Genomic DNA, 144,179 nt, shown 5'->3' on the forward strand with positions numbered 1-144,179 from the left:
TTACTTTAATTTGATGAGTTTAGAAGACCGATGCCCTGGTTATTTTTAAAGAAATGACACATTATTGTTATAAACTAAAAGCCCATCATAATCACTTTCCTTTTTTTTTTAACCTTTACCTCCATCTTAGTACAAATTCTAAGACAGAAGAGTAGCAAGAGATAAGCAATGGAGGTTAAGTGACATGTGTAGAATTACACAGCAAGGAAGTATCTGAAGCTAACCACTTTTCTTTATAACTGAGACAGCCTGAGGGAGAAATAGCAGATGTCTTTTAAGTATTTAAAGGACTATCAGGTGGAAGTAGGATAATTATTTTTTATATCTGGTCCTATGGGATAGAGCATGGGTAGAAATTTCAGAGGCAAAAGTAGGCTTAATATAAAGAAAGTAGAAGCAGCATACAGAGGAAAGAACAATAAATTTGGAATCAGAGGACCTTAATTTAAGCTTTGGATTTGCCATTTAGCTGTGGTGATTTTGAGCAACTAACAACCTCTCTAGATTTGAGTTTTCTTTTCTGTAAAATGAAGGGGTTGAATTAAATGACTTCTTAGGCCATTGCCAGCTCAAAATACATGATTCCACATAAGGATCTAAATAATCCAAAAGAGAAAAGTATCTACTGCTTAAAGTAGTGGATTCTTCATTAAGACTTCAAGAAAAGGCTGGGTGACTACTTACTATGTTGTTGGGAGGAATTTTATTCAAATATAGGTTGGACTAAACAACTTTTGTGATCCTTTCAAACTCTAAGACTCTGCAAATCCTTTTCTATCACATGTAAGTACATATGTTCATTCATATAGATGAAAGGGACAATTACTAGTTTGTAGAAAAAAGGACTTAGCAGTAAAGGTTTTTTTAATACACCTTTAAGATATGTTAACATGCATGTGTCCTGCAGCCCCCTTTAAAATCAGTTGACTTGTCCAGGTTCTGATTTTTTCCATTAACCAGTGAAACCTAGGTCCACTGGAAAACAATCATAACATTCCCCATATTTAGAATTTCTCTCCAGTATGAATTTTCTGATAAAGAGTAAGGCTTGACTTTGTCTTTAGTAAGAAGAATAAATCCTGACTGAAGACTTTCCCCACATTGACTATATCCATAGGGTTTTTCACCAGTGTGGATTCTTTTATGTTGGGTAAGTGCTGAGCAGCCATTGAAAGCTTTTCCACACTCCTCACATTCATGGGGTTTTCCCCCAGTATGTATTCTTTTATATTGATTAAGGGCTGAGCTCTAATTGAAAGCCTCCCCACATTCCTCACATTTATTAGTTTTCTCCTCTGTGTGTTTGTTTATATTGGGTAAGAGCTGTACTCTAAAGGCTTTCCTACATATGTTACATTCATAGGGATTTTCCTTGGTATGCACTTTCTGATACATAATTTTAAAAAATAGCTTTCCCACATTCATTACAACTACAAGGTTTCTCATCATTATGGATTCTTTTATGTTTGCTAAGAGCTGAGCTTCCATGAAAGGATTTTCCACACTCCTTACCTTTGTAAGGTTTCCCTTCAGTGTAGATTCATTTATGTTCAATAAGAGCTGACTTCCTTAGGAACCCTTTGTTATACTCATTACACATATAGAGCTTCTCCCCAGTGTGTATTCTTTTATGTTGGGTAAGAATAGAATTCCACCTGAGGATTTCCCCACACTCTTTACACTTCTGGGCTTTCACTACTCTGTGTGTGTGTGTGTGTGTGTGTGTGTGTGTGTGTGTGTGTGTGTGTGTTTATGTTGTATAAGTGCTGAACTCAATGAAAGTTTTCCTGCAATCATCACATTCATGGGGTTTTTCACCACTATGAATTTTTTTTATGTTGGGAAAGACCTGAACTCTGTCTGTCCCACATATGTAATTTTCAAAAGGTTTCTCTTTTGTATGAATTCTCTGGTTTATAAAAAGAAAGTGACCATCTCTGAAGGCTTTCCCACACTCTTTACATATATAAGGTTTTTCTCCAGAAGGTATACTTTCATATTGGCTAAGGCCTGACCCCTGCTTAAAGACTTTTTGACATTATGTTTATAGGACTTCTCTCCAGTATGAATACTTTTGTGTTTCACAAGACCTAAGCCTTCAGTGAAGGCTTTCCTACATTCTTTACATTCAAAGGATTTTCCCCTAGTGTGTATATTTTTGTGTTGGGAAAGTACTGAACTACAATGAAAGGATTTCCCATGATTATTATATTCAAGGGATTTCTCTCCAATGTGTATTTTTTGATAAGCAAAATTCTCTGAGCAGTCATCCTCGTTATTATCTTTGAGGCTTCTTCCTTATGTCAGCTCTTTAAAGTTGCTTAAGGTCTGGCTTTTCCTTGTAGGCTCTTTCATCCTCTTAACAGTGACCTGATTTCTCTCTTTCCCTGGAACTTTGGCCACATTTATCATGTTTATGGCATCTTGGTGCTGAATGAACAGTCTGATAAGTAATACATTTTGAACTCAGATGGAAGCTTGCCACAGATTTCTGTCCCATTCTTCCTTCTGGAATTTTCTTATCCTTGTTTGTCATTTGCTTGGAGCCTCTTTTATTTCTCCTAATCTTCTCTGTGGGCTTTCACCATTGATTCTTTAACTTGACATTTGTGAGATTTAAAATGGTGAAGCCCATAAACTGTAGTGAGTTAAAATGGTGGAAGATATAAATTGTGATAGATATAAGAGAGGGTGAGTAAATTTGACTGCAGAAAATATGTTTCACTACAGTGTCTTGGTTTTAAATCAAATATAAGGTGGTCGCCAGGGAAATATTCCCAATTATTCAAATACCCAAGTCAACTGGGTTTTATAGAGATTTTAAATTAATAATATAATGAGGAATTAGAGAAAGAGTAGGAAAAGAATAATTATGAAGGGCCTCAAGCCAATATGGCCTAGACCTGAGTCTTAAGAGAGAGAATCAGTCAGTCAGTCTTTTAACACTCACCACAAGGTCTGCCTAAACAAGGATTCTAGTGGCACCAGGCCAGCTCCATCTCAGCTGACTTCACCAGAGAGCCTTCCAGCCAGAGACTGTTCCAAAAGGCCTCTCTCCAGAGCCTCCAGAGGGACAGAGTCCCCTTAGAGGAGCTCCAGCGAGACCTTCTTAGAAATTGTCCTCCAAGAGCTTCCCTTCTCTAGAGCCTCTCTCAAGAGATTCTTCCCAAGCGGTCCTCATCAGAGATCCTCCAAAAAGAATTCTCCAAAAGGATATCTATCCTCAAGAGATTCTGCTTTTTCTTATATAGGGGTTTTTCTCCCATGTCACCTCCCCTAAGTCCCTACATCTACCAATCACTGTAGCTGCTTTCCAAAGGACTGCCCATCTAAATTCCTGCTAAGTCGACCAATCTCCTCAGTAAGCCTGAATGAGAGAAAAAACAGCTGAGTCAACTAATCTCATCAAGAGAAAACTTGCCCGACCCTTTTAGGTACCTAGCATCTCATTGTATCAATTCTAAAAAACAGGCATGGCTCAAAGAACTCCTTGCCTTATTATAAGCATGGGTCCAAGTACTTTCATTGTTTAGCAAGGAGTTTTCTCCCCTAAAGCAGTCTTAAGTACGGGTGGAGTAGAGGTCCTCCCATTTCTGATCCTGGCGAGTTCTCACATCAAAATGGAGAATGTTTCTCAGTAGGGAATTTGTTCCAATTAAGAATTCCCCGATGGGGAAATTTTTAACATTTACAAGTCTGAGAGATTTCAAGATTTACACACTCCATTCAAAAGTTTCTCCAAACATAGGATCTTCCTGATAAACACTGGAGCAGTGACTTCCCCAGGTCAGGAAGCATTTCCAAAAATGTTGTGTTTTGTAGTAGGGTCCAATTTCTTAAGTGTCTCAATATGCACTGCTAAAAATAGAAAATAAATGAAATCAACTTTTCCCTGTATGAAGGGACTGCTGACCAGGATGAGAGGAATCTCTAAGCTGAGATGCAGTGTATGAAAAACAGAAAGTCATGTGCAGATAAGACAGAAGGAGCAATTAATAAAACGTTGATAGTGATAAGGAAGGATGATTATGGGACACAATAAAAAAAAGTAGAGCATAAAACTTAGAAAAAGATAATAAATGATGTGGCAAGAAAAAGAAAAATGCCTTGGGAACATTTAAGAGCATGGAAGTGGGGGTTCTACCTTTAGGGCAGTGATGGCAAATTTTTTAGAGACCAAGTGCCCAAACTGTATCCCTCCACACTCCCTTACCCCAGATAGGGGAGGGAGGAAGTACTCTTATTGGACTGCTGGGCAGAGGAGAAGTTGATGTGAGAAATGTCCTCAGACACAGTGGAGAGGGGGAAGGGAGCAGCCCCCTCTGGCACACTTGCCATAGGTTTGCCAACATGGCTCTAGGGTGAGAGCCCTGGGTATTATTATCCCAAATAGGAATAGAAAGCAGATAGAGGCAGGGCTCTTAACATTGTCATTAAAATCACCTATCAACTTGAAATCAGGAGACCCCAAGTCTGCCCCTGTCCCCTGAGAACTCACCCCAAGGAAAATCCCAGACTCCACCATTTCAGACAGACCCTAAGGTAGACTTAAATCAGATGTTAAGTACCCTTTTGTCTAGTAGTTTCTCCCATTGTATCAAAGTCCTCTCCCAGGTAGCCCAGCCCTCTGCTGAACCCTTCCCTTTTGTATCCATTTTAAAGCACCAGCTTCTCCCTGAGAATCCTGTCTTAGACATCTCATTTCCTTGTAACCATGATGAAGCCAATCAATCATACTTCCCTGTCCTTAGTTTCCCAAAAGGTATATAAGTTCCTCAAATTCTGTTGTTCTTTGGAGAAATAATCTAGCGGGGTGCATTCTCCCAGGGATACTGTCCCCGGAGCCCCAGGGTGTGGACTCTTGAGTAGTTTTTGGTACTTGGCTCTGTGATGGTAACTGATTACTGGGCCTATCTCTTTCCTGATTAAAGACTTGGTTTTTCTTACTACTTCAGTAGTCCTGTGTTATTTCCAAGTTAACACACCCAATTCCTTTACTCTGATTACTCCTCTGCCTCTGTCTGGCTGCAAGATGCTCATCTGTGATTAGTCCTTCCCTGCCTATTTTTTAAAAACACTTTCTGTCTTAGAAAAGTAAGGAATAGACAAACAGAATTAAATTACTTGTCCAGGGGTCTCATAGCTAGGAAGTGTCTGAAGCCAGATTTGAATCAGTCCTCCCAACTCCAGGGATGGCACTGTATCCACTGTGCCACCTCAATGCCCCTCCTGCCTACTTTCAAAATAGACTATAAATTATAGGGCTCAAGTTCTAGCCCTGATAAATATTAGCTGAGTCCCAAGAAATTCTCTAATCCCATAAATTACATGTAATAACTGATTTGCATACATGTTGGGAGTCTCTGTGTTAACAGTTTCCTATACTTATAAAATCACAGGTCTGGATCTTTTTCTTCCTCCCAACCCTACTCACTCCCCTCAAAAAAGGATCTCTTAGACTCTGAATTTATCTTGATTGTTTATAATCCCTCTGCCTGTTTGCTTGTTCTTACCAATGCTAGTATTCTGATTCTACATTCAACCTTGTCACTTCTATTTACAGTATGAAGACATGCCTTCTTGGCAGCAATTTATCACTTTCCCAGACCCTTGATAGATGCCAGGTGGCTGCTTTGCCTCATCTGGCACATGAGACAGCCAGTCTCCCTAGGCCTATCCTAGCTATCTGATGTCCAGCTCCTGGTATTAAATGAAAATTAGGTATGTGGTTTTCCCTGGAGACTTAGACCAATCACCCATTATGGAAAACCCTCTCAAACTTGTCAACCCATGCTAAATACTTCTTTAAATAGTCAATTCAAAAAAGGGGGCAGCTGGGTGGCTCGAATGATTGAGATAGAGAGCCAGGCCTAGAAACTAGAGGTCCTGGTTCAAATCTTTCTCGTAACTGTGATCCTGGGCAAGTCACCTAACCCCCATTGCCCAGCCTTTGCTGCTCTTTTGTGTTTGAAGTGATATTAAGACAGAAGATAAGGGTTAAAAAAAAAAAGTCAATTCACTCTGCCTCCAGAATCCCCCCACCCCCTAGTTAACTTGGCCCAACTTTAACTCTTTATTGAGTTTCCTCAGGGCAGCAATTTCTTGAGTATTCATATCATGCTATACAGCTTGTCTCACTACTTTGTGCCTACTGTTAACTTGTATCTATTGTCTATTTTGCCTCAACAAGATTATAACCTCTCTAATGACAATAATGATTTTATGTTTTTTACATTTCCCCAGAGTGGCTAAAATCAGTGCATTGAATATAAGAATATATTGGTAAGCACTGAGATGACATCCTAAAGGAACTAAGGTCACAGTACTGATACCAGAGACAGGATATAGGTAGGAAATGGAGTTATCGAATGGGAGAAAAAGCCACTGGATAGCTTGGGAATCATCCAGAAAAACAAATGTGGTTCTTACCCCTCCCCTAGCACTGGGGTAACCAAAGGGAAGAAAACAGAGCTCACATCATTTCTGTTTGGCCTAGGATTCAGACAAACCTAATGGCAGCTCTGGCACAGTACATCAAATGTGAGGTTTGGATCAAGAAAGACCCGAGTTCAAATACTGAGAGTCTATGAAATCCAACAAGTTACTTAATCTCTCAGTGTTATTTCCTCACCTTAAAAATGGAGATAATAATACTCACTGGGTTGTTGTGATCAAATGAAAGAATGTATGTAAAGTGCTTTGCAAATGTTAACGTGCAATATAAAAGCTGTTATTATTATGCTAGATTAATAAAATCTATTTTTAAGAGCAAAAGAATACCTATTTCCTTTATGTGGGAGAATAGCTTCTAGTTAGCTTAAAAATTAAAAAAAAAATTCATGACACTATATTCACATGTGACCATTTTGAAACAAAATGCTGACAGATTTCCTCATTCACCTCACCAGAAATTTTTCTGGATATCTCTCATCCCAGCTTCCTATAAATCCTGAACACAGGAGAGAAATCAACAGGTTTGGGAAATGAGAATCCTCTTTATATGAAAGTCATGAGATGGGAAGATACAGAGCTGTGTAGGTAGAGCCCATAGGAATGGGAAGTATGTATAGACAACCTATCAAGGTAGGCAAAGAATCTGTAAGTTGTTTAATACTGTTCCTTAGAGGGCTGTAGGGGCGAGGACAGAAAGTCAATGACTTGGGCCAACGTGGTCATAAAATACATACTAGGTTTCCTCGGTTTTCTCAGGAGAATGGGCAACTGCCTCAGGGGGATGATCTTCCCTGGGACTCTGGAAGAAAGCCCCAGACCAGAGAGAGCTCAATACAGTCCAGTAAAGAGAAAGGGGGACAGGAATAATGAGGAATCAGGTGAGGAAACTGCAGAACTAAATTCCTCTGGAAAAGGGAGCAATGACCAGAGGTATATTTGCCTTTATATCCAAGGAACACCAAGACTCTCATTACTCAAGGACTGCAATACTCTAGCTGAAGTCTGTATTTTGAACAAGGAAATTTGGGAATCAATGCTGAAGAAGCCTTACCTAGGGAGACCACACTCTCACAATTCTCCAGCATCATGTACTTGTAGAGGTCCCTCCAAACAGGGAACAGATGCTTCCCTTCCCTCCTGGTAAAGTAAACAGCGACATCCTCAAATGTCAGCAACCCCGGAACAACATGCCCCTGCTATCCCACTGACAGTGCCATATCTCTCAAATGTAAGACAAGGCAGTTATTGGCCTTGCATACACTTTGGGTGAAAGTAAACACAGAAGAAGGCAGAGACCTAGGGAGATGATACATACTTTCTAGGGGACAGGCAGATACTTGAAAGAAAATCCCTGTTGGTAGCATTAAGCAGCAGGTATATATATATATATATCTATATCTATATCTATATCTATATATCTATATATATATATATATATATATATATAGATATATATATATATACATATATATATATATATAGATATAGATATAGATATAGATATATCTGAGGAGGGAAAGAAGCAATTGCTGCTCACTGGGGACCAGGCAGTAAGGGGTACAACTGCTTTTGACTGGTATCTTGGTTTCCCCTGCTGAATCAAGACAGTATTCTAGGGAACAAATTGACCTGAAGGGGAAAAGTGGGTCAAAGTTTCTCCCAGGATTATGATTCAAATTTTGACTTTTTCAAAGAAAAGGCGCTGTCCATCAATGGTAATGGCTGATTCTCACTCCTAGATCTACAATCTCAAGCCTGCTCTCTCCATAGTTACTAAATCAATTTTTCATCACTTCATACCATTACCATTACACTATGGGCTGTTAACTGGCAGAGTGGAAAAAGTGGAATCCAGAAGACATGCATTCAATTTCAACCTCAGATCTTCCTGAATTCAAATTTGCCCCCAGACACTTTACCAGATGCCTGACTATGTTTCCTCATCTATAAAATGAGGATAATAATAGCACCAATCTCCCAGGATTTTTGTAAGGATCAGATGAGCTGACAATTTTAAAGTGCGTACACAATGCCTGGCACAAAGTAAGTGTTATTTAAATATTATCTATTGTTATTAGTAGTAGTATTATCATTATTCCTTTGTTCCAGTCAAATTAGTATTGTTCATTATCTTCCTTGTCTCTGAAGTCCTGCCAGTTTAGAATCATTGAATATAAAGCTGGACCTTAAAATGATTATTCTAACTTGGTGATGGAGGGAAGAAAATAAACATTTATTTATATTGTCAGGCCCTGTGCTGAATTTTGCAAATATTAGCTGATTTGATCCTCATAACAACCCTACAAGATAAGGGCTGCTATTATCCTCATTTTATGTGGAGAAATTGGAGACAAAAAGAGATTGTAACTTGCCCTGGGCCACATCACTAATAACTACCTGAGGCAGGATTTGAAATCAGGTCTTCCTGTCTCTAGACTCAGCCCTATTTATTGTACCACCTATTGCCTCAAAGAAGCAGAATAACTTTTCTTAAGCCCACAAAAGACATGAGAAGCAGAGCCAGTGTTCTCCGATTCCACAAGAAATTTCTTTCCATTTCGGTATGCTAGAATGCCCTCTCTTAATTCCTCCACCACTTATATCCTATTTTTCTTTCAAACTTGGGAACAAAAGTTACTTGCTAATTTAGGGGTCCTTCTTTAATTATATCACCTCTAAATAGATACCATATATATTATATATTTAGTTTCTGCTTCTTGGGTCAATCTGAGAAGACATTATGCAATTGTCAGAAAGGTAGTCTTTTACTAATCTTTGTATTACTAATATTGTCTCACATAAAGATGTTTATTTAGTTAGTGTTGGTTAAATGAGCAAAGATTTTTTTTTTAATTATCTTTCTGGCAACTCAAAATTGTCATCTGTCTGGGCTTCAGGAAGCATCAGGCTTTCCAACTCATATAAGTCTAACTGTAAAACAGAGGCAAGAGAATCATAGAATTTTCTACAGTTCTGTTTCTCAATATACTTTGTAGAAATGCAGTGCAGTGAAAAGCACTGAAGAGCAGTGAAAAGTGAAGACTTGCTGTTCTGTCATGCTAATTATGCTCCCTGAGAGTAGAGACTATCACTTTTCAGCATTATATCTCCCTTACTTAGCAGTGTCATGCTCAGGGTAGGCACCTGATAAATAGTTGTTGAATGAGTATGAGTGATCCCCAAGTAAAGAACAGTTGGATTGTTTTGTTATGCTTTAATATTGGCTTTTTGTTATATAGGCAGGGACTGTTTGGCATTGCCTCTTGCTATTATATTTTTTCTAAATCTATAAACATTATTGAAAATGAACTTATTTTGAAATTTAAAATTTCAAAATGAGGTATAATAGCTGTCTTCAAAAATGTGAGTGCTAGCATGTAGAATAGCCTATGATTTGGGAGGGCTATTATAGAAAGGATTTTTGATCAGGGAGGCATCAGATTGGATGACCTATAAATTCTTCTGAACTCTGAAATTATCTGATTTTATGTCTTACCCTCCTGTTCACTCTCTTTACCCCATTGCCCCTACTGTAATTCACATAGCAATATTCCTGTAGAATGTATTCTATATTACAGAGAACCCTTCCTATCACTCTAATCACTTCCTTCATTTCTTCCCATGGATAATGTGAAAAGAGCTCTTTCTGCCCACTATTTACTGGCTATTATGTAATTCCCTTACTGTTTCCAGGCTTATCTCTAACAATACTATCTCTCTGTGAGCAAAGGCTGCAGCCTAGAAACAAGAAACACCATGGAAGGTTAGGGATTTAATGTAGGGGGTGATCTATGAATTCTTTCAATGTCTATTTTTTCCTCTTGTTCAAGAATATCAGGGAAGTTTTCTTGGATAATTTCTTATAATATGATGTCAAGGCTTTTTTGTTGTTGTTCCAGGCAGTCCACTAATTCTCAAATTGTCTCTCCTAGATCTGTTTTCCAAGTCTTTTCCATTTGTCTTTTCAATGAGATTCTTGTTTCCTTCTATTTTTTTTCATTCTTTTGATTTTGCTTTATTAGTTCTTGATGCCTCGTGAGATTCTTCTTATAAGCTTCTACTTGCCCAATTCTAGTCTTTAAATAGACTGATTTTCACTATGATCTTTTGTTTTTCCTTTTCAGTTTGATCTATTCTGTTTTTCTTGGTTTCTAACAGGCCAGTTCTGATCTCCAATTTGCTTATTACTTCGTTTGATTTCTGTGCCTCTTTTTCCATCTGGGCAATTTTGTCTTTTAAGCTGTCATTTTCTTTTTGTAATACTTTCATTTCTTTTCCCCACTTTTCTTCCCATTTTTCTTCTATCTTTCTTATTTTGTTCTTTTTGAATTCCTCCAGAGCTTGTGACCAATTTTTTTTTTCTTTTCGTTAAAGTTTGGTTGTGTTTGCTTGTTTCTCACTCTCTGTTGTTGCTTCTGTATTATGCTTTTTTTTTTGCCATAGAAATTTTCCAGGGTCAAGAGCTTTTTTTTTTACTGTTGCTTATTCCTTTTGCCACTAGAGGACTGGGATTCCTGCATGTTGATGGTCATTGCTTTCTTAGCTTCTGTCTTACAGGGTTTTGCCTTGGTACTATCTTCCCTTCCCTCTCAGAAGCCTGAGTGAGTGCAAGTAGATCTGTGATATTCTTTGTGTAGCACACATGTGCTTTATGCCCTGAGGCTATCTTCCTCAGCCCCTGCTTCCTCAGCTATGGCCAGCCACACCACTGTCCAAGCTCCACGCTCTTCAGCCTTGAGTCTCACTGCCAAGGCCTGGCACAGCCCTCAGGGGTAAGTCTGTGATGCTTTCATCCAGCCCCTGAGAATTTGGAAATTGCCCTAGTCTTCACTCTGACTTTGGTGCAGTAGGTGATATGGGGGAGGGATGGTGACCTTGCTCTTTGATTAATGCAGTTTTACCCCTTTATATCGTGGGAATCTCCACTTACTATCTACTTTCACACTGTGTCCAGTGGGAGAGCTCCTTTACTTGTCCAGTTTTGATTTCTGTCCTTTTGAGATACTTTGTAATGATAGGTTGGAAAGAGATTCAGAAGACTCCTGCTACTATGCTGCCATCTTGACTCTGTCCTCTGTGGAAGAAGGTTAGAAAGTTTGGCTAGTGGGGAGATGTCATTGAGGGGGATAAAAATGACCATCCACCCAAATTACAAACTTGGAGTCAGAAAATGAGAGTAGAAGAAGCAGTTTTTATTTTTTCTCATGAGAAAGGAGAAATGCCTTAGTGGCAAATGTCAATGCAGGGATGCAGATACAAACATATAGGTTCCTGATGCAAGACCCCCTCCCCCTTCTGTCTGATACCCCATTGTCTGGGGCCAGAACTTACAATTCAGGCACAAAATCTACCCAATCAGAAAATAGCAAGATACATAGCATGAGTTCATCACAAGCTCCCACTAGGGAGGGGTAAGGTTATGGAGAGATAGCCATGTCCTAGGGACTGACTTCTTTAACTCCTAAAGGTATGAGGAGATAAATGGGTAAGATAGCCTAATGGCCTTTATCCTTGGAGTGAAATAAAAAGCATCCCAACTCACTGGGCCTGTGGCAATAATGTAATGTCCTTGAGGTCTTATTCTTTAAGCCTAAACAGGCTTTCATAAGAGATATTAGAATTAAATTCATCCTGGCAAAAAAAAAGGCAAAAGAAGGAAAAATCAAGATCTCATTCAGTTTCATAAAGTGTTTGAGTTGGTAGACACAGCTTAGAAGAAACTATAGACTAGTCCAGAGAAGCCTCTCTGCAAGAAAGGAATGTTCTACAGAACTAAGTAAGGAGCCAGAACTGCCCAGCAAAACAGGAATCTTGAGGGTGGGGGTGGTGTGGCATTTGAGTAGATTACTTTAACCCATATGAACCTCTTCTATCTCTCTCTCTCCCCAGCAAGACTAAATTCCCTTCTCTTCTCACCTGTTGCCCTACTCTCCTCTATCCTTTCTTCTGTTCTTCCATTGTGTCCACAGCCCCTTCTACCATTTGTAACTGTTGTTCTGAACTCTAGCTCCAGGGAAGTTAGGAATAGTTCTCCAACACAAATAGGGCAAGAACTCCTATGTATGTCTCTTTATTGCTTGCCACTGACTTCCTAATTCTTGTAATTCATTCATATCCTTTTGGGGTTAAACCAGCTCATGGGAGTTGAATCACTGGAAGCAAAAGCCTTTCTGCTTCTAAGAAATCAGAGTCAAGCTCTAGCAAGTTAGCAGTTATCATCTGTGCTATGTAATTGCATTATTCATCCTAAAGTCCTCTTCAGGGCCTTATAGATTCTTCTTGAGGATTTATAACTAATACCTAGAGGGAGTTCCTGAGGAAAAGGGAAAATTAGTGGGAGAAAAATGGAAGGGATAAAAAAGAAGCTGAGGAAAGTAAAAGGATTAGCTGTAGAGGTTTAAACCAAGGAATCTGAGCTGGAATTGATCTTAACACATTTATAAATGGTCTGGAATGAAAATAATGATAATCTCATTTATTTAGTATGTTAAGGTTTATTTGCACTTTACAAATATTATTTCATTTTATCCTCACAATAAACTTGAGAGGTGGTTAGAGGAATATAAAAAACTCATCTTCCCAGAGAGACCCAAGGTCCAAATAATTATCAGAAAACCACAGAAAAAAAAAAACCATAACTACAGCGTGACTTGCAACATGATCTCACACAGATACACCAAACACTTTCTATGACGAAACATCCTTTAGAACTAAGGGCCCAGAACTGCTTAGTAAAACATAGGACTCTTCATGGAGCATTCAAATGGATTCCCTCAACCCATGTGAACCCTGAGATATTATTTCCATTTTACAGATGGCTGAGGCAGAGATTATGTGACGACTGTGAGGATAATTTAGGGTAATGACCTAATTTATATTTAATTTTTGGTCACCAGGGGATATCCCAAATAAAATACCCAACACAGTTTGGAAATCTATGGTGGTTTAATCAATATAGAGAGAAGAAATCAAAGAGAAGAAAGAGGGAAAGGGTATAAGATTTCTCCCACCTGGCCTGTGCAAGGGGGAGTTCAAAGTCCTCCATCACAAGGTTTCTGAAGAAGAATACAGCCTTCTAAGTGGATAAATTCCAAGAGAGCTCAGAGAAGATGCCTCACATGAACTAGGTTACTAGGCTTCCTCCTGTATGGTATCAAGGAAAACTCACCACTAAACTGGACAATAGTTACCACCATGCCAAGATGCCAAAAGGCTTAGCACGCTGCTGCCAGCCACCTCTCCACTGCCAAAAGAGGCCGGAGAGAGGAAGTGATGTGAAATATATAGATGGGTTTTTCATTATTTTCCTGTGTCTCACCTGTACCAATGGTAGCTTAAGCTTGACTTGGGACAGCCCAAGGGTCTGTCAGCTGTTTCTGATTTGTCATTTGCTAGCACATGTCTATCATAGGCCATCCTCCTAGATACTTAATCCTTAAATATGGGTGTAGACATTCCTGATTTTGTTAGACTAAGTAGGGTGGAGTAATCTAAAGTTCACAATCCCCCCCAATGATGATTGAGAGACTAGTCTCCCCAATTGATCACTAAAAATATTCATCCTGCACTTTCAAATTTTCTAACTTCACCTTCTAAGAGGAAATTACAATAGTTAGATAGAAGAGGAAAATAGAAGAAAAACAGACAGCAAAACCAATGTTTGCTGGGAGCATTGACAAAAACCAATTAGGGGGCAGTCCTCTTTTGGCATAGGAGTATACATTGAAATAAATGTTCAATAAAACTTCAGTACAATCAACGACACCCAAAGTTCATTATGAATCTTCTTGATGTAGTGTAGGTTTTCTAGCATCTGTCTGCAACTGTTCATTCTCTGGATATAGGAGTTATCAAGCTTCTTCCTTGAAGATCTTGAACAAAATTTCAAAATCTTGGATTTTGAATCTAAAGTTCACTTACTCAGGGCCACACAGCTAGTAAATATGTGAGGCAAGATTTGAACTTGTCTTTCTGACTCCAGGTTCAGTGCTCTATCTATTTGTGACCCTGTGCCTATCTCTTTTTCCCTCTTATAATAAAATACACAAGAATATATTCCTCTTTACATCTTTTTCTTCTCTTGATCAAGGGCATATTTTTATGGGGAACAGAATAACAATAGCTGTACAATAGCAATGGCCACTTAGCTTTAAGATTGTTTCCATTTGATAGATGAGGTAAACTGAGACTCAGGTAGACTTTTATTTTAATTGTAAGAGACCTACCCCAAGGTATTCTATAGAAATTATTGAGTGTGGGAGAAAGATGAAGTGAAAGGGGCAGGTTGTGATAGATCAACTGATCGTTCTCTTGATATCTCTGAAAAGTTTTGAGGGGTCAGGAATTGGAGGAAGAGTAAGTGGGTCACTCGAGGAAAAGGTCAAGGAGTTGGATGGAGGCTCCGGTGTGGTGGTGGTCCTCAGAAGGCCCCTTTTCATGTGAGGTAGCTGTGAGGATGTGCACAGCTCAATCCTGGGCTCTCCCCAGAAGATGACAGGAGCTGCTGCTGGGGAGTGGTTGGGGAGGAGCCTTTGGCAAGGTCCAGGGAAGGCTGGGTGTGGGGTGTTGCTTGGGCACAGAGGAAAGTTTTGGGGCCTCTCTGTTTAAATGGATCTTCCTGTTTCCCCTAACTGAACATGAAAGGAGTAGCTGTTTAGCATGCTTATGCAGTGATGTACTGGTAAATGCTTTAACAACCAGCTTTACAACAACAAAAAAGGATGCTTGACACAATTTTAAGTTTTGTATAAGTGGAGATTTTGAGCCTTTGGACTTCATTCCCTAGAAGTCCTTTAGTATTTCCCAAAATTCCATTTTCCTGAGTCCTTGCATTTTGTGTGACGGTATTTAAGTGGCTGTAACTCCTCCCTCTCACTCTCTTTTTGGACCGGCAACTGGGCTGAATTCAGGCAGTTCTTTTGCCCTAGTTATTATTAATGAAACTTTAAAAATATAATACTTAGTTATTGAATATTAATTTTTAAACTCACATTTTGGCTTACCACAAAGAGATTATGAATTCTCAAAAAATTTTGAGCAGATAGCCTTACAGTAAAGATAGTAAGTTTGCGTGGTTGCTGCCCACCACGAGGGTCCAGTGGCAGGGTGTACCTGTGCTTCTGCCCCGCCCTGCCGCCTGCCACCTGCTGTTTCCTGCTGTTTCTCCTGTCCATCTGTTTGGCCAACATTCCTCACCCTCTCCACCCAGCTTGGAGCCTCCTCTTGCGGAGACCAGATCCACCACAAGAGCCTGCCAATACCAGCCATTTTTTTCCACAGAGGGTGATGTATAAAAATCTTTCTTTCCACACTCCACATGTGTGTTTCTAGCCTGCCAAATCCATTTTTCACCGTGGAAAAAAGAACCCATCTTCTACTTTTCAAGCAGATTTTTTTTAAGCTGATCCTGGACTCCTAGTTTAGAAGGCTGTTACTAAAGGTTTTTCACAGGGAGGGCAGTTAGTTCGAAATCAGTAGATTTAAAGTCAGTTTTGGGGAATAAGCCTGTTTTTTCCCTTTCTTTCTCTTGACCCAAACACCAAGGAGAAGTATTTTTTCTCTCATATGCAAATATGCTATTGTTTTCCATAGAAGTTTTGCTTCTTTCAGTTTACTCTGTAAACCAACCCCATTCAGAGTCTTTCAGGAAAAATGCAATTGCAAAGCATGCTTGAAACTCTGAAACAGCAGTTTTAGTTGGTAGAGCTAAAAAGTACAGTTTGGATCTGCTTAATTCTTTTCCTGGGAGTTTTTATTTTCGTTGGAGATTTCCCACTTTATTTCCCTCTCCCCAAGAATATGCCGCAAGCTAGGCTGCTTAAACTACAAACCAACATGAAATATTTTGACAAAGTTCTAAAAGTCTTAAATGCTCTCAACATGCAGAGTGGAGATTCTGCTCTGTGCTTCTATGAGGAAATTCAGACCTCTGACAAACAAAATCTAAATGGATAATAAATATTGGGGGAGGGGAAGGAAACTTTAAAAGAGATCTGGAAGTTTCTTACTAACTATTTTGAGTTTATTCTCTTCCTATAATTTTGAACAAGTCTATTGGAATTGGTAAAAAAGGATTTTGACTGCCCTGCCTGCCTACACCTTCTCATTTGTTTATATTATTGTATTTACTGATTGCCTTAAGGTTTAATTTTTTTTAAGTTTATCTGTATTAATCTATTCTGTAATATTGATTTGTTTTAAGCTACTGTTTTGCCTATATTGATCTTTAATTTGTACCTTTACCTCTGCTGAAGAATAAAATATCACTGTATAAGCCCATGAACATCTTGCCTAAAACCCTTATCACTAGATCCATTGAAGATCACATGTTACCTTTGTTAATTGTCTCATAGATGAAGATGGATGTGTAGCATACCAGGTATATTAGCATCTTGGAAGTATTATTGATGTATTGATATTGTATCTTATGTGTTCATATGCCAGACTCATGGTCATGTTACTTATTGATTATTGCATTTCTAAATCTTCAGTCCAAGGGACAGAAGGATTCCTGAGCAAGACTTTATTTGCCACAGGGTCCTAGCTCATACCTTGTTAGACCACATTCCTTTCCAAGTTGCATGTTTGACTAGCCTCCTCCTCTTTGATTTCGTGATTGTCAATTCAACCAATGTTAAAACCTATGCTATGTCACATATTCATTAGTTTCCTCCCACTCCACATTCCTAAACTCTCCAATAAAAGTTCGGAGACACGTGCAAGCCTTTCTCTTTTCTATTGAGAAGCATCACCGGAGCTTGCTATATCCCACGTGTTTTAACTTTTTGTCTCTGAGTCTTTATTCCTTTGCCTCTCTATCTCTATTACCTCTTCATCCATTTTCCCTCAGTCTTCATTCTCCTTCTCAGGTGACCACTCATGAGGAAATTAAATAGGAACTGCAGGTGGTTCCTATAGGATGGATTTCAACAAAACTGGTTAAATTGTGTGCAACCTTTAGAGAATTTAATGAGTTAAGAATTTAAATGGTAATTCTAAGGGGTCTTCAGAAATAATTTTAGTAGCTAGTAGTTTCTGAATGGATGATATTTTATATTTATATTTATATTATAAAGAATGTTGTATTAAAGGTAGAGAAACAAAGAAATGTTCCTACCAAAGTGTTTCTATGTAGCAGGAAGCCAAGAAAAAGAGCTCCTGCAAAATTCTTGAGTTTAATTTACTTCCACCAGAACAATCTAGATTTCTTAGTAATGTTCTAGACCCAAATAAGTTTTACTTTTCTTAAAAATATATTTGCCAAGGTTGAAAGATTTGCTACTTCTATAAAAATTTTGACAAATATTCATCAGTTCATAGGGTTTTTTTATGTCATGCAGCAACTTATGTGAAATATGATAGTGGGTTTGTTTGCTATTGTAATTAACTGGGCTATTGTGAATTTTGGGGACTTTGGTATTTCTTTTAATGTGCATTATCTACTGTGTTAATGTTTTATTCTGAAAACCATTTGTACTCACACATGGCTGATACAGTGTGTCACTGAATTTAAGTTATATATTTTTTATTTTTAAAACTTTTTTATTATTGATTTTCCTTGCATGTGCAAAATAGTATCTTATTTTTTCTCTCCTTTTTGTATTTGAAGCACATGTCAACAGTATTGAGACAATTTTTCTTTAATTTTTTTTTATTTTGCAATAATATAAGTTTTAAATACATTTATTCTATTAATGCATACCCAAAAAGCTTTAGACTACCAAAAATGATGTCATTGATTGTTTAAAAGAATTATGGGACTTTGCTTCATGATTCTGTCTGATTCCAGAAGAAGGGAATATACAAAAGAGTCATTGTACAGTGCTAAAGAAGCACAGAGTACCTGTATAGTGCCTATGGAGCACAAGGTCAAAGAGACAAGATCCTAGTGGGATTTGTGTAATTTTGAGCCAAGACAAGAGGACTTGAACTTGTTTGGGTTTAGAGGTTGCAGCTGTTTAACATGTGTTAAATGCAGGACTTCCTTAAGCCACATTCTATCAAACACCTCCTTCTCGCTGCCATCTAGGCTCCCATTTACTGCTAAAATCTAGTCCCTTTTCTGTTTTTCATGGTGTGACAAACTTTCTATAGTCTTGCCTACTGATTGGGTAAATGCATAATTGCTTAAATAATTTTAATTGGGCCCTGATTCAAGGACCTGTTATAGATTTGTTTTTCCTTTACTTGGATTTATGTCTAAAAGACATAAGACTTTTACATTTTGTATTTCATCCACAATGTATTTTTCTCTTTTATTTGAATTTGTTCATGTTTTTTATTTTCTTTTGCAAATTGATTCATATGCCTCATAACTCAGCCATGCGTCCCTGAGTGATCCCTGTATTTGTTATTATTCACCCTCAGGGGGACCAAGTTATTGTTGTGAACTTTGATTTAAATTTGAGCAATTTTAGGATAAGAAACTTGCTACCTCCCAGAATCTGGAATGTGCCATGAAGATAGATGCCTGCGGAGACCACATACTGCACCAGAAGATCCAGAGTGAACTTTGGGATGTGAATTAAACTATTGAAATGCCTTTGTTTTGAATGTATACTCTTATGCCAAAGGGGACTGCCCCCAAATTGACTTTTTTGTCAACCTTGTAATCATTGGTTTTGTTCTTTTTTCCTTCTATCCACAAAAATGATTGCAATCTTTAAGTTGATTATGTTTCCATGATCCTTTGGGGGAAACTGGTTTCCCAATAGGATAATGGTGTGGGGGGGTATGTTTAAATGGGGATTTTGAGCCTTTGGACTTCATCCCCCAGAAGTCCCTTAGTATTTCCCAAAATTCTCTTTTCCTGCGTCCTTGCATTTTGCATGATGATATTTAAGTGGCTGTAACTCCCCTTTCTTGTTCTCTTTTTGGACCTGCAACTGGGCTGAATTCAGGCAGTTCTTTTGCCCTAGTTATTATTAATAAAACTTTTAAAATATAATAGTTATTGAATATTAATTTTAAAACTCACAGTTTAAAGTTGAATTATTTAACATTTAACATTTTTCTGTCACTTTCCCAAGTCTAGGCAATAAGCTTAATAATAAGGCAAGCCCTAATTTGTAGTATTTGCTATTTCTAAGTAAAATTTAACAATCAGCTTAGATTGGTTCTGGCTTTTAATACATCGCTGCATATAAAGAATATATGAAAATACATGTTGGAGTGAAAATAGGGAATCATTGGAACTGTGGAGAAGAGAGAATTTATAAGAAAATGCATGCAAAGGACTGAAGCTGGAGATGGGTCATCTGTCAGTCAAATGAAGATTCCATTTGGAATGTGATTGGGAAACAGTTGGAGGCAAGAGTCAAGTGCTTGACTGAAGCTGAAGGGCTTTTGGCTTTCTGGCTGACCTTAAGGAGGAAGTAGGTTGTTTATCTCTGGGACTTGATAATCAAGTTGGAGGTGATCTGGCTGATTTGATGGAAGAAGAAGAAAGACAATAGTCTTTATATCTCTCTCTGACTGGTTTTGTTTCATGCTAGTGACTGAATTGCCATTTCTCTCAATATCCTCCAACATAAGACTCACCGTAGAGAATAGGGATATCCTACCCCTCTTACCTTATCCTCCACCCTTGTCCTGTCTTCCCCAAATAAGCCCCTTGTTTGACAAAGAAGATTAAGAACTATTTTATTGAAACCTCACAGCTCACACTGAGTGATTTGAGGGAGTCTGAAGAAGGGGGGAGGGGAGGCTGAAAGGCTTTTGAAGAGGGAAGTACAAAGGGAGGAGGGTAAGCAAAAGAAAGATAGCTATCTGATCCATTAGTTATCAGTATACATCAAATACACCCTCAAAATATCATCTATTACAGAACCCTGATTTCCTTTAGGCAATTTCTTTTACCAGCACAGATGCGCAATTAGCAAATTGTCTGGGGGTGAGCTGGGCCAAAAGAGAATAAGCATCTACTTAGCACTTGCTTTGGGCCAGGCACTCTGCTAGGCACTTTACATGTATTATCTAATTTGATCTAACCAACAACCCAGAGAGGTAGATGCTATTATTATACTCATTTTACAATGGAAGAAACAGACAAATACAAGGTCACACAGCTAGGAAGCAACTAAGGCTGTTGTAGGATGGTTATATTTTATAAAGTTTATTAATAATCACTTGAAGTAGAAGGAATAAAAAGGAAATAGAGGTAAAAAAAACACACCTTAACTATTTAACAAAATTAAAACCACATAACTAAGTTCTCCTTGCCTGTTTAAAAAAGCCTGCTCCACCAAAGCCCTGACAGGAACACAGGAGAGAGAGAGGAGGGGCTACACCAAATATATATCCTCCCTACATCAGCATGTAATATGAGGAGAGTGGGGTGCTGGGAATTGTAGTTTTTAGGGTAACAGATTCCAATTACACACTATATTTGGTCTCTGGTCTTTCTGACTTTAGACCCAGTATTCTATCAGTTGTACCAACTGACTGGTAAGTGGCTTTACTTGCCCAACCACATTCTCTCAAATGGAAGGATTTGAATCTAAGTCTTTCTAGACATTAACCCAAAAGAAATAAAATAGATAATTTTTATTTTCAATAAAGAAAACTATTTGGTACAAAACAACATTTTTAGTATGAAAAAGTTATTGAATGTTTATCAGAACACAAATAGATTAGAATTTCTTGTATCCAGTAGCTTTGTTCTCAGTGTGCCTTTTGAAATAGATATCTATATATCGGCTTTCACTTAGTTCTGTGAATTTGATTGAGAACAGGACTGAGAATCTTGATGAACAGAGATCAGTTGTTCTATAGAGAAATAAAGACTTAGGTCTTCATACACAGTTGGGGAGGTTCAGAATATACTAAAGTCTCAGTATGGGGAAAGGCATCGGTTTTCCTTATATATTAGTCATGGTGCCAAGGGGAAAAGCCCCAGGGGTACCTGGTTTGGAGGTGAGGCCCTAGTCATAGTTGGGAAAGAAAGCTGAGGAAAGAGGAAGGAGGCCCTGCCTTCTAGGCACAGGCTTCTGATCCGGCCCTTGTTTTCTAAAGGTGGGGCTGCCAAACTGCTAGTCACAATTGGCTCATGCTTCTGCGGAGAGGCCACCACCCATTAAAATGAGGAGAGAAAGTGAAGCAAGCTTTACTGAGAGGGAGGAATATAAGTGCCTGAGTGGTCAGGGAGGATGGGCACAAGGTGGTCTGCGAGACCTGGGTAGAATTTGGCTGCCAATATAGGCTAAGAGGCTTAGGTTTTAATAGGGATCTTTTTTGGGTCAAACAGTACCATGAATTGGAGTGGTCAGAGCTTTTATTAGAAACTGTTGAAAAGCAATATCCCCAAATGCCTCATATTGTGATTACGATCCTAATGCATTATGAAAATAAACAATTGGGGGCCCTTAATCTGTAGCCAAAAGCTTGCACTTTAAGGAAACTTGGACACGTTCCATTCTTACTATGTAGAAGCCTGGAACTATGAGGGAAACAAAGTTATAAGGAAATGTAATGAAGTGGAAAAAGTAATATATTGGAAGCAAGTAAAAGACCTGGTTTCAGTTGTGACACAATAACTGCATTGTTATGGGCAAATAATTTAATCTCTCTAAGCCTAGGTATCCTTATCTTTATAATGGGAATAGTAATACTTTCATTATCTGCCTCACAGGATTGCCTTGAAGGAAACACTTTATAAACTTATTAATGGGAGTGATTGTACTGTGAGTTTCTGTAATGACTAGCCTCAAGGAGATTTACCATCTAGGAGCTGAGGTAAAATATACCCAAAACCCTAAAACACAAAATTTAACAGAATTGTACAAGAGATGTGAGTTTAATGAATACTGGGTAAATCACCTCTAGCTTGGGAGAATAGGGAAGGCTGTGATAAAATAGATGTCATTTCAGTTCATACTTAGAAAGATACTTAAGATTCCAACAAGTTGAGGAATTGAGGGGGAGGGCATCTAGACAATGTGGACGTATATCCAGGATATAGATGGGTGAGGAATACTGGATATGTTTGGGAGACAGCAAGTAATGTAGTCTGGCTGGAACATAAAGTACCTAAGATTGAGTAGTGGGATATAAGACTGGATGAATATTTTTGAGATCATGGAGTTTTCAAGCAGAATGTTCTTTGTCCTCACCATAACATTCAATTTCTTCCCTTCTCACTCCTTCTCCAGTTCATCATCCATTCTCTAGCTCTGTTTCTATTCCTTGGTAGACTAGTTCAACTCTATACTATCCTCAACACTAGGTCCTTGGGCTCCTTGTCCTATAATAGATAATGCCTTGCTAAATCTTAGTCTGCTGATAGGGTGGACCACAAATATATGTTATATAATTACAATTGAACCCTTATTGAATCAAGGTAATCCTTTTACAAGGCCCAAATCAATTTACTATCTCACTCACCGCAGTGGTAATTACAGACCTTCATCCTGCCTCAATCTTCCCGAGGTACCACCTCTCAAATGAGAGCTTTGTCTCATATTTTCACCAAAAATATGAGCTGACTTTTCTATTCTCTCTTCCTTCATGCCCATCTCCCATGAAGAGGTGTCCCTTCTCCTTGCACAAGCAATCTCACTTCATTCTATCTTTTCTAGAAACATGCCCTTTCATCTTCCCCTCTCTCACTATTATTTAATCTCTCCCTATTGATTGACTACTTTTTTTGACACCTTATAGATTTGTTCATGTCTCCCCAGACCTTAAGAAACAAGATAAAACAAAATATACCTCACCTAATCAGTTCTAGATAGCTATCATCCTCTATATCTCTTTTCCTATTTGTAGCAAAATGCCTTGAGAAAGCCCTCTACATGGGTGCTTCCACTTTTTCTCTTCTTTTCACTTAATTCTGAACCCTTTAAACAATCTGGCTCCCAAGTTCATCGTGCAACTCAAAATATACATTTTCATTGGCAAATTAAAATCAGATAGAAGCAGCCCTGTCTAGAAGGGGCTGCAATAATTTACTTGAATATAAGGAATATAAATTTTGTACCCTGGAACAAAAGGCCAGGGGTCTCAGACCATGAGGAAGTTCTATTTGTTGAAGGGGGCCAGATTGCTTTAATAAACAGTTGGCTCAGAATTCTGCCCAAGTTGTTTTATTGCAAATTTCTGGTCTTACAGTAACACACTGGATATATAGGATGAAGGAGAATTATGAAGGTTATGAATCTAGAAGGCTGGAAAAATACTAGTTATTTCAAAAGAAATATCCGGCCCCTTCCTACATTTCCATTCTACAGCTCTCCTTCAAAAAGTCCATAATCCAGTCATCTTGGTCTATTTTCTTTTCTTCACACACAAGAGTCTGTAACCCCCACCTCCATGCCTTTGTACTGCTTGTTCCCCATGTCTAGAGTGCTCTTCCTTCTTCTAGACTGCTCAAACATTTGGTTTGGTCCTCTCAGCTGCTAGAACTGTTCTTTTAAGGGTAACCTCTGTAATGGGTGACCTGACTCCAGCTGGTCTCTTGGTTAGATTTCATGTTGAAATGAATTGATACACTCATAGGTCATTCAGTAATTAGCACAAGGCAGTTTATTTATCTATCGCATAGAAATGATATTCAACAAACATGAACCCAGCTCATCTAGAAACAGCATGATCTCTCTTGCCACTATGCGGAAACACATCAAGCCTGCAGGGCCAGGTGTGGTGATTCCTAAGGTCTTGGTATATCAGCCAAGGCTGAAAAGCACTGATTACATGTGTGGGGGCCTTTTTATGCCATTATGTGGCCAGAAAACAGTGTCAAAATGGTTAGAGGACACTAGGAAGCTGAATCAAGGAGAAAATGGTTTGAGCATTAGCCTCCAGGAACCCTCAGTTCTTAGGGACAGAAAAACAACTAGTGTAACCCCTGCCTGTGGGGGAAATGGATATGAAATGCTGGTAGATCATGCCTTTCATCTACTTTCATTTTTATATCTCATTTGTAAATAATTATTGTTGTTTTCTCTATTAGAATATAAGTTCCTTTTAACAAATTTTACATTTCTTTATATCCTCCAGACTTAGAAGAATAAAATAAGCCTAGAATAAAATGAATGCCTAATAGATGTTTGTTGACTGATGTTCTTCAGTTTTTTCAACCTAAGATTATCTATAGTATAATGGAAAGAGAGCTGAAATCATGACTAAATAGATCTTAATTCTAGTCCCAGCTCTGCTGTGTAACCTTGGTCAAAAAGGAGGGGTCAAATCTTTAAAACCCACAGGTTCCCAGTTTTCTCATTTATAGTGATGTGGTTAGATGAGCAGATCTTAAACTTGTTTGGCTCAGACCCACTATACTTTTTTTTTTTAAGCCTTTAACTTCTATCTTAGAATCAATATTGTGTATTGGTTCCAAGGTAGAAGAGAAGTCAGGGCTAGGTAATGGGGATTAAATGACTTGCCCAGAGTCACACAGCTAGAAGTATCTTAGGCCAGATTTGAACCTAGGAGCTCCTATCTCTGCCTGGCTCTCAATCCACTGAGCCACCCAGCTGTCCCCACCCACTTAAATGCTTAAAAATTATTGATGGCCTCAAAGATCATTTCTGTGTGTGTTATATCTATCAATATTTACTATACTGAAAATTAAAACTGATAAATTTTAAAATGTTATTTCATTAAAAGTAATAAAAAACCTTGTATGTTAACATATTTTCATGAAAAATAACTTTTAAAAAATGAGTGAGAATGGCATTGTTTTAACATTTTTAAAAAATCTCCTTCATGTCTGGTTTAATGGAATACATCTGGATTTACATATCTACTTTAGTGCTTACTGTAAGGTAAGGGAAGAGACAGTCCACATCGAGGAGAGAACACTCTCTGACAGAGACTAGCTGAAGAGAGAGTGGGGGAGGAGCAAGAATTAAAAACTGAGAATTCTAGGAGAGAATCAGAAGCTTGAGGATCCAAGGGGCAACTTCACTTCCAATTGGGAGGCTAAGGAAGGAGGTGGATCCCCTAGGCTGAGAAGAAGCCTGTTTCTTTGGATATCTACTGTCCCTTCAGAAACCCTGAATACCTCTACTCAAACTCTCTGTGATAGCAGTCTAAAGTCCTCAATGGGATTGTGGATTGGGACTTTTGAAGAGAGCCGTCCATGGATCCTTTCCAAAGATTTCTTTCTCTGTCTCTCTCCCTTACCTGTCCTTGGACTCTTATATTCAAGTTTTAGTTAGCTTAAGAGTAGGGACTAAAAGGCAGTTGGCAAGGAAGAGGGATCAAAGCTGAGAAGCCTTGAACCCCTAGACTTTGGAGGGCCAATCTGCTAGAGAGGACAATTTGTAGGGTTTCCCTGTTTACCCACCTTCCTACCTGATGTCCTTGCCACCCCTTCCCTGCTTGAACCCCAATAAATTACCTGATATTTAAGATTTAGGTCTGGATCAGTCTCTTAAATAACATAGTTAAGGGGATCATAGATTTGGGGAGGGTCACACCTCTCCCCAAAAGGGGGTTGAGTTCTAGATCCCAGTGATTTAAGATTGCATGAACCAAGGAACTGACATCTTTCCTTGGCAGTTGAGTAGTCCTAAGACTCCAAAAGGGACTGACAGTTAATGTCCCCAGGGGAAGCAGAGGCATAAGAAATCATCTTGCCTCTCAGGGAAAGATTGGACCTCAGGAGCCCTGGGCTCCTTTGAGGAGAGTATCTTGTCATTTCACTGAAGCACTCCCTCTCTAGTCTCCTGTCCTCCCTCTCCCAGAAAACATTCTTTGGGGAGACATATCATCCCCCCTTTCAAGGAGAGAGGACTTGGCTAATCTCCCTCCAGAAGGAAGGGAGAGGAAGGATCTCTTCACTTTCTCAACCCCATTCCCTCTTTCTCCCCATCATCACTATCCCTTCTACAAATCCCTCCATTACATTACTTACTTGTGATGTTTTGGTAGAAGAACATGAAGAAAACCTAGCCTTGCACTGGTATTTGATTTGGAAAAATGAAGAGTTTTTTCATAGCTTTTTTTCATAGCTAATTGGAGATCTTTTCTTTAATATTATACCAACATTTGACTGGTGGTAGTTTCCTAAAGGGTGTGAATTCTAGATTTACTCCACCCTGTGTAATCTAACAAAAAAGAATTGCCTACATCCCTACTTAAGGATTAAGTGTTGAGAAGGATGGTCTATGACAGACATGTGCTAGCAAATGACAAATCAGAAACAACTGACAGATCCCCTAGGCTATCTTAAGTCAAGCTTAAGCTACCATTGGTATATGTGAGATGCAGGAAGTAAAAAGCAGTCTATATATTTTGTGTTACTTTCTCTCTCTGGGCTCTTTTCTTTACACAAAGAGGTGGCTCTGGCACTCTTTTGGTGGAGAGGTAGCTGGTGGCAGCGTGCTGGGCATCTTGGCATCTTGGCATGGCTGAAGCTATTGTTTGGGTTTGGCGGTGAGAGTCCTTGATACAGTAACTGGGAGAAGCTTAATATCATGGGTCAGGTGAGGTATCTTCCCTGAGTTCTCTTGGGGTTTAGGCTGATTCCTTTTTTTCCTTTACCTTTCCTAAAACGCCATCCTCCTAGGAGGCCCCTCATCTCAGAGGAGGCCTCGTGGCTGGAAGGTCTCTGAACTCCCCTTGGCTGAGGCTAGGCCGGAGAAATCTTATGCCCTTTCCCCTCTCTTCTTAATTCCTTTCCTCTATATTAATTATATGACCATAAAATTCCCAAACTGACTTGAGTATTTTAATTGGGATTTGAATTAATCCCTGGAGACTAACTAAATTTATATTTCAATTAAAAACCCCTAAATTTACCCCTTATAGTCTGGCTAATCCATGAAGGTTGTGACAAGGACCCTCAAATTTCTGTGAAACCTCTTTCCTTTTCTCTTTATTACTTCCTCAAGTTAGTCTTTTAAGCATCTAACTCAGCAGTTTGAAAAACAGCTGCAAGATCAGGTGAGTATAAAACATTTTTTCTTCTTTTTTATCCTTAATTTGAATTGAACACAGCTGTTTTTTTTTTGTTTTTTGTTTTTTGTTTTTAACCTAAAAGCAGCAGGACTTTAAGCAGCCTTAGTTGGGGAAGCCTACAAATCCCCCTTCCCTTAGGGAACAAACAACCCAATTAGCCAACCCTCACTGACAATACTGCCTAGATTACTCTTAACTAGTGGTGAGAAAAACCTGGAGGAAGTTTTGTCCTTGTCCTGCTCCCCACATGTTTCTAGTTTTAAAATTAAATGAGGAGTAAAAAAAAAAACAAAAAAAACCTGTGAGTCCCACTAAGAAAAATGGAGGCTTTACTCAAAGAGAGAAACTGTTTTACCCTGAAGGTAAAGTAGGGGAGGCTTGTGACCCTTCCCAAATCAAACAAAAACTCAGTCTTAGCCTTAGGCAAAAGGCTTTGTTTTATGTTTCCTTTTGGCCTAGTGGACTTGATTGGATTAAAAGGCTCTTTAAAAAAGGCCACTACACCCAAACCTTTTGTTTTCACTCCCTGATTTTAACTCCTAGCCAGTAGAGATATCTACTGACTAAAACCAAAATTTTAAATAATTAAAAAAATATATATATATAATGAATTACATGATATATCTATCTATCTATCTATATATATATATATAAAGAACTATATATATAGAACTACATTCTACAACATTTGTATGGCATTTGAAGAATTAGAGACATTAAAGATTCCAGAATATCTCCAATTTCTTATGTTATTAGGTAATTTTATTTTCATATTCCTAAATACTGTGATGACAAATGCTACCTTGAAAAAATTTGAAGCTAAAATGAAGGAAAACATGCAAAACCAATTGGATAATTTAAAATGCTTCTTACAGGATCAATTGGCAAATACTGACCCCACCAAAAACATGTCTGACCCTGACAAACCTGCTTCTGAACCTCTAAATGAGGAAATTCCCTCCCCCAAAATGGAGATGGAAAACACCTCTCCTATAGCTCACCTAACAGACTGCATCTCTCCTGGTCTACAAATCTTGGCTGAACTTACTTCCCAAGACCCTTCTCCTGAAACCCAAACTTCTGAAATCCCAATTTCTCCTGTTCCTTTGCCAACCCAAAAACCAAGTCCAGCCCCAAGGAAATCCCCTCCTACCCAAAAACCAATTCCAGCCCTAAGGAAATCTCGTCCTTCTAAAGAAACTCTTTTTAGTCAAACTGACTCACAGGTACCAAATTCAACTAGAGTTATTTTTCCTCTAAGAGAAGTACCTGAAATAGGACGCAATGGGGATGTGGTGATTCTAAGGCACAATATACTGTTTACTCCCCAAGAAATAAATGAATACACAAGAAATGTTCCCAAATATGAACAAGATCCCTTTCTGGTAACAAAAAAGAGGACAGTCATATTTTTTCAGTATAATCCATCTTACAAAGACGTTGAAAACTTGCTACAGGCTTTTTTAACTGAATGTGAGAAAAATAAAATAATTTCTCATGTCAATAAAGCCTGGGGACACAATGCAGTACATTGGCCATCTCAGGATCCCGAATGGGACGATAACTACTCTGAGGATTATTTACAACTATACCCTTGTAGGGAGGGTATCTTAACAGCCATGAGAGAGTGTGCAGACACTACAGATAAGTGGACAGAATTTGAAAGAATTTAGCAAAATGAGGAAGAGACACCCTCTAGATTCATGGACAGAATAATTGAGTTTGGGGGTTGCATACCTGGATTTTGACCTATCTAAAGAAAATTGCATAAGACAAATTAGAAGGCATTTTGTCAATAACTCTTGCAAAGTCATTAGGGATTATTTTCAACACATTGCTCAAGGTGGCTACAAATGGATCTTAAAGAATTATAAAAAACTGCTCTATATGTTTCAAAGGGAAGCAAAGAAAGGGAGGAAGAGAGTAATGATCTCATGGAGACCATTGAGAAACAATTGACATATTTAACAGAAAAGATTGCTACACTAGAAAGAGGGCATGATACTCCACCAATGGCACTTGCCCCTCTCCCAGAATCTAATTATTGATCCATTACCTGTCAATTCTGTGAGAAGGGCCACACAATGATAGAGTATAGAACTTTATTCAAGGAAATCAGAAATAATATGCAGTTTAATAACAACTACAGAAATAATAATTATAGAAATAACTATAATAATGATAATGGAAACCACAACTTTAGGAATGATAACTATAGAAATAGATATTGGGAAAATGATAACTCAAACCAAATGACTCCACAACAATATAACTTAGATGGTGCTCATCCAAAAAATACTTGGGGGTGCTAATTCCCCTCAGGGGGGTGCCCCTTAGGGGAGTTCCCAAAGAACTTCCCAAATACTATGAAGGTGTCTGGGGGGGGGGGGGGCTGGGGCACAGGAATCAGAGGATGCAATCTTTGATTTTCCAGACCCTGATGTCCTACTACCCCTTGTCCCTATCCACTGTACCCTCAATACTGATGAGCCCCATGTTACCTTAAAGGTGGATAATACCTATTATGATTGTCTTTTTGACACTGGAGCTTCCAGGTCTGTATTAAAGAGTACACTTGATTTACATTGCTATTCCATTGATTCAGAGAGTGTAACGGGAGTATGAGGGATACCCCAAAGAGTTAAAAAGCTTTCCCCTAGAATGGTGACTGTAGGAACCCTAAAAGTACAACATTCTTCCCTCTTGATGCCTGACTCCCCTTTCAATTGGCTGGGGAGGGACCTTCTATGCAAACTCAGAGCCACAATAACTTGCTCCCCAGATTGTTCCTTATCATTGGAAGTACCTGAGGAATCTTTAAAATTACTCCCTGTACTTCTCTCAGAGAGTCAGGAGGGGAAAGAGCATCCCACCTTTATAATACCTGCAGATATACCAGAGTCTCTTTGGACCACATATTCTTCCAATGTAGGCTTAGTTAAGTTGGCTGTTCCTATGCAGATAAAAACTAAATCTAGCCAACCTCCTTCCATTCCTCAGTATCCCCTCTCAAAAGAGGTAATTGAGGGTATTACCCCAGGAATAAATTCATTAATTGACCAGGGAATAATAATCCCTTGTATATCTGAATACAAATTGCCTATCCTGCTTGTTAAAAAAACATAAATAGGGCCTGATGGCAAGCACAGGATTCGTACAGGATTTGAGGGCTGTGAACAGTCATGTTATAAAGAGATACTCCATAGTTTCCAACATACATATGATCATTTCTTCTATTCCTAGCACAGCTACATACTTTTCAGTAGTGGACTTGTGCTCAGCCTTCTTTTCCATACCCATATATGAGAACTCCAGGCATATCTTTGCTTTCACCTGGAAGGGCTCTCAGATTACATGGAGTCGTCTGTCACAAGGGTCTTTAGAAAGCCCAAGTTTATTTGCACAAATTTTGAGCCAAGACATGAATAATATAACATTTAAAAACAGTAAATTAATCAAATACATAGATGTTCTACTCTTGGCTTCAACAGATGCAGAAGCATGTCAGGAAGATAGTAAGCACCTTCTTTTGGAACTACACAAAAGAGAGCATAAGATCTTGAAGAATAAAGTTCAGTGGTGTTTCCCAAAAGTAGAATATTTGGGGTTCATCCTGACTGTGGGTACCCACTCTATTTCTCCCAAACGAATTAAAAATATTCAAAATTTAAGTGTTCCTACCACTAAGAAACAGTTGAGAGCAATTTTAGGAGCAACAGGGTTTTGTAGACAATGGATTCCTTGTTATGGGGAAATTACAAAACCCCTTATAGCACTAACAAGGGATTCGGTCTCTGAACCACTTAAATTAGAGCCAGAACACCTGTCAGCTCTATCAGATCTAAAAAAGGGTATCCTGTTGGCCCCTGCTTTAGACATCCCAGATTACAACAAGCCATTTACTTACTATGTACATGAGTGAAGAGGGGTAGCTTCAGGTGTTTTAAGTCAGACATTGGGACCTTCTCAGTGCCCAATTTCTTACTATTTAGCCCAACTGGACCCAGTAACATCAGAAGCACCACCATGTCTTAGAGGAGTAGCTGCTATAGCCTTACTACTAACAAAAACTGTTGATCTAGTATTGGGATGCCCATTAACAATTATGTTCCCACATGATGTGGAAGCATTGTTGCTAAGGCATAGAATACAGGCATTCTCTGATCAGTGAATTACAAGGTATGAAATAAGCTTGTTAAACAACAAAAATTTCACTTTAAAACACTGTACAACCCTTAACTCTGCCACCTTGCTTCCAGATTTACCAATTTCAGGAGAACCATTACACAGTTGTGAAACACTAATGTCCATGGCAGAAAATCCACAAAATAATCTATTGTACACTCCCTTAGACAATCCAGATCTGGTCTTATTTACTGATGGTTCCTCTTTTAGGAGGGCTGGCATATGCTACACTGGAGCTGCTGTAGTCACAGAATTTGCCACTGAGTGATCAGCTTCACTGCCCTCTAATATTAGCACTCAAGGGGCAGAACTCATACCTCTGAAACATAGCTATATAATTGCCAAGGATAAAAAGGCAACAATTTATATGGATTCTAGATATGCTTTTGGCATTTGTCACTCAGTTGGGATGCTATGGCTCCAGAGAGGATTTTAAACCTCACCTGGAAAATCTATAGCTAATGCAGAGATTATTAATGAAGTTCTTTCTGCTCTTCAGCTGCCCAAAGCCCTAGCTATAGTTCATTCCTCTGCCCATACAGGTAGTTCTGAACTTGTCTCTAGGGGAAATGACGAGGCAGATACTGGTGCAAAACTAGAGGTCATGGAAGGACCTGAATTAATTTTAATATTAACAACCACTGTTGACTTAAATTTATCACTTTCCTATAATGAAAAGGAAGTGGAAAAATGTAAACAAAAATTCAAAGCAAAACAGATTAAAGAAGTATAGGTGTCATCTGAAGGAAAACCCCTGCTCCCTAGAAGTTTCTATCATCAAATTTGCCAATCTATTCATAAAAATGGTCACTTTGGTACCCAGGGCATCGTGAACTCTGTTAAGAGAGTATGGATAGCCCCTGGTATAACCACTATAGCCTCTAAAGTGTGTACAGCCTGCTCTACCTGCCAAGCATATAACCAACATGACTTTCATGGCAAAGCCTTTGGTGGGCGTCCTCTGGTTTACACACCTTTTGAGCACTTACAGATAGATTTCATAACAATGCCAAAGGCTAGACATTATAAATTTTGTCTAGTCATAGTAGATTCACTGACCAGATGGCCAGAAGCATTTCCTGCAGCCCGAGCCACAGCGGCTTTTGTTGCTAAGGCGCTTTTAAGAGATTATTCCTCATTTTGGCCTGCCAGCACGTATTGATTCAGATAGAGGAAGTCATTTTACTGATTCTGTCCTAAATCAGATATATTATTGCTTGGGGATAACTCCCAAATTTCATGTACCATATCATCTCCAGAGCTCAGGACAATTTGAAAGAATGAACAGAGAACTTAAAACTATGATTGGCAAATTATGCACTGAGACCCATTTAAAATGGCCTGAAATTCTCCCTCTGGCTCTATTTTATCTTAGAAGCAGACCTAGAGGAGACCTACACATCTCACCATTTGAGATGCTTTTTGGACATCCACCTATACAGGCTAAGCCTTTCTCCCCTGCACATACATCACTATTAGGGGGAGGTACTATAATTGCTTCCTACATACAGGAATTTGCAGCACAAAACTGTGTGAACTTCATGAATCTGGAGCTGCCGTACAAGCCAGACCACTAGACTTTTCACTTCATGACCTGAACCCAGAATACAAGATGTATATAAAGAATTTCCAGCATACTGGAACAACTCAGCCTTCCTGGGAAGGGCCATTCCAAATATTGTTAACTACCTCTGTAATATTTATTGGGAAAGGAAATAGGATTGGGAAACAGGGGGATAATGGGAGGTTTGTATGGGGTGATGAGGAGTTAAGGGGAGAGAGGGTATATTGCTTGGTGAGGCAGATGCCCCCTGCTGAGAGGAAACAGCAGGGGTCCAATAAGGACAGTTTGTCTTTGAATGACTAAAACTGAAGTTCAGCTCCCTCTATGACCAGAAAAGATAGTCCACGTATCTGACTGCGAATTTAAATAATATAAAGTTTAATAACTAGTTGGGATTGGAGTTTTTCTCAGTTTCAGACCTGAGGCCAGGCCCCAGAGGCTGGCGGAGAGTTTGTCCCACTCTCGTCTACTCTCATTGTTCTAATTCAGAATCTTAGCAGTATACAGAAAGCAAACAAGAACAAATCTGACCTTCAGAGGCCTGTGTCTTCCGGCTGAACCAAGCATGCCACTCCAGACTGGGCTGACCACGCTCCTCTCTCCTCCAATCCCCAGGACGCAAGACCTCTGTCTTTCCCCGGCAGGAAGAAAGTGCTAGTCACAAGACCCAACTGCCACTCCCAGTTGGCCCCTTCCCCCACAAACTGTCAGTCTTATTTCCTTTCCACACCTCAACATCTATAAAGAGTGGAGAGGACTCTTGGATTCATTGCTCACATGTAAAGAGAGCATCTTCTGTTGAGACTGATTGACTGTATCCTATCACATGCATTGGAGATAATAATCCATAGACAAGTGGATACTGTTTTTTGTGAACACATTGAATCCCTGAATTTTTTCCCTTTATTTTTATTATTGCTTTTCTTTTCTTTTGATTAGAATTTTTATTTTTTTCCTTTTTTTCATTTCTTGTACTTAAGGTACATACAATCAATATTAATTTTTTTATTCAGTAGTAATATGTTTAATATATACATGCATATATATGTATATGCTATAATATTAATGCATACCCAAAAAGCTTTAAACTGTGGGAACCTGCCATTTATTGATAAAATGTTATGGGACTGTGATTAATGTTTGTGTCTGATTCTAGGAAATGGGATAAAAACAAGGAGCACAGACTTAACCTGAATAGTGCCAAAAAGAGCACACAGGTCAAAAAGAAAGAAACCAATCCAGATAGGATTGAAGCACTTCTAAGCCATTATAATAGGACTTGAACCTAGTGTGAGACTCGAGGTTACGACGCTTGACATATGTTAAGTTGTAGGACTTCCTTGTATCCACGCTCTTTGTGAAATACTCAAAGACAAGTACCAAAGTTTGGCTATCATCCTGGCTCCCCATATCCCTGAGAATGACAAAAAAAATCAGACCAGGGAATCATGCTTCCCTACCAAAATAAAATTCTAGTGTTTTTTTCTTTCTTATAGTATGGCAACTTCCTGTAGTCTTGGATGCAAATGAGTAAGTGAAATATTACTGCATTCTGTCCTACAGACTTTTGGGATAGAAATTTATTGAACCCTAATACAAGGGCGTATTATGAAATTATTCTTGGTTACTCAACATTTTATGTACATATATTTTGATATTTTGATTCTGATTTTGAATTTTTTTCTCCCCAAAAGTTTAACTTCCATTTTTTATATATTTGGTTTTTTCCCCCCTCTCTTCTTTTGATAATTGACTCATACAACCCCGTAACTCAACCATGCATTCTGAGCTGAACTAGATGTTTCTTAATACCCACTTCAGGGGGTGATTGTATTTTAATAAAAATCCAATATCTAAAATTTTGTTTGAGAAAGATCTTCAAGGAAAGAAGCTTACTAACTCCTAAATGCAGAGAATTAGCTGTTGCAGAAGGATGCCAGAAAACATCAAGAATATCCAAAATGAACTGTGGGTGTGGTTGATTGAACTGAAGTTTTTTTGAACATTTATTTGAATGTATACTCTTATGCCAAAAGGGGACTGCCCCCTAACTGGTTTTTGTCAATGTGTCCAGGAAACATTGGTTTTGCTGTCTTGCTTTCTTCTGTTTCCCTCTTCTATCTAACTATTGGAGTTTCCTCTTAGGTGAAATTTTGTATGCACCTATAGTTAGAAGAATTTAGAGGTGCAGGATAATTATGTTTAGTGATCAATTGGGGAGACTAGTCCTCCAATCATCATTAGGGGGGATTGTGAATTTTAGATCTACTCCACCCTGCTTAGTCTAACAAAACAGGCATGTCTACACACCTACTTAAGGATTAAGTGTTGAGAAGGATGGCCTATGACAGACATGTGCTAGCAAATGACAAATCAGAAACAACTGACAGATCCCCTAGGCTATCTTAAGTCAAGCTTAAGCTACCATTGGTATATGTGAGATGCAGGAAGTAAAAAGCAGTCTATATATTTTGTGTTACTTTCTCTCTCTGGGCTCTTTTCTTTACACAAAGAGGTGGCTGTGGCACTCTTTTGGTGGAGAGGTAGCTGGTGGCAGCGTGCTGGGCATCTTGGCATTTTGGCGTGGCTGAAGCTATTGTCTGGGTTTGGTGGTTAGAGTCCTTGATACAGTAACTGGCAGAAGTTTAATATTGTGGGTCAGGTGAGGTATCTTCCCTGAGTTCTCTTGGGGTTTAGGCTGATTCCTTTTTTTCCTTTACCTTTCCTAAAACGCCATCCTCCTAGGAGGTCCCTCATCTCAGAGGAGGTCTCATGGCTGGAAGGTCTCTGAACTCCCCTTGGCTGAGGCTAGGCCGGAGAAATCTTATGCCCTTTCCCCTCTCTTCTTAATTCCTTCCCTCTTTATTAATTAAATCACCATAAAATTCCCAAACTGACGAGTATTTTTATTGGGATTTGAATTAATCCCTGGTGACCAACTAAATTTATATTTCAATCAAAAACCCCTAAATTTTACCCCTTACAAGGATTGTGGAATCTGAAAGCATTTCTTCTGTCATATTAACATTCACTGACCTTTCCTGAACTTTGAATGGATCCTTTGACCCATGCATGATTTTGTAATGTCATGCATTGGTCATTTGGAAAATATTGGTCACCAAGTTGGGCAGATCTTCTAAATGTTGACACATTTCATTATCTAATTTCAGAAATCACACATTCATGAGCATCGCCACTGATCTCAGCAGAAAAAGACTTTAAAGCTTAGGAAACTATCCTAAGTTTACAGGGAGTGGATACAAGTTTTCCAAAATTCTAATTTTTACTTTAAAGTTCAAATTTTGTCAATGACATTTATTTGCCTTGAACTGAGACACTTCATTTATTTCTAAGCATACATTTGCCAAATACACAAATCTGGAATAACTCTAGTTTGCCTGTAATTTTTTCCTTCATGCAATAATTGTGTTCTATGAAAAAAGCGGCTTGCTTTAAGGTCATAATTGTACTATGGCATGCAGCAGTCAGTCAATATTTATTAGGTACCTGTATGTGCTAGACATTGTACTAAGCACTGAGGATTCAAAAAGAGGCAAATGAAGAAGACAATGATCAAGTAAATATGTATAAACAAAGTTTTAAACAGGATAAATGAGAAATAATTAAAAGCAGGAAGGCACTAGAATTATAAGGAAGTGGGAAAAGCAGAAAGAGGGCTTTAACCAAACATTAAAAAGGCATGTGTTCAGGAATTGCAATTTAATAAAATTAATAATTTTCATTGATCCTTCATGAATATTCTAAGGGAAATTGGAATTTAAATTTCTGTGAAAATTTTATTGCTTTATTATGAATGTGAAGCAGTGAAGAATACAGTGACTATTAGTACATTTTGGTGTCACTGCCTTGATTCCAGTTAAGGCACTTGTGTTTTTTGCCCACCATTGTTTTGTCCCATTGGTAAAAATATCAACAGTTGTTCCCAAAGAAAATTTGAGATTCAAATAAGTTATTCAATATTTTGGACATTTCAGCATCAATTTTGTTTGTTGCCAACCAGTCATAGAGAAGATCTTAGATGATTAGTTAGTGCTGATGCCAGAGGGATACAAAAATACACAGCAAATACAGCCACATCTGTAGATTTGTTTCTTTGTGAGGCAGAAGTGCAATCCTGCTGATGAGAAATAAATTGAGTCTTCATGCTTTCAACTCAATCTTTAATTCACACATCATGTAGCCCCTGGAAAACTCCACCAGATACTTGTGGCAGAATGAGCATGAAAAAAGGCAAATAACACCATAATATTATAATGAAAATAATTTTGATCTTATGGACACCTCAAAAAATCATTACTGTTGGGGAGCAGCTGGGTGGCTCAGTGGATCAAGTGCCAGGACTATAGATGGGAGGTCCTGGGTTCAAATCTGGTCTGACACTTCCCAGCAGTGTGACCCTGGGCAAGTCATTTAACCTCCACTGCCTAGTCCTTACCATTCTTCTGCCTTAGAACCAATACATAGTATTGATTCCAAGACAGAAGGTAATGGTTTAAAAAAAAAATCATTTAGGGGCTCCTAGCAGTCCATGGACCACTTTTAAGACCTACTGCTCTAGTCTATATGATTATCCTTCTTTATATATATCTATATCTATATATCTATATCTATATATCTATATCTATATATATTCTGTACATATATACAATAATTCTGCTTCAATATCTTAATGAGAATAGGAAAAAGATTTCATACATTTTTATATAGTTCTACATTCTCTACCATAGAGGTATCAGGGCACATGCAGTCCCACCAACACTCCTGAGTATGGCCTTGAACCAGATTAAAATGGAATTGGGAAATATTTGACAAAATAAATAGAAATACAACAAAACAGGTAATGCTAATTTGTGTTTTTAAGATGATATGCAGCCCAAGGATCTGTTTCTATTTGAGTACGACACAAGAATCTGCTATGAAGACCAATATTTTTTCCCCGATTTTTTTCCCTCTCATCAATAACATGGGGAAGTTTTACTTAAAAGAAGGCTAAGCTGCCCCTGGAATCCAACTGGCCTCCAGGATTCATCCTAGCTTTCCCAACACAGCTTCCTTACTTCCCTGGTCCTCCCTTCCCCAGTCAAATTGGGGTAAATCTAGGACAAAGTTTGGGGTTTCCTGATCATTGAAGGGAATAAAAAGCCTCAGATGCATGGAATCTGGACCTCCTCAGACAAGGTGGGTTTTTGAAGCACCCCTCAAGTAACAGTTCTCTGACTTGCTTCCATATGGAGATGAGAGGAGTGGTAACGAAAGAAGTCAATCACTGTATTCTTGATACATCCCTGATGTGTCAGGGCACAGTAAACCACTTAGGGTTAAATGTTCATGGTTTGTGTGTGCCTCATTTTGTCCCAACAATAATATTAAGAATTATGCTTCCAACACATACTGTAGCAAAATGTTCCTTCACTGCATTTGTATTATCCTTTTTCTTTTGTTTTAAATCTCTTAATATAGAATTGTTGTGTAGACTTATGTATACAGGCATTATACTAAATTTAGATAACTTATTTGACCCACAAAAATAATCTTGGGAGGTGAGTTCTATTATCATCTCCATCTTATAGTTAAAGAAACTGAGGCAAAGAGGTTAAATGATTTGTTTAGGGTCACACAGCTAGTATCTGTGACTGGCTTTGAATTTGGATCTTTCTGACTCAGGGTCCAGCGCTCCATCCACTGTGCTCCCTACTTCCCTGTTTTTGCTTTAGGTTACGTTTTTATGGTTTCAATAATTTTTAGTCTGTCTTCCTCTGGAACTAGGGTTCTGGGGTCTGTGGATAGATTTGAGGGGGTCTGAGAAATCAAATGGAAAAAACTACATCTTTATTTTCACTAACTTCTAAATGAAACTTAACATTTCCTTTTATAATATTTGTCTTTAAAAATAGTCTTCTGAGAAGGGGTCAATAGACTTCACCAAACTATCCCAGAGGTCCATGACACAAAAGTGTTAAGAACACCTACTCTAGATTCTAATTATTAAGGTCTCTCTTTTTGTCTGCATGCAGTTTGCAGACACAAACTAAGGGGTTTAGTTCAGTGATTAGATAGAACTCTCCTTTTCTTGGGCACCTAGGTGGTGCAGTGGTTAGATAACTGACATGTAATCAGGGAACACAACTTCCCCAGTATAAATTCAGCCTCAGATACTAGCTGTGTGAGCCTGGGCAAGTCACTTGACCTTGTGTTGTCTTCCCTTTTAGAAGCTCCTTGAGAGCAGGGTCTCTTAATTTTCTTCCTGCATTTCCAGTGCTTAGCAGTGTGTTGTGTCATTCAGTTGTTTCATTTGTGAGATCCCATTTGGGGTTTCCTTGGTAGTTATTGGAATAGTTTGCCATTTCCTTTTCTAGCTCATTATACAGATGAGGAAACCAAAGCAAACAGGTTAAGTGGGGGTAGCTGGGTGGCTCAGTGGATTGAGAACCAGGCCTAGAGACGGGAAGTCCTAGGTTCAAATCTAGCTTCAGAAACTTCCCAGCTGTGTGACCCCCATTGCCTATCCCTTACCACTCTTCTGCCTTGGAACCAATACACAGTATTGACTCCAAGACGGAAGGTAAAGATTTAAAAAATAAAACCAAAAAAACACAACAGGTTAAGTGACTTGCTCAGGGTCATACTGCTAGCATCTTTGAACTCAGGAAGATGAATCTTCCTAATTCTATCCACTGGGCTACATAGTTGCCCCGCTGTGCCTGGTGCACAGTGCTTAAAAAATGTTTTATTCATTTGTTCATCCATTCTCTTTTTTAATTATCAATCCTTGGAAGACATGCTACCTCTTTAGAACATTCTGATACTTCTCTTCATATGGAACATGAAATGCTGTTTTTTTAGCACCATGTATTTTGTGGTCTTCCCTTCCCACTTGGTCTAATGTCCAACCTCCCTGAAACTAGATAGGATTTCCCTCACTTTTCAGATCTTTTATTCCCTATTCCCTTTTCCACACACTATGACCTTGCCTTTAAAAGGGAAAATTCATTCTCTGGAAACCTTTTGCGACTTTTTATCAAGGCACTTTAGTTTTTCCTGTAGGCCTTGAATTTTAGGCAAAATACATACCCCTACTAAGGGCTTATAAGTGGTTCTGTTTCCTACTGACTAGACTATGAACTAATTTTGGCATGCTATAATCAGGTTCTGATATACTTATTTGGCCTTTTCTCATAATACTTGTGACCCATGGTCGAGTCCTCAAAGGCTTTCTTAGCATATTTTTCCTCAACCCTCTTTAGCTAGGAAAATGACAACTCAAAGATGGGAAATTGGGTTCCCCAATCTCACACAGGCACTCAATGTACAATATTGGTACTAAAGAAGACTTTATTTCACTCACCATAGAAAATGTATAAGATGCAAAGAACTCACAGGAGCCCACAAACAATTACAGAAACATAAAGCATTCAAATAGCCCATTAGATTCTCTCAAAGGTATATACACTTTGGGGGCTACTTAAAAGTATGCCCCACACACCTTGGACCTGTACTGTCTCAGTAACTCATAGGATTGGGATGCAAAGGCTGGCAATCTTTTGTGCACCCACCTATGACTATGGTTCCAGTCCTCTGGCTGCATGGGGCACTTTGGTAGTCCTCTTCCTTCTTTTGTTTTTGGCTTTTTAATATCTGCAGATTTATTTTAAAGTAAATTTACTTTAATATAGTACAGAACAGTTAAAGCTGATAAAATGCAACAAATAAACCAGTACACTGCAAGTGGCTTTTATGCAAAAATCACATTGCTCAATCAATATTTAAACCCTCAATTTCTGACATTTCTGCAAAAACGTTAGCATATTAAAAAAAAGTTCTTGGGTATATCAAAGCATTCAAAAATGAACTAATAAACTTAAACTATTGACTTACTATCTGATATATTTTAAACTTATGGCAGATGTCAGTACCAGGTACACTGGAAAATCATGGCCCTCAAAAGTTAAACTTGTCCTAAAACTAGAACTGGCAAACAAATATCTCGAAATAGAGATCACTTGTGCTTTTTGGTGAGAGAATATTCTAATAATGCTATATATTTAAGCTGTGGGAAACATTATTGGATTCTATGAAAAAATTAAGTTTGTGAAGTGATCCAAGAGGCAGGTCAAATGCTAAGAATGTAAATGTACTGTTGGTATGAACCATGTTTTATTCTGTTTTATAATCAACAATATATTTAAATACTTTGCACTGGCCTTCCAAAATCTCCCTTTTTGGTAGCAAGGGAGAAAATTAGCCCAAGAAGTTAACAGATGTGGGAGATGGAAACAAAACCATTCTGCAAAGATAGTTTACATTTATCTTAGTCCTCAATCCAATCAAGTCTTAAAACATACGCTCATTTTTGGCCAACTCTGAAAAATTTAATACTAAAATGTATGTATTACTAAAAACAATTGCATAGTCCTGGGCAATAGATCCCCAAATGGTGGCTTTCTCAACACTCCTTAGTACCACTTCACCTGATGAATATTTGTCTAAAACTTCTTCTTGTATAAACATTAGCTGCTACATAATACAATTGCCCAGAATTCAGATTTGTGCTGTTGTATATTACTTTTCACGAACTCTTCAGCATTACCCCAAGTTTAATTTTATGCTCTGTTCTACAGTCATACCAATTTAAGCTAACAAATCACAGTTTCTTGGTGATGATAATTTCATGGGGCATTTAACATTGTGTTAACATAGAATTTAAGATTTTGTCACAGATTTTTGACAGGCAATTATGAAAAATTAAGGTTCTTTTAACTCTAAAACAACTACTTCCAAATTTATCTACTAGAAAAAGATAAAGTTTTCAATATATGAAAGATTTCATTAATGCACTCAACCTAACCATTTTTATCACCTTCTAGTCACATCCAGCTATTCATCCTGAACAGGCCTAACAAGCTCTCAAGGCCCAAGCTACAGTCAACAGTAGTGATCACAAATCAGAAGTCTAGTTAGAAATACACATTTTTATTCTTACTGTGCCAACAAGAAAATCCCCACATTTTTAGATCAAAGGATATTAATATATATCTAAAACAAAAAATTAATACTACTTTGTTGATGTAGGTTTACAGAACTCTTAAAATATCCAGATCCATTCTGATTATTAGATGATTCAAATACCCTTCTAGGTTACATTTGCATTGAACAGATATCACAAAATCTCTTATAATAAGGTAAACAAAATAATTTTCTTCCTAAAAGGCAATTTTTTTCATGTTAGTCCATTCTTTCAGGACTTGCACTCCTGCGAGGACTTCCAGAAGGTGAGTGGCTTCTCTTTGGAGATGGTGATCTGGACTTTGATTGGCTGCTTCTAGGTCTTGAAAGAGACCTGGACCTGGATCGGGATCTTGAACGGGATGATCTCGATCTTTTTAAAGAACCTGATCGAGACTGAATTGAAGCAGATCTAGATCTACGCAGAGATGCAGATCTAGGTCTTCGAGGAGATGCAGATCTTGATCTCCTTCCACGGCTCCTGCTTCGTGAGCGAGAATATCTCCTTCCTCGGGATCTTGAGTGAGATCTAGATCGTGATCTGCTTCTCCTTCGCCGGCTATAGCGATGACAATCATAAGCATAATGACCTTTCTCCCCACACTCGTAACATCTATCATTAGGATCGAACGGGCAGCGTGCAGGTGGTCTATCATAGCGGGATCTTCGAGGCAGGCCTGTTGACAATTCAACTCTAACTCGGGAGCCACAAATCACTTTTCCATCCAGACCCTGGACTGCATCTTCTGCATCTCTTGGATCTTCAAACTCCACAAAGGCAAATCCTGGAGGATTTCTGGCAATCCATACAGTTCTTAAGGGACCATAATAACTAAAGGCTCTTTCTAATTCTCCTTTACCAGCACCGGTTTCCAGGTTGCCAACATATACTTTGGTCTCTCCTCCATATCTTCCATAGCATGACATGATGTCTGGCTTTTGTGCTCACTGCACTTTGTAATAGCCTGGTCTGATTGAGGTGCTGCTTGTTTACACTGGGTGGTTCCAGCAACTACTGGGAGTCCTCTTTCTTCTTCAAAAGAGCACAATGTAGAAGAAATATTTTCTCTATGGGACTGGTGCTTAAAGAACTCTTAAATTTAGAAACTTTCAGACTCAGGATTATCCAGGAGATAACTTCCAAGGCTGAGATAATCCATTCTGGGGAACTCCAGTCTCTGACTTATTCTAAGAAAAGAAAACAGAAAAACCATAAGAAAACATTTAGGAACTAGACGTCTAAAAGATTCCCTTTTGGGCTTTCCATGTCTTTCTCCCACCATTTTTGTTGCTGGTGGGAGTGGGGTAAGGAAGGGAGAAATTCCTTCCTCTTGCCCTAGAATTCCATGGGTGAGAAAGCCCGCAAAAGGAGAAAACTCAACCCTTTTACTTACTGCATGTTTTTATAGGGAAGGGATGGTTTATCTGCAAGAGTCACAGTCAATCAGAGGGATTCCTTCAGTTTCCTCAATAAGGGAACAGGGTTTATGCCTGCCTCCATAGGAGAAACTATTCAGATAAAGGTATACCCTATATTTTCATCAAGTTGATTGTTGGACTTCTGCAATCAACAACTTCTCCTTAGTCTTTTTTATTCTATGGTCCAGCCAAACTAGACTGTTCTTACACTATCTTTATTCACACCATTCTCCATATTTCCATCTATTAAAACCTCTTACAGCCTAATTTAGGTGCTATTTCTGAAACGTTCTGTCTGAGATGAAAATAATTTTGCCCTCTTTGTTTGTGTGTAATGGGTCTCCCTCCCACTCTAGCTACTTTGGATTCAGTAGAAATATTTTTGTAATTTGAATTTAACAAATCAAGAATTACTCCCCCTACTGCACACCTTTATTGACAAATACAGATGCTACAAATCAAATAGCTGGTATTTATATGACAGATGTAAAGTAAACAGCAAGGCCAAAACAATCACAAAGTCCTTCTCAGCATGCCATGCACAAAAGGTTTTAATGAAGAGCCCTGGATTTGGTTTTGAGAACCTATATTTAAATCTATGGTTTTGAAAGGGCAAAACATCAATGTCTAAGATAAATAAGGCTATAAGAAAAGAACACTTAGCTATTTGTGTCTTCTTACTAGTAAAATTTAGTGTGTCAGTGGGGGCTCATAAGGAAAATTAGGTCAAAAGAATACCTTGAGCCTGGGGTAGTTTTATCTTTGGGGTGCACTGATTAGACTAAGTGTGTATTTAGGGGAAAATGGTACCCTCAGGTACCACATAAAGAAAAATAACAGTAAAAGGTGACTGACCGATGATTTATAATTACTGATCTCCTAATGAACTAAAGATGAAACACATCCACTAAAGATGTGGAATGTAGTAGATGTCAGATACAATCACTGGGCCTGTTGGTTTTGTTTAAATGTTGTTCTACTGCAAGGGGGTAGTAGAGTAGTATTACAGGGAAAACACAAAGAACAACAATAAAAACTTAAAATGTATTAATGTTGGGTATCAGTGCAGTGTTGACTTGGAAAACTAGACGTCTTGTGGGGCTGATTTCATTCTAGCTCTAGAACTAGACTGCCAACAGCGGGTTAGTCACATGGAGTCAACCTTCTGGGTTCTCTTCTTCCATGGTCTTTGGAGTCCAAATGTAATGAAAATAGACTTTAACTCTATAGATGATGCCCTAGGCTTCTCTATCCTACAGTCTCAAGCTGCTCTAGTTCTCCATGGCTGACAAGAAGCTGTATGGTCATTCCTTTAAAAAGTATAACCATGGTTCTAGTCTTCCACTTCTGCTAGTTTGTGCCTTTTGATATGTCTTGTATCCAGGCACAAATTTCCCAAGAATCGAGTCTTAGGACTTTTTCTAGTGATTGATAATTCCCTTGCCTCAGTCATGTTGGTAAATGATACTGAACAGGAAATGGCTATTAAGAATATAATCTCCACTGTGTGACCCTGGGCAAGTCACTTGACCCCCATTGCCTAGCCCTTACCACTCTTCTGCCTTGGAGCCAATAAGACGGAAGGTAAGGGTTAAAAAAAAAAAAACAGAATCAAATCTCCATTAAATATTGCCTCTATCCAAACAAACAAAAAATTCAGTCCTTGCACAGAATTGTACAGTATAGTTCTATCATAAAACATCCATTAAATGGCATATATGAATGTATATCTCGAAGTGGATCTCCTTTACAATATATCTAACAGATAGTTCTACATATGCAATTATCTTAGCAATAAAGGCCACATGCAGACAACTAATACATAACATCCAAATTATAGCTGGGTGAATCCAGGAAAAGCTTATATATGGTAATATGATACAGAAAATCATATATCAAGTTTGTATAGAGTAGACTAAATCTGTGTCAAATGTAGTATATATCACATACTGATGTTATGTATGAAGTACGCATCATGACAGTAATGTGCCTTCTAGGGACATTTATCATTTCCTCACCCATTATACCTAGAACATTATACATCACTTCTGTGATGACCCAATGTCAGTTCTAGCTTCAGTATCAACAGAATCACTGCCTTATCTTGGGCCCATGGGTGAGCCCATATCCTCAAGAGTTTCCTCATCTTCTTCTAAATCGAGGTATGAATTTCACCTCCATATGGGACATTTTATTTCCTGACTCCACTCCTGATATTCTAAATTTTTTCCCATCTTCTCATCAGCAGCAGTCTTACTTTCAAATTTTTTCACCCCTATAGCTCCGTCCTGCTTGGTAAACTGCTACCCCTTCTTGACAATCATTCCCCAAAGTACGAAGATTATTTGTGCTCACTTCACTGTGGGCTTCATTCTTGACTTTCTGGCCTTTTCTACATTGCCCTCTAACTTCTTCCACACTAGTTTTCCATCTCCCTTTTCTGTGTTGTATTGTGCTCCTTGAAGATAACATCTGTTTGCTTCCCACAGTGCTGCTTTAATAAATGCCGTATGCCTATTTGCTTATCATTTGCCACCTAGTGCTGTCTATCTTCAAGTGGCAGACAGATCCTTCTTGGAGCCCACTTCCACGATTCATCATTTGTTTTCTTGGTCAGCAAGGGCATCCAAAACTGGACACAATCTGACTTGAATGAATAAGGACTATTTTATGTCTTTTTGTATCTTTAGCATTTGGTACAAAACAGGCCCTTCAGCTGATTGTGATCCATTGCCCTTTTTATTACTGCTTTCTGAATCAGAACCTTGTTTATTAGCTCACTGAAGTGAGCATCTTTCTCCTCAGTAGGCTATCCTGCTCTTACCATGAGGGCCTTAAGCTCATTCAATAGTTACTGTTAAGTAGTATATGTGTAAGTGTGGTGATGACAAGAGGTGGCTTTAATTTTTGACATTATAGCAGTTTCAAGCAGCTCAACTAAGACTGCATTAGACTTGTCTTGATTCCTGTACTTTATATTTGTCCAGCACTTCTAGTTCTCTTAAAGATCCACAGAATTCCATGTCCTTAAAATAACTGCATTCATATTCAGTGAGTACTTCTCAAATGAACTATCTTTGATGAAGATCTAATCTCATTACTAAGAGCCAGTTCCCAAATAACTGTGTAGATAAGGCTATTCACGACAGTACTCAAATCTGCATAGTATAATGAAAGTTTGACAATGTCAGTCTCACAAGATTTACAATAAGACTTCCAAAAAGTAGGCAACAACACTTTCATTAGGTATTTGATAACACTTTAAAAACAGCAGAACAATGGTAACTTGAATCTATTTAACAAAATCATGCCCTAAAAAAGTATTTGTCCTAAAAAAAATTTTTTTTTGTCAAATTACCTCCAAATCAAGTCAAAAAAAGAACCTCCCTCCCCAAACCCTACATGTAGCATATAGGCTTGGAGGATATCAATGCAAATAACTGACTCAAACACCAATGTAATAAGACTCCAAAAAATTTCCAAAGGACTGAAGGCCAGTACAGGTGTACTTAATTCCAAATATCTAAAGATCTATAACATTTGTTTTACAAATGTAAAGGGAAACTATCCTCCTTACTTCAAACTCTGGGACTCCTAGTTACCCTAAACCCAGTGATAGAATTTTGGTAAAATAATGAGGTAAACAAATCATGGCCTAAGCTCCCACTTGGCACATGGTCTCTATAAAGGAACCATGTAGGAGCCCCTAAAAATCAAATAAAGTATTTAAGATAGAATAGCAAGCTAAATGATAAGGGAAAATAATAAAATTATAGGATTAGTCTCAGCTACCTTCTCCTCCTTTCCTTCACTGGTATTGGTATGAGGTCCATCTGGGACCTCAGGCATTATGTCTGACGTTCATTTGATCCAGAGTAATATAGAGGAAAAACAAATTCTCCTGGACCAGTGATGATGAACCTTTTAGAGACTGTGTGCCTTGCCCCCAGACAGCATGCTGTGTCCCCCACCCCACCCCACAAGGGGAGGGAGAAAGTGCTTCCATTGCACTGGTGGGCAGTGGGGAGTAAGTGCTCACATTGGGCTGCTGGGCAGAAGTGTGGGGAGGCATGGTGGAGAGGGGGAGGGAAACAGCTCTGCCTGATTCCTGCTTTTCTAGTAATGAACTCTGGCAGGTGACAGCATGCATGCCCACAGAGAGTGCTCTGTGTATCATCTTTGGCACACATGCCATAGGTTTGCCATCATGGTTCTAGACCAATTCAAAGGTAGGAAAATCACTAAACCTTGGGCATGCACAAGTAAGGATGCTACCTTCCTCAGGATAAATTACACGATTAATAGTTAAAACTTGGGTAAAAGTGTTGTATGGAGACCTGCTGAATTTTTCTGTAATTGTATTGGTCCTGGCTCTACCATTAGGGCTCCAACTCCCTTCATACAGAGGTAGCCTCCTGAATTCTCTTATGCCATCGCTGTATTAGTGAATTTATGGCACATGTGCCAGAGAGGGGCTGCTCCCTTCCCTCTGTGCCTGATTTCTCTCATCACTTGCCCCTCTGCCCAGCAGCCCAATAGGAGTGCTTCTTCTCTTCCGTCTAGCGTAAGGAAGGGGGGCTCCATGTGGTGTGAGGTTTGCAGTTTGGGCACTCAGTCTCTTAAAAGGTTCATGATCACTGCTCTATAGCCTCTGGAATTCAAATACAGTGAATTACAGGAGAAAATCATGCTGAATCATGGTATCAGCCTATCAGTCTGCTTGTCATTCTCTTCTAGTCAAAGAATCACAGAATTGCAAAATTTCATAGTTGGAAGAGTCCTTTAGGGTTGACTAATCAAACTGTACCGAAAGGAATTCTCAGTATAAGGTATTCAACAAGTGATCATCTAGCATCTCTTTAAAGATCTCAAAGAAGGGAGAAATCACATCTCTTTGAGGTACCCATTCTATTTCTGGCCAGTTCATATTTATTGGAAAGAAGTTTTTCCTAATGACAAGCCTAAATCTATCTCTGCGCAACTTCTGTCCCTTATGCCTACTCTTGCCTTCTTGGGCCAAACAGAAATAGTCTTATTCTCTCTCATACATGGTAACTTTCCACATACCTGAAGACAGATATCATGTTCCTTCTGAGTTCTCTTTGGTCCAGGCCAAATGACCCCAATTCTTTCAAAGTATTCTCACAGCCCATCACCATTCTTGTTGTTTTGTCAACACATTCCAAATTATCAATGTTCTTAAATTTTAATCCTGTATTTTAAATTTGATTTATTCTGTAACCATATTCCTCTTCTCAAGTCTCTGAGAGAAGCTTAGAGGGTGCCTCCCCTCCCTTCTTTAGAAGATTCTTTAGTTAGATTCCAAAAGTTAAGCTTTCCCACAATGACTGTCAGTTAAAGAAACACTCTGTTCTAAATACTCTCATATAAATTAGTATCTCAGCATTTCCTGCAAGGTTTGTGGGGTATTCTTTAGAACCTAAGATTACCTGACCTTGTCCTATCTTTAACAATTAAGATGACCATACCTAACTCCCCAGTAAATATGCCCTTTTCAATAATCTCAGGATGCATCTAGGACCCATAAAATTCAGAAAAGCATTTCTTAGAGATGGGGGTGGTGGTGGAGAGATCATTATATAGCCTACCCCTGTTCATAAATATTTTGCCTCAGTTGATCCTTCTGTTAAAATTTCACTCACAACAAACTGTAGTACTGAAAATCAAACACAATATTTCAGATGTGGTTGGCCCTGGGTACCTCCCCATTTTTGGACCTCCATCTTGCTGAATGCTGCCCAAGATCCTATTAGCAAGGTTACTGCATCATACTGTTGATTCACATAGGACTAGCAAACCTCAAACTCCTATTAATCTATGTTTTCCCAAATCTATGTTTGTTTGGCAATATCTATCTTCTCTAGGATAATTCACATCGACCAGTGGTCAAAAGTTGAGTAAAATAGCTAGGATGGAAACTTATTTTGTCTTGGGCTGAATACTCATTCCAGCATTAGGGACCTAGTTCTTTCCATGTTGAGGGAATACTTTGAATTCCTTTCTTCAATGATTTCTGGAGCCCAAACATATTAAGAACAGGAAATTCATACTTCATGAAGCAATTCCTGAATTCAGGAAACTGATTACAGATCCGAGATCCTGTGAGCCATGCTCTAGTGATCTGTGCCTGACTATAAACCACATAATGGGACTCTGACCAAAGTTTCCCTCCAGTTAGAAATAATTATTTCAGCTAGTTATCTTAGTGAATGAGGTGAGATGGAAATAGAAGAGATGCCTTTTCTACATCTGACTGACAAATGAGACACAAATGTTCTAAATTGAGACTCATCCATTACAGCAATATAATCTCAAATCCTCTTCTCCCAAATTAATTCTTTGCACAATGACTCAGTTTTTAAGCCCATATCACTTCCCACTGACACGGAATTTTCATTCAGGTTCTTTTATTTATTCAGAATCTGATTACAAGTTTATTAAAAAAGCCTACATGCAGAATGCCACCTTATCCTTTATCCTGGGTGATTTTTCCTTATGATACACTGTACAGGTTACTTTAACAATGCAGTCTTTCCCAGAAGAAGGTAAAAACTAAGAAAAGAAATAGGAAAGGGCAAGTTAGGGTGTTTTCAACTTTTCAGTAAAAACTTTCTTTACCCACTTCTATAAAGTTGCTAAGAAAAGCAGAATTCATGTCTGAACAGGGATAAGAACAAATGATATAATTCCAAGAAGAGAAATGAGATTTAAATAAAACAATTCAGTCATTTTGAGTTATGTCTGACTCTTTGTGACTTCATTTTGGGATTTTTTTTTGGCAAAGATACTGGAATGGTTTGCCATTTCCCAGCTCATTTTACTGATGAGGAAATGGAGGCAAACAAGGTTAAGTGGCTTGTCCAGGGTTACAGAGCCAGTTAAGTATATATGACCAGACCCAAACTTAGGGAGATGAATCTTCTTCCTAACTCCAGGCCTGGCACTCTAACCACTGTACCTTTTAGCTGCCATAAACAAAATAAAGGAGACAGACAATAGAAGGGAGGGGAAGTTATGTGACAGAAGTTTAGGAGAAAAATGGAGGTTAAAAATATATAAAAACTTAGCTCATTTGTCTGCTTGGTGGATTTTCTCTAAGTTGGATGAGGAGACTGTCTTACAAAGTGCAAATATTTATAGGTGAGGGGAGGCAGAAAGATTCCATTTTAGAAATAACTTAACTTTCCCAGACTAAAAGAATCATTACTTTAAGTTCTTCAGAATTGTTCAGTATTCCTTTAGTGAGATCTAAATCTTAGCCTGCTCTCTTCTCCCATACAATAAGAAATTCTAAATTTTCACATGAATACTATAATCCTATCTCTCTTTCCATATGAATTTACATTTCAAAAATAAAACCCAGAACAATTTTAAGAGTTTAAACAAAAAACATTAGGGAAATGAAACCTCTTGCCCTGAGGGTTTCACAGAAGCACGTTGTTAAAAGACAAATTTGGCCTTGCAAGTAGTTTTCAAAATTCTTTAAACCTCACAAACTTCATTACTAGAACTTGGTTCCCTCTGAGTCTGGTCAGTGGCAGATCTTTATCACATTTCCTTTTTTCAATTCCACTCACCCGGTTGTGGACTAATAGTACTGTGGAAGAAAGATGTGGATACAGCTGAGGGAAGAAGAATGTTTCTTTCCTGGCTGCTAAGTGATGGGTTTGAGGAAGAGAAAAGTCTTTTACTCTGGATCAGGCTCTGAATGGGCTAAGAGAAGGAGAGTCTATTCCCTACCAGAGGTATATGAGTTTGAAATAGAAAAATAAAAGTCAAAAGGGCTATATGAAGATGTAGTACTAGGTAGAGAAGAAACAAGTATCTTTTCAAAATCTTAATGTTTTTAGAGGGTAATGATAAACTTAAGAAAAAGAGGACTTACACATGTATTAATTCTGTTCTGAAGTTTTTGTTTTGTTTTGTTTTTTTAAACCCTTATCATCCATCTTGGAATCAATGCTGTGTTTTGGTTCCAAAACAGAAGGGTGGTAAGGGCTAGGCAATGGAGGTTAAGTGACTTGCCCAGGGTCACACCGCTGGGAAGTGTCTGAAAACAAATTTGAACCTAGGACCTCCTATCTCTAGGCCTGGCTCTCACTCCATTGAGCTACCCACCTGCCCCCTATTCGGAAGTTTTAAGAGGGTAAAGAGAAGTGAGAATAAGATACACATTAGTGTAAGAAGGGGGTGGTAAAACTTGCTTCCCCCCAAAAATTGAGGTGCCTAAGAAGAATCATTTATAGATATGGCAGGGAAGAAGGGGTATCAGATACTTCACTGGTATCCATCAGTAATGGATAAAGGATGGTTGAATACACATAGTTTGGTGAAGAATTAAATCAAACTTAATAAGGTAACAAGTGATCCAGTTAAGAGGGAGAATAATACCAAGGAAGGAAAAGCTACAAATAAAACAAACTTCTAGATTCTGAAGGGAGGACTAAAAGGGATGGGGAGAATTAACTAAAATCAAAGGGAGTGCCCATCATTTTGAGGAATAGTTAATTGTGTTACATGAATTTAATGGAATATTATTGTGCCTTGAGAAATGATGGTGATTTCAAAAAATTTGGGGTAATATAAATTAATGCAGAAATGAATGAGCAGAACTAGGAGAACTATATTAGACTGACAACACAACATACTTTAAAAAAAAAAGAAACTCTGAAAAACTTAAAAACCTCCATGACTGCAATGACTTTTTTCCTTTTGTTGCTTTATCAATTATTTAAACGAAGTTATAGATGGCATCTTTTTTAGTTTAGGCTCGTTTGCTGCTTCTGATTTGGAACTGGAACAATAGGAGACACTTGTAGATCATCCAGCATGGAAAGAACACTCAACAAGGATACAACATTGATGAATTGCACTAAGGCTTCTCTTCCTTGGTGTTGATACAATTAAATCTGATGGAGAATACAACTTTCACTGACTTTTTTCGCTTAGGCTCCCATTGAAACTATGTCAGGCACCCAAGCCTTGATTCCCCCCCCCCCCCCATCAATTAAATCCAGGATGACTTCCAGGCTGGGGGTGCCTGAGGGACTGGGAGGGTAGTGTTGCTTTCTAAAGTTATAGGAAAGGAAGGAGGGAGGGACATGTTAAGGTTAAGATGTTTACTAGACATCCAGCTCAAAATGTCTGAAAGGCAGTTGGAGATCAGAGATTAAAGGTCAACAGAGAGATTAGGCCAGGAATCTTTTGGAAGAGATCCATCCTTCAAGGGCAGATGTTGTTCCTAAGGATAATAACTATTACAACAACAGCTAGCATTTATATAGTGCTTTAATGCTTTACAAATATTATCCATTTTACTCTCACAACTATGGGAAATAGTGCTATGATTATCCTCACTTTACAGATGAGGAAATTGGAGCAATCACAAGTTAAGTGACTTGCTCAGGATTACACAGCTAGTGTGTGAAGCTGGATTTGAACTCCGGTCTTTCTGATTTGTGGCCCATAGCTCTAAATACCTGGCTGCCAGGGGAAGGCTGCTAATTACAGAGCAGGTATTCTAGTAGTTACAGAAGAGGTGGGCAGATCTGGAGTGGAACATTGTGGAGTTAGGGCTCTAGTAGACAGGATTTAAAGAAGCGGGCAATAGAGGATAAGGAACAAGATTTATATTTTTGCAGCTGTGGTTTAGAATCACTAGGATGGGAAGAATAGAAGGGGACAGAAGTGTGATAACCACCAACAAGTGAGTCTACGTGGAATAGCCGTGGTTGGAGGTCATATATGGGCATTGATGTGGTCAGATCTACTCTCTTTTTTTAAAACCCTTACTTTGTAGGTTAGGAAATGTCTAAGACCAGATTATGTAATATTAATCTTGAATGATATTTTCATTATTTTACAACTCTGCTCAAAAAGTTTACTTTGCCCTAACATCTAACATAGACAGCACCACTATCCCTTCCCCTCCACCCCCCCCCCCCCCATTCAATATAGAAACATGTCTGTTTGTTCATCAAGGCAGGATAAAGTGAAGAACATGGTGATTATTAATGAGGTCTTTAGAAATCTACCAAATCAGAGACCAATGGCTAGGGCATTTTATGCCTTTAGGTGACTGAGAAGTTCAGTCCAATCAGGTTCTAGGGACAGCTCTGTCTCCTTTTAAGAAAAGCTAATCCTTGACAAGCGAGGTGGCCTAGTGGATAGAATACTGCAACTCTAGTCAGAAAGACCTAATTCAAATTCAGCTTCAGGTACTTACTGTGTGGGCCCTGAAAAAAAATCATTTAACCACTGTCTGCCTTTTATTGGAGAAGGAAATGGCAAACTACTCCTATATCTGCCAAGAAAAACCCCATGAATCAGATACAGAACAACGATGACTACGACAACAGGAAAAGGGGTCTGGGAGTATTCCATATTATGGAGAGGTTGCATGGGGAAGAAGGTATATTAGGGAAATGATGGCAAATAAAATATCAGTCCTTTCATACCCATTTCCTCACCTTGAAATCCTTCCCCCTTTTAAGAAATGAATTTGCTCTAGATAGCTTGATCTATTAACTTCCCTTGCAAGACAACAAAATTTTAAAATTAAAAAAGCGGTGTCAATTTCTCCATCAAAGTGAAGCTTTCTAAGTTTAGTAAATTCCTTCTCCTTCCACTCTCAAATCTGTTTTAATCACAGGACTAGCATGAGATATAAATTTCTGAGACACAATCCAATGATTTTACTCTCCTTTGAATGTCTATAGTAGCTGAAGGAGAGTAGTGGATTATTGTAGGCTAGGCCTGACTCAAATAGGTTCAGTGGCTCAGAGGCTAAAAAAGGACATGAGACTCCCTTGCAGACCATCTAATAATTAACAAAAAGTTTACTTAACTAGAGCATGGAAAAAGATATTTAGCAGGTACACAGCGCTGATCTCTGTACCTCTGTCTATGCCTTGGTGGTCCATCAGTTTCAAACCTAGGGACGGAGCTTGTGACTTGTCAATGATTCAAGCCTTAGTTTCCTGGACCAACGAAAGAGATAGATTTAATATCTTTTAAAGAAAAACTAGCTTAACAAATATTGGGTTGTTCTTCAGTTGTATTTGACTCTGTAATTTCATTTTGAGTTTTCTTGGCAAAGCTACTGGAGTGGTTTGCCATGTCCTTCTCCAGTTCATTTTACATATGAGGTTTTGGTGACTTGCCCAGAGTCACAGAGTAAGTGTCTGAGGCCAGATCTGAATTATGTCTTCCTGACTCCGGACATGATGGTTCTACCTAGCTGCCCTATTAGATAGAACCTAAGGAAAAGCTAACGTAAATGGCAGGTCCCTAGGAGAAACTAGTTCAGCCTATGTCAAGGGACCCTAACCAATAATATTCCTAACGCATGTACAATAAGCTTGAAAACCTACATTACCAACAGGTTCTGAAGGGCTTTAAAAGCCAGAGGAGTCTCTATTTTACTTTTGAAATAAGAGGGAAGCACTAGAGTTTCTAGAGCAGGAGTACAATAGTCATATAAGATCTATGCTTTAAGACTATCACAATCTGTAAAATATTCACATCTTTTTCAATTAATTGCCAAATCTTGCGGTTTCTTTTGCAGTTACCACCCTAATTCTGGCCTTCAGTTCCTTTTACTTGGACAGGCAAGTGCCTTCCTATTGGTCTTCCTGTCTCAAGGTTTCTTCCTACTCCATTTCATTCTCTGTTCAGCAGCCAAGATGCCTGCTAACCTGGAATTAGGTCTGAACACATTACCCTGCCCCTATACTCGATAAACTCCAGTTGCTCCCTATTATTGCTAGAATAAAAAGAACCCAACTTCGGGCAAATCTTCCCAAACTTGGCTTCTTTCTACTTTCCTAATTTTACACATCACTTCAATTTACCCACTCTACAAAATAACTATGCTGGCAGGCACATTATTTCCTTGCACACAGCCCTCTAACTCTTTCCTGTCTTTGTAGCTGTCCTCAAAGCCTGAAATGCTTTCTCTCTTCACCTTTGATTTCTATAGTTTTTCTGGCTTACTTCCAAGACTTAGCTCCAATCATCTTTGGCAGGAGGTTTTAGGTCTCCTCCCGCCCTAAACTATTAGTGCCGTGCCTTCTGATATTTCCTATCTAATCTATATTATAGCCTGTATGTATTTTGGTCTTCTTTCTCCTGTTAGAACCTCGAAGGCAGAAGCAACATTTTTACTTTTCTTTGTATCCCTGGCACTTAACATTACATATCTGTTCATAGCATGTGTTTAATAAATATTTTTTGATTGAACTGATTCAGAGATTTCATTGCTAAGCATAATCCATCCTTAGGGTTTATGATAATACAAATAAGTATAGAAAGCCTTATAGAACTTATGCAAAGTGAAGTAAAACAAGGAAAACAATACATTCAATGACTATAACATTATAACTATAATGAACAACACAATAATAGAAATTTAATGCGTCCAAGTCATAATGACAAAGTCAGACTACAAAAAAGAGCTACAAGAAGATCTCTCTCCTCTCAACCTCCCTCCCCTCCTAATTTATTTGCAGAGGTAGGGAACTATGGGTATGGAATTACCAAATATAATATCAAATCTAAAAGAATTTGTTGAACTTTTTTTCTTTTTCATTTTTAATATAAGGGATGGATTTCTGGGAGAGAGTGGGTACATATATAAGAATAAATAAATGGGGGAAACCCCCAAAATATATCATTCAAATTTTGTTTTCTAAAAAGAGCTGGGAGCTATGTGGAGTTTGGATTGGAGAGGGGTCATGCTGGAGTGAGATTCCAATCAAGTAGGCTATTGCAATATTCCAGGTAAGAGGAGATAAGGGCCTAAATTAGGGTGATGGCTCTGTGAGTGGAGAAAAGGGGATGGATGTGAAAGAAAGGAAGACCTGCCTGAATATGAGAGGCTGAGGAAAAAGAAAAGACAAGTGTAACTCTTAGGTTGTAAACCTGTGACTGGAAGGAGAGTGGTTTATTTGACTGAAAAGGGGAAATTAGGATGAAAGACTGGTTTTGGATTAAAGATAGTAGGTTTTATTTATGGACAGTTTGAGATTCCTATGGAATGTTCACATGAAGATATCCAATATGGTTGGTGAAGAGGTACTGGATGCCTTGGATATCTAGAGGTAGATGTTTTCATAGAGTTTAATGGGGGGGGGGAGACTAATGTTAAATAACACAAGAGGGTGCAAAGAGAAGAGAGCTCAGATTTTGACAAACCCTGAGGTACACCAATACAAAGGCAGTGGCTCTTTTTTCTTATGGTGATTTTTTTATCAGCACCCAAGGAATCTGGAAATCCTAAATCTACATATCTAATCCTCACCTTTTCTCATATCTAGTCTCACATCTTCAATGTACTATGCATTTCTGAGTGCCTTATAAACAAACATCTTTAACTTAATATGTCTCAAACAGATTTCATTGCCTTTTGCGCAATTCTTTTCATAATTTCTCCAGTCTGGAAAGTCCTCAAGACTTTCCAGATATTTCCTAATTGTAAATTAATTAATTGGTCAAGAAATCCTAATCTGGTGGGTTTAATCTCTCTCTACAATCCAAAAAGTTCTCCATTCTCCTCTGACTCAGGTCTATATATATCCCTGCTGAACTCACCACTCAGTCCCTCCCCTAGACATCACAAGACATCTCTGGTAGGTAAAACAACTACTGAGGAGGTGGCTTTAGAGACCTCAATTCCTCCCTTACTTCCTCACAAGAGAGGTGAGTTCTTGCTGGGACCCGGAAGACCTCAGCACATTCTTTTAACAGCCTAGTGCTGAATTACCACACTATAGTCAAAGTTCAACAAGGCTGTTTGTCCAGATTACCCTTAATCAGGGTTCATAATGGCAGGTCACCCCAGTGCTGATTTAAACCTTAACTAAGACTAAGACAAAAGGGCCCAACACAATTTGATAGCCTACTGGAGAAACTGGGTGTAGCCTTATCTTAGAATCACTGCTTCAACCTTGCATGATTTCACAATTCAATGTTAATTTCCCACAAGTCCAAAAGAACACCATTTCCCCAATGAAGGTGATCAGTTTCCAGGTCTTATTGACTACCATTTTAAAATATACCATCCCCTTCTCTCTACTGACAATATAAGCCAACGTCCTATAATCTTTGTCCTGGACTATCCATTAATCTCTTAATAGGGCTCCCTGACTCCAGAATCTCCCCTCTGATTCATCTTCCACATAGCCTCTAAAGTGATATTAAGCACAAGTCTGACCATGTTACCCCTCTGTAGATAAAGCTTCATTAACTAGGATAAAATACAAACTCCTTTGGCATTTAAACCCCATTCACAATCTGTATCAAACCTTCTTTTCCATGTTGATTATATATATTACTCACCTTGCCAAATTGACCTATTTGCTCTTCTCCCCATTCAACATTACATTTCCCATCTTCTCAACTTCTTAAATCATTGGCATGACCATTACTGGAATGTTCTCTTTCTTCAATTCTATCTCAGGGAATCCACAGTTCCCTCAAGGTACAGGTTAAAATTTACTTCCCACAGTTATGAGTCCCTTCCCACCCAGGTACTTTGTATATATTTTTAATTTTCTTTATCTGTGAACATGTAAACTGAGATCAAAATCATTTCACTTTATATATGAATGTCCAGCAACTGACAGTGCTTGGCATATAGTGGGCACTTAATAACTGATTGATATGACACTGCAAAGAGGACTAATGAGCAGGCAGGGAGGTAGGAAGGCTAGAATGGAGCATTGGGGATGGTAGTGTCAAATACTGCAGAAAGAAAAAGAATAACGACTGTGAAAGATTGGGCAGCAGAGACCACTAGTAATCTTGGAAAAATTTCACTTGAAAAAATAAAGATTGGAAACCTGGCTGCCAGAATTGAAGAGTAGAAGTTAAGTTGGAGACAACTAGTTGTTAGCCCAGAAAAATTTTCCTACAACACTTTGAACCTCTTTGTCCTTATCAAATTCTACCATTTATCTTGTCTCCACTCTCCCAAAAATTAAGACTGCAAAGTCTTTGATACTAGGACCTGTTGCTTTTCTTTAATATCTCCAAGGCCTAGCATAGTACCTTACATATATTAGGTACCTAAAAGGAAAGAGCTTAGTATAGAAAAAAAAACCATCAACCTAGGCTTGTGAAACTTATTTTTAGCGCCTGTTCTGCCTAAAATTGTGATTCTCTGGGGCCTGTTTCCTCCTTCACCGTATAGGGGAAAGGGCTGGTTGGGCTAGAGTCAGTGATCCAACTTCAACATTCTGTAGTTCTATGATCTGATCCAGATTCCTAAGCTCATCTATATACTTAAGGAACTGGTAGCCGCCACGCACCTATGCAAAGGCTCAAGACACACAAATTCTCTATCCCCTAACATGTACTATTCTTTTTTTAAACACTGGAGTCAAGACAAAATTTTGGAGCATTCATCTAAGATCACAATCAACATCTTTCCTCCACCAAAAATTGTCTCATATTTTCCTTTATGGGCAAATTATTCATTTACTGGTATCAATGCCCACTTCCTTCAAAAAGGGGGCCTACTGAACAACGAAAGTCGCCTAGAAATTCTGGGAGCCGCAAGTTAAGTTCACAATAAAACAAGAAAACTTTAAAAAATTAAAAAAGCCGAACGCCAAAGACATACCACCCAGCTCACGCCACTTTTGCAAAGACCCGCGCATGCGCTCTTCTACTCCCCCCCACCATTTGGCCTAACAGTTTCATTCGTCACCCAACCTCTCTCCGTTTTTTCCGGGGGGAGGGGAATAGCGCGCATGCGTTCCTTTTCAAACCGCGGCCGGACTTGCGCAGTTGTTTACGCTCCCGGCCCTTTTCTCTCCGGCCGCCTCCCGCCAACTTAGCCGCTCCGCCCCCGCTCCCGCTTTCTATTTCCCACTTCTCATTCTCCACCTCCACCTCCTACTACCCACTCTCCACTTCCCACTCCCCACACCCCAGTCCCCCGGCCCGGAGGGGGGTCGTTTAGTTACTAGCCTGTCGGAGCCTGGACCGAGGCGAACATGAAGAGGCGGGGCTCCGGGCCGCTGCAGTTGCCCTGGATTCACTTCCGGCGGACTCAGGCGGAAGTGGCGGTGGAGCATGGTGGGAGGGGGAGAGGAAGGCGAGGGCAGGGCCTCTTGGGGGGGTGGGGAGGGGTGGCCGGGGGCCACGGGCCAGGATTGGAGGGGCCGGGACCCGGAGCGTAAGAAGATCCCGAGGGGCCTGAGAGCCTGGCTTGGAGCTAGGGGAGGGGCAGGGACCAGGTAATGATCCGATGGGGGGAGATAATAGGACGTTGTGTACTTGAGGGGTGGGGTTTTGATCACAGGAGGGGCAAATGGGAGTAAATATATAACTATACATGTATATATAGGGAAAGAATCTTTATAGCTTATCCTAGGCCAAGGAGTTTTATCAAAAGAATGACATATAAAAAGTTAGATGTTAAAGGGAAAATGACAACTGAGTAGGGGAGGTGGAATTTTTAATGTATAAGAGGAAAGGTGCTTAGGATAGTAACACAGAAAGATTTTTTAGGTCTGGGTTGGTGGGACAGTAAGGTTTCTGTCACCATCTTAAAGGGGGAGGGGGGCAAAATAAGCTCATGCTGGATTTATACCAAATGTAAAGGGAAATTAGATCACTGTTAACAGGAAAAAAGAAATGGTGGCATAAACACGCAAAGAAAAGATACCAGAAGGTCTTATTCCATGTGAAGAAGTTGACTTTTGAGAATAGAGATATTTTCTTCACCAATGTTAAGTGGTACCTTGAAGGTCATCTAGTCTTAGGATTTTAGATGTTGATATTTTGTTCAGTGAATAAATTAAGGGACTACATAGTTTAAGTTGTCCCACCTCCTAATTCTATTTAGCAGGAAGCAACCCTAGTAAAAGTGACTTGCCCAGCCAGACCTGGGCCTTGAACCCTGGCTACTCTGACCCCCAAGTAGGATGCTTAACATTGTAACATTAAGTGCTTAGGAAGCAAGCCCCACAGAGGTTAACTAATAGTTTGTCACAAAACTAGCAACTGTTAAGAGTCAGGATTTGATCCCAGTTCTCTTTTTGGAGACTTATAGTCAGAGGAGTTTCCTTAATCCTGAAGATTGGAGTTACTTAACTATCTGTTGGTCTTTAAACAAGTAACAACTTCTCTGTCCCTCAGTTTTCTCTTGTGAGCTGAGAGAATCAGACTATATGATAGCTAAAATCTTGATCCCTAAATTGATAATCCTAAGGAAAACAGGTGGAAAAAATAATAAAAAAGAAGCCTATATTGGATGGTATCATAGATTTTAGAATTGGAATTTAGAATGTCCAAGATTAAGGTGCCAGTAGATTTTTGAAGACAGCTAGGCTGATCCATTTATTTTAAAGATAAGGAAACTGAGGCCAAAAGTTAATTGTTCAAGATCACAGAGGCAAATAGAAAAGCTAGAATTTGAATCATTTGGTTCCTAATTCAACACTTATTCAGAGAGAGCAAGATTATTAAATCTAAACACAAAACAGAAATTTGGCAGATATCATTTGGATTCTTGAGTCTGCTTTCATAGAGGAAATTGATCTGCATCTTTTTCTAGTGACAGGTTGTATTGAAGTTAATCCCATTTTAAATCTAAACCATATAGTTGTGAAATGGTACCTACTGGATGGTTAATAAATATTTGTTGTTTTAGTGTATAATCTGTGGCTGGATAATAGTTTCTCTCAGAAGTAGCCTAGCTAATATAGAGAAGTGAGATCTTAGATTCCTTAAAATGCTTGATTAATAACAATACTGATGGTAGTTAACAGACACTATGCACAATTATCTCATTTGATTCTCATAGCATCCCTGAGAGGCAGGTGTTTTTGTCACCAATTTACAGATGAGGAAACTGAGGCAAGTGATTTGGCTAGGGTCATCCAGTTAGAAAGTGTCTAAGGTGGAATTTGAACTCAGATCTTTCTAACTCAAGGCCCTGAGCTCTATTCTCTTTGCCACCTATCTGTCAACTGAGCTATCATATAGACTTGGAAAAAACAAACAAACAGGGATTTTGTGTAATTTGTACAGTAATATTCTAGGGAATCATGGTGAGGGAAGTGGTATGGTAAGAGACAAGTGCCTTGATATTTTCTCCTAGTTAAACTCGAGCAAGAAGATGATCATGATCTTATTTAACTACCCCACAGGTATCAAGAACGATATTAGTTCTTTAGTATGTGCTGGCTGAAGCCTGCCTTTTCTGATGCCCCTGGGGAGAAGACAGACATCAACCTTTAACCAGCAGAAGATACCCCTGCTCTGGAATAGGAGATGGGATAATGCCTCACTACCATCAACTCACTGGACTCAAAATTTAAGATGCCTGTGAAACTCATAATATTGACAGACCTCTGGGAAAGACATTGAAGCCAGAGGTTGGGGGAGGGGCTTGGATACACCCCTTCCCCCAGGCTCCTCCCCTCTCCCCTCCCTGCCTGTCCATTCCTATTTGCCCTCTTCCCAGCACACTGTTTGCATTCCTTTGCTCTCTGGACTTTGAACTAAGACCAAAGGAGAGGGAACTGCACTTTATTTTGGTGGGTTTGGATTTGGGGCTGTCATCTAAGGCTTTGAAATGGGATTGATGATGCCCAGTGGAAAGATGTGCCACTGAGAGAAGAGAAGATTGGTAAGATGCTATCTTCTTTCCATCCTAGGGTCTTGATGTCCCTGGTTCAAAAGAAGTGTCAGCCTATGTTAAGTCTTGAAGAAGCCACTGTGTGGGCACATTGTAATGGTATAGTCCTCCTGAATTTGGGGTCCCCTACATTCATGGTTAACCTTTTAGCTCTGTAAAAAATGTACACAACTAGAAAATGAGTTCTAGTTCTCTAGTATATTCTCTTTAATTTCCTCCTCCGTTCAGGCAAATGAGCTACTATGTGAAAGTGAACCACAAGAGTTCCAGTTTTTTGCTCTGGTCAGGTCAAAGCAGGAAAAGGGCAGTGGAAAAGATTTAGAGAGAAGTCTTAGGAATTCTTCTGCTACTACCAATTTAGAATGAGGTTACTGAAAAATCAGGAGCATCTCTAGAGATGTTAATAGAAGGGGAAGGTGATATTTTTGAAAATATGCTTTGTATAATACTACCAGAGGCTTAACAGTCAACTTACAGGTCTTCTGTGGATTCTGAACTTGAGAAGTTTGAAGTGTGATGGTACAATGGAAAGATCAAGGCTCTGCTCTAGGAGTCAGGAGACACATCTTCTAATTTTTTCTCTACAACTAGTTTTATGACCACCATCAAGCTGCTTAATTTTTTTTTTAACCCTTACCTTCTGTCTTAGAATTAATACTAAATATTGGTTCCAAGAGAGAAGAGTAGTAAGGACTAGGCAATTGGGGTTAAATGATTTACCCAGAGTTATACAACTAGAAAGTATCTGATCTAAGATTTGAACCCAGGACCTTCCATCTCTAGGCCTTTTTCTCTATTCAATGAGCCACCTAACTGCCCCTAAGTTGCTTAACTTCTAAAACTGTAGTTTTCATTATCTGTACAGTGAGACTAATCATACCTGTTCCACTTACCTCGTGGGGTCAAGTGAAATAAACACATAAAGCACTTTAATAACTAAAAAGTACTATAAAATGCATTATTGTTCATAATAAATGTGAGGAGAGACAGTTTGGAACAAGTAGCAAGGAAGCTAGAAAGATCTGAGTTCAAGACTTACCTCTGACTTATAATGTCTGTGTGACACTTAACCTCATTATGCTTTAGGTGGCTAAGACTGTGAATTGAAGACAATGTGCTGACCTGCACTGGTAAAGAGAGCTCTTTTACCTTGGAGTTCCCTATAAAATGCAATTCTCCATCCTATCTTCAGCCCTCTAGTAGATATGATGTTGTGTTGAACTTTTAGAGAAGAAATTTGAACTTTCAAAGACTTTCTTTTTTTTGTTGTTGCTCTCATATTTTGAGGTTATCATGTAATTAAAAGCCTGTATTGAATTTGGTTCTTTCTAATTCTGAGTAAACCCTGGAATCTGTTGGTTTAAGAAATAGTCATCTTTATTAGGTGAATGGACCTTTAGGAGAATTTGAGTAATTATATCACATTAATTTATGATGTTCTTTTCTTCCATTAGTTTAGTAATTGATATCTTATGGGATGGGGAGAAAGGGCTGATTAAGATCAGATTGGGAGTTTATCTATTCAGTATGACTTAATGGGGATCAAGATATTGGAAAAGTGATGACATATGGATAACAAAAGCTTAAGTAAAGCTTTGTACACTTTTAACTCTTAGTCGGTTGTTTCATTCAACAGACAACTTATTAAACACCTACTTTCAATGATTTATGATCTCTAGGGCATGAGAACTCCATGGCAGATGATAAAGGAGTTTAAATTTTATTTGTTAGGGAGCTACTAAAGATTTTAAAAGAGATTAGCTGAGCAGTGCCATGAATAACAGGTACCAGGGATAGAATCAATAATATCTCTTAGAAAGTTGTTGCATAGAGCCTATCTGTACTAGGCAGTGGGAATAGAGAGGAAGATTCAGATATAAGATATGGTATAGAGGTGAGACCAGTAGGATATGACAACTTGATAGTGTAAGGGTCAAATTGGAGTTTTGACTGAATAAGAGAGTTATAAATTCACTGTTGTGGTTGCTGAATTAAAAATGTTATCCCTAAGCCAGAAAAAGAAAAATTACCAGCTTTTATTTATAACAAGGAAAAGAAAGAGTTGAACTATAAAAGGTGGGAGGGAAAAAGGTAAGGATTTACCTAGCCTACCCTAAGTGCTGATCCGATGAAATTCAGCTTACTCCCTGACAAAGTTCCAATTTCCACATGGAAGTCTGAGTCACTCACCAGCAAGCCAATGTAGGATTCAAGGAAAAGAGTCCACAGAATTCACGCTGAAGGGAGTGTCCCACCGAAGTGCAACAAGCAGAGAGGGTCTTGTCGCAGAGCCACCAAGGCAAGAATCTCTCCAAGCCAGAATCCTAAGAATTCCAAAGGAGAAATCCCAAGGAGCAGTTCTCCAAAGAAGTTCAAAGGAGAAGTCCCAAGGAGCAGTACTCCAAAGAAGAAGTTCAAAGGAGAAGTGGTGAGAACAGGAAGTTCCGGACTTTTTATAGACCTTTCTTCCACATCACTTTCTGTCCCTTCCCCTCTTCACAGGGACCAATCACAATTTTCAAATTGCCTAGCACTGCCTGGGGTGGGGGGTTGGGGGGAGAGTCTGGGGGATCCATCTCTTGGCCTTATCAAAGGATTCATAAGTTTCCAACTGATTAAGTTAAAAGAGTAGAGTAAGTAAGTGACTTGTGAATTCTCTTACTTGATGGCTAACAAAATGTTAAGTTGATGTTTCTTGGTTGGTTAACTCAAAATACAGAAGGAATAAAGAATTCCCTTTCCCAAAGCTGTAATGAGAATTGAGAGAAAAGATGAACCAAAGGTATAGGGTGGAACAGAAACAAATGCCATAAAAAGCAGGTTTAAGAAAAAAGAAAGTTCAATTTGTGATAACATTGAGTTTGAGGTGCCTAGGGTACATTCCGTGGAGCTGTCCTTTAGACAATTGGAGAAGTAGGTCTAGAGCTCAAAAGATTTCTGAATGGATCTGTAGATTTAGGACTAAATTGTGCTGTGGGAGTAAATGAGATTGTCTGGGGAAGGGAATATAAAGAGAGGAGAGCCTTGGACTGATCCTTGGGGAATGCCTTAAGTGGATGGGAAAAGGTTTAAGAGCCAGAGAAAGTAAAGAAGAATTCATTTGAAAGTTAAGGAAAACTAGGAGTGTCTCTGACTGTGAGAAGAACCGTTTCTTAGGATAGTCAGCCTCTCAAAAGCTACAAAGAGAGTAAGGACAGTGAATTGGAAACCTTTGGGATTTGGTGATGTCACTTGGGACTTTTTAGAGAGCAGTTTCTTAAAGAGTGATCATTTGATTGGTAGAAGTGAAAGCTAGAATGCATGGTTTGAAGGGACAATTAATGAAAGAGAAAGAATTTATGAAACACTTATTGTGTGCAAAGCACTGATCTGAGCTTTGAGGTTCCATATAGAAAAGCAGAGACTGTCCATAGTGTCGAAGAATTCACATTCTAATGGAAAAAACAGTACATATAGGTATTTTGAGCTGCAAGTCAGATGAAAAAGCCCCATAGACTTTAGAGTAGAGAAGCAAAGAAGCTATTAATGCAGTTTCTGTTGTTGAACCTTTTGACATACTAAGAAGAATTTTTTTTTTCCTGGTTCTTCAAAGATGTGGTTGCTGAAGGAGGTAGTGACTATAGCACTAAGAGAAGTAGTTTCCTGGTGACACCTCAAGGATTGTTTTCTGGGATGATAGCTGTAGAGGCTGAACTAGAAACAGAATCAGGCCTCTAGGGGCTCAGCCACACCCTTGGACTATTGGTGGCAGCTGATTAGTGATTGGTAGGCTCCTCCTCCATAGTATTCAAAGATGGTTGTGGTGTCCAGGCTGGAAGTGGTCATGGATGTATGTGGGATATTGGTGTTTCTATTGCTCTTCAGTTTAGGGTCCTGGACTGTCTCCACTGGGGACAGAGAGGAGGTAATGGGAAACCCCCCAGATTCTATACTATGTTTTGGTCAGAGATTAATTTATTAATTACAATTTTCTAATTCTAAGCATTTTTGCTTAGAGAGAGAAACTCTAGAAAGACAAATCCATCCTGCCTTTAAAAAGCTTTGAGCCATTTTGAAATTACAGTTAATAGAATTCCCAGAGATAAAGTTCTTCAATGAGATAAAAACATTTAAAGAGCTCAGGTGAAAGTTCAGTTGACATTTTACTATATCAAATAAAACCATCTATACATATTGGAGAATTATTTTCTTAAAGCCATTTATTCCCTCTTTAACTACTTTTCCAAGAATTATTTCTGCCTGGTCAAAAGGTGAATGAGCTACTTCTATTAACTGAATTAATCTCAAACTTCTTTCCCTCAATCTGACCATTTACCTAATCACTTCCAGTATTATCTGGCCTTTCCTTTTAGACACTGGTTAGGCCCTCAATAATAATAATGCAAAAATGTTGTTTGGAGCTTGATAAAGACCAATAAGATTTTTCTTTCTGATTGGACCGTAGACTTCAGTTGAAAGGATTGTCCTAATATTATTTTGGATTATATACTCTATAAAGAGAGAAGGAGGTATAACTAGGGTGTAGTAAGCTTCCCTAGTCATAATTAGGAAAATAAAGCAAAGACAACTTTTCACCAACAATTTAGCAATGAAGAGGAAAAGAGGGATAGGATGATATATAAACAGGAATAGTAGGATCAAAGGAAAAGTTTTTTATTTTTTATTTTTTTTGAAAATTTTATTTAATTAGTCAATTTAGCATATTTTCCCTTGGTTACAAGAATCATGTTCTTTCCCTCCCCTCCATCCCTTCAAGGGAAAAGTTTTTTAGAATTGGGGAGATCTGGATATGTTGTAAATCTAGTAGACAGGAAGAAGTAGAATATGTATGTGAGAGAGGTAATGACTGCTGAGGAAGGTGAAGTAGACAGGAAGGAATAGAATAAAATGGACAGGTACAAAGATTAGCCTTAGTGAAGAATAGGGATATTTCTTTATTTTTTTTTAAATAAAAAAATTTTTTTAATAAACCCTTACCTTCCGTCTTGGAGTCAATATGGAGTCAATACTGTGTATTGGTTCCAAGGCAAAAGAATGGTAAGGGCTAGGCAATGGGGGTCAAGTCACTTGCCCAGGGTCACACAGCTGGGAAGTGTCTGAGACCAGATTTGAACCATCTCTAGGCCTGGCTCTCAATCCACTGAGCTATCCAGCTGCCCCCAAGAATAGGGATATTTCTGTGACTATAGGGAAGGATAGAATGGGTGTTAGCTAAATTTTAAGAATTAAAATACAAACTCAGCATTGTGTCATTTAATATCCTCCACAGTTTTCCACCCACCTTTCCAGCTTTATTTTATACTATTCAGCACTATCTTTATATTCCAGCTAAACTAGAAGTTTCTTAAAACTCAATACCTATCTCCTAACACCGATCTCTGTGCCTGGAATGCACTTCTTCCACATCTTCACTTTTAAGAAGTCTTAGATTCCTTCAAGATGCAACTCAACTCAGATACTATTTTCTAAAAGCCTTCCCTGATTCCCTCAGGGTGCTAGTGCTCTCTTGTACCTCAGCTGTCCTTGCTTTCTACTTATTTGTGTACATACTAATATCCAATAGAATGTAAACTCCTTGAGAGTAGAGACTTTTTTTTTTATTTGTACTCCTTAGTGCCTGGCTGCTTGGCACAAAGTAAGTGCAAAATAAATATTTGTTGAGTTCAATTTAATTCTATCCTTTAATTGGTTTTAAATTCTAGACACCTAGAATTGGAAATGGAACCTCTAGAGTTTCAGAAGGAGAATAGCATACAGAATTGAGAGGAGAGGAGCTAGAGATAGAAGAGTAAAGAGACGGTAAAATTCTTGGGTTACAGGAGAGAATAAGTATGTAGACTGAAAAGCAGAAGATAAGAGTTATGAAAATTTAATTTGAAAGTATGTGGGTGATAAGGGAGAAGGAGTATGACATTGGTTACTGAATGGTGGAGGTGGCCCACATGTCTACCTTCTGATAGTAGCCTTGGAATTCAGGTGTTTAGAAATGAAAGTATTAGGAGTCCTAGGTCAGGGGATGGGAAAGAATTTGGAACATATGAGAAGGTAGAGGGGAAAAAAAAAACTCACTACAATTTAATTCAGTTAAATATGCAAGGAATTGTCCTAGGCATTAGAGATTCAAAGGAAAAAAAAAAGCAGTATCTACTCTTTTGTTCAGACATTTCTGATTCTTTATGACCCCATTTGGGGTATTCTTGGCAAAGATTCTAGAGTGGTTTGTCATTTCCTTCTCTAGTTCATTTTATAGATGAAGAAACTGAGGCCAACTAGATTAAATGACTTGCTCAGGGTACATATTTAGTATTTGAGACCAAATTTGAAATCAGGTAGATGACTCTTTCTGACTGCAGGCCTGGTACTGGTACTCTAGTTACCATACCACTTAGCTGCCTGATATACTCTATAAAACAGAGGTTCTTAACCTAGGTCTATGAACTTGCTTGTCTTTTTAAGAAACATGTTTTATTTCAATAGAATTATATTCTTTTGTAATTCTTTGTATTTTATGTGTTTAAAAACTATCTTGAGGAAGAATCCATGCCTCCCAAAATGGTTAAGGACCCCTTGCTTTGTAAGCTTATATTCCACTGGAATGATATAACATGAATACCAATAAAGGCAATGGAAATCAGAGACAGTACTAACATCTGGGACCTGGGGGGAAGAATCAAAGGAGTCTTCTTGGAGAAGGTGGTACCTGAGTTGAATCTTGCAGATAAGTAAGGATCCCAAGAGGTGGAACAGCCTTTGAAGCATTGACCACCCTATCCAACTGCATACTTTCTTCTTCAATGAAGGGAATGTTGTATTTCAAGAGGTGAAGGTGAGAAGAGAGAGTATTACAGGCATGCACAGAATCAGATATTCTATCACAGACACAGAACAACAAGTATTTCAGTTGAGCTGGAATATAGAATGTAAGAATGTGAGTAATGCATAATCAGCCCAGAAATAGAGTAGAAGCAGTAAGAGAAGTCTTTAGATTTCTAACAGGTATTTTAAGATATTTGTATTTTATTCTAGAGGCTCTAGGTGGCCATTGAATGGCTTTGAGAAAGAGAAAATGACTTGCTCAAACTTGTGTTTTAGGAATATCAAATTGGCAACTGTGTGAAGGCTAGAATGAAGAAGTTAGAGGACAGACAGAGATGAGAAGGCAATTGGGGCAGGGTCAGGTAAGTGGCTCAGTGAATTAAGAGCCAGGACTAGAGATAGGAAGTCCTGGGTTCAAATTTAGCCTGATATACTTCCTAGTTTTGTGACCTGGGCAAGTAATTTAACACCCATTGCCTAGCCCTTACCATTATCTGTCTTAGAACCAATATATAGTATGGATTCTAAGACAGAAGGCAAGAGTTTTAAAAAAAGGTAATTGTGGTAATCTAGGTAAGTGATAATGAGCACTCTGAACTAGGGTGGTTGTATGTGGGAGTCTAGTGAAATAGGGCTAGATTTGCGAGAGTGGAGAAAGAATTGACAAGACTTGGCAACTGGTAGATGGGAATAAGAGTGTAGAATCAAATATGGCTACTGTTTTTCACATCTGAGTATGTGAAGGATGGTGATATTCTTGGCAGAAATCAGGAAAGGAGTGGGGAGAATTTGGGGGAAAGATAATGAATAGTTCTTTGGACAAGTTGTGTTTGAGATGCCCTTATAGGTAGGTAGAAGTACAGGACTAGAGCTGTTGTCATTTCTATGGTTTGAGCCCATAGAAACTGATGACCTTTCTTGGGAGAAACCAGTGCAAAGGCTGCAGATACACCTATCCCTATCGGGAGGAAGGGCTTGTAGATGATGTTTGTGAAAAGAAGCTATCAAATAGGTTGAAGGAAAACCAGAAGAGAACAAAGTGACAAACTCTTAAGTAGAAGGGAGTTTTCAGAAAGAGAGTGTGAACAAGAGTGTCCTATGCTTCAGAGTTTAAAGAGAATGAAAACTGAGGAGAGACCTTTAGATTCAGCAATAAAGAGATCATTAGTGCCATTGAAAAGGGCAGTTTCAATCAAGAGGTGGGGCCAACAGCCAGATTACAAGGAATTGGGAAGCGGTAGAAAAGATGAATGAATGTAAGTAGCTTTTTCTAGAATTTTGGCTATGAAAGTGAGAAATAAAGTCCAAGCATATTTGTAGGCAATTGAGGAAGAGCTAATGGATAAGGGAAATGAGAGAAATTTAGGAAGAAAATTAGGGAGAGAAGGTGGACAGGGAAAAGGATTTAGTTTCTGAAGGAGATGGGGAAGAATGGGATTTAATGGCATGAATAGCAGGATTGTTATTATCAAAAGAGCCACCTTTGCATCCCATATTGGAATAGAGGAAATGAGAATAGGTTTTGATTTGACATAGGATTGAAGAAAAGAAGCTCATGAGATCTTTTTTCAGCCAAGTATAATTCAAGACTTTCTGCTAAAGAAGGGGGAGAGAAAAGTTTTGGAGTAGACTTTGGAGAATGAGATGGTCAATAGCTTGGGAGTAGAAGTGGAGAAGTCAAATGGGAGGGTTTAATGAATGGTGTGCCAGACTTTGAATTAGGAATACCTGATTTCACAGCCTATTTCAGATACTGACTAGTTGGGCAAGTCATTTAATCTCTTTCAGTCTTGGTTTCCTCATCTGTAAAATGGGGGAAAAATAGTATCTTCCTCATACAATTGTTATGTGGTTGAAATGAGGGTTAGATAGATAGATAGATAGATAGATAGATAGATAGATAGATAGATAGATAGACAGATACATGATAAAATGCTTTGCAAACCTTAGAACACTATACAGTGGTACTTTGATACATGAGCACCTTAAATCATGATCAATTTGAGATACAAGCAGTCACGATTGGGAATTTTTGCTTTAAGTCACGAGTGGATATTTGAATTACAAGCTTCCATCACCTCGTGAGGCTCTCATTTAGTTCAGTGTTTATCTGGCCATGTGAGCATCTGTATTGAATTGCTTTTGTGTCTTTATTTTTGTCTTTATTATCTAGGTTTTGTTTTTTTTTTTGTCAAATTTCTTAACTTTTAACCATGAGTTCTGATGATGGAGGAATTGAAGGAGTTATAGCAGCAGCAGCATACAAAGGTTTTGCAAGAAATTGGTGGGGAGGAGCCCGAGGTGGATGAGATAATCAGTACAAGGGAGATTAAGGAAATATTGAGGATTTGGGAAAAAATTAAACTGTTTATTGAAAGGACACACCCAGAAAAAGTTGCCACAGGTCATGAATTGGAGCTGTGAAATCACTTGTTTCACACATTGTTGAAACGTTCTGAAAAGGAGGAAGAAATAAACTTCCATGGAAAGGTTTTTGTTGAAATGGCCTCTAATTGAAATTGAGGAAAGTGTGGCAAAACAGCCAAAATTCAATGAAGAAAATGATCATAATTAAGTAAAGTAAAAAAATAGCAATTAAGTTTAGCAATAAAGTTACATATCATAAATAATGTATAAAGTCAATTTTGCATTTAATTGTAGCATTAAGTGTCATATTAAGCAATAGTGCACAAAATGAACCCCCCCCCCAGCATCTTCCCCTGATCTTGAAGGTAAATAACATTTCATAAGCAAATTTATTTCTTTACATTCTTAATTATTATATATGAATATATTTATTTGTTATATATAAAGTACATTTTCATACTTAAAAGCATATAAAATTTAAAAAAATTGCATGTTTTTTTGGGGCCAGAACAAATTAAGTGCATTTCCATTAATTTAAATGGGGAAATTCAATTTGACACTTGAGCAAATTGAGTGACGAAGTTGGCCCTGGAACTAATTAAACTTGTGTGTCAAGGTACCACTATATAAATGTTAGTTGTGATTATTTAGAGTTGAAGCTTAGAAAGTAATGAATGTCAGTAGGACAAAGGTCCAAGGGTCTTAAAGGTAGAGGATGTTAAAGTGGAAGCTGAATTTATTAACCTTAGATTCAAGATTTTGAAGGGAGGAAAGTGAGGCCAGAACAGAGATGGTGGCCTAGAAAGTAGGGAAAGTAGGATATATAGAGTGACTGAATGTTGTGTTAAAGACAAAAAATTGATTTAGGAGGGGTGTGAATGAGATGTAGAAAGAGACAGAAGGAATATAAGATTATGGTTAGGGGAATTTCAGACTTATGGGATTAAACATTTGTGAATAATGAGATCAAGAATCTATAACCTGGGGAAATAGTTGAAGTAGTATGAATGTTCAGATCATTGGAGCTGATGACCTGGGAAGCAAGAGATATTAACATGTAAAAAGATTATTAGAGTAAATAAAGTTGACTAAATCAGGAAAAATGCTCATTTCTCTCTTCTCTTTCCCTATTTCCTTTAATCTCTTCCTTTCTCTCTCTTTTCCCCTAAGCAGACCTGGTTTCTGGAAAAGGAAGTTTTCCAGAGACATTAATTTGCTATGTTATCAGTGGGAATTCGATTTCTTCCACCAGTAACTTTTTTCCCTACGCTACCTTTCTTCTACAGTTTGATTCCAGGTATTTTTGCTTTAGGTCTCGAGACACGTGCTTTCTACTTTAATTTTTTTTTTTTTGTAGCTTTCACACTAGGGATAATTAGTGAGAATAGATAACAAGAATAGAGTATAATCACATCCTCTTGAATGTGGGACACTCTTTTCTTCCTTCCCCTCTCAGCCCCTGGGGAGAGTAGGCTCAAACTTAGAAAAGACGTTAAAAACGTTGACTTCTGAATGTGATAAAAGTTGTTCCCTTGATGCAGAGTATGGTTTTAGAGTTGCTGTGGACCCACTGTTAGGTCATAGAGCTCAGTGACAAACTCTGGCAAGGACTGCTCTCATTGGACATCTGCTCCTGCAACCTTTTGAAATCTTACAAGACCAGAGGACTCTTCTCTCCTTGGAGGCCACCAGTTGTTCATTCTCCTCACTTGAAAGCAACCAGAAAGCAGAGAGCATTTACACCCTTTTTCAGTCTTTGGAGACTTGTTAGTTTCTCAGTTTGTTTTGGCACACTGGCAACTTGGGTGGGAGAAGCACCCAAGGCTACTATTTGATTATAATGAAATCTGCTTGGGTCTCTTTTGTAAGACATGGAGTTGGAATAATAGAAACTCCCGGTGCCATGATTTTATGGTTCTTTTAGGTTCTTTTTAGATGGCAGGGTGCAATGAATTTTGTAATAGGGACAGATTCAGATTTGGATGCAAGCTCCAAAGAACTATAGATTGCCATTCTCTACTCAGGGCTCCCATTCCAAATTAGAGGAAGAAAGGCATGGGTTTTAGTGAAGAAGGACTGGGAAAATGGACTAGTAACCACATAAGCAGTATGGAATACTATGAATTCAAGTTTTCCAACACCTAGTTCAGTGAGTGACCTTTTTACCATGCTAGCAAGTCATTCCCTTCCAGGATTTAAGCATCCTGTTTACTCCTTTCTCAGGACTCAGTTCCTAAATAAACATACAGCCTGTGCTTATACTTACTCCCAGATACACAGATCAGAAAGTCAACCCAAAATTTAACCTTTACACCTCCCACACCACAACTCCCTCCTCCCTCTCAGCAAAGGACTTTGAGCAAAGCTCATACTTTACTGAGAAAATAAGACAAGAGAAAATAAAAAGAAAAATATTCTCTGTGAGCTTCCTCTTTCCCAAAACTCTACATCTCAAAACTCCTTATCATTTCCCATTATTCCTCCTTTACCCAAGCCTAGCTCCTTTCCTTCCTAAGGACAGCCCCTTCTACTTAGAATTTTTGTTCCTATTCTTTCTGGTCTCCTTTAGAGCTTGCCTCATTGTCATTCCCTTTCTATCCAATCTTTACCCTTAAGTACTGACCTCCTGCTTCCTATGAAAATGCTCACCCGTACTTAAAAAAAAAAAGTTTATTTAAGCCTACCATCATTTCAAACTATTATTCTATATGACTAGTCTAGTGTCTAGTGGTAGTCTCTCCGTGACTGAGAATGACTATAATTCTAAATCTTTGTGCACACTCATCTATTCTATATGACTATTCTCCTTTTTACAACCAAATTCATAGAAAACCTTTTCTGTACTCCTTGCCTCCACTAATGTTCTTGCTTGCTTTTCAAACCCTAGTCTGGCTTCTTATCACTCAACTGAAACTGCTGTTTGCAGGGTGTGTGAAGTGGAAATTTAAGAGGACCTTAAAATATCAAGGTATATACCCTCTTTAGCCATTTTTTCAAAAAGATCGAGGAAAATCATCTTTAAAATGGAATATATTTATTGAGAGAGAAATGTAGAGCAATGTTTCACATCATGGACCTAAGACAGTGTTCCCCAGATTTACAGAGAGATGCGTGGCCATGTATATATATAGTAGTCTCTTGGTGATCGAGAATGACTATTGTCTTTGTGCAGTTTCATCTATGGTGTACCCTCATGTGGCTTTGGAGTCCAAAGGCTGAGGTGCAAATTTTGTGGCACATGGGGCATGGAACTCCAGTTGTTACGGGAGGTGAGGTTGTGACCTGGTGTCGGCGTTCACGGGCAGCGGCAAGATGTCGACGTTGTTCATCTTCAAAGGTGGTGGCGGCATGGTTAATGTGGGTATGCCAGCTGCTTCTGTCAGAGGCAGTGAGTTCTAGTTGCTTTGGTGTAATGCCAGCCCACTTCAAGTTGGACTTTAGCTGATCCTTGAATCTTTTCTTTGGTCGGCCTTGTTTCCTGAGTCCAGCTGACATCACCATAGAATACCTGTCTTGGTATTCGCAGTGGGTCCATGCAGATGACGTGTCCAGACCATCGTAGCTGGGTTTTGAGGACCATGACTTCGATGCTGGTGGATTTGGCTCTGTCGAGGACTTCCTGGTTGGTGATTTGGTCCTGCCATCGGATCCTCATGATTGACCGGAGGGAGCGTTGGTGGAATTGCTCCAACTGCTTCATGTGCTTCCGGTACAGTGTCCATGTCTCACAACTGTACAGGAGCAAGCTGAGGACCACTGCGTTATACACTTTGAGCTTCGTCGCAGTGCTTACACTGCTGTGTTGGAGGACTTTGCAGTGCAGCTGCCCAAGTGCCTGGCTGGCCTTTTGGATCCTGGCATTAATCTCGTGGTCTAGGGACCCTTTGTTGGCGATGGTGCTGCCCAGGTACTTGAAAGTGTTAGAAAGCTGCGTGCCATGGATTGTAATGCGATCAGAGATGCATGGCCATGTCTAAGGTAAAAAACCCTTAACTTTTAGGAAAATACAATAGATTTAATTTACACATTCAAACCTTCCTTCAAATTAACATGTTAAAGAAATGGTCAGAGTTGGAGACAGGTTTTAATCCAGAAATAAAGGATAGGAATATTATACAAAGAGAGGAGGAGTTCAGGGCTGGATTACCTGGGAGAGGCTGATGTTTTATAATGATATAAGAGGATCATTCCAAGGAGGGGGTGGCGGGGGGGAGGGGGTTGACCACCTCTGATACAATGGGAGAAACTTTTTTAAAATTAAATTTAATTTTTTTTTAAATTTAAGTTAATTTAGTCAATTTAGAACATTATTCCTTGGTTACAAGAATTATATTATTTCCCTCCCTCCCCTATCACTACCCTTCCCGCAGCCGATGTGCAATTTCATTGGGTATTACATGTGTCCTTGATCAAAATCTATTTCCATGTTGTTGGTGTTTGCATTAGGATGTTCATTTAGAGTCTACACCCCAACCATATCCCCTCGACCCATGTATTGAAGCAGTTGTTTTTTCTTCTGTGTTTCTACTCCCACAGTTTTTCCTCTGAATGTGGATAGTGTTTTTTTCTTGTAGATCGCTCCAAGTTGTTCAGATCACTGCATTGCCACTAATGGAGAAGTCCATTACATTCAATTGTATCAGAGTGTATCGGTCTCTGTGTACAATGTTCTCCTGGTTCTACTAATGGGAGAAACTTCTAAGATAAAAGTGTATTTAAGATTTGATCATGGGTACTTCCCAGACAAACTCCAAAGATCCAACCTAAAACACTTAGAGACTGTAAGACCTTTGCCCTGCTGAGAGAAGGATGGGATGAGGTAATCTTGTCTTCCAGGGAGAAAGATGGGGGAGAACCAGCTTTACTAACTTGGCAATATTAATAACTATTACCTTGAGAATAACACAACAAATTTTCTCACTTGACACAAGGGATACTAGTAACTTTGAGTTCAGTGACCTTTTCCTGGTCCTTTTCATTCTCCATTATCTCTAACATTTGACACTGACCACATTTTCCTTCTGGGTACTCTTTCCTTTCTGGGTTTATCTGACACTGCTTTCTTGGTCCCTATTCTAGCTATTTGGTTGCTCCTTTTTAGGATCATTTTTGCTGGGTCCTCATTCATATCCTGTCTTCTAACAGCAGATGTTTTGAGCAGCTTTCCTTGCTACATTTTCATGTATGGTTTAATTATCATCTTTATATAGATAGCTTCCAATTCTGATCTCTTGAACTCCAGTCCTACATTTGTGTCCTAGAGGCATAACAAATTCAACATTTCAAAAAATATTGTTTCCCCCCAATGTACTTGTCTCCCTAACATTCCTAATTCTATTGAAGATACCACCACTGCTCTAGCAACCCAGTTTTGAAACTTCATTCTCCCCAAATATCCAATCAGTTGCCAACTCAGTTCTTACCTTCTTTACATCTCTTGTCACTTCTCTATACTAACATTTTTTAATAGAAGTCCTTGTTTTATTACGCAAATGAAAATGATCAGTTTGATCAAAAAAGTCTGCTCACAAGTTATATATGAATATTCTAAGTACAAAAATCTACCTGAAACACCATATTTTTAAAATATGATTTTCATTTTTAAAGGGATATTTTGACATTTCATCACTTACTGAATATCCATATAAAGATTAGATCTTTAAATTTTTGAGTAAATGTAACATCACCACAAGGACAATTAGAACAAAGACACACCCTAGTTCAAGTCTTGAATTACTTTTCTCTTGAACTGTGTGGCTTCCTGATTATGCTTCTTTCCTAAAGTCTTTTTTCTCTCCAAGTGATCCCCTCCATATCACTACCAAACAGATATTTCTAGATTTGGCCTTGTTACCTCTTTGCTTAAAAAACAAAACAAAACAAACAAACAAAAAAAAAACAAAAAGCAACAAACAAAAGTGGTTCTCTACTGCATCTATGTGTTCCTTCTAGGATAAAATACAAACTCTTCTTTGTGTCAGTTAAAGCTATCTAGCTTTTCCTAGCTGGGAAAAGATTTATTCCCCTTCATGCACTCTACATGCCACCCAAACCTGCCTATTTACTGTTGTCCGCATACAACATAGAATCGCTTATCTCTGTGGCTTTCACAGACTGCTTTCCATGCTTGGAAGTAATTGTGGCCTCCTCTCTTTTAGCTTCCTTCCAAGCTAGTGCTTTCTTCTTTTTCTCTCCTCAAATTAACACTTTAGGACCTAGGTGTTGTTTTCCCCCATATAACATAAATTGGAGTGTGGGGAATTAACTTTTTTTTTTTTTTTTAATTTTGTAGCCCCCAGTGCCGGGCATACACTAGGCACTTAATGTTTATTGATTGACTTTATCACCTCAAATATCCGGTGATCCTGTGACCCTTCCAACTCTCCATCGTAATCCAGTGAATGCAGAGAATGGAATGAGATCTGAATTGGGAAGATACTTGATCCATGAATTCCCTGCGGGAGCGAAATGGGGGAAAGGAAGGAGAGGTGGATTGGGGACCTAAATGTCGGGCTCAAGGTGAGAGGGCGTTAGGATGATTTGGTATAACTAAAAAGTGGAGACCAATGATGAGTTTGCCAGGAGTCAATGGGAATCGTGCCTTATCTGACCCGCCACTCGGCCTTTAGGCCTGCGCCCACCGCTTGTGCGGGCAGTAGGAACTCTGGCCGGGCTCCGGGGCCCCAGTCTGGTGCTCAGGAGGCGGCTCCGGTCCCCGACTACCCCGCCTCTTGGGCGGAACTGTCTCACTCCCCTCCCTTCCTCGGGGGAAGGGCCACGTTGCTTTGCCGGGGCGGGCCCTGCTTGAGTCTCAGGAAGGGGTATCTTGGGCGGAAGGCGCTGGCTGCCGGCCGTCTTTCGGGGCTCGTTCACGACTGGGGTCGGGGTCGTGCGGTCCAGCGGCCCCCGGCCCACGGCGGCGCGACTCTTGGGTAACTGGGGAAAGTTTGCTGTGGCAGGAAGTTCAGGGAGCCGCGAAGGCGGCTCTGGGGCTCGTGGACAAATCGAGGGAGGGACCGAAGGATTCAGTCGAAAATCTCTGGGACGGTAGAGGCTCCAAAAGTGCCAGAGATAGCGGAACCAGGCACCCAGGGTCAGACCGAGCAAGCTGTGGAGGGGTGTCACAATGGGAGGAAGGAGCAGTGTCTTGTTTGATTCCCCCACACTTCTCCCCCAAACCACCTCCAAAAACTCTGCCCAGCAGGGGTCTGACCGTCCTAATCTCATTAATTCCCAGGGGTAGAGGAGCCGATAGATGGTGTGGAAGTGGGTTTGTGTCCAACATTTTGTGTTGGAGTTGGGGGTCAGGTAGCATGTGGGGCAGCTTAAGGCAGCGGTTCTCAACCTCTCAATTTGTAGCAATGAGAATACATAATGCATATCAGGTATATACATTTGGAATCATAACTGTAGCAAAATTACAGTTTTGAAGTAGCCACCAAAATTTTTTTTGGTTTGGGGTCACTGCAAATGGAGGGAAACATGGGGGAACATGAGGAACTGTATTGTGGGGTCACGGCATTAGAAAGGTTGAGAACCACTGGCTTAAGGTATGTAGTGAATGGTTAAGCTTTTGAGTAGATTTTAGTTTCTTTTTTGACGGTGGATTTTATTTACTTAATTTGTTTCCCCTGAGGGAGAGTTCAGCAAAGTAGGAACACTGAGCACTCTATTTGGAATTCAGGCAGCCAGCTGTGGAAAGCAGGCTTTTTGGAGCAGAGGGAGTTATTGTGAAACTTGAAGGGAAATTTTGTTTTGGGGAAGAGTATGCCCATGGGAATGGGTGGTGGTAAGATGGGTGGGACAGGTGTGTTTGTAGAGATCCAGAGTTGGATCTGGAGGGCCAAGAAAGACCTGCAATATCATTGGGATTGTACATCTTTGACCATTTCCCAGAACTCCATGATTTTTTTTTTTATCAGTGTCCTAATTCTAGTTTTGAAAGAACTAATACTTGTGAAGAAAGTTTGAGGAGGAAGATCTGGGCCTTGGCTTCAATGAACTTCGAGATTGGGGAATAAAACTATAGGTCTTATCCTTAGAGGATAATTCAGCTCAATCATCCTATATAATATTTTGTTTGGAAAGGGAAAGATGTCTATACCCTGAGGAAAGGGGAGCAGGAGTTTTGGAGAGGAGGAAGGGGAAGGAGCCCTGCTATTCCTGGGGACACAATGTTTTGGGAAGGGATTTAGGGTTGGGGAGAGAAAGGAGAAACAAAATTAATGGTAGCAATTAAAGAGGCGGTGTGCTTGGAAACATTTCTGGAATTTAGTGCAAGGAGAAAGAAAGGCTCTGAAATAGGATAGTTGGTTTCTGGGAGAAAATCAGCCAAGGAAAGAAGAATACCAGAGATGCAGGACTCTTAAATTCTAGAGTCCTAAGAGACACTATTTTGCATGTTGGTCCTATTTGCATAAATATTTCCTCTTTCCCCTTTTTATTTTTGGTTACTTTAGGGTAGAATGGGTGGGGAACTCCCACCAGATTAGGAAGTAAAAAACACAAATTCAAAATCTAGTTTTATTTCTAATAGTATATATGTTTGTTGTGGTGCACTGGACCATAAATAGTTTATCTAGTCAAAGGTGGTTATAAGGAAAGTGCTTTGCAAACCTAGAAGTGCCTCATAAATGTGACTGGGCACAGCCTCTAACTTTCCAGGCTTCAGTTTCCCCATCAGTAAAATGAAGGGTTTTGTCAAGGTAATATCTAAGGACCCTATCCCTAATTGCTAATGCCTCTCTAAAAAATTCATATTTATTTTTGTACATGCCTTCTCTGCTATGGAATGTACAGTTTAGGTCAGTGACTGCTTCATGTTTGTCTTGGTATTTCTTTCCTCTATAGTATGTAGCTCCTGCTTTATTGACTTAATGAATGTTTGATGATTGATGGGTCTTGTAGTTTTGGTGAGTGTCTCTTTGGTGTATATTGAGGGAAGGGAATAGAGTGGGAAGACAGCTCAGATAGGAGTGAGACTAGTTCCATCAACTTTTGGCTAAGAGAGATGCTATCTTATCCTGTCCGTTTGCCTCCTGACAACATACCCCCTTCATTCCTGCCCCATTCCCTTTCTATTTTATACCCAGATCAGATTTTTTCTTGAATTCAAACACCTTTCTTGCAACTTTTTTTTACAATCTTTATAACAATTTTTTCTCTTAATTCACTTTTATTAATGTTTTAAATCCTTATTATTAGGAATTGCTTTCCATTTATCTTAAGTGCCTTGGGTTAAGGGCTAAACCCATTTCTAATGTGTTCAATGTTATCTCAAATGAGATTTCTGTTTCATCTGCCATTTGGGATTATTTTATCACAGGGCTTTTGAATCAGTACCAATAATTATAAATGTGTTTGTGTCTAGTATCCATTTACAAACTCTTTTTGAATGCTTTTCTCCCTAGAAGATAGGGAGAGAGAACTATTAGCAGAGACTATTAGAAATGAAAAAGATCTATTCTAAAACCCTTATGTAAAGGAAATGAGTTCTGTGAAAGTTAGTTGGTTTGCTCTGGGGGTTTGCTCTCAGTTTAACTAGCCAGTGTCAGAGATGGGATTATAACCCAGTTCCCTTGATTTCTAGTATATTCCTTACATTCATTTCACAACAAAAGAACTTTGACACAGAAGTTTAAACATTTAATAACACTGTACCACTGGATAGAAACTAGAGAACAAAGGTCTAGAAAGGGAGTTCATCTTGTCTCGAGTTCTTCTGCCAATTGGGAATGAGAGAAAAATTTTGATTGAGGGATAATGGCAAGGCAGATTCAGAGAGCTTATGGGAGATAGATCTTATTTGAAGATCCAGGGCATCTAGGTGATTGAGAAAGTGTGATACAGGCCAGGATTCTTAGGGCTGAAAAATTAATGGCAGTGACAAATCAGTTCATCTCCCACCATTCCAAGATGCATACCTGAAGTATTGGTTTAGAATAGAAGATGGGGGTGGGGAGGAGGGAGGCAGCTAGGTGGCACAGCAGATAGAGTGCTGGGCCTAGAGTCAGGAAGACTCATCTTCCTGAATTAAAATCTGGCTCTGATTACCAGAATTTACCAGCTTTGTGACTGGGGGAAGTTACTTAACCCTGTTTGCCTCACTTGCCTCATCTGTAAAATGAGCTGGAGAAAAAAAGGGCAAACGAGTTCAGTATCTTTGCCAAGAAAACTTCAAATATGGTGAGACATGACTCAACCACAAGAAGGAAGAGGCAGGACCCAGTAGTTTTGGTTTAGGTCCTATGTGTTAGAATTAGAGTTAGTTAAGAAGTTAAAGTACTTAGGTATACTAGCTCGATCCGACCATTTGATCCATATGTATTCTATAAACTAGGATTGTCCTTACAATATTCTATCAAAGATCCTTAGTTAAAAGTTAGAAGAAATTTGTCTCTATTAGCTGAGATGGTTCAAAGTTAACCAAGATTTAAGAATCTAGGTGTTTGGCCCCTCCTTACTCTCTCTTCCAGTCTCATCTCACTTTGGAGGTTAGATTAATTCTGTAAGAGAATTCTAGGATAGGTAGCACAAGTCTCCTGATCTCTACCTATAGCTCCAATTTAACTTCTCATCATTGGGAAAGAAGACACGGAAGGCCTGGAATCTGCTCACTGCTTTGTCAGCAGCTAGGAGGATAACCTTCCAAACAAAGAAAGCATAATACCCTGTCTTTGGAGGAAAGTCTATAGGGAAGCTGTAGGAGAATATTATGAAAGCAGTGGACCTATAAATTGGGGGCTAAAGAAGGAGATATTTATCTGGTTTGTATGTAGTAGACTGCAAAATAAGAGTAAGAAGTGAAGAATTTGCTGACTCTAGCTCCCCCTCCTGGGAACTTCATTTTGTGAGTTGTAGTACTAGGAAGTTGATATTAAAGTTAAATTTTCTGGGGATATAGTTAAACTTCAGAGTTGGGCAAATTACAGGGGGAATGATTACAGCTGGGAGAAGTCTTTGATGTGTTCACTTTAAAGATCTTTTAGAATCATTAAAATTTAGAAGAGATTGAAGTGAGACTCTAGGTACTTGGCAAAGGAGTTAAAATGATTAGATAGTTTAAATAGGGAGTCACAAGACAGTAATAATGCTTCACATCTTCTATTAACTCTTTTATAGTTTATTGTAAAGTACTTGGGTATACTAGATTGATCTGACCATTTGATCCATACATATTCTACACACTAGGATTTCCCCTACAATATTCTGTCAATGATTCTTTGGATATAAATCTACTTTATAAATTAGAAAACTGAAGCTTAGACAAGTTTAATGTTTTAGCTAAGATGATATTAGGTAGGAAGAGCAGAGATGACATTTGAATTCAGGTTTTCTCACTACTCCATGATGTTTCAGTTATTTGAAAGGGAAACTGGTGTAAAGGGGACAAACTTGTTGGAATCTTGTTGAATGCCAGAATGAAGACAGAGATGAAAGGGAATGAGGTTAGTTGGAGTTAAGGGGGAACCTCACATAAGAATAAACTCAGAATGAAAGGATGATTGGAACATAGACTAACTTGGTTATAAAAAAGGGTCTAAATTTTTTAAGGCCCCCCCCCCCCTTTTAAACCTTACCTTCCATCTTGGAATCAATACTGTGTATTGGTTCCAAGACAGAAGAGAGGTAAGGGCTAGGCAATGGGGGAGAAGTGACTTGCCCAGGGTCACACAACTGGGAAGTATCTGAGGCTAGATTTGAACCTAGGACCTCCCATCTCTAGGCCTGGCTCTCAATCTACTGAACTACCCAGCTGTTACCCCCCACCCACCCCCTTTTTTTTAAAAAAAAACTAAATATCACTTCTAAGGCTGAAGAGTGAGATAAAGGTTAGGCAATTTGGGGTTACATGACTTGCTCAGAGTCACACAGCTAAGAAGTGCTTGAGGCCAGACTTGAGCCCAGGACCTCCTGTCTCCAAGCCTGGCTCTCTAGCCACTGAACCACCTAGCTGCCCCAAGGTAGTTTGTTGAAGATGATTGAATTTATAAGGAAACACTTGTCTTTATCTCTGTACTAGACTATACAAAGGTGTGGATCCATATCATTTTAATTTTGAAATAAACTTTTACACTAATTTTTGAACACTGATTTGGGTATACTTGGAGAGAGGAATAGAGTTGTTTGGAGGCTCTAGAAAAGAGAATGTAGGTTGTTTGTGGGTTTGTCAATACAGGTCACATAGTGCCTGTACTTTGGACCTCATGCTCCAACTCTGTCACCAGGCTAATCTATCTCTCAGGCAGCTGTTGAATGATTTTTTTTCCCCTACAGTTTTGGTGTATATATGCTATCTTCTCTATTAAAATAAAGATTCCTTGAGGGTACAGACTGTTTTTGCTTCTTCTTTTGCTTGTTGATTAATTGATTGATCTGTCCCTCTTTCCCCCTTATGTTTTTCTCTTATCAGTTGACTTCTCTTTAAAAACTTTAGCTTTTTAGGGGTATCCCATTATAATCTTTTATCCTTTTTATAGGAGGCTCAGATTGGGGGGGAAATAGGGAGGGAGACTCTTTCTGAGAGTTCTCAAGGGAAAAGAGACATTTTAATATGCTTCATTCCCTTGCCTCATTTCTGTGGCTTTAACTGCTGCTCTTGAACTATTTATATACTCTTGAATTAACATTCATTTTTGATTTTCATTATACTTTTTCCTTTCTCCAGGTCCATGGCTACTATCTGATCCTCTGGACTAGCAAAAACATCTTATTGGACGGCGGACAGGGGACTGAGCAAAAGGAATAAAAAGTGCTTCCTTTCTTCTCTCACATCACCCCCAGTCCCTTCTGCAGCAACTTCTTCTAACCCCTCTTGTGAGGGGTCAGGATGCTGAAGAAGCAGTCTGCAGGGCTGGTGCTTTGGGGTGCGATTCTTTTTGTGGCCTGGAACGCCCTGCTCCTCTTCTTCTTCTGGGCCAGACCTTTGCCTGGTGGCCCATCATCTGAGGACCCGTTTGCCAATGATCCTGCTAGCCTTTCCCGACGAGTGATCCGTCTGGCTCAGGAGGCTGAGATAGAGCTGGAGCGACAACACGTGCTGCTACAACAGATTCAGAAGCATAGTGTACTGTGGAACCAGAGGCAGCAAGTAGCCACTGCAGGGCCTCCTGCTGTCTCCCACCCAACCGTAGCCCCTACAACATTTGTCCTCCCCATTTTAGTCATTGCTTGTGATCGAAGCACAGTCCGGCGTTGCTTAGATAAGCTTCTCCACTACCGGCCCTCAGCTGAGCGTTTTCCCATTATCGTGAGCCAGGATTGTGGGCACAAGGTGACAGCCCAGGTCATTGCTTCATATGGCAATGCCATTATGCACATTAAACAACCTGACCTTAGCAGCATACCTGTCCCAACAGAGCACCGAAAATTCCAGGGTTATTATAAGATTGCCCGACATTACCGCTGGGCCTTGAACCAGGTCTTCCGAACCTTCAAATATCAGGCAGCTGTGGTGGTGGAGGATGATCTGGAAGTAGCTCCAGATTTCTTTGAGTACTTTCAAGCAACATATCCACTCCTGAGGACTGATCCATCACTGTGGTGTGTCTCAGCCTGGAATGACAATGGCAAAGAGCAGATGGTGGATGCCAAAAGGCCTGATCTTCTCTATCGAACCGACTTTTTCCCAGGCCTTGGGTGGCTACTGTTGGCTGAGCTATGGGATGAGTTAGAGCCCAAGTGGCCAAAGGCCTTTTGGGATGACTGGATGCGGCAGCCAGAACAGCGCCGAGACCGAGCTTGCTTAAGACCAGAAATCTCTCGGACGATGACCTTTGGTCGCAAGGGGGTGAGCCAAGGGCAGTTCTTTGACCAGCACCTCAAGTTCATCAAGTTGAACCAGGGTTTTGTGTTCTTCACTCAGCTGGACCTGTCCTATCTGAAACAGGAAGCCTATGATCGGGACTTTTCTGCCCGAGTCTATGCTGCCCCCCAAGTGCAAGTGGAGGAGCTAAAAAGCAACCAGAAACAGGAATTAGGGGAGGTTCGGGTACAGTACAGGGGACGGGACAGCTTCAGAGCCTTTGCTAAGGCCCTAGGTGTTATGGATGATCTCAAGTCAGGTGTCCCCCGAGCCAGCTATCGGGGTATTGTCAGTTTTCTGTTCCGAGGCCGTCGGGTATACTTGGCACCTCCACAAGACTGGACTGGTTATGACCCTAGTTGGAGTTAGCAGTGGCACCCACTCTCCAGTCCCCTGTGTGGAGAGATGGAGAGTTATCCATAGCTGCATTGTCTTTTTTGTGTGTTTTCTTATCAGTTCCATTTTTATTTTTATTTTTCCAAGTGGCATTCGAGTGCATTTTCTCTTCCTGGGGCAGGAGTGTAGGACACCTGGTTTATTATCCTCTCAGAAATCTGAAAGCTTTCTTGGGGCTCTGGGCAGGAGTTTTATAAGAAAGAAACAAAGTCAGCCCTCTTTCCTCCAGAGGCTGGGACATCTAGTCTTCTGTTCCATTAGATAGTTTTGGATTCCTCATGGAGAATCTTAAGTTATGATTTTCAGAGGTTTTTCTCCCATTGGGACTTCTTCATCATGTACTGACTTGATTTTTAACCCTTCGGTACTGTCCTTTCTAGTTAGGGTGCACTTCCCTTCTCTGGGTCTCAGATTTCCTCATTTATAAAGTCTATAAAGTGAAGAGGTTGGACTAGGTGATTTCACAGTCCTTCTAGCTCTAAATCTATGATAGTAAATTCCTACCCCTGTTCCTCCCACTTGCTCTTATCTCTTCTAAGGGCTTGGATTAGGGACATGTATGTATTTCTGGCCAAACAAAGAATACACCCAAGGCAGACCAGGGAATGAATTATTAAATTTTAGGTCTTTGACCTTTTACTCTGTCTCATTTTCTTTGTTTCTCCTATGTGTATGGTGTGCATCATATCTTATTTGTGTTATCTTTTCTATGTATTTTTTGTTTTTCTTCCTGTTTCTCTTTTTCTATCTATTGGCTCATTTTCTTCTTTCCTCTGAAGTTTAGTTATTCCCAAATATGGGAAGAGATGTTGAAAGAGGAAAAGCAAACTCTTCCCCCAGTTCTCCACTCTCAGGACTATGGGGAGATTTTGGGATGGGCTTGAGGTGGTGAAGAGTCCTCAGTTGATGTTGAGGAAATTCTTCCTTCTGCAAGGTTGCAGTCTCCAGCCTCACTCCTTGAATGTCATTTTTCCTAGTTTCTTTAGGAGAGGGTATAGCTTACAATGGATGATGGAAGAATGGAAGTGTCTAGTCCTCTGTGCCTCTTCCATTTTCCCCTGGGTCCAGTTCTATTGATTCTGTGGGTTGCTTCCTTTCTGAGTGTGACTCTTCTGTTTTCCTTTTCCCCAGTGGTGGAATCCTGAGGAGCAAGCATGGTTAATGCTATTTAGTGGCCCCTCTTCCCAACTTGTGAAACTTGTATTCCCAACACAGATAGGTTAAGGTGTGCCCTCCTTCACTTCCAGTCCCTTTACTTCTGGGGAAATAAGGGTAGTGATGGTGGTTGAATGAGGAATTTGGTCATTTATATATTTTTTTCCTGCCTGACCTCAACTTCATGGAAAAAAAATTGAAGTTGCCTAATTATTTTCCAGAATAAAATAAAGATTGTCATTTGAAAAGTTCCTGTGTCTCTGTCCTGGAGAAGGATGGGGTTGAGAATAATAACTGAGGGTGGTGGGGTTTGAGGAAGGATGGACAGAGTGAAAAGTTAAAAGCAGAGAAAGGAGTTGGGGGAAATGTGGCAGGAGAGGAGAAAGAAAAAAATGGAATGAGATAAAGTAGTATGAAGAGAAAAAAATGAAGGGACTATTAGGAAAATGAGAGAAGAAATGAGGGGGAAAAAGACTAGGGGGAGAGCTCTTAGGAATAGGAAAAAGGCTTTCAGTTCTACTAAATACGATTGTTGTTATTTCTCACTGAGGAAAGGATTTGAAGGGTTGAAGTTCCCAAGAATCCAGACTCCATATGTTTTGAAGGTTTGGAAAAGGATATTCTTAGAACCTTTATAAAGAAGCCTTGAATTTAACAAGTTGATGGAATCAAAATTAAGGTGGTGGCTTTGTTGTAAAAAGTAATTTCCCTGACAGGAAAACTTCCAAAAATTTAATAGAGGTAGTGGGGAGGAAAATTCCCAGAAGGCTAAATAGCCAGTCATAAATCAGGTGGAGGTGTCCTCAAGAATATTGGAATACTGGGAGGCCTGGAACAAAAAGACTAGAGAAAAGCCTGAAGATATTTCCAGAATTGGAAAGGGATCATGAAAATGCTGGGTACAGAGGTTGTATTTGGAGTGGGAAATGAATGAATAAAAAGCATTTATTTCTTAATTCCAATGGGGTTCATTTTATTGTGGAAAAAAAATTCAAACATTTCTATTGTGTGCCAAATGACCAAAACATTCAATGATTTAAACATGTCCTCCAGAATCATCCCATAGCAGTTTCTATGCTAGACAAAACATTAGAAGTGGTTCTTTGTGATGCTGCCTTAAAATCTCAGTGTAGCAGATTTGAGCCTATTTAAATAGGCGTATTTTAACTTAATTTTTTTGCAAACAATTCTTGTGTACAAATACTCATGTATTTCTAGTTGGTGCTTAGCTCCGAAGTGATTAGCATTAGCCTGGCACATAATATTAAGCTCTTAATAAATGTTTACTATTTCCCCCTGTAACATACAACCTCACAATCAGCAACCCACAATCAACTAGCAATTTCAACATTTTCCTGTGAAAAAGAAAGGTTCATCTGCTAACCAAATTCCCTCCCCAATGGTTTTCTTCTGCTTTGAGTAAGGGGAAGAGAAAGGGAATGACTGATGACGGAAACAGAAATGAGCATTTATGTTGTGCCTAGTATGTGCCAGCCACTATGCTAAGTGCTTTTCCAAATATCTCATATGATCTTCACAGCAATCTTGGATCTAAAGGAGATCTTTAACTTCATGATATTCACTATATATTAATTCTCATGAAACACCTGAAACTCCTTAATTTCATTTCTTTTGTACAGTTTTTTGACATGTCCAGGACACCCAACCTTATTTAAAAACAAAACAAAACAAAGAAAAAACTCCCTATCCAACCATAGCTTTGATGTTGCCTTCTGAATTTTTGATTATAGTTTTTGACCATGTGCAGTACCCCACATTGTCTTGGAAATGCTAGATATGATTGGCATTGACCCTGACAAAGTGAATTTCAGACCTCTGGCTCTTCAGTGATAGAGATGTAGCCAGTGCTTAGGAAAAGTTTGACTTTTCAGGGGTTACTTGTCCAGAACTGGTACTTTCCTTGAAGATTAGAGAACCATAAAAATACCAGTCATACCAGAACTCTTCTATTTGGTGCTCTCCTATCTGTATTCCCCCTAAACAAAGTGATGCAGAAATAGTACTCAGTTTTGAGACTTGGTTTGGTCTCTGTCTCTTCCCCTACATAGTTGGGAGTCCCCCACTATCCTCAATGGGTTTACAAAAACAAAACAACTGGATTTGAAAATATTCACCCAAGAATCCTTGTTCTTCATCTTTCATTTTTTGAAGAGGACCAATGACATCATAAATGAATGATGTCTTGATAGTGAATTTTATTTTAGTGAGACAGGTTGCATCAGTCTGAGTCTTCCAGAGTCATTGAAATCCAATGGCAAGACAAAAGTCAGGATGATAGGTGATGACCTTGGAAACAATAGATGACTTGGCATCTTTGATATCTGGCTAAACTCTAAGCACTCCTTTCTTCAGCCACTTTTGTGGCTATTGGAACAAATTGTTCTCATCAGTCATGGAAAGGGGAAGAATGGCATGGGGATAAAAGCAAAATATAGAAAACAATTACAGAAAAAATTGTAGCCATTTAACTTGCAATGGTGTTAAAAATCCAAATACTGGTATCAAAAAGATTCTAGTCTACATTCTAGTCTACAAAACAATTCCAGATCCTCACAGAGAATGATGGGAATGGGCAGAGGACCTTTGACAGAGTGAATCCTGCTTTCTCTGGACGAGGGGAGAAGTAGCCATTATTATCTCCCATCAAAACCATACCCTTTGGAGGCAGCTTAGCACCTTCAATTTGGCAGGAGATGGGTGTGGTGAAGGTAACTTTCCTGCAGAGATTGAGCTGCTCAGGGTAGACTGCTGATAAATTGTCTACTTAGTCTTTTATTTTGACCATCAAGACCATCAAAAAGAAAAGGTAAAACTGAAAAAAGCACATTTCCCTAGAGGTCCTTGATTGTTGGTTCTGGTGATGAACAAAGAGAAAAGGCAGCCTCTGATATAATATAAGAAGACTACATCACTTTGAAGGAGATGGAACCAAAGAAGTAAGGACAATTCCTTTCAATGTTATATAATTGCTGATGCATCCCAACTCCTTTGTTGAACCAATGGCACTCAAAATAATAGAGTAAGTAGAGAACAATTGGCCAATGAGAAGGATAAACATTCCCTGGATCAGAAAATGAATCCATAGTAAGAAACTGACACTTGACGTCCTCCCAGACCCCTCAAATGCTAAGTCAGCAAAATCTTGAAACCATGTGACATTAATAACTTTACTGAGTACAAAAAGAACAGACATCTCCATGCAAAAGAGGATCAGTGATTTGAGCTGTTACTGACAGAAGCACATGGATAAATATTAACTTAAAAAAAGAGGATACTTAGCCAGAGTATTCATCCTATTCAAGCACAGAACTAGAAAATTCTGCTCACTTTCCTTGAAATGACTTCATGCTCACATTCCTTGCTTTGGGCTCTTTTCTGTCCTAGGGCACAGCTTGCCCTTTGATGCTACTCTTCTTCCTCTCTTGGATCCAGGCATCCAGTTTGGTGATGGTTGCAGAAGATTCCACTGGCAAAATTATAGGGAAAATTTTTGACCCTGTCAAGCCATTCCTATTTCTGCATCACTTTTGCCACCCAAACTATCAGTTACAGGAAAAAGGTAAGAGAGGAATCTGTCGCTGTGAAGAGCCTATCATCACAGAGCCTGCCCATAGTCCTGCTCAACTGCCCTAATTAAAAAAAAAACAAACCCCAAACATCTTTTGAAATCATTATGTGCAAAGCACTGTGCTAAGGTGCTGAGGGTACAGGTACAAAAAGCAAGATGGTCCCTGCCCTTAAGGAACTTATATTTTTGACCAGACCTACTACAAATCGGTTACATAAATTCAAATGGATCCTCATTGCAGCAAGGCAATTCTTTTACACAGCTCTAATCTACTTGCTCTTCCCCATGCCACAATGGCTATTTCAAGCCTTTTTATATGTATTCAAGCCTCCTATGGTATTTCTTGTCGTGCTGTCAGCTAAGGACTTTGCCTCATATTTCATTGAAAAAAACTGAGACCATTCAACCAGAAATCCCACTTCCCTTCTCATCTCACATTACTCACACATATCCCTAAACATATTCTTAAACTCCTGATTTTTATGAAGAAGTGGTCCTTCTTATCAGGACAAACCCCCATTGCATGCACCCTTGATTTTATCTCTTCTTGGCTGCTCTGGCAAATTGCTCCATTCCTTATGCCCACTCTTTAATCTGCACAATCTTCTACCTATTGGCTTCTGCCCTGCTGCCTTTGTCTACCCCAAACTTAAAAAAAACCCAAACCCTCAGTTGATCCAAGAGTCCCTGTTAGGTATCATACTCTATAGCTCTTCTTCTTGGCTAAATTACAGAATGACATCTATAATCCTGCAATCACTTCTATTTCTTTTCCTTTTATTGGATTTCAACCACACCTCTGTCCTCAAAATTTGATTTTTACTATCATGATTTTACTGAGATTGCTCTCTCCAAAGTCAGAAATGATTTCTTAATTTCTAAATCTAATGGCTTTTTATCAGTTTCATCCTTTTTGATGTCTGCACTGTGGGGTGTATGGGGTGTTCAGGGAGGGGTAGTATCTCTGGTATGGAGGGCTTGTCGTGCCCTCCTAGGGCAGCTCTCCAGCCTCCGACCCCCACCTGACACCCAGCTCTCACTTGTGGCTCCCAGTAGCTGCTAGCATGCGGCAGCAGCCACACCCCGGGCAATGGCTTCAACAGGCCGGCCAAATCTTGTGAGGGTAGCCATCAGGTCATCGACCCCCTGGTGAACCAGGGCTTTGCTCACCCAGCATGTGAAGACTGTTTCATGGAACAGGCGGAAAAAACCAATAAGAAGGTTCAACGGCTGAGACGGTGATGCAGCAAAGCACTGTAGAGTGCTTAGGGCATGTTGGAGCACAAAAGACAACAAGGCCATCCAATGCATCTGAGGAAGTCTCCAGGCGTAACGACTTTTCTTACCACTGGACCCAGGCTTCCAACGCCGAGAGAGTGGGACTGTCTCTGTGCATCGACTTTTCCACTTAAATCTCCTTCACGCACAAGTATCTTTGTGCACACTCATCTATCCTAATCCCGTCCACCCTCTTCAAAAGACCTGTGGCGATGGGGGAGTGGCAACACAACAGATAGAGGTGACCACTGGCAGTTGTAGTCACGATCCTGCACGTAGGTGGCCCACGGACCAGTGGTCGCTCAGCCCCTGTAGGACAGCAGGGACGTTTGGCAGCAATCTGGGCAACTGAGCAGCCCTCTCTAGGACAGCACTGCTCACCCTAATCAAGGGAGGGGACTAGAAAAGGTGTCCCAAACATTGCCTGCCCTACAAACACCCGGTCAGCACACCGCGGCTGGCGGGTCATCCCTTTAAGCGGTCGAAATCAAAAGAAACAAAATACAAAGAAACTCCTACCTGGAGCATGGAACATCAGAACATTACTTGATAACTTGATAGAGAGAATACCCCAAGACCTGAGAGAAGAACAGCTCTAATTGGTAAAGAACTGGCGCGATATAACATTGACATCGCAGCCTTAAGCGAAACACACTTACGGGAAGAGGGATCACTTAGCGAATCCACTACTGGAAAACCACACCTTTTTCTGGAAAGGTAGAGCCACAGATGAAGACAGAATTCAGGGTGTTGGCCTGGCTATCAAGACCAGTTTTCTCAAACAGCTGCCAGACTTGCCTGGGGGCATCAGCGGCTCATGAAGGGGTCATGAAGATCCTTCTGCCTCTCAGCAAAGACCGGTATGCCACAATCATCAGCGCATATGCCCCAACACTGACCAGCACAGAGGAGACCATTGAGCAGTTCTACTCTGACCTGAGTGCCATCCTGCACTCAGTGCCCACAAATGGACAAGCTGATACTACTGGGAGACTTCAACGCCCGCGTTGGCCAGGACCATGAAAGATGGAAAGGAGTGCTCGGCAAACACGGCATGGGCAAAATGAACAACAACGGCCTACTGCTACTCAGCAAATGCTCAGAGTTCGAACTCACCATCACAAACACTGTGTTCAGAATGGCGAACAAATATAAAACAACGTGGATGCACCCACGATCAAAACAGTGGCATCTCATTGACTACATCATTGTACGCTGGCGAGACATCCAGGATGTAAAGATCACCAGAGCCATGAGAGGAGCTGAATGCTGGACAGACCACCGATTGGTTAGAGCGATTCTTCAAATACGCATTGCGCCTCACCATCCAAAACGTGCTCAGACAGTTTGCGCTTTTTACAATGTGAGTCGTCTTAGAGATCCATTTTATTTGCAAACATTCCAGTCCTGCCTGGATGACAAGCTGTCTGCCAAGGGACCACTCACTGGAAGCTCAACCAAGAAATGGAACCAGTTCAGAGACGCAGTGAAGGAAACATCAAAGGCAATCCTAGGCCCCAAACAATGCAACCACCAGGACTGGTTCCAACGAGAACAACACTGCTATTGAAGACCTATTGAGCAAAAAGAACAAAGCCTTTATGGAGTGGCAAAATAACCCCAAACTCTGCTCCTAAAAAGGACAGATTCAAGTCTCTCCAAGCCACGGCACAGCGTGAGATCAGGAAGATGCAAGACCAATGGTGGAAAAAAAGGCAGACGAAATCCAGCGTTTTTGCTGATACAAAAAACTACCAAACAATTTTTTCAGTGCCCTCAAGAACTGTCTATGGGCCATTACCACCACTCCCTTTCTATCCTCTGACGGTGACACTCTCATAAAAGATAAAACAGGCATCAGCAACAGGTGGAAAGAACAGCTTCTCAACCGACCCTCTTCAGTCGACCAAAGCGACCTTGACCAGATCCCCCCAAACCGCACCATTGAATAACTTGACATCCCTCCTTCAATAGAGGAAGTCCAAAAAGCCATTAAACAAATGAGTGCAGGCAAGGCACCCAGTAAAGACAGGATCCCAACCGAGGTGTACAAGGCCTTAAATGGAAAGGCGCTCCAGGCATTCCACACAGTGCTGACCAGCATATGGGAAGAGGAAGACATGCCCCCAGAACTCAGAGATGCCTCCATTGTAGTCCTATACAAGAACAAAGGCTCACGAGCAGCCTGTGACAACTATAGAGGCATCTCACTACTCTCCACTGCTGGAAAGATCCTTGCCTATGTTATACTCAACAGACTCCTGTCATCTGTTTCAGACCAGAACCTGCCTGAATCACAATGTGGCTTCTGACCAGATCGCAGCACCATCGACATGGTCTTCATGGTGAGGCAAATGCAGGAAAAATGCCTTGAGCAGAACCTGAGTCTCTACATTGTCTTCATAGACCTTACAAAGGCGTTTGACACAGTGAACAGGGATGCATTGTGGGTGATCCTCAGCAAGCTCGGTTGCCCAGCAAAAATTCGTCAAACTGATCCAGCTCTTTCATGTCAACATGACAGGGGAAGTCCTATTTGGTGGAGAGACTTCCAATCACTTCAACATCTCCAATGGCATGAAGAAAGGCTGTGTCCTTTCTCCGGTGCTATTCAACCTATACTTCACCCAAATATTACGACATACTGTGATGGATCTAGACCTGGGCGTCTACATCAAAGACCGACTGGATGGCTCACTATTCGACCTTCGCCTCCTGACTGCAAAAACAAAGACAACAGAGAGACTCATCCTGGAAGTTCTCTTTGCAGATGACTGTGCTCTCATGGCCCACCAAGAAAATCATCTTCAAACCATTGGGGACAGGTTCTCTACTGCAACAAAACTGTTTGGCCTGACTATCAGCCTCAGCAAAACAGAGGTGCTGTTCCAGCCTGCACCAGGGAGGCCAACTAACCAGCCGTGCATTACAATCAACGGCATGCAGCTTTCTAACGTCAATACTTTTAAGTACCTGGGCAGCACCATCGCCAACGATGGGTCCCTAGACCATGAGATCACTGCCAGGATCCAAAAGGCCAGCCAGGCACTCGGGCAGCTGAGTTGCAAAGTCCTCCAACACAGAGGTGTAAGCACTGCGATGAAGCTCAAAGTGTATAACACAGTGGTCCTCAGCTCGCTCCTGTACAGTTGTGAGACATGGACACTGTACTGGAAGCACATGAAACAGCTGGAGCAATTCCACCAACGCTCCCTCCAGTCAATCATGAGGATCCGATGGCAGGACCGAATCACCAACCAGGAAGTCCTCGACAGAGCCAACTCCACCAGCATCGAAGTCATGGTCCTCAAAACCCAGCTACGATGGCCTGGACATGTTGTGTGCATGGACCCACAGCGAATACCAAGACAGGTATTCTATGGTGAACTGTTAGCTGGACTCAGGAAACAAGGTCGACCAAAGAAAAAATTCAAGGATCAGCTAAAGTCCAACTTGAAGTGGGCTGGCATTACACCAAAACAACTAGAACTTGCTGCCTCTGACAGAAGCAGCTGACGAACCCACATTAACCATGCCGCCACCACCTTTGAAGATGAGTGACGTCGATGTCTTGCCGCTGTGTGTGAACGCCGACACCAGGCCACAACCGCACCTCCCATAACAACTGGCGTCCCAGGCCCCATGTGCCACAAACTCTGCGCCTCAGTATTTGGACTCCAAAGCCACATGAGGGTACATCAATAGATGATAATGCACAAAGACAATTGTCAAACTCAGTCACCGAGAGACTACCACTAATGATGTCTGCACTTCCCTATCACCATCTTCTGGATACTCACTCCTCTCTAGGAAGGAACCGTTTTGTTTTGTTTTGTTTTGTTTTGTCTCGTCTCGTCTCGTCTCGTCTCGTCTCGTCTCGTCTCGTCTCGTCTCGTCTCGTCTCCTTTCCTTTCCTTTCCTTTCCTTTCCTTTCCTTTCCTTTTCCTTTCCTTTCCTTTCCTTTCCTTTCCTTTCCTTTCCTTTCCTTTCCTTTCCTTTCCTTTCCTTTCCTTTCCTTTCCTTTCCTTTCCTTTCCTTTCCTTTCCTTTCCTTTCCTTTCCTTTCCTTTCCTTTCCTTTCCTTTCCTCTCCTTTCGTTTCCTCTCCTCTCCTCTCCTCTCCTCTCCTCTCCTCTCCTCTCCTCTCCTCTCCTCTCCTCTCCTCTCCTCTCCTCTCCTCTCCTCTCCTCTCCTCTCCTCTCCTCTCCTCTCCACTCCTCTCCTCTCCTCTCCTCTCCTCTCCTTTCCTTTCCTTTCCTTTCCTTTCCTTTCCTTTCCTTTCCTTTCCTTTCCTTTCCTTTCCTTTCCTTTCCTTTCCTTTCCTTTCCTTTCCTTTCCTTTCCTTTCCTTTCCTTTCTACCTTTCTTACCACTCCTGCTCAGTTTCCTTTACTGATTCTTCATCTATACCACAACCTCTCCCAGGTATCTTCCAAGGCTTTGTCTTCAGCCTTTTCTTCTCCTATATCAGTGACGGTGAACCTATGGCACAGGTTCCAAAGACGGCATGCAGAGCCCTCTTTGAGTACACCATCCTCCCCTCCCCCTAACCCCCAGAGTTTGTTATTAGAAAGGTAGAGGAACTTAGGCATAGCTGCTTCCTTCCCCCTCTCCACTGTGGCTGATGACTTTGTTTCACATCCCCTGCCCCTCCGCCCAGCAGCCCAATAGAAGGGCTTTCTCCCTTCCCTGTGTGGGGTAAGGGGGGACAGGTGTTCCTGGCACTTAGTGGGGGAGCAGGGCCTGGCACTCTGTCTCTAAAAGCTTCCCCATCACTCTCCTATACTATTGAAAAAAAAACAAAACACCTTTTTAGAATGGATGTTAAATATTGGTTCCCAGGCAGAAGGGCAGTAAAGACAAGGCAATGGGGGTTAAGTGACTTGCCCAGGGTCACAAAGCTAGGAAGTATCTGAGGCCAGATTTATAGACCAGGCATTCCCATCTCCAGCCTGGCTCTCTAACCACTGAACCAGCTAGCTGCCCTTCTCCTTGACTATTTTGCTTAGTGATCTTAGTTCTCATTGGCTCAAATAACAACCTTTTATAGATGATACCCCTGATTTTGTGGGTGAGAACACACTCAAGAGTTCCATTATCATGTTCATGAATTTCAAAATTTCTTTTCTCTGTTCATTATCACTTTTTCTTCAGGCTTGGAACTCCTAACCCTGTTCTTTGTTCTCACTATGACCTCAAAACCTTCAACTTTAATTCTTTCCCAAGTCATCACCTCTGCACTGGCTATAACCTCCTCTCTTCCCCATCTTGACCCTTCAGTGAACCAATTCAACTGTATACTATCTTCTCTCAAACTCCTTGCCCTTTCTTGTTTCACATCCCCCTTTCCCTGCCCCATATACTATTAACATTCTTGATCTGCTGAGCCCCAGCCTTTTTATTTCCATGATCTGCTCCCTTTGCTTTTATTTATGTGCTTATAAAGGAAATGGGACAAAGTCATGAAACCATGCTTAATAGTCCCATTACACATTTGTGTTACATAATCTTAACTGGGACCTCATTACAGTAAGGCAATCTTTTTGCACCCCCCTAATTGACTTATTAGGGCATATAAAAATATAATAATATTGTGAAGATAGGATTAACTCTTCCCTTGCCCATTTTTGAATTAACCAACAAAAGCTGAAAACACCCCTACTTAACACTAAGTACTAAGGCCCTCGAACTACTTGCTAAAAGTGGGTCAACTCCAGAAGTGACTGATCTATCCCTGGGCAGTGCTATGCAAATTTAAAGACTGCAATTGACTCCCATAAAATGGAGGAAGGGACAGGAAGTGATGTGGAAAAAGGACTATAAAAGTCCTGAACTTCCTGTCCAAGGGAGTCTTCTGCCTGAATTTTTGACTTAGAGGATCTTAGACTCAGACTGTGGCTTGGAGCTACAACTTGAGACTTCAATCTGAGACTCTGGGTCTTGACTGCTTTGGATCTTTGGCTTGGGTGAGTGAGAAGCTGACCCTCCTTTCCTGGTTTCTTGGAGAGATTAGTTCCAGAGAGGCCTCTCCTTCTTGGAGGAGGCCTTGTGGATTTTACCTTTGCTTAATTCACCACAGAGTCCTCCTGCTGAAGGGTTAATGAGCCCTGACTGGGTTGGGCTAGGGACCAGAGCAATATTTAGGGTGATAGGCTAGACTTTGTACTCTACCCTCTTTTACATTTTTCTGCTTTCACTCTTTCCATCTCTTTGTAAATAAAGCTACTGAAAGTCAATTTGACTTGAGCTATATTTTTAAGTCAGTAACCACAGTCTTATCTTAGAATTCTCATATATTTAACCAAACCCTTAGTTTTAATGCCTTACAACATATAAACTATCTAAACGCAATTCAAGTATTGCTTCCTTTTTGAAGCTTTTCCTGGTGCCTGCAGGTATTAGTGCTCTTCCTTCCACAGATTATATTTACTTATGTGACCCAGAGTGCCCAAAGAGACTAGTTAGCCTTGAAAAGCTTGGTGGTCACTTATCTGCACCAATGCAGGGAGAGTCCTATACCAATGGGCCTTAGTACTCAGTTATACTTACTTATTTACATGTTATTTCAATTTTCCCTCCATTTCTTCCCTAAACTCTCAGTAAAATGTTTCTTTAGATTAGCTAATTAATATAAAATAGCTCACTGATATTGGTGGTGGTGTAGTATACCAGATGGGTGTGATAAACAGTATTAGATAAATGATAAATAGTATTAGAAACCCTAACCCCCCTCAGAGTTACTCAAAGATAGACTTCTGATAGCAACTGCTCTTTAGGGATTCAACCTATCACGGGGGTTGGGAAAGTGACACTGGAATAATATTGGACATTGAATAAAAATTTTATTTTAAACTATTTTTCTAGTGAAGACTTAGTAAGGACTTAAGAAATTTACTCCAGGGTCCTGGGGATAGGGGAATCAATCTGGAAAGAGTGGGAAAAGGGAGGTTAATACCTCTAATTAGAGGTCCTGCTCTGTGAGGACTGAATCTAGTCTTTAATCACATGCCTGGGAACAGGACAGAGCATGGCGCAGTTCATGTTTGTCTAGCAGCAGTGATCCCTATGTTAGATTGGCATAATTGTAAATTGTACCTATACTGTTATTTTGATTCTATTTTTTCTCTGTGTGTTATTTCATATATTTCCATGTAGTATAGTATAGAGAGCCAGGCTATGAATTATACAGTCCTAAGCCTGGATCATACTTCTGACAGTAATTTTAAAAACTGGATAAATTAATTGTCCTATCCTGACCTCGTTTTCCTTATTTTTAAAGGGAATAATGATGCCATTCTCATAGGAAAGGGAGGAGGTTTGAGGAAGAAGAGGTTTGTGATTATCAAAAGCAGTAACTATGTAAAATGCTTCTCAAGTCAAAGCATTATGCAAATTCCATTATTGCTATTTGCATCTGGCATTTCTTATCATACACCAATATTCCATTAATGTCATAATGCTATAATTAATTTAATTATTTTCCTGATAATTGGATAATTTGGGTTTATAATGTTAGCTTTAATAGCCCCTTACATGAAGGCTATGACTAACTGTTATTGAATCCTGAAGAGGGAATAGAATCTTTGGAGGGTATCTGTTTAGCCATTCTGGAGAGAATAAAATGTCATATATGAGAGACTGCAGGAAGTACAGAAAGGGCTAAAATAAGTTGTTTGCTGAGAGAGTCATTTGACTATTACTTTAGGGAGAAGGAGTTTTAAGAGACAATTCATTAAAGTGTAAAGAAGGGAAAGGAACAAACATTTATTAAGTGCCTACTATGTGTCTGGCATTGTACCAAATGAATATTAGGTCATTTGAGAGAACTGAGTATAACTTATATCCAATGGAAAAGATAAGCTGTGGAAAAGATATCCTGAGGATAATTCTTGAGAGACTTTGCCTTTATCATCCCCAGAGAGCTGAATGGTGGGGCTTTGCTTTCAGTGTCTGTGGAGAAGATACTGACTATAGATGAAATCATTCTCATATCTGAGACATTGTTGAAATATTTCAACATGTCTTTTTAATGTGTTATGGCCCATGTAACATAAAGGGTCAGAGAAGGGTTCTAAACTACAGAGGAACTGAGAGCACAAAATACAGAATTTAAAAAAGGAGAAAGAAAGAAGGAAAAAAGACTCCAACATAGTATTTTAGGCTCAGAGAGAATCTTCCTTGCCTCCACTCCCCCAGGGGCTTTTGGCTAGTGCTTTTATTAGCATATCAACACTCACTGATTATCTGATTGATATTATAGACATACAGAATGAACAATACATCAAAGTACATCAAAGTAATCAGTTCTATTATAACTTGGTTAATAACAAATTTCTATTACAGTCAAAGGTCATATTTTTTATGTCTCTGTAATATTTGCTAAGGAAATAGAAAAGATGAAAGCAAGAGGATTCTTGATTGAGAAGTTATTTTGAATACAGGAGGACTGGCAAATCCTGCTAGTACCTATCTAGATGAGAGCTTTTGAAAAGTAAATTCTGAAGTAGGTTGTAAGGACAATCAGAAGCACCAGAATGGTCACTGTTTGGAGCTTCATCAGCTTCCTAGATAGTCTATTGAGCAATGCCAAATTAAACTAGTCAATTTCGTAGAGACCCTACTAATTATTTTTTCCACTGAAGGTTTGAGCACTTATTAACCCGCTGAGTTTCTCATATGGCCACAACAAGAAAATTGCCTTTACAACATATCTTTTTTTATATTGGACTTTGACCTTTGCCTTATAAAAGTTAATATTAGATCTCAAATAATAAAAATATTATATTTTATTATTATTATATATATTATAAATGATCATTAGAGGTCAAGGAATAAAGAGGAGACAAAATAAAGTCCACATGCCTGTGGCTAATCAGCCAGTTCAAACGCCCGCTTTACCCCTACCAAACTTGGGGCAGGAAGTAAAGAGCTGGGACCTTTCATGACCCTGCTCCGAATCTACAGGAAGTACATAATGACAGGAAGTCAGTGGGCTCCTGGGAAATGTAGTTCTTTTTTAGGGTAACAAATTTTCAATTATACAATCCCCCCTGAGATCCATGGAAGACTGGTCTCTCCAATGGATCTTGTAAACACAACCAACTTTGAAATTACAATAATTTGGGAATAAAAGGAAAAGAGAAGAAAACTAATGATTGATAGGCTCATTGACAAAAAGCTAGTTAGGGGGCAGTCCTCTTCAGCATAAGAGTATACATACAAAATAAATGCATTCAACACCACACAGTTCAAATCACCATATCTCAAAGTTCACTCTGGATCTCCTGGTGCAGCATGTGGTCTGTGCAGGCATCTTAATGGTGCCTTCTCCAAACAGTTCACTTTTTGGATTTGGAGAGGTAGCATGTTTCTTATCCTAAAATTACTCTCAAAAATAATTTAAACTTTGCAATTTAGAATAATGATAATAATACATCCCTCCTCCCCCCAAAGAGGGTGTTGAAAAACAGGGATTACTTAGAAATGCATGGCTGAGTTATGACGTATATGAATCAATTGGCAAGAGAAATAAAAAAACATAAAACATCTAAATAAAAGAGAAAATAATTTGTGAATGAAATATAGACTATCAAAGTCTTATGTGTAAAAATTCTAAGTAAAAAAAACTGAAACCTATAACAGGTCCTTGAATCAAGGCCCAATTAAAGCAATTTCTGTCCCACAAGTCTGTACGACAAATGCAGTAATATTTCACTTGCCCATTTGTAGCCAAGACTACAGGAAGTTGCCATATTATAAGAGAAAAAAAAGGACTAGATTTTTTTTTTGTTTGATAAGGAAATGTCATTTCTTGGTCTGATTTTATATTCACTTTCAGGGATAAGGGGAGCCGGGATGATAGCCAAACTTCGGTACTTTTCTGTGAATATTTCACAAAGAGTATGGTACAAGGTATCCTACATCTTAACATATGCTAAGCATCAAACTAGTCTCACGCTAGGCTCAAGTCCTTTTGTATTGGCTTAGAAGTTCATCAATCTTACCTGAATTGATTTGGTCCTTTTTGACTTTGTGTTCAATTAGCACTATACAGTTTAGCTTTGTGCTTCTTTGGCATTGTGCAATGGTTCTTTTTGTATTCCCTTCTCCTGGAATCAGACAAAATCATTAAGCAAAGTCCCATAATTAATTTTTTTAAACAATCAATGGCATTTTTTATAGTCTAAAGCTTTTAGGGTATGCATTGGCATTAGGGCAAATGTATTTTAAACTTATATCACTGCAAAATCAAAAAAGCTAAAGAAAATCTCAATACTGGTGACATGTGCTTCAAATACAAAAAGAGAGAAAAAATAAAACTGAAATTGTATATTGCACATGCAACAAAAACAATAAAAAAGTTTAAAAATAAAAAGTATATAATCATTGACAGTCTGTGTCAGCTAAGGAAGGGTAAAATACAAAGGTTTCTCAGCAAAAAAATGAGATCCATTTCTTTTTTAACTTAACCATTGTGTGACTACAAACAATTTTCAGAATAAAACATAATACAATAGATAATGCACATTGAAAGAAGTACCAAAGTCCCCAGAATTCATAAATAGCCTAGTTAATTATAATAGCAAACAAACCCACTCTCATATTTCATTTAAGTTGCTGTATGACAAAAAATACCCTATGAAATGATGTATTTGTCACAATATTTACAGATGTAACAAATCTTTCAACCTTGGCAAATATATTTTTAAACAAAGTAAAACTTATTTGGGTCTAGAACATCACCAAGAAATCTAGATTGTTCTGGTGGAAGTAAATTAAACAAGAGTTTGCAGGAACTCTTTTTTTGGCTTCCTGCTTCATAGAAACACCTTGGTAGGAGCATCTCTTTGTTCTGCTACCTTTAATACAACATTCTTTCTAATAGAAATATAAACAGAAAATATCACCCATTAATAAACCACTAGTTATCTAAAATAATTTCTGAAGACCCCTTAAAATTGCAATTAAATTCTTAGCTTATTAAATTCTCTAAAGGGTGTTAGCCAGGTTGAGTTCATCCATCATCTATGTGACAAATAACAAACGCAAAATGGAAAAAAAACCCACCTGTTTATGGGCTTTTACAATATTTTACAATATTTTGTTCAGTAGTCATAGGGGAAAGGTAACAGAATATATCTAACAGTTAAAACACAGTATATTAAACTGATTCAGTGTAACAGAATACTATTGAATACATTACTATATGAACAAAAACAGCTAGACCACCAGAGTAAAGGTAGTGAGCCAATGTAAAGCCCATTTTCCTGCTTTCCAGCCTCTCTAGTTTTTAAAAAAAGCTTTGCTCAAGTAGAATAGCACATGGTCCTAGCAATTTTAGCCTGAGGGCTAAGGAAGGATCACTTGGGACCTCTCTCATACACAGTTTTGAAAAGAAGGAGTCTTAGCTTTACCCTTTGTTTTATGACCTTTTCACTTGTAACTTCTCCCAAATTTACTTTTCAAAAAAGCCCTGCCCTTATGCACAAGGCTTTGTTTTGACTCCTCTCTCACTTGTGACCCCTCCCAGACTTTTACAGAGAGCTCAGGCCCACCCAAAAATCCTAACCTAAAAGAAAAGAAAGGAGAATTTACAACAGAATAAGACCCTTGGCAGTAGGCAGTAAGGAGAGCCACCTACTGACAAGAGGAAAAGGTTACAGGCAACTTAGTGATTGACTTAAAAAGAAATGTGGATATAGCCCGTACATGATTTACGTAAGAATTGGCTTGTGAGCTCCATAACTAAATTTAGGAATTTACTAGTCTTTGTCTCTCTAAGATGGCTCATCCCAGAGGATTTATGGGTATACCTGATCACTGTAATCCTCTTCCTTGGCATTGTAATTGTTGGCGCTGTAATATTATATCTAATTTCCTCTAAGAGAACCCTGGAAAATACAATACATGAGATAGAGAAACAAATAGGATTATGTCAGTCTCCCCCTCAAGACCACATTTCCCAACAAAACAAAGCGATTGTTCCTTTTATTAATCAATGATTTGCAGAACACGAGGAGCTTATGGAGGAAAGATGGGGGGAGATGGTAGCTTCTATACAAAGCATTAAAAGAGACTTAAGGGCATCCCGTAATAGGAGTAATTTATCTCTCTATTCTCCATCTTTATCAGATTCCCTGTCCCATCCTGCCCTACGAAATTTGGCTTCTAGTTCTCAAATAGCACCCCCCCACTCCTAACCAACCCTCTTCTCCCTTGGCCCCCCCAGCTCCCTCCTCCCCAGACCCCTTGGCCCTCTCCTAACCCACTCCTGACCAACCAGCTCTTCCCACTCCTGACCAACCAGCTAACCAACCCACTCCTGCCCCCTGCCCTGCCCCCTCAACCCTAGCCCCGCCCACCATTCCTGCTGCCTATTCTTAACCCCAGCCCCTCCTCCCAACCCTGTCCCTTCTCTTACCTACCCCATTGAAAACAGAGCAAGAAGCCAAGAAACAGGAACACTAGATAATTTGGATAGAAGTTTATTTCCATTGAGGGAAATACCCACTTTTAATAAAGATGGGAACTTAGTGTCTGTAAGACACTATACACCTTTTAAACCTGACGATTTAGAAAAATTCAAGTGAAATGTTCCATCATTTGAGGCAGAACCAATATTAATTATAGAAAAATTAGAGAATATATTCAGAACCTTTGACCCTTCTTGGTTGGATGTGGAAAATTTGTTAGATAAATTTTAAACAAAGAGAGAAAAAAATAATGTCATCTCTCAGGCTAATCAGATAAGAGGTAAAGGAGCACACCATTGGCCAACTGTACCCCTGAACTGAACCCCAATGCTGCACAAGATCACATAAAGCTAGCCCTGGCCAGAGAAGCATTATTGAAAGCCATGAGAGATTGCTCTGATAGACCTGAAACATAGGAAGAATTTGAACCTTCCTGACAGGAAATTGATGAAACCCCCTCCCAATTTATGGACAACTTATTGATGTAGGAAATACATATATGGACCTTGATTTGACCAGAGAAAGGGACATTAAACATTTATGCAGGGAATTCATTAAGATTGTTGTTCAGTGGTAAAGGACTACATTATTTTAAATTTTTTTCCATTTGAATAAGTTTATTTAGTCAATTTAGAACATTATTCCTTGGTTACAATAATCACATTATTTCCCTCCTTCCCCTCCACCCACTCTTACCACAGCCAACATGTAATTTCTCAGAACCCATTTCCATGTCGTTGTTTACACTAGGATGTTCATTTAGAGTCCACATCCCCAACAATATGCCTTCAACCCATGTATTCAAGCAGTTGTTTTTCTTTATTATTTTTACTCCCACAGTGTTTCCTCTGGATGTGGATAGTGGTTTTTTTCATAGGTTCCTCCGAGTTGTTCAGGTTCATTGCATTGCCACTAATAGAAAAGTCCATTACATTCGATTGTACCACAGTGTATCAGTTTCTGTGTACAATGTTTTCCAGGTACTGCTCCTCTCACTCTGCATCAATTTTCTGGAGGTTGTTCCAGTCTCCATGGAATTCCTCTACTTTATTATTCCTTTTAGCACAATAGTATTCCATCACCAACATATACCATAATTTGTTCAGCCATTTCCCAATTGAAGGGTATCCCCTCATTTTCCATTTTTTTGCCACCACAAAGAGTGCAGCTATGAATATTCTTGTACAGGTCTTTTTCCTTATTATCTTTTTGGGGTATAAACCCAGCAGTGCTATAGCTGGATCAAAGGGAAGACAGTCTTTTCTTTTTTTTTTTACCAGTTTAGATTTTAATCTCATTTATAAAAATTATAGTAGGATGACAGAGAATTATGAGCAGTATTATTGCAATAAGCAGTAAGAAGAAAAGGGTTACAGAAGTTTAAAGGTAACTTGCCAAGAGATCTAGCTAAGTATAGTCACGAATGTACATGAGTAGAGGGCATTCTTGTAAGGGCAGGGGTACAGAAAAATAAAGTATTTGCAAGTAATATTCAGAAGAGACATCTTTACCATTTCAAAAATGACAGAAAAACATAGTTGATACAAGAGTTCATTGCTACAAGAGTCCATTGAGATGGTTACTGCTCATTATGGAAGACATTTAATTTTTTTTAAACATTATTTTATTTGGTCATTTTCATACATTATTCATTGGAAACATAGATAATTTTCTTTTCCTCCCCCCCTCCTCACCCCTTCCCTAGCCAATGCGCGATTCCACTGGGTATCACAAGTTGTCCTTGCTCCGAACCCATTTCTTTGTCATTGGTATTTGCATTAGGGTGCTCATTTAGCCTCTCTCCTCAATCATATCCCCTCCACCCCTGTAGTCAAACAGTTGCTTTTCCTTGGTGTTTTTACTCCCACAGTTTGTCCTCTGCTTGAGGATAGTTTTTTTTCTCATAGATCCCTGCAGATTGTTCGGGGTCATTGCATTGACACTAATGGAGAAGTCCATTACATTCGATTGAACCACAGTGTATCAGTCTCTGTGTACAATGTTCTCCTGGTTCTGCTCCTTTCACTTTGCATCACTTCCTGGAGGTTGTTCCAGTCCCCATGGAATTCCTCCACTTTATTATTCCTTTTAGCACAATAGTATTCCATCACCAACATATACCATAGTTTGTTCAGCCATTCCGCAATTGAAGGGCATCCCCTCATTTTCCAATTTATTTGCCACCACAAAGAGCGCAGCTATGAATATTCTTATACAGGTCTTTTTCCTTATTATCTCGTTGGGGTACAAACCCAGCAGTGCTATGGCTGGGTCAAAGGGCAGACAGTCTTTTATCGCCCTTTGGGCATAGTTCCAAATTGCCCTCCAGAATGATTGGATCAATTCACAACTCCACCAGCAATGAATTAGTGTCCCTACTTTGCCACATCCCCTCCAGCATTCATTACTTTCCTTTGCTGTCATGTTAGCCAATCTGCTAGGTGTGAGGTGATACCTCAGAGTTGTTTTGATTTGTATTTCTCTGATTATAAGAGATTTAGAGCACTTTTTCATGTGCTTATTAATAGTTTTTATTTCTTTAACTGAAAACTGGCTATTCATATCCCTTGCCCATTATTCAGTTGGAGAATGGCTTGATTTTTTGTACAACTGGTTTAGCTGTTTATAAATTTGAGTAATTAGACCTTTGTCAGACATTTTTGTAACGAAGATTGTTTCCCAATTTGTTGCTTCCCTTCTAATTTTGGATGCATTAGTTTTGCTTGTACAAAACCTTTTTAATTTGATGTAATCAAAATTATTGATTTTACATTTTGTGATTTTTTCTAGCTCTTGCTTGGTTTTAAAGTCTTTCCTTTCCAAATGATCTGACAAGTATACTATTCTGTGTTTGCCTACTTTGCGTATAGTTTCCTTCTTTATATTCAGGTCATTCACACATTCTGAGTTTATGTTGGTGTAGGGTGTGAGATGTTGATCCAAACCTAATCTCTCCCATACTGTCTTCCAATTTTCCCAGCAGTTTGTATGAAATAGTGGGTTTTGGTCCCCAAAACTGGGATCTTTGGGTTTATCATAGACTGTCCTGCTGAAGTCATTTACCCCAAGTCTATTCCACCGATCCTCCTTTCTGTCTTTGAGCCAGTAACAAATTGTTTTGATAACCACTTATTTATAATATAGTTTGATATCTGGGACTGCAAGTCCTCCTTCCTTTGCATTTTTTTACATGATTTCCCTGGATATCCTTGATCTTTTGTTCTTCCAAATGAACTTTGTTATTTTTTTTCTAATTACATAAAGAATTTTTTTGGTAGTTCAACGGGTATGGCACTAAATAAGTAAATAAGTTTGGATAGGATGGTCATTTTTATTATTGTAACTTGTCCTACCCACGAGCAGTTAATGTTTTTTGAATTGTTTAGATCTAGTTTTAATTGTGTGGAAAGTGTTTTGTAGTTGTGCTCATATAGTTCCTGTGTTTATCTCAGCAGATAGATCCCTAAGTCTTTTATATTGTTTAGGGTGATTTTAAATAGAATTTCTCTTTTTTTGCTGCTGAGATGTGTTGGAGATACATAGAAATGCTGATGACTTATGTGGATTTATTTTGTATCCTGCAACTTTGCTAAAGTTGTGGATTATTTCCACTAGCTTTTTAGTTGATTCTCTAGGATTCTTTAAGTAGAACATCATATCATATGAAAAGAGTGATAGCTTGGTCTCTTCATTGCCAATTTTAATACCTTCAATTTCTTTTTCTTCTCTAATTGCTACTGCTAGTGTTTCTAGTACAATGTTAATGATACTGTTAATTTGGTTTTCTTCTTTCTTTTTTTTAATGGATTGACCAGTACTTTGTCTATTTTGTTTAGAGGCAAAAAAATTTAAATAGAATGCTAACAAAAGGAATCCAGCAAATGATCACAAGGATTATTCACTATGATCAGGTGGGATTTATACCAGGAATTCAAGGATGGTTTAATATTAGGAAAACCATTCACATAATAGACCATATCAATAACCAAACCAACAGAAATCACATGATTATCTCCATAGATTCAGAAAAAGCCTTTGACAAAATATAACATCCATTCCTATTGAAAATGCCAGAAAGTATAGGAATATAAGGCCATTCCTCAAAATAATAAGCAGTATATATTTAAAACTATCAGCAAGGGGGCAGAGTCAAGATGGTGGCTTAGAAGCAGCAGCAGCTCAGACCTCTGAAAACCCTTCCTTACCAATCACAAACTGATTGCTCCTAGGGGACTGAAAATCAAACTTAACAAGACAGAGCCAAGGAAGCCTTCTGCTGGACTTATTTCAAAAGGTATGCTCCCCAAAAAGCTGGAATCCAAGAACACTTGGGTTTAAGGGGAAGACAGAAGGAACATCCTAGGACCCATTCCCCCTCCCAGCAAGAGCCCTGAGACTCCAGAGGCAGAGGGAACTTCTGGGCGGGCAAAGGTGCTGGTCTGGTGGGTATACCTTGAGGGCAGGGCGGTGCCAATTTCAGAGTGTCCAACACAGATGGTGGGGAAGGAGCTAGAGAGGGAGTCTAGACCTGGCAGCCTTGCCAGAGCTGTGGAGATCCTCCATATTTGCTCCAGCCTTCCAGGAGGTTTTGAACTTAGAGCACACCCAGCCCAACTAAGGTGAACTTAATCCCATCAAAAGTCTCCAGAACTCAGGGAAGTCGAGACTCTACACCTATCCTCATCGACTGCTGGAATTTAATCCAATCAAAAGCCTCCAGAGGAAAGGGAAACTCAAGCCCCCAACAAACCACCCCCAGAGACTACACTGAGAGATCTTCTGTTAAAGCTCCAAGAGGGGAGAATGACAGAAGCCCCCAAAACCAAAAAAATGAGAGGAGCAAGAGCACAGACAAATATGGGGAGTAAAGAAGGGGTGAATATGAGCAAACAACAGAAAAAGAAGAGACACTACAACAGACAGCTTGTACTCAGGAAATGAAACAGAGGGGGAGAGATCAGCAAACAATAAATCAGAAATCCCAGTGAATTGGATATAGGCTGTGGAAGAACTCAAAACACAATTAAGAGAGGCTGAAGACAATTGGGAAAATAACTTGAAAATTAAGATAAGTCATCTGGAAACAGAGGCACTTGAACTAAAACGAGAAAATAGCATCTTGAAAGCCAAAATCAACCAGCTGGAAAATGAGGCAAAGATGAAAGATGAGGCAAAGGAGATGAAAGACGAGGTAAAGGGGATGAAAGACGACCTTCAAAGAAAATCAGCCCAGAAGGAAAAGGATGACCAAAAAGCCAGGGATGAAATCCAGTCTTTAAGAACCAGAATACAACAACTGGAATTAAGTGACCTCACAAGGCAGAAGGACACTATAAAACAAAGTGAAAGAATGAAAAAAATTGAGGAAAATATGAAGCATCTCATTCACAAAACAGACAATTTAGAAAATCGTTCAAGAAGAGACAACTTAAGAATCATTGGTCTACCAGAAGACCATGACAAAAGAAAAAGCCTAGACATAATACTACAGGAAATTAATCAGGAAAACTGCCCCAATATCCCAGAACAAGAGGGGAAAATGAACATTGAAAGAATCCACAGATCACCTCCTGTATTTAATCCCCAACTGACAACACCCAGGAATGTTATAGCCAAATTCAAAAACTATCAGACCAAAGAAAAGATATTACAAGCTGCCAAGAAGAAGTCATTCAGATACCACGAAACCAAAGTGAGGAGAATGCAGGATCTGGCTGCATCTACACTGAAGGACTGAAAGGCATGGAATATGATATTCTGGAAAGCAAGGGAATTAGGTCTAGAACCAAAAATCAACTACCCAGAAAAACTGACTATATTCTTACAGGGGAAAGTATGGTCATTCAACACAATAGAAGAATTCCAAACATTCATAAAGAAAAGACCAGACCTGAACAGAAAATTTGATGTCCAAGCACAGAACTTAAGAGTATCATCAAAAGGTAATTAAAAAAGAAGGGAAAAACAAAAACTAAACAAAACAACAAAAATTTTTTTAAAGAAACTCAATAAATTAAAATGATATGTATGGGCAGCTAGAAGAATTACACTTAGAGGGAACAGTGACAAACTGTATAGGATGAACGGACAAGACATAAATAGGTATATAGATATATGCATGCATAAATACATATACATGTGTGTATACATATATATATACACACATATATATACATACAACTAGAGCTAAAAAAAGAGGTTAATACTAAAAGAAATGGGAAAAGAAACAAATGGGCGTAAATTTATATGTCACAAAGAAGCTCATGGAGGGAGGGGGGAGAACATAAATACACCAGAAGGGTAAAGAGGTTGGATATAGGAAATACTCAACTCTTACGTGCTTTGAAACTGACCCAAAGAGGGAAGAACAATCCAATCCATTGGGGTAGAGAATAGATTTGCACTCTATAGGGGAGTAGAAGGGTAACAAAAGGATTAGCGGGGAGGGAGGCAGTAGAAAGGAGGTTGGGGGAGCAATTTTAAAAAGACTACAGGGAAATTAAGGGGGGGGGAATAAGAAGGGAGTGGGGTAGAAAGGGAAGTAAAGTAAGGGTGGAACTAGTGGGACTGATTATAAACAAACATTGGTGTAGAAGGAAATAGTGAAAGAAGAAAAGGCAGGACCAGGAGTAGAAATCAAAATGCTAAGAAATACAGAGCTAGTAATCATAACTCTGAATGTGAATGGAATGAACTCAATGATAAAATGTAAGTGAATAACAGAGTGGATTAGAATCCCAAACCCTACCATATGCTGTTTACAAGAAATACACATGAGGAAGATAGATACGCATAGGGTGAAAGCAAGAGGATGGAGCCAAATCTACTGGGAGTCACAATTATGATATCTGACAAAGCCAAAGTAAAAATAAATCTATATACTAAAAAAAAGAGATAGGGAAGGTAATTACATCCTGATAAAAGGCAGTATAGACAATGAGGAAATATCTGTACTCAACATGTATGCACCAAATGGCATAGCATCTAAATTTCTAAAGGAGAAACTAAAGGAGCTCAAGGATGAAATAGACAGAAAAACTATACTAGTGGGAGACCTGAACCTTCTTCAAGCTGAACTTGATAAATCAAACCAAAAAATAAATAAGAAAGAGGTAGGTAAGAGAAGTGAATGAAAGCTTAGAAAAATTAGAGTTAGTAGACATGTGAAGAAAGATAAATAGGTACAAAAAATTTCAGCAGCACATGGTACATTCAGAATAATTGACCGTGTATTAGGGCATAAAAACATTGCAAATGGGTGCAAAAGGGCAGAAATAATAAATGCAACCTTCTCAGATCATAATGTAATGAAAATAATAATTAGTAAGGGTACATGGAGAGGTAAATAAAAAATTAATTGGAAATTATACAATATAATTCTCCAAAACCAGTTAGTTAAAGAAAAAATCGTAGAAACAATTAATAATTTCATTAAAGAAAATGACAATGATGAGATATCCTTTCAAAGCCTATGGGATGCAGCCAAAGCAGTACTCAGGGGCAAATTTATATCCTTGAGTTCACATATTAACAAATTAAGAAGGGCAGAGGTCAAGAATTGGGCATGCAAATTAAAAAATTAGAAAGTGAACAAATTAAAAATCATCAGATGGAGACTAAATTAGAGATCCTAAAAATCAAAGGAGAAATTAATAAAATTGAAAGTCAAAGAACTATTGATTTAATAAATAAGACTAGAAGCTGGTACTTTGAAAAAAGAAATAAAATAGACAAAGTACTAGACAGTCTAATTAAAAAAAGGAAAGGAAAAAAACAAATTGACAGTATTCAAGATGAAAAGGGACACCTCACATCTAATGAAGAGGAAATTAAGGCAATCATTAAAAACTACTATGTCCAATTATATGGCAACAAATATTGCAATCTAGGTGATATGGATGAATACTTACAAAAATATAAATTGCCTAGACTAACAGAGGAAGAAATAAATTACCTAAACAACCCTATATCAGAAAAAGAAATTGAACTAGCCATCAAAGAACTCCCTAAGAAAAAATCCCCAGGTCCAGATGGATTAACAAATGAATCAAGAATTCAGAGAACAACTAATCCCAATATTATACAAACTATTTGATAGAATAAGCCAAGAAGGGGTTCTGGTCAAGATGGAGGCTTAGAGAGAGCTAAAGTTCAGATCTCCAGAAACCCCTTCCTTACCGATCTCAAACTGTATGCTCCTAGGACACCGAAATTCTGAGGTAGCAGTGGGAACTTAAGAGCCAGGAAAAGGACCCCAGGGCTGGTATTCTGAAGGCCGCACCCTGAAAACAAACTGAGCGAGTCGCGGCGGCACCCAGACAGCAGGGAAACAGAGAGAGACAGAGGGGAACCTGTAGCCCCCTGGCTGGACCCTTCTGTCCGAGTCTCAGGTAACGTCCCTGCTTTAAGACACACTCAATCCAACCCAGGGGAAGTTAATCCTATCAGGAGCCCTCAGAGCTCCAGAAAGCCTCGGCCCCTCCCCCCTCAGAGTGCAGGCCTCTCTGGCACACAAAGGCTCTGAGATACCTTGGGGGACAGTGCAAAGCCAGGCTCAGAGTGTGGAAGTAAGGCAAAGAAGCATTGGGAGGGAACTGAGAGCAGTAACACCCGCGAAAGGACAATTTGCCTGGGGATAAGGCCTCTGAACATCAGACAGAGATAAGAAAAGCTAGACCTCCACACTCAGATAGAGATGGCAAACAGCACAGAAAAGCCTCAACACTCCAAGAAAAACAAGAAGAAGGGGGCGACTTTGGACACATTTTATGGAGCAAAAATGAATGCAAAATACAGAGGAGATAGAAGAGGAAACACAAGCAAATGCTTCGAAACCTTCCAAAGGAAATGGAAACTCCCCACAATCCCATGAAGAATTTGAATTGGAAATGATCAAAAAGATGGAAGCCTTCTGGGAGGAAAAGTGGGAAGTAATGCAAAAGAAATTCACGCATCTACAAAACCAGTTTGACCAAACTGAAAAGGAAAACCAGGCTTTAAAAGTCAGAATCAGCCAACTGGAAGAAAATGAGCAAGAATTAATAAAGCAAAGCCAAAAGACCAAGAATTAGAAGAGAACATAAAATATCTCACCAACAAGGTCATAGACTTGGAAAATAGAGGGAGAAGAGACAATTTAAGAATAATTGGACTACCAGAAAAGCCAGAAATAAACAGTAAACTCGACATTGTAATACAAGAGATAATCAAAGAAAATTTCCCAGAGATTCTAGAACAAGGGGGCAATAGAGCCACTGAAAGAGCTCACAGAACACCCTCTACACTAAATCCCCAAAAGACAACTCCCAGGAATGTAATTGCCAAATTCCAAAGCTTTCAAGCAAAAGAAAAAAATCTTACAAGAAGCCAGAAAAAGACAATTTAGATATAAAGGAATGCCAATCAGGGTCACATGAGACCTTGCAAGTTCCACTCTGAATGACTGTAAGGCATGGAACATGATTTTCAGAAAGGCAAGAGAGCTGGGCCTTCTACCAAGAATCATCTACCCATCAAAACTGACTATATACTTCCAAGGGAAAGTATGGTCATTCAACAAAATAGAAGATTTCCAAGTTTTTGCAAAGAAAAGACCAGAGCTCTGTGGAAAATTCAATATCGAAAAACAAAGAGCATGGAATACCTGAAAAGGTAAATATGAAGGAAAGGGAAAAGGAGAAAAATGTTATCTTTTTCTGTTATTCAAACTCTCTTCTATAAGGACTATATTTATATAAATCTATGTATATTAATATGTGGGGAAAATGTAATGTGTAAATAGGGGGAAAAGAAAGACCAAATAGAATAATCTTTCTCACACAAAGATTCACACGGGAAGGGGAGGGGAAGAAAACTCCTATAGGAAGGAGAGGAAGAGAGTTTTTACTTAAACCTTAATCTCAGGGAAATCAACCCTGAGAAGGAAGAACATCCAGATCCATTGGGATCTTGAATTCTATCTTACCCAACAAGGGTAGGGAGAAGGGAAAACCAAGGGGGGTAGAGGGGGAGGGAACATAAAAAAGGGAGGGAAAGAGAGGGGGGTGGGGGAGGGAACAAAAAGGGAGGGGCTAGAAAGGGAAATATATCAAGGGAGGAGACAAGGGGGACTGATTTAAAATAAATCACTGGATTAAAAAGTTAGAGCTGAAGAAGAAAGGTTAGAATTAGGGAAGGATATCAAAATGCCAGGGAGTCCACAAGTGACAATCATAACTTTGAATGTAAATGGGATGAACTCACCCATAAAACGTAGATGAATAGCAGAATGGATTAGAATCCAAAACCCTACCATGTGTTGTCTTCAAGAAACACACATGAGGCGGGTAGACACCCACAAGGTCAGAATTAAAGGAAGAGTAAGACCTTCTGGGCCTCAACTGACAGAAAGAAGGCAGGAGTTGTAATCATGATATCTGATAAAGCCAAAGCAAAAATAGACAGGATTAAAAGGGATAGGGAAGGCAATTACATTCTGTTAAAAGGGACTTTAGATAATGAGGAAATATCACTAATCAACATATATGCACCATATAGCACCCAAATTTCTAATGGAGAAACTAGGAGAATTGAAGGAAGAAATAGACAGTAAAACCATATTAGTGGGAGACTTGAATCAACCATTATCAAATTTAGATAAATCAAATAAAAAAAATAAATAAGAAATAGGTAAAAGAAGTGAATGAAATCTTAGAAAAATTAGAATTAATAGACATATGGAGAAAAAGGAATACACCTTCTTCTCAGCACCACATGGCACATTCACAAAGATTGACCATACACTAGGTCACAGAAACATGGCATACAAATGCAGAAAAACAGAAATAATAAATGCAGTCTTTTCAGATCACAAGGCAATAAAAATAACGATCAGTAATGGTACATGGAAAACCAAATCAAAAACTAATTTGAAATTAAACAATATGATACTCCAAAATTGTTTAGTTAGAGAAGAAATCATAGAAACAATTAATAATTTCATCGAGGAAAATGACAACAGCGAGACATCTTTTCAAACCTTTTGGGATGCAGCCAAAGCAGTAATCAGAGGTAAATTCATATCCCTGAGTGCATATATTAACACACTAGGGAGAGCAGAGATCAATCAATTGGAAATGCATATAAAAAAACTCAAAAGTGATCAAATTAAAACTCCCCAGCAGAAAACCAAACTAGAAATCCTAAAAATTAAGGGAGAAATTAATAAAATCAAAAGTGATAGAACTACTGATTTAATAAATAAGACAAGAAGCTGGTACTTTGAGAATAAGCCAAGAAGGAGTTCTACCAAATTCATTTTACGACACAAACATGGTACTGATTCCAAAGACAGGTAGGTCAAAAAAAGGAAAACAAAACTATAGACCAATATCCCTAATGAATATAGATGCAAAAATCTTAAATAGGATACTAGCAAAAAGACTCCAGCAAGTCATCACAAGAGTAATTCACTATGACCAGGTAGGATTCATACCAGAAATGCAAGGATGGATCAACATTAGGAAAATTATCCACATAATTGACCATATTACCAAGCAAACTGACAAAAACCACATGATTATCTCCATAGATGCAGAAAAAGCCTTTGATAAAATACAACACCCATTCCTATTGAAAACACTAAAAAGTATAGGGATAGAAGAACCTTTCCTAAAAATAATAAACAGTATATATCTGAAACCATCAGCAAACATCATCTGCAATGGGGATAAACTAGAAGCCTTCCCAATAATATCAGGAGTGAAACAAGGATGCCCATTATCACCTCTATTATTTGACATTGTACTAGAAACACTAGCAGTAGCACTTAGAGAAGAAAAAGAAATTGAAGGCATTAAAATAGGCAAGGAGGAGACCAAGTTATCACTCTTTGCGGATGATATGATGTTCTACTTAAAGAATCCTAGAGAATCAACTAAAAAGCTAGTGGAAATAATCCACAACTTTAGCAAAGTTGCAGGATACAAAATAAACCCGCATAAGTCATCAGCATTTCTATATATCTCCAATCCATCTCAGCAGCAAGAATTAGAAAGAGAAATTCCCTTTAAAGGACTACTTTAAAACTAGCTGTCCCAATTGGGACTCTATGGACCTTGAAGAACCTAGGAAAGTAGCAACCTATGTCTATAAGGGACATGGAAAAAGACCTGAGACTCACAATAAGTCAGTGAATGACTTAATGAAAGAAATTGAAAGAATACAGGAATAATTGAAAAATAAGGGAGAGACCATATCCTCTTTGCAGGAATCCACAGATAAATTATTAACATTCTCTTTAATATGCTCTTTCTGTGGGAAGAGGGTCCATGCAATGATGGTCTGTAGGAGCTGGATATGGGAAAAAAGAAATAATAACAACTTTAGGAATAATAAGTATAGGAACCGTAATGCCAATCAAAATAATGATAATGCTCCAAATGCGGAAAATAATACAATGCCCAACAACAATATATAAAAAATGGAGCTCGACCACACTACACTCAGGGTGGATACCCCCAACAGCATGGAGGATCCCAAAAAACTGCCCAAGCATCTTTTTGAAGGTGTGAAGGTGGGGTGAGGGCCTTGAAATCAAAGAATGAAACCGTTGATTTTCCATACCCTGATATTTTAATGCCAATAATCCCTCTACATCTCCCCCCGCAAATAGTAAGGAACCTCATGTCACTTTAAAGGTGGGAAATTCATACTATGATTGTTTTTTGGACACTGGAGCATCTAGGTCAGTTTTGGTAACAAACCATATGGAAAATGTGACTCTATTGGCTCCCTAAATGTAGTAAGTGTATCAGGAACACCATTAAAGTTCTCAAAACTTTCTCCTCACATGGTATGTGTTGGACCCCTAACTGTTGAACATTCTTTTCTTTTAATGCCTGAATCTCCCAGAAACATGCTGGGGAGAGATTTACTATGCAAATTACAAGCCACAATAATGTACACCCCAGATGGCTCTATGACCTTAGAAGTGTCCGAGGAATCCTTAAATTTACTCCCTGTACTTCTCTCAGAGAGCCAGGAGGCAAAAGAGTCTCTGACCTTTGAAATACCTACAGATATACTGGAGTCTCTTTGGGCCACATCTTCTACTGATGTAGGCTTACTTAAATCAGCTGTTCCTGTGCAAATAAAAACTAAATCAATCCCACCTCCTTCCATTCCTCAGTATCCTCTCTCAAAGGAGGCAACAGAGGGCATTACCCCAATAATAAACTCATTAATTGACCAGGGAATAATAATCCCTTGTAAATCTGAATACAACATGCCCATCCTGCCCATTAAAAAACCAAAAAGGGGGCCTGATGGTAAACACCTCTATAGATTCGTACGGGATTTGAGGGCTGTGAACAAACATGTTATAAAGAGACACTCTGTAGTTTCCAACATTAATACTGTTATTTCCGCTATTCCTAGCACAGCTACATACTTTACAGTAGTGGAATTGTGCTCAGCCTTTTTTTCCATACTCATACATGAGAACTCCAGGCATATTTTTGCTTTCACCTGGAAGGGTTCCCATTATTTGTGGAGTCGTCTACCACAATGCTATGTAGAAAGCTCAAGCTTATTTGCATAAATTTTGAGCCACGATAAAGATAATATAAATTTTTAAAATGGCAAATTAATCAAATATGTAGATGATCTACTCTTGGCTTCCACAGATGTAGAGGCATGTCAGGAAGATAGTAAACACCTTCTTTTGGAATTGCACAAAAGAGGGCATAATATCACGAAGGATAAAGTTCTGTGGTGTCTCCTCAAAGTAGAATATTTGGGGTTCATTCTGACAGCTGGTGCCCATTCTATTTCTCCCAAGCAAATTGAAAATATTCAAAAATTGAGTGCTTCTACCACTATGAAACAGTTAAGAGCAATGCTGGGAGCAACAGGATTTTGCAGACAATAGATCCCTTGCTATGGGGAAATTACCAAGCCCCTTATAGCACTAACAAGAGATTCAGTCCCTGAACCACTTAAACTAGAGCCAGAATACCTGTCAGCTCTGTCAGACCTAAAACAGGCTATCCTGTCTGCCCCTGCTCTAGGCATCCCAGACTACAACAAGCCTTTTACTTTGTATGTACATGAGTTAAGAGGAGTGGCTTCAGGTGTTTTAACTCAGACTTTTGGACCTTCTCAGTGCCCAGATGCTTATTATTCAGCCCAGCTGGACTAGCTTCAGGAGCACCACCATGTCTTAGAGGCATGGCTGTTACAGCTTTACTAGTGACAAAAACTGTTGATCTAGTATTAGGATTCCCATTAACAATTATGTGCCCACATGAGGTAGAAGCATTGTTGCTAAGACAGAGAACACGGACATTTTCTGAACAGCGAATTACAAGGTACAAAATAACCTTGTTAAACAATGAAAATATTACTCTAAAAAGCTGTACAACCCTTAACCCTGACACCTTGCTTCCAGATTTACCAATTTCAGGAGAACCATTACACAGTTGTGAAACACTAGTGTCTATGGCAGAAAAGCCTCGAGATGACCTCTTGGACACTCCATTAAACAACTCAGACCTGGCCTTATTTACTGATGGTTCTTTTATGAGGGATGGCATACGCTACACTGGAGCTGCTGTAGGCACAGAATTTGTCACTGAGTGGTCTGCTTCACTACCCTCTAACATTAGCACGCAAGGGGCAGGACTCATAGCTCTAAAACATGCCTGTATAATTGCCAAGGATAAAAAGGCAACAATTTATATGGATTCTAGATATGCTTTTGGCATTTGTCACTCAGTCGGGATGTTATGACTCCAGAGAGGATTTTTAACCTCAGCTGGAAAATCCATAGCAAATGCAGAAATTATTAATGAAGTTCTTTCTGCTCTCCAGCTGCCTGAAGCTCTAGGTGTAGTTCATTGCTCTGCCCATACAGGTGGCACTGACTCTGTTTCTAAGGGAAATGACCGAGCAGATGCTGCCGCAAAGCTAGCAGCCATAGAAGGGCCTGAATTACTTTTAACATTAATAACCACTGATGACTTAAATTTATCACTTTCCTATAACAAAAGGAAGTGGAAAAATGGAAACAAAAATTCAAAGCAAAACAGATTAAAGGAGTATAGGTGTCATCTGAAAGAAAACCCCTGCTCTCTAGAAGTTTCTATCACCAAATTTGCCAATCCCTTCATAAAAATGGCCACTTTGGTACCCAGGGCATGGTGGACTCTGTTAGGAGAGTATGGATAGCCTCTGGTATAACTACCATAGCCTCTAAAGTGTGTTCAGCCTGCTCTAACTCCTAGACATATAACCAACACACCTTTCTTGGAAAAGCCTTTGGTGGGCATCCTCTGGCTTACACACCTTTTGAATACCTACAGATAGATTTTGTAACAGTGCCGATGGCTGGACAATATAAATTTTGTCTAGTCATAGTAGACCAACTGACCAGAAGCATTTCCTACAGTCTGAGCTACAGCGGCTTTTGTTGCTAAGGTGCTTTTAAAAGACATTATTCATTGCTTTGGCCTGCCAGCACATATTGATTCCGAAAGAGGAAGTCATTTTACTGATTCTGTTCTAAATCAGATATATTCTTGCTTGGGGATAACTCCCAAATTCCATGTTCCATATCATCCCCAGAGCTCAGGCCAAGTTGAAAGGATGAATAAAGAACTTAAAAGTATGATTGGCAAATTATGCACCGAGACCCATTTAAAATGACCTGAAATTCTCCCTCTGGCCCTATTTTATCTTAGAAGCCGGTCTATAGGAGAACTACACATCTCACCATTTGAGATGCTTTTTGGACATTCACCTATACAGGCTAAGCCTTTCTCCCCGGCATACACATCGCTATTAGGGGGAGATACTGCTTTTGCTTCCTATATACAGGAATTACAGCACAAACTGCGTGAACTACATGAATCCGGAGCTGCAGTACAAGCCGGACCGCTAGACTTCTCACTTCATGACCTGAACCCAGGAGACAATGTATATATAATGAACTTCCAGCATATGGGAGCAACTCAACCTTCCTGGGAAGGATCATTCCAAATATTGTTAAATACTCCAACATCTATAAAGGTTGGAGAGAAGGACTCTTGGATTCATTGCTCACATGTAAAGAGAGCATCTTCTATTGAGACTGATTGACTTTATCTTATACATGCATTGGAGATAATTACCCATTGACAAGTAGAACTGTTTTTTTTAACACATTGAATTCCTGAATTTATTTTTTCCCCTTTTCTCTTTTTCCTTATTTTTTTCTTTTATTAAAATATTTTATTTTTCCCTTTTCTCATTTTTATGTACTCAAGGTATATACAATCAATATTAATTTTTATTCTACAATAATATAAGTTTAAATATATATATATATATATACTTGCTATATTATTAATACATACCCAAACAGCTTTAGACTGTGGAAACCTGCCATTTATTGATAATTGTTATGGGACTGTGATTAATGTTTGTATCTGATTCTAGGAAATGGGATCAAAAAGGAGCACAGAGATAACCTGAATAGTGCCAAAGAGCTCACAGTCCAACAAAGAAAAAACCAATCCAGGTAGGATTGATGCACTTCTAAACCAATACTAAGGACTTGAACTGAGTGTGAGACTCGAGGTTGCAATGCTTGACATTTGTTAAGATGTAGGCCTTCCTTGTATCCACACTCTTCGTGAAAATACTTACTGATAAGTACCAAAGGTTGGCTATCATCCTGGCTCCCTCTATCCCTGACAATGAAGGTAAAATCAGACCAGGGAATGATGCTTCCCTATCAAAATAGAAATCTGGTCCTATTTTTCTCTCCTATAGCATGGCAACTTCCTGTAGCTTTGGCTGCAAATAGGTAAGTGAAATATTATTGCGTTCTGTCCTACAGACTTGTGGGATTAGAAATTACTTAACTGGACCCTAATACAGAGGCCTGTGAAAAATTTATTCTTGCTTTCTCAAAGTTTTTTATACATAGATTTTTGATATTTTGATATTGATTTTGAATTCTTCTTAAAATATATATATATATATATATATATATATATATATATATATAAAGGGTTTAATTTTTCTTTCTTTTTTCTCTTCTTTTGTTTTTGTTTTTGTTTTTTGTTTTTGTTTTCATTTTTATCTTTTTAAAAACTAACTCACACACCCCCATAACTAAACTAAACATCCTCAGCTGGACTGGGTGTTTTTTCAACACTTTCTTCAGGGGAGATTGCATTTTCATAATATCCAAGATTTAAATTTTGTTCAAGATAGATCTTCAGAGAAGAACCTTGGTAACTAACTGAATCCAGAGAATGAACTGTTTGCAGAAAGATATCTAAACCCTTACACTACAGGAAGATCCTGAATGAGCCTTGGGGTGCAGTTGATTGAACCGAAAGTTGATTGAACATTTATTTTTTAATGTACACTCTTATGCCAAAGAGGACTGCTCCCTAATTGGATTCTGTTAATTTGCCCAGCAAAACATTGGTTTTGCTGTCTGTGAATCTTAAAACTTCTCAGACTCTACCTTAGAACATTTGGTTAAGGCTATTCCCCATTTAAACAATGGAAGTACTTCATCAGGAATGTATTGGGAATTTAACATTACTCCACCCATAAAGATAAAGTTGTAAATTCCTGATGGAACAATGAAAAAGTCCCTAACTCATACTTATAGTAAAGCTAGAACCTTAAGCTAGGCCTATTTTTAGATCTAATATAAAAGGTTACTAAGTACCTATAAAGGTTAAATTAGTACCTAAAAGGTCAAACAACTTAGAAAAGGCAAGCTTAACAAAAGAGGTGTGAAGTTTTAGTCTACTCAGAGAAGGTGATAACAAAAAAAGATATGAATTAAGAATGGTCAGTCCTGTGGAAAGCATCTACTGTGATTGGTAGATGTGAAAATTTAGGGGAGGTAACATAGTAGAAAATTCCCTTTAAAAGGAAGTCAGGAGCTCAGAGCTGGGGCCTCTGAACTTAGTTGAGTTTGTAAGCTGAATTGGAGGGTCTCTCTGAACACTAGAGTTTGCTTGGGACAAAATCTTGTGGTGAGTGAATAAAAGACTGACTTAGTTTTCTCTCTTAAAGAGAAAGGCCTAGGCCATTTGGTCTAATCCCAAGCCTTTTCCTACTATTCTTCTTACTCGGCCTCTCTCCCTTCCCTTAATTCCTTCATTCGTATTAATTAAAATCTCCATAAAACCCAGCTGACTTGGGTATTTCATATTTTGGAATTTTCCCCATGGCAACCACTTATTTTTTATTTAAAATCAAGACACTAAAAATTATATTTATAGTTTTGGCAATTTATGTCTTGAAACCCACATTTTCACAGTCACATGTCTCTCTCTCTCTCCTCTATTTCCCCTTGTCTACAACTATTGTAGTTTTCCTCTTAGAGGGTAAATTTTTGTATACACTTGCTGTTAGAATTTTTTGGGGTGCAGGATGCTTATGTTTAGTGATCAGTTGGGGAGACTAGTCCCCCAATCATCATCAGGGGGGATTGTGATTTTTAAATTTTCTCCATCTTGCTTGGTCTAGCACCCAAGAATGTGCACACCCACACTACATGGGCATGTGCTAGCTAATGACAAATCAGAAACAACTGACTGCCCCCCTGGAGCTGCCCTAAGCCAAGCTTGAGCCATCATTGGTAGGTGTGAGGCACAGGAAGTGAGGTAGAGAACATCCTCTGGAGTTCCCTCACTTCCTGTGGACTGGGCTAGAGGTAGTTCAATCCTGGAACTCAAGTGGGGAGGAGGTCTGCAGGCAGCTTTCCTTCAGATCAGTCACATGAGTGAAAGGACTGATTCCCTTCCCTGCCTTGGCCCTCCAAGGCCTAAAACTCCCTCTCGTTCAGCCAGAAGGTTGAGTTAACCTCTTTCCTTCTCTCCCTCTTCCCTTCTCTCCCTCTTTTTTTCCCCCTCTAATAATTTCTTACTCCTGTTATAATTAAATTACCATAAAACTCCATTCTGACTTGACTGTTTCATTTAGGATTTTCATAAGTGAAATCCTTGGCGACCAATAATTAATATAATCAGTCTTTAAAAGTAATTTCTAATATTACAGGTGGCACCTGCTATTGCCTAGGTTTAGTGGTAAGTTTTCCTTCATACCATACTGGAGGAAGCTGAGTAGCCTAGTTCAGGCGAGGCATCTTTACTGAGATCTATTGGAGTTTAGGCTGATTCTTTCTTCTTTACCTTCCAAACACTATCCTCTTAAAAAGCCACTAATCTTCTTCAGGGACCTCGTGGCAGAGGACTTTGAACTCCCCCTGGCACAGGCTAGGAGGGAGAAATTCTATACCTTTTCCCTCTCCCTTCTCCTTAATTCCTTCCCTCTATATTAATTAAACCACCATAACTTGGGTATTTTATTTGGGATATTCCCTGGTGACTAAAAATAATTTAGATTAGGTCACAACTCTAAAATTATCCTTACATTTCCTCACTAGGTCAGGCTGACCCCAACAATGTAGGTCTTTCCAGTTCTTATAGAAATCAAGTACTTCATCATTACTTATAGTACAATAGTATTCCACCATCATCATATAACACAATTTATTCAGCCATTCCCCAGTTGAGAGACACCCCCTAATTTTCAAACTTTTTGTCACCACAAAAAGCACAGATAGAAATATTTTTATACAAATATAACCTTTCCAATTTTTAAAAAATCTCTTTGAGATACAAATCTAGTATTGATACAACTCCATCAGTAATGCATCAGTGTCCCAATTTTGCCACATCCTCTCCAACATTTATTATTTTCCTTTACTGTCATATTGGCCAATATGATAGGATTAAGGTGGTACCTTAGAGTTATTTTGATTTACATTTCTCTAATCAGGAGAGATTTAGAACATTTTTTCATATGATTACTGGTAGTTTAAAAGGGAGGTTTGTGACATTAAAATAAAGGTTCTCTCCACTGATTTTGATGATATATCAGTGCAGTTTCTTAAGGAGTTCCAGAGAAGAATCTGAATGAGAGAGTTGAGGCCTGAATAGGCTAGTACCTACTCTCCTCTCACCTCCCCTGAGGGAGGCTGATGTCAATTGCTACCCTGATATATATTGAGGTTCCCTGAGGGAAAGGGGTGGTGGAGAGTTGATGACAGGATTCTCCTACTAAATAAACCCAAGGACAACCTCAGTTTCTCTGGCACAGAGAGGATTTGCAGACAAGCCTTTGTGGAGGCTTTGCCTCAGTGAGGGATGGTCTTAGTGCCTCTCTGTTGAACTTGATTCAGATATCTCCTCGAGTATAATCCAAGAAGCTGGATCAATCTGACTATGGTTTGTGAAGTTTAATAATGGTACAGTAGGCAAATTGGGAGATGGAAAGTAGGGATTGGTTTCCCTTATGTTTTCCTAGAACGGTCTCTCACCTGGGCAGTGTAATTTCATGGACCCAGGTTTCTCCATCTTGTACTTCAACTAAATAACCCCACAATCACACACACACACACACATATGTTATATATATGACCTGAAGAATCTATAAATAGATAGGTGCAAGAGGGCTGGAAGGGAAAGGGAGCTGGGCTCTCTACAGGAACAGGATTTTCTTTTGTGGCTCTCTGAGATCTCAGCTCAAAAAGCCAAGAATTCCATAGAGATTCTTCTCAGGTCAGTCTTTCTTTCTCAGCATGCCTCACTCTCCAACCGACATTTCTGCCACTTACCCCTGATGCAGATCCCATAATCATCTCATGCGCTCATTATTACAGTAGTTTTACTTTCTTCATCTAAAAGCTGCCTTTTCATATCTTGTGACCATTTGTCAAATGGGGAATGATTTGATTTCTTATAAATTTGACTAAATTCTTTCTATAGTTGAGAAATTGTCAGAGAATTTTGTTTAAAAAAATCTCCCAATTTGTTGCTTCCCTTCTTGTCTTGGCTGCATTGATTTTATTTAGACAAAATCTTTTTAATTTAATATAATAAAAATTATTCATTTTGCATCTTATGATGTTACTATTTCTTTCTTGTTCTTAAATTCTTTCCTTCCCCATAGATTTGACAGATATACTGCTCCATGTTCATCTAATTTACGTATAATACCACTCTTTATGTTTAAATCATATACCCATTTTGAACTTGTCTTGGCATAGGGTGTGCTATATTGATCTAAACCTAATTTTTTTCTATACTGTTTTCTAGTTTTCCCTGCAGTTTTTGTCAAGTTGTAGGTTCTTATCCCCCAAATTTGGATCTTTGTATTTATCAAAAACAAGATTGCTGGGGTCATTTAACCCCAGTCTATCTCTTAGCCAGTATCAGATTGTTTTGATCAGTGCTTTATAATAGAGTTTAAGATCTGGTCCTGCTATTCCATCATCCATCACATTTTATTTCACTAATTCCCTTGATATTTTTGATTTTTTGTTCTTCCATATGAATTTTGTTATTATTTTTTCTTATTCTCTAAAATTGTTTTTTGGTAGTTTGATAGATATGATACTGAATGGATAAATTAGGTAGGATTGTCATTTTTATTATATTAGCTTGTTCTACCCATGAGCAATTAATGTTTTCCCAGTTGTTTAGATCTGGTTTTATTTGTGTGAAAAGTGTTTTTCTTTGTGCTTATACAATTCCTATGTTTGTCTGGTCAGATAGATTCCCAAATATTTTGTATTGTCTATAATGATTTTAGAGGAAGTTTCTCTTTCTAATTCTTGCTGCTGATTTTTGTTGGAAATGTATAGATATGCTGATGACTTATGTTGGTTTATTTTGTATCCTGCAACTTTGCTATAGCTGTTATTTGCACTAGCTTTTTAGTTGATTTTCTAGTATCCTTTAAGTATACCATCATATCATCTGTAAGAGTGATAGTTTAGTTTCATCATTGCCTACTTTAATTCCTTCAATTTTTCTTCTTTAATTGTTAAAGCTAGTATTTCTAGTACAATATTAAATAATGGTGGTGATAATGGGCATCCCTGCTTTACTCCTGATCTTATTGGTAAGGCTTCTAACTTGTCCCCATTGCAGATTATACTTGCTGATGGTGTTAAATATATACTGTTTATTATTTTGAGGAATGGCCCTTATATTCCTATACTTTCTAGTGTTTTCAATAGGAATGAGTGTGATAATTTACCAAAGGCTTTTTCTGCATTTATTGAGATAATCATGTGATTTTTGTTGGTTTTATTATTGATATGGCCAATTATGTGGACCTTTTTCCTAATATATTAAACTATCCTTGCATTCCTGATATAAATCCCACCTGATCATAGTGGATAATCCTTGTGATCACTTGTTGGAGTCTTTTTGCTAGTATTGTATTTAAGATTTTTGCCTCTATTCATTAAGGAGATTGGTCTGTAGTTTTATTCCTCTGTTTTTGGTTTTCTTGACTTTGGAATCAGTACTATATTTGTGTCATAAAAAGAATTACCAGACTCCTTCTTTATTTATTTTGTCAAATAGTTTGCCCATTATTGAGATTAATTGTTCTTTAAATGTTTGATAGACTTTGCTTGTGAATTTATCTGGCCCTGCGGATTTTTTTCCTGGGGAAATTCCATGATGGTTTGTTCAATTTCTTTTTCTGAGATGGGATTATTTAAGTATTCCATCTCCTCTTTTGTTAATCTAGGCAATTTATATTTTTGTAAATATTCATCCATTTCACCTAGATTGTCATATTTGTTGTCATATAATTGGGCAAAATCAGCTTCTAACAATTACCTTAATTTCCTCTTCATTAGAGGTGTAATTCCCTTTTTCATTTTTGATACTGATAATTTGATTTTTTTCTAGATATAATTAGACTAACCAATACTTTATCTATTTTGTTTTTTCAAAAAATCATTTCCTAGTCTTATTTATTAGTTCAGTAGTTCTTTTAATTTGAATTTTATTACTTTATCTTTTGATTTTTAGGATTTCCAATTTGATCTTTATCTGGGGATTTTAAATTTGTTCTTTTCCTGTTCTTTTTAGTTGCATGTCCAAGTGATTGATCTCTTTCTCTATTTTGTTAATATAGGCACTCAGGGATATAAATTTCCCCCTGAGTACTGCTTTGGCTGTATCTCATAAATTTTGATATGCCAATCTCTTCAATGAAATCAGTAATTGTTTCTATGTTTTGTTCTTTAACCCACCAGTTTTGAAGAATTAGATTATTTAGTTTCCAATTAATTTTTAATTTGCCTTTCCATGTACCTTTCCTAATTATATCTTTTTATTGTATTGTGATCTGAAAAAAGTTGCACTTATTATTTATGCTTTTCTGTATTTGTTTGTGATGTTTTTATACTCTATTACATGGTCAACATTTGTATATATACCACGTACTACTGAAAAGTAGGTACATTCATTTTTATCTATATTTAATTTTCTTCAGATATCCATTAACTCTAATTTTTCTAAAATTTCATTCAATTCCTTTACTTCTTATTTATTTTTTGGTTTACTATCTATTTCTTCCTTAAGCTCTTTTAGTTTCTCCTTTAAAAATCTGGATGATATATCATTTGGTATATATGTTTAGTATTTATATTACTTCATTGTTTATAGAACCTTTTAGCAACATGTAATTTCCTTCCTTATCTCTTTTAATCAGATCTATTTTTGTTTTAGCTTTGTCTGAGATCATGATTGCTATTCCTGCTTTTTTAAACTTTAGATGATAAATTCTACTCCAGCCTTTTACCTTTACTCTTTGTGTGTCACCCTGCCTCATATGTATTTCTTATAGTAGTACATATAGTACATATAGTAGGATTCTGGTTTTTAATCCACTCTGCTATCCACTTCCTTCCAATTAGCCTCCCTTCCCCTCTTGTCTTATTCCCCTTTTACTTCTCTGTATGCTAAGATATAGCTCTATGCTCCAGTGAGTATGATTGTTATTCCCTCTCTGAGCCAGTTACAATGAGAGTAAATTTAAGCATTGCCCATCACCACCCTCATCTCCCCTTCACTGTAATAATTTTTCATGCATCTTTATGTTATATAATGTACCCCATTCCATCTCTTCCTTCTCTTTTCTCCCATTGTAATCCTCTTTTTACCCCTTGATTTTTTTGCATATCATATCATCATAATCAGCTTATTTGCTCACCCTCTGTCTAAGTATATTCCTTCTATTTGCTCTACTACAATGAATAATGTTTAAGAATTACAGATATCCTCTTTCCAAGTAGGAATATATACAGTTTGACCTTATTAAGTTCCTTAAATTTTCTCTTTCTTATTTACTTTTCCAAGGTTCTCTTGGATCTCATGTTTGAACTTCAAATTTTTGTTTAGGTCTGGTTTCTTCCTCAGGTATTCTTGGAAATTTTCTATCTTATTGAATCACTATTTCCCCCTCTCAAAGAATATATTCAGTTTTGCTGGACAGGTGACTTTAGATTGTAAAGCTAGATCTTTTGCTTTCCTGAAAATTATATTCCATGCTTTCCAGTCCTTTAATGTGGAAGCTGCTAAGTCCTATGTGATCCTGATTGTAGCTCCAAGGTATTTAAATTGTTTCTTTCTGGCTACTTGCAGTATTTTATCTTTGGCTTGGGTGCTCTTGAATTTATTATATTCCTGGAGGTTTGAGGATTTATTTCTGGAGGTGATTTGTGGATTCTCTCAAATTCAATTTTATTTTCTTGTTCAAGAATATCTGGGTAGTTTTCTTTATTAATTTCTTGTATTATGATGTACAAGCTTCTTTCTTTCTTTCTTTCTTTCTTTCTTTCTTTCTTTCTTTCTTTCTTTCTTTCTTTCTTTCTTTCTTTCTTTCTTTCTTTCTTTCTTTCTTTCTTTCATGGCTTTCAGATAGTCCTGTAGGAATATAGTTAAGGATAGTCTAGTTTTCTAGGGTTAGTGGAAATAAGGGAATTTTAAGATAATCCCTGAGAAAGGGTTCTGGGGAGCAAGGAATTGTGGGAATCTAAAACTGAAAAATAACTGAACTTTACTTCCTTCTTGGATTTTATCTGAGCAGGGAGTAGGTTTTATCTCTGCCTACAATTCCAAGCTAAATGAGGAGTTTTGCTCTAAGAGATTCTCCCTGGACAGTCATGATTTTTGTGGAGAAAATCTTTGGCATCCAGGTAGGGGGTTTACTTGAAGAAAGCTAATTTCCCTGAGTCCAGTTATCATCTGGCAGTGATCCATCTTCCAAGATTCCTATTGGCTAAGGTAATTCAAAGCTTTTCACCTATAACTTTGAGTTACATAGTACAGCAGTCAAATTCAGTTTTTCACTTTCTTTCTTTATTAATTAATGGTGGGAAGATTAGGATTAAGTCAGATAGCCTAGAAAAGGGTTTAGATAGCATAAGGAGGTATAGGTAGGACCTAAAGAAGATCAGAAGGCTCTTTTTTTTTAAACCCTTACTTTCCATCTTGGAATCAATTGATTCCAAGGCAGAAGAGTGGTAGGGGCTAGGCAATGGGGGTTAAGTGACTTGCCCAGGGTCACCAGAAGGCTCTTCTTAAGCAGGAGACTTAGGAGTTGGGTGGAGGTAGCTTGAAGAGTGTCAGGGTCATACCTACAATTTTCCCTTATCTCTATTTGTTAAAATAAACTTTGTTTCATAACCAAAGGGTTTGGTGCTTAATTGACCCTATGGGATTCCTAGGTGGGTTAAAACGTCTTATATTCCTCTAGAATACTTCCACATTACATTCCAATAATTCTTAAATTGTCTCTCCTGGATCTATTTTCTAAGTCAGTTGTTTTTTCAATGACATAGTTCATGTTTTCATTTTTTATTCTTTTGATTTTGTTTTATTGTGTCCTGATGTCTCATGAAATTATTAGCTTCTAGTTGTTCAATTTCAATTTTTAAAGAATGATTTTCCTCCATCAGCTTTTGAGCCTCCTTTTTCATTTAGCCCATTTCTTCTTGCATTGCTTTCATTTCTCTTCCCCATTTTTCCTCTGCCTCTCTTAATTGCTTTTTGAAGTCCTTTTTGAGCTTCTCTAGAATCTGTGTCAAATTCATATTTTTCCTTTGGACTTTGTGTGTGTCAGCTTTGTTTTCACTATTCCCTTTTATATCTGTGTCTTGCTCTTTGTCTCCATAAAAATTCTATAGTTAGGTGCTTTTTTGTTGTCTGCTCATTTTTCCAAACTTTTTGCAGATCAGCTCTATTCTCTGGGAGATTAGGGTACCCTCTTGAGCTTAAGTCTTTCCTTGATGCTACCCTTAGTTTTATTTCTGGGCTTCTGCCAGTTTCAGTTCTTCTAAGATGGTATGTGTAATGAGGAAAAGGAAAGACAAGCTTTGAAAATGGAGAGAAGATGTAAGAGTTTGCAAAGAGGACTTGCTGCACACCATGGAACTGTAAGGACCTTATTCTAGAGTGTGGGGAAGATATAAGAGAGACACACTAGGACAGCTTGGGGCTGTTGGTCCCTGTCCTTGGGGAACTTGGAATGGTAACTTCCTGTGGCTTGGTGCTGTCTGAGTCAAGTGGGAGTTTTGCCTATCTGTTCCCTGTGGAGCCAGAGGTTTTTGTCCTGCTATCCTGGTATGCTGGTTTGAGATCCTATCAACTCTGTCTCCAAATTTATCATCTACCTGCTGTCCTGAGTCCTGAGCTTATTTCCTGACATCTGTGAAGAGAACTGCCAGAAACTCAGTAAAAACAGTCTGTGGGAAAGGCCTGAAGCCATCTTGATTCCAGGTCTAAGAGGTTTGAACTCATCAAGAGTTCAAAGCTATCAATTTGATGAACTATAAACTTGTCCAAACAATATTTTGGAGGACTAGTTAGGTCAGATATATACTTTTTTTTTTTAATAGACAGAGAGTATAGAAATAGGCAGCCAGAAGACTTTGAAGATGGCTTCTTGTGAGACCCTTAGGAAAGGCGGGAGGGGTATCCAGATTACATAGCATAGGGATTCCTTTGTTCCTAGTCCTCCCATCCTCCTTCATTTTAATAATAATAAAACCTATCTTTGATGTTTTAAATCTATTGTCTAAGAGTCAGAGAGTGTTTGGGCCTATAAGCTGCCTGTTGGGTCTACCCTCTCAGTGGTGTATCCAACCTTGATACATCACTTATGCAAACCTTATCATCAACATTATTCACCTATTTCATATGATAATCTGAAGGCTGAGAGCTCTGGGAGCCACCTCCTACTGCTGATTCATTTAACCCCTGAGACTGCTGATGGCTGAAATTCTCTCCTCAGACTTGGGTGTAGGCTTTTAATTTCACTGTGGGAATGATCAGGTCAGGCACAGCTCAAATTCTAGCCTCAGGCTTGGGTGAAGCTTTTGGTCTCATTTTGGGCTTGATCAGGTCATGCACATAGCAGACTGCCTTTGATGAGAGGCTCTGGGGGCCCAGTTTTGGATCTACCAATCACCCCAAACTGGGATTTATGTTTTCACTATAAGCCCTGGCTGGGACTCCTGGCCTTGCTCTGGGCCCACACAAATCAGGCTGCTTCAGCATAGACTATCCTAGGCTGGAATTCCAGACCTCACTGCAGTTTTGTTTGGAACCTCAAGGGGTATGCATTGGCTTGGGCCTCTATCTGCCCAGGTAGGGTCTCAGGGTCTGGATATTGCCTTGGGCTCAGGTTCAGAACCTGGCACAGCAGATGTAGGGTGGCACCGGTGTGGTTTACTCGTGGCTTGCTCCTCACTCCTTGCTGTAGTCTCCTGTTGGCTGTGCTACCTTCCTACCCCAGTGCCCCAGATGTTCTCTGCCTACCTTTTAGGTTTTTCTCTTCTTGAAAGTTGTTTTACTGTCTCTTTGTTGGTTCTTTCATTCCTGCATTCATTTTATAGCATTATTTAAGATTCTTAATGTTGCTTTTAAAGGAATATTTTTATTCTAGGAGGTATGCATGTTTTCTGTTTTTGACTACTTCTATTTTTTAAGATGTTATTTTCTACAATATTTTTTGTGCCTTTTTTACAAAGCTATTAATTCTTTTTACATTTCTTGCATTGCTCTCATTTCTTTTCTCAGTTTTCATTCTACCACATGGAATTAATTTTTAAAAACATTCTTTAGATCTTTCAGGAATTATTATTGGGCTTATGTCCAATTTTCATTTTTTTTTGAGGCTTTGCTTGTGCAGTTTTCACATTATTGTCTCCTTCTGACTTTGTTTCTTGACATTCTGTTTTTTAGAGATCTTTACCTTCCATCTTAGAATCAATGTTGTTTTCCAAGGCAGAAGAGCAGTAAAGACTAGGCAATGGGGGTTAAGTGACTTGCCCATGGTCACACTGGTAGGAAGTATTTCAGGTCAAATTTGAACCCAGAACCCCCTATCTCTAGACCTGGCTGTCAATCTCCCAAGATACCTAAAATTCCATTTATATGGTCATTTTATGGGTTTTTTTTGTTGTTTTGGTTCTTTGCTCATTTTTTCTAGTCTATTTTTGTTATTTTTAATGTTATGCTAACAATGAGCTCTGCTTAGCTGTGGTGAGGGAAGAGGGTACAGTCCCAAATATTAAGGCTTTTTTTGTGCTTCTATTTTCATAGGTAGCCGGGAATTTGTAAGTTTTTGGTGCTTCCAAGGTGGTGTGATTCAGGGAGTGTTGTGGTTGCTCCTTTTCTAGTCTGTGCTCAGCAAGGACAACTGATCCTTTGTGGCCATAAGCACTTTTCTCCACCCTGGAACTGTGACTTGAAATTGGTTGTGTGCAGCAGAATTGCCAAACAATGCCTAGTGCTAGCACAGGAGTCCCCTGTAATTTCTTTTAAACCATTTTTCTAGTTACTTTACCCTCTCTGTCCTGAGAGCTTCTGAAGCTGCTGCTGCTGTCGTAGCTGTCTCCAAGACCCAGAGTTGGTTTAGTTGGTTTTACTGCTGTGTATTCAGGGCCAACTTCCATTCCAATATCGCAGATATCTCCTTCCTATCTCCTAAAATGTCTTGGGATGGAAAAATATTCCACACTGAATTTTTTTTAGCTACGGTGCCCCTCTACTTTATTATCTTATCTTTGTTCTCCTTTCTATGGTTTCTGATATTATAAAACCAATTTTCTGTATACTCTTTTTTTCTTCATCTGGGTTCCTGTGATACTGCCACACTCTGTTCTTATTCTCCATCTGCCTATCTGAACACTCTTATATTATCCTTTTTGGTTCACCAGATTATTTTCTATCCTTGGGGCATGAGTGTCCTTTGAAGCTTTGTCTTGGATACTCTATTCTACCTCTTGGTGATCTTGTCTTCAGGAGCTTCATTCATGTCATCTCTATAGAGATGACTCTAATATCTTTATATTTAGTTTTGATAACTCAATATGCCTTTGGTCAGAGTTATATAAAATAACAGATTTTAAGGTACCCCATTAATCTTCTAGCCCAACTCAAAGCACCTCCACCGTTCAAAAGAACCTTGTTTGCAATATACTTAACAAAATATCATTCAACCTTTTCTTGAAGACTTCCAGCAATGGGAAAACCACTAACCCAGAGGCAACTAATTATTCTTTTATATAGATCTTATTGTTAGGAAGTTTTCCCTTTTATTATGATTAAATCTACTTCTTTGTAAACTCTAGTTATTACTCCTACTTCAGCATCCTGGAGCTGAACAGAATAAGTGTCATCCTTCTTTAATATTTCATCTCTCTATTACATGAAGAAAGACAGCACATGCACAAAAGTCTTCCCTCTTCTTCAGGCTAAAACCTTTTATGATATTGCATTGACTTGAAGTCTTATGTCATCCTGGTTGCTCTTTTTTGGATACATAACTATATATGATACTCAGACATGAAAGATGAAAAAATACTATCTGACCAGGCCAGAGTACAAAGAAACTATCATATCCATTTTTTTTCTTCATGCAACCCATGCTTCACTTAAAGCAGTCTAAGATTTTAGTCATTTTAGCTTTCACCATTACTCCCAAATCCTTGTCACACAAACTTGTCTGAAATTGTATAGTTGTGAACTTGATTTTTGAACACTTAAAGCCTTGATATTCATTTTTATTCATTTTACCTTAATCAATTTGCTTGTTTTCTACTCCATCAACATCTTTTATTTATCCTCACTCTATTATGCATTGTGTTAGCTATTCTTCCCAGTTCCATCATTTTCAAATTCTATAAACAAGCCACCTATGCATCTAAGGTATTTATAAAAATAGTGGTGTAATGTAATGGAAAGGACATTAGATTTGGAATAAGAGAATCTCAGTTTAAATCTCTTCTGAGCTATAGCATCACATTACCAAATGACTTTTGGGTATCTTGAACTAGAAGTCTCATAGATATCTCAAAATCAGCCCATCCAAAATGGAACACTTTGTCTTTCTCTTGAAATACTCTCTTCTTTCCAATTTTCCTATTATTATTGAGAATACTACTATTTCCCTATTTATCTAAACTTTCAATTTTGCTTTCTTTCTTGGCTCTGAGGGAGGCCAGAGCAGGAAATTGCCCAGCCTTGGAAGAACTATAAAAAATGCCAAGGTCCCAGCTGGAATGGGTAACAGATAAACTTCAGGGCTGAAAAGACCCTGTAACATAAAAAATTCCACGGTCCCAGCTGGAATGGGTAATAGATAACTTCGGGGCTGAAAAGACCCTGTGACATGAAAATGTCAAGGTACCAAGAAGAGTATGTAGCAGATAAGGGCTGAGGAACCGGCAACTTTCCAACAAGGGTATGCAACAGATAATGGACTGGAAGGAGGAAGGGAGGGGAGCCTACATGCTAAAAGATACTTAAGGCCCAGCCTTAAGGAGGGAACTCGGAACTCTGATGGCAGAAGTTCCCACTGGTGCGCATACCAGTTCCATAATAAAGGACCCTTTATCTGTTTGCATTGTCCACGGGTCTTCCTTGGTGGTGGGTGAAATCCCGGACCTTAACATTTGGGGGCTCGCCCATCCCCCCCACCTTGGAACCCCCTAGACAGGAGGGCCAAAGGCACTGCCTTGGACCGGACCTTCAGGTGAGTTGAGTGTGGTGTGACAGTGTGTGTGAATGAACTGATCGGATGTGTATGGGGGAGAAGAGGACCCCCAATGAGCATAAGGCTTAGTGGAGAATTCGTCCTTGTGGTTTAAACAAGGTCTCCTATGCCAAGCTCCGGGGCCTGCCTTTTTCTAAGGTGAGGGGTTTTTCACCCTGTGGCATTGGTCTGACCCTCCCACCTGTTTCTGAGTGTGGACTCTTCTATTTTTGCAGTTCTGTGTCCTTTGCGAGAAGCCAGTTGGTTCCCAAAGGAAGCATTTGTGATCAGGGGTGGGGAAGGAATACGGTCCAGGGCACGTCCCGAAATTGGAACTTTCAGGTGGTTAGAGGCCTCTGAGTATGAAGTTCGAGTCTTCATCAGGCTGAAAGGGCCCTGAGCATGGAGTTTTGTGTCTCCATCAGGTACCTTGGCACTTTTGGGGGTTCAAGTTCCCCAAATATGGAGTTCGAGGGAAACCGGTTTGAGTCCCCTTTTGGGAAGATATTGCACCCCCTAAGAGAGACTGGGGGATGCCCCATGATCTCTAGGTGATTTTTATGGTCCTAGGTGGCTCGAATAGCATTGGGTGATTTTTTTGACACACTGAGGTTTTTTTTTTTCTCTTTTTGGCTGCAAGAGAAGGACTGGGCAGCCTGCCACTGACAAGCAGGCTGGTATCAGGTTTCTTCACTGATTAAAGTCAAGCTGCTTTGAGCAGTTGTTAACCCTTTCCTTGCAACTTCTTGGTCTCAACAATAGAAAATCAGCCTGCTTTGGCAAACAGCTTGCTTAAGGTTTTATGGTCCTTACAAGTTTCATATCCACCTTGGAAAACATGCCAAGAAATGAGATCTTAAGATAAGCTCCTAGGATCAAGGCAGTTTACATGTCCATGTCTCTGTTGTTTGTCTTCTGGCTTTTGCTGCTTGTCTCGTGTCTTTCTGTATTTGGACGCAGGTATGTGGATGTGTGGGAGAGGGTGTCCTATAGGGTTCTTTGAGTCTTTGTTGTGGCTGGATTAAACGGAAAAAAGGGGGGGAGTTTGGGATGCAGTGTCACAAAGGGGAATTGATTTTGTAGTGGCTGTTCCCCTGCTCCCTCTGCCTGCATTCCAACCGGGCAGGCTATGATGAAGTAATACTGTGCTCCCTCCTGCAGCAGGCTTCAGGGCGGGAGAGAGAGTGCAATTACCTGTTCAATGATTTTTCCCTCCTTCTCCCTTTGGATGGGCCCCCAAAGGAGCGGAAGAGAGAAAATTCTGAGCAGAAAAGGGAGATTCTTACTCCACAGTTAGAAACTTTCACTTAAAATTAATTCTCAACTTGGGTGGATTGCTAATGATTTTGATATGGTACAAATGTAATGTATTGTGGTTACTGTTTGTTGCCAGATTTTTATTGAGCACAGAAACTCCTGATTAGAAGTTTGTTTTGTTAAACCTTGCAATGCATAATGGTTTCAGTGAATTTGAGAATTGTGTAAATGTGATTGATAGTAAGCCTGATGCAGAGAGAATGTTTTATTCTATAAGGACAGAAATTGCACTGGCTACTTTATAGATGTAAAAGTCATTCAGAAAAAGTTATGTTGTTGAGAAGAACTTATTCTAGAATTTGAACTTGGGAATCCTTTAAATCAGATTTATTTTAATATATGTGCCGTCAGAACTAGCAGCAAGACACACAAGAAGTTCTTTTTTTTTTAAATGGTTAATCTGTGCATGGGATTAATGAGATAAGTGCTAAGAATTGATATTTTACAAAAGAAGAAATTTTTAAATGATGTTGTCTTTAATCAAGGTTATATGAATTGTTTTTAAATGTGCAAAATGCAAAATGCATAGGAAGGAATTTGTAATCTAGAAATGAACATGTATGTATTCAGATGCCAAATACTGGAAATTAGTAATGTTGAATGAATGCTAAATATGTATGTATTATATTATGAAGAGAATTAAGTTTTCCACCTAAATAGGTTAAGGGTATATGACATATAACCTGTATGCCCTTAACAAGACAAATTCAACTAGCCCTATAATTGAGAGGGCTTGTCATGAGGATTAAATACAGTCTAGCTTCAGATATATCAGAGAGGTCAGGCTGGAATGCGAGGTAACATGTAACTAGGGAAAGGTGATTAAGTACATGTGAAAGGAAATAACTTCATATCTTATAACCTATCTATATAAGTTAATAATTAGATTTTGGGGTGTCTGGATTCATTTTGTGAAGTGCTCCATTTCAATGAGAGTAATGAATGGAGATACTAGTTGATATGAATTCCAGTGTGAAATAGATACAACAAATTATAAATTGGAATTTAATCAAGTATGTAGCAATATTTTGAGCTAGAAGAAAACTAAAATGTAGGATCTATTCTACTTTAGACAGAAGTTTGAGAGGAGTACAGGTAAATGCTTTGTACTTCAGTTTGGTTACACACTGAAAGATTGCTAAATGACTTAATCAAAGTTATTTGGAAGTTGTGGAGTTCAAACTAAAATTCACTGAGAGTAAATTATTATGAAAGAGGGTCGATAAATTCAAAATTTTAAATTGTAGTAAGCTAGTCACTGGTTAAAGAAGGATGAGCCAGGGTTGCTAAGTAATAAAATCTAAGTCAAGGCCAGCAGCCTTGGGATAAAATTGTTCAGAAGCTATTAACCCCTCCCTTGCACCTAGGAAGGAGAAAGAAGTGCTTATAAAATTGTTCCACACTGATACTTATGAACTGACATAGGGGCTTCAAAGAATTAACAACCACTGTGTGATAGAACTTAAAGATGAGTATATTTTAATTGTAGAAACAGAGGTTTTAAGGTGCTCAAGCAAGCAAATATTGCCAGCTCTGTCTGACCAAAAAGCTTGTTTGCAGCTGTGGAATCTTACTACAAACATTCCAGGTCCAGAATGATAAAATGAGTTGAGTGATATGTAATTGATAAAGTTACCACATGCGAGTTCTGGGGATTGTTGGTTGATATTTTTATTACATTTTGATCTGTATAAGGATATATGTGGCAAACAATAGCCAAAGAGTGGGTGGGGCATATATGTGTAAATGCTTGCTCAGAAATTTATGATTGTTATGTGAGTTGCTGCTAAAATGTGTTTAAGTATTGTTTGGATGTAAACAAAACCTCATTGTAAACCTGACTCTTCCATATTTTTTGTTACCTCAGTTTACCAATTTGTACTATGAACTGAAATTTATAATGGTTGAGCTCTATGCTAAAGATTGTTCAATGATGTAATCTTTTTAAATCAAAATTCTTTTTACCGATTAGCAATTGAAGTGATACCAGGAGGATAGTTGTTTGACTTATGATGGTAAAAGCATGTTAGAGAAAGTGGGGAGGTATGTTGGGTGAGAATTTGGGAGAAAAAGGGACTTTGATCTAAAGTCCATAAAACTTTAGTATGTGGATTTGTAAAGGAAAAATGGAAGGTGTGTTCTTCTTTTTAAGCAGAGGGTTTTGAAGGATCAGAAAGGGAGAGAGAAGGTGAAAGAGAACAGATGAATGTTTTGCTCTCATAATTGGATCTTTTAACTTAGGGATAATATATAAAGTAATGTATGTGGGAAAATCACACATGATTCTTTAATTTCTCTGGACAGTTACCCTGAAGTGATTCCTGCATGACCTTGTCTTTAGTCTTTCAGATGGCCTAGGTCCAGGAGATGATACAGCCCTGATTTATAGGGAACTACTTAATTCAGCACTCATGTTCTTTATTTCAGGTTTTGTGATTACACCATGATGTGTAAATACATGAAAATAATTGAGTGATCAGACTTGTTTGGGGGTATGGAGATTTGTTTCTTGACTGCTGATGAGCAGAATTTCTCTTAGCTGAAATGGGGGAAACTTGTCTTTTAAGGAAAAAGAAGGCTTCTGGGACCTAGTGGCAAGTGCTCTAAGGAGAGAAAAAGTCCTAGGATGGTTATAGAGAAGGCAACCCAAGGCTCAATTTGGATTGAATTTTCCTGACCATCTAGACTGCTGATCCTCGGGTGAAACAACAATGGCAATGACAACCTTGCTTGGTGTGTCTTTTGTGACTTGGAGATATTTTCCCTTTCTGGGCCTTCTTTCTTCGTGACAATTCCCATGATCAGCACATAATGCAAATTGTGATATTAAAATTTCCATTTCCTCAAACAACCCTAATAATTGGGAATTCTCAAATTGTTAGGAATATGCTTTGAGAAATAGGTGGAGTTTATTCCTAGATGGCTTGTATTTGTAGCCTTAATTTACCACAGCTGAAGTTTGGTTCTTGAGCTTGGAAATATAGCTCAAAGCTTTCTTGAATTTCCCCAGCCTCTGGGGTAAGGAAACACACCTGTAAGCTATTGTTACTCCAGTGTTTATAGATGTTATAGTTAATGTGTATTTTGCAATGGGATATTCTTTAACAGAAACATCACATGCCAACTTTGCTAACAACTCAGGAATCCGATTTTTCCTAAAGGGATCTGTTCCTGTCAGAGAAGATGATTTCTGAAGATGAAGTCTGTTGGTTAAGATACCCAAATGCAAATGTGTGATGTTCATTGCTATCGTATTAGTGTCCTGTTCCTATCTGCTATTTGCCCCAGTACACTTCTATCTTGGGGGCTGACTTCCCCTGGTGACTGGTCTGCCAATCGGGGGAAGCAGTGGCTGGACACCCTTCAGATCTCCAAGCAGTTCTCCACCGACCTGAGACCCTGGAATTCACTGAGGTCATGCCCCTAAAGATACTGTGTCTGCAGCCTTCCCCCCCCCCCCCCCCCTTATTCCCCTCCTTCTCTCTCCTAAACATAGGCAGGGACAGCTATACACCCATTCTCAGCACTGAAGATGCTACAGAAAGATTTGGACTTCGCCCTTTTCCCCTTAGATACTTGGAGAGAGGAGGGGATAGGATGGCAGGGGGCACTGAACCAGGTGGGGCCTGAGATTCTGGCCCTCCAGGAGGCTGTGTGGTTCCCCTATGGATGGCTGGGCCTGCTAGATGGCAGAACTCACTTACCAGAAGCAGTGGGGAGACAGCTAGCAAAAAGAATACATGACCCACTCGCTTCAATTACTTCACTTTCTCCCCCATCTCTTGGTTTCCCCCTCCCTTGTCTGGCTCCTCTATATTCTCCAGGACGGAACCCCCCCTATAGCTCCCCTACCTAACAACCTCTGCCCCACAAGCCCAACACTTCCGACTGCCCCCAGATCCCACGATCCTGATCGCCCTATTGCACACAACCCCTATCTTCCCTTGCTGCAAGCCTCCTTTTTGGCCCTCAACCATTCCTCACCTAACCTCACTGAACACTGCTGGCTTTGCCTAGTTGTATCCCCACCCCATTATGAGGCTTTTGGCCTGAATGCCTCCTGTAACATCTCACAGGGAGAAAACCCCCCGCAGTGCCACTGGAGCAAGACGGGCCCTGGAAACCCGGGCCATGGCTTAACCCTTTCTGCAGTGATCAGGCATGGCAACTGTGTAGCAGGAAAATCCAGCCACCCCGACCCCCGCCTTTGCTCAACCACAGAGTATCCCTCAATTGGGAAATACCTTATCCCACCCACAGGAGCGCACTGGCTATGCTCCTGTTCTGGCCTACAGCCCTGTGTCTCCCCTAGCTCCTTCACTGCCCGCTGTGAGTTCTGCACCCCCGTCACAATAGTACCTTGAGTGACCTACTATGCTGAGCAGGACCTCCTCTTCCTTAAGGAGGGGGGCCTCTGTGCAGCCTTGGGTGAGGAATGCTGCTTCTATGTTAACCACTCGGGGATTATTAGGGACTCCCTGAGCAAGCTACAAGAAAGTCTAGAAGCCCCGACGGAAGGAGAGGGAAACTGCCAGCCTCTGGTACACCCACCTTTTTAATTCCTCTCCCTGGCTCACTACCCTAGTCACGTCCCTCATAGGACCCCTCATAATCTTAACCTTGCTCTTAACATTTGGTCCCTGCATTTTCAACCACTTTGTTCGGTTCATGAAAGACTGGCTGGATGCCATCCAGGTGTTGGCTCTCCGACAACAGTACCAACCCCTAGCCACTACCGAGCCCCGGGCTGAGAGCCACAAGCTGCCTCAGTGGGCAGGTTTTCCCTCTGCCCCCTAAGAGAAAAAGAAGTTGGAAATGAGGGAGGCCAGAGCAGGAAATTGCCCAGCCTTGGAAGAACTATAAAAAATGCCAAGGTCCCAGCTGGAATGGGTAACAGATAAACTTCGGGGCTGAAAAGACTCTGTGACATGAAAATGTCAAGGTGCCAAGAAGAGTACATAGCAGATAAAGGCTGAGGAGCCGGCAACTTTCCAATAAGGGTATGCAACAGATAACGGACTGGAAGGAGGAAGGGAGGGGAGCCTACATGCTAAAAGATACTTAAGGCCCAGCCTTAAGGAGGGAACTCGGAAGTTCCCACTGGTGTGCGTACCAGTTCCATAACAAAGGACCCTTTGTCTGTTTGCATAGTCCACAGGTCTTCCTTGGTGGTGGGTGAAATCCCAGACCTTAACAGCTCCTGCCTTTCACTTACCCCACATATGCAACATGTTCCAAAATTTGTCATTTTCTCTTCCTTGACATCTCTAGATAGATCCATTTCCTATTCACACAGACACCAGCCTAGTTCAAGTCCTCATTACCTCTTACCTGGTGTAATATAATTGTAATATGAGGGCAGGGAGAGAATGGAGTCTTCCCTCCCTGCTGGGTCAGGACCAGAGTGAGGTAAAGATGAAGTTGAGTTAAGTAGAGAGAGAGGATGGATTTTCTTCCCTCTCAGCTCTCTCTGACAAACCCCACTCTGGTTGCCTTTTAAGACCTTAACTCCTGTTCTCTCAGAGACAGACCATGGCTGAACAGTCTTGATACAGTTAGTTTCTTTCTCCCTGAGGAGAGGAATGTCACTTCCCTCCCCCCAACCTCAAGTCTCTCTCTAGATATGATGTCAGTCACTTGTTCTTATTAAACCTGTTTTATTCTAAGGGAGCTAGGCAAGGGATAGGGCAGATGAGTTTAGGAATGAGGCAGAAGGGAAGTGGGAGCAGGGGGTCCTTAGGATAACTGAAACCCCTTCTCCCAAAAGTCTGTCAGATCAGGCTTTGTTGATCTGACCCCCTGGGGTCAGTTAATGAAGAAACCCTGCCTCTCAACTGCCTTGGCAACTGTAACCAGTCCAAGACTTCAGGGGATCTGGAGGAAATCTTTCTTCTAGTGAATAGCTTCCAGTTGAAGTCCTATTCCCATAGTTGTCTTCTTGGGTTATTGGGTCAAGTTTTCACAGGAGGAGATGAGTGCTGGTTCAGAGATCAGCCCAGTCCACCTTCCTGGTAGCTCCTCAGAGAGGAGAAGAAGCTATCCAACTGTCCATTTGAGCTCACTTCCTCTCCATTTCCCAGAATTCTCTCTCCTTCCTGCCCTTCCCCCATCCCTGCAGAATTCTCCAGCTTGCCAGATTTGTTTCTCCCTGTTCTGCTGGCATATTAAGTCCAGTTCCTTTCTTACATTGGATTATTGCAATAATTTTCTAATACTTTTCCCTGCTACTCCCATCCATTTTTCACACAGCTGTCAAAATTATTTCCCTATAACAATTGCATAATGGAAAAGAAGACTTCATGAAGTGAATCCTCTAAGGAAGTGTCAGAAAATGCCTAGAATGGATACTTTGGAAGCATGAAAAATACAGATAAACGAGAGAGGCCAGATAATTATAGGAGTCATGAGTCAGAGAATGAGCCTCTAAAGTAAGCAGAAAGGAAAAATGGCCAATGAAGAGAGTGAGAGAATTTTTTTTTTTTTTGGTAAAGGAGCACATGCACAAAGGAGAAATTGAAAATCTAAGGCAAAGAACTAGGTGAAGGAGTAGTAGAGGAAGGGGGATTATCAAACAAGAAGAGAGGATCAGGGGTGAAGGGAAGAGAACCAGTGAGAACAGGGCCATCTTAAAAAAATAAAGTAAATAAACTGAAGGAACTGTGCTTATAATAGAAAAGGGAACTTGAAACTGAAAACCCTCTTTACAGACATTAATGAATATAGGAAAAGAAAAATATAGTCAAATAAGAAAAAATTACATCAAATTTCTCAGATAAGCATTTAATATCCAAGATTAATAGCCATATATATGTAACATACATATAAATATACATATAAAACTAATAATATACAGATATAGAACTCAATAAATGGTCAGATGATGTAAACAAAAAATTCTCAAAAGAACAGTATTCACAACCACTTAACAATGCTTCAAATTACTGATGAGAGAAATGCAAATCAGAACAAACCAGAGACTACCTCACACCCTAAAAATTGGCAAAGGTGACAAAAAAATGGTAACAGCCAATGTTGGAGAGTTGGTGAATGGACAGACACATTTATACATTGGTGGAGCTGTGAATGGCACAACCATTTTGGAAAGCAATTTGGAATTATGCAAATAAAGTGACTATAATATCCATACTTTCTGAAGCAGAGATTTAATTACTACAAGAAAGCAATTGATAAGATAAAAGTCTCCATATATAGTGTTTCTGGTAGCTTAAAACTGGAAACAAAGTAGGTGCCTATTACTTGAGTAATGACTAAACAAGTTGTGGTATAAGAAGATAAAGGAATATTATTGGGTTATAAGCAATGATAGATGTGATGGATACACAGAAGCATGGAAAGATCTATATGAACTAATGCAGAGTGACATAGGGAGAGTCAGGAAAATAATATACATAATAACCATAATTATTTAAATGGAAAGACACAACAAAAAATCAAGAGTAAAGATCAAGTGAGACTCAAATGAAAAAATACAAGGAGATGAGAAGTCCACAGATATTAGACGTTATGGCCTTGAGACTTAAAATGTATAGATGTCATGCTGATTTTTTTTCTCCTTTTCCTCTATAAAAAATGCTATTTGTCATATGGGATGGTTCTCTGGGAGGGGAAGAAGGAGGAAGAGATAGTATATTTTAGTGTTGTAAGAAACAGAAAATATCAATAAAAACTTTTTAAAAAATGGACCCATGGATAGGAGTCATATGTGTTACTCTGTTCTGGGATAAACACAATGTTTACAAATTTCCATAATATTTATAGGTAGAAGGGATTGATTACCCCTTTCACCTTGCTAAAACCTGAACATAATGCCTATATCTTAGCTTCAGCTAAATACACACATACACACTCACACA

The 144,179-nt window shown here is 39.1% G+C and overlaps 2 protein-coding genes and 1 pseudogene across 7 annotated transcripts; 1 reads left to right on the forward strand and 2 right to left on the reverse strand.

Moving 5' to 3' along the window:
- Window positions 1-40,438: 40,438 nt before the first annotated feature.
- LOC100019033 (serine/arginine-rich splicing factor 7-like) lies at window positions 40,439-59,616 on the reverse strand. 3 transcript variants are annotated; one of them, XM_056817798.1, is made up of 2 exons: window positions 59,540-59,616; window positions 40,439-43,315 (listed from the first exon to the last, which is right to left on the reverse strand). In XM_056817798.1, the coding sequence occupies exon 2, from the start codon at window positions 43,052-43,054 to the stop codon at window positions 42,347-42,349; it is 708 nt and encodes a 235-aa protein (XP_056673776.1). In that variant the 5' UTR covers window positions 43,055-43,315; window positions 59,540-59,616; the 3' UTR covers window positions 40,439-42,346. The 3 variants fall into 3 exon arrangements, with proteins under 3 accessions (XP_056673776.1, XP_056673775.1, XP_056673774.1); XM_056817797.1 differs by having other exon boundaries at window positions 57,905-59,561; XM_056817796.1 differs by lacking the exon at window positions 59,540-59,616 and adding an exon at window positions 59,190-59,292.
- MGAT1 (alpha-1,3-mannosyl-glycoprotein 2-beta-N-acetylglucosaminyltransferase) lies at window positions 59,603-87,002 on the forward strand. 4 transcript variants are annotated; one of them, XM_056817795.1, is made up of 4 exons: window positions 59,666-59,808; window positions 61,726-62,207; window positions 74,572-75,377; window positions 84,067-87,002. In XM_056817795.1, the coding sequence occupies exon 4, from the start codon at window positions 84,229-84,231 to the stop codon at window positions 85,570-85,572; it is 1,344 nt and encodes a 447-aa protein (XP_056673773.1). In that variant the 5' UTR covers window positions 59,666-59,808; window positions 61,726-62,207; window positions 74,572-75,377; window positions 84,067-84,228; the 3' UTR covers window positions 85,573-87,002. The 4 variants fall into 4 exon arrangements, with proteins under 4 accessions (XP_016286372.1, XP_056673773.1, XP_056673772.1 ...); XM_056817794.1 differs by having other exon boundaries at window positions 74,926-75,377; XM_016430886.2 differs by lacking the exon at window positions 74,572-75,377 and having other exon boundaries at window positions 59,603-59,808.
- A 2,416-nt stretch (window positions 87,003-89,418) lies between these two features.
- LOC130456928 (etoposide-induced protein 2.4 homolog) lies at window positions 89,419-92,935 on the reverse strand (annotated as a pseudogene).
- Between the last annotated feature and the right edge of the window lie 51,244 nt (window positions 92,936-144,179).

Source organism: Monodelphis domestica, chromosome 2 (assembly GCF_027887165.1).
Source record: "Monodelphis domestica isolate mMonDom1 chromosome 2, mMonDom1.pri, whole genome shotgun sequence".
NCBI lineage: Eukaryota > Metazoa > Chordata > Mammalia > Didelphimorphia > Didelphidae > Monodelphis > Monodelphis domestica.

What these genes read in the sequence shown, in the direction of transcription:
- MGAT1 (XM_016430886.2), top strand. Translation starts at nt 84,229, where the DNA reads ATGCTGAAGAAGCAGTCTGCAGGGCTGGTGCTTTGGGGTGCGATTCTT.
- LOC100019033 (XM_056817798.1), bottom strand. Translation starts at nt 43,054, where the DNA reads ATGTCATGCTATGGAAGATATGGAGGAGAGACCAAAGTATATGTTGGC.